This window comes from Ptychodera flava (genome assembly GCF_041260155.1).
Source record: "Ptychodera flava strain L36383 chromosome 23 unlocalized genomic scaffold, AS_Pfla_20210202 Scaffold_24__1_contigs__length_23054250_pilon, whole genome shotgun sequence".
NCBI lineage: Eukaryota > Metazoa > Hemichordata > Enteropneusta > Ptychoderidae > Ptychodera > Ptychodera flava.
In genome coordinates, this window is record NW_027248278.1 from 7122143 (window position 1) to 7244038 (window position 121896).

The following is a 121896-nucleotide window of genomic DNA, read 5'->3' on the forward strand; positions in this document are numbered from 1 at the left end:
TTTGCTGAACATCTGCAAGAATTTTGATTTGCATATTGTTAACGGTAGAACGACCAATGACAATTCAGAAAATGTAACATGTTACTGCAAATGGTTATAGCATTGCTGATTAGGTAATTATCTCTGCGCAATTGTTTTCTTTTTTGAATAACTTTGAGGTTCTGCCCAGAATAGATTCAGATCACTTTCCCATTGTGTGTCAACTAGAATGTTTAAATGTTACAAGTAACCATACAAAGAAGTGTACTGATGGCATCATCTCCAGCTGTGTCTGTTTTAACATGTCCGATAAATGTAAAACATCCTCAAGGATAATCTCAATTCTGCACCATTTTCTGACTTAGTACAACATTTAAGAGCAATAGCTTTACAAGGCGACAATTAAGAAGGGCCTAACAGGGCAGATCTGATGGCCAGCTTATCAACCATCAATAATGCAGTGAAGATACATCGATTTAAATGGTAGGAGCGAGTAAAAAGAGTTTTCAAAGCCGTGTAGAGAGGACTGGCTGTGTAAGCTGGCCACCTTCCCCTTTCATATACCAGTACTCCTTGTATATTGGATGTCCTGGCTGCCTGCCCATGTCATACATATCTCATACACATTACAGCGATTTTATCGAGTGCTGCTCTGCAGAAAGGAAGGTCAATCCTGATAAAATACTAACTCCGTTATGCGATATAAATATTTCTATTTATGATTTATTAATGTTTATACTTATGGAAATAATATATTTTCAACTATTCATTTCCAGTTGGCCTGTGGACCTTGGCAGGCGACGAGGTTTTATTTCACGCAAGGGCTTCTTTTCTAGCAAAGTTCTTACATTTGCCGGAAGGTTTCTGAGACAAGCATGTTCCGTTTCTTTCATGCAATTGAAGCTGGACCTTCTGGTTAAAACCTTTGCCACAATTATCGCATTTATACGGTCTCTCGTCTGTGTGCAACCGCTGATGAATCCTCAGTGCTTCCGGACGTCGGTATGTTTTCCCGCAAAGGTCACACATATATTCCTTCCTTCCGCTGTGCGAATCCATGTGTCGGGTCAGATCTGTCTTCCATGCAAAGACTTTGTCGCATTCCTCACACTTGAAAGGCTTTATACCAGTATGGCTCCGCAGATGTTGTTTAAGCCGTAGATTTGTCTGAAATGTGCTACCACACTCCTCGCACAGGAACGGTCGCACGTCCGAGTGGACCAACATATGTTTGCGCACTGCCCCCTTGGTAATGAAATTCTTTCCACAGATTTCACAAGGGAATGGTCTGTCTCCTGTGTGGATTTTCATATGCCTTCTTACTGATTCGGCATTCTTGACTCTGGTATTGCAGATTTCACATTTATAGGCCTTCTCTGTACTATGCGTTGGCTTGTGCCGTTTCAGCTGGTGTTGTTTGTGGAAGCCCTTGCCACAGATGTCACAATACACTGGGTATATTCCTGTGTGCTTTCGCATGTGACACTTCAACACATAGTTGGACGCAAAGACATTGTCGCATTCTTGGCACTGAAACATTTTGTGTTTCACATGCATCTTCCTGTGACTCCAGAACTTGTGTTGGGACGGAAAGAGATGGTTGCAGACATCACACTTGTATGACTTGACATCCTTGTGTTGTTTCATGTGCTCAAACAGGGTAGAAAAGGAGACAGTTTCTCCACACACCTTGCACTTGAACACACTGTCTGGATGTTTGCTCATGCAATGTGACACAAAATACGCCAAATTTGAAATCACATGGCCACAGTTACACGGTTTAGGGCTCAACACGTCCTCAGGTAAACTGGAATCAAACCACTCTGGTGGAAGGAAGGCACCGACTAGTGAGAAATGTTCTACATTGCCATGTAATCTCATAACTCTTATTTCTTTTTCAGACACGCTACGATCATAGACACCAGCTGTGTACCGTTTATCGCATTTAGCATGTCCATTCATATGTTTCGAGAGTTCGCTGTGTTCAATATCCCCATGGCAAATTTCACATTGATATTTACTGATTGTGTGTCTTTTTGTCACGTGACATGCCAATGCTTGCCGGCTCAAGAAAGTCTCACCACAGTGCTCTACAGCACACTCCAGTCCCTCTGCCGGCAATGATCTTTCGATGGCATACACCAGACGATCTGGGCTGACATGATCAATAAAAACATCTGCAATTAGAGCACTCATCACCTGATCTGCTTTTTCAGAGTCATTTAGTATTGTCTCATTTTCCTTCAGGTTTTGTGATGTATCAGTCTTTTTTGAAGCTCTGTCTACAAGATTATTTTCAAAGTCTTGGGGTTTGGCAATTGTCTCCTCTGTCACTATAGTGATATTATACTTATTTTCAAAGGATGTTACAATCTCTTTGGACTCCATGGAAGCGCCAAGATCTGGTTCTTTTTCTTGGTTATTAACGCCGTCACCATTTTCCTTGGTTGACATCTGCGATGAAGGAGATATTTCAGTGTCTTGCTGGAGTTCTTTATGGCTACTTGTCCCCTTGTCTTCTATGGTTCTTGTTGACAGTCCCTGTGTCAAAGAGGGACCTGGAACTCCAAGTTGAAACCCAGCAATATGTTGGGGTAACATTTGCCATGGTTGTGGTGGAAGGGGAATCCCCACTGGGCCAGGAACATTCAACTTGGTGTGGACAGCCTGTGATTGGGGGTTCAGTAATGGTAGACTGTTGAGAGCGACAGGAACAATTTGATTTCCCACCAGGACTGGCACAATGTGCTGTTGTGAAGGTAAAGGATAGTTAAGCCCAGGTGTGCTACCAGTTACAACAAGTGGATCACAAGGTATTCCAACAGTGTTACTTTGCTGAATGTTAACACCTATATTGCTGTTAGTCTGTGGACCAGCCATTATGAAAGTTGCTATAATTGGAGAGTTCATTAATGGCATGCACACTGGTGGCTGTTGAGCTTGATAAGACAGTGGTACAGCTCCATTGTTTTCTGCACTGTTGTTTGTATTCCCATTGAAAGACACTCCTCCAGGTGGAAGAACCTTCTGGACAGGACTATTGGTTGGCTGTGATGTAATAGAGATAGCCTTCATACCATCTCTGGGTGGCACTATTTCTCTGTCTCGATTTTCACTCTTGTCACAACTGTCATCTTGATTTGTTAATGCGTGAGAATTTGTCGGGATCATGTCATCGTTGAATGTGATATTAAGTTTTCTTTTTTGTTTTTGTTTTTGTGCATCCCTGAGGTTACAAGATGTATCACTGCTTCTTCTGAAACTAGGGATCAAAACAGGCTGTCCGCTGCGGTTAGCAATGTCATTGAAGCTAAATTCACTGGCACAGCAGATACCAGTACGCTGGTCTCCTCCAATCTTAACAGACATTTCAGATGCCTCACCATTGGCTATCTTGGAGTGACCTGGGGGATCACTTCTATCACAAAGACCTGATGAAGGTTCTCTTTCTGCCGGCATTCCTGAACTTTCCTTTTTCACAGTAGTCTCAGCTGATCCATCTGCAATCTCATTGTAATCCTTTCCCTCTAAATTATCGCCTGTTTCTGTCTTTACAAGAATGGTTCCAGTTTGTACTAGAAAATTCAAAATCTCCGTTTTATCTGTTGGATTTAAAAACACAAATAATGTCATTCTCTCGTGTGGTAGTTTATAATTGCATTTTTCATAGTTTTTATGAAATTCATCTGAACTTATATTAGCTATTGATGTTATGCAAAAGGTTAGTCACATTATGCTGTGCCAGGTCTGTAAACATTACAGTCGGATATTTTCACCTGTCAACATCACAGGATATTCTTGGTTCCAGCAAAATTACTATGTTTAGGATAAAGAGGCACGCAATGTTCCCCTACATGTGCTGTACATGTGCTCAGATCTGCTAACATCATATATTTTTCGAAGCATAGTTTTACAATATGTGCAAAAATTCATATGATGGGTGTTTAATTCTTGAGTCAGACATGTATTGTAACTAACTTAGTTAGGAATTTGCCCAGGGAAAGTTCAGCAGAATGGTGAATACTTCACTTACCTTCTGATGTGAGGGTGTCATCTTTCCATTTATTTAACAATTCTGCGTTTTTTTCTTGCAGACGCTTAATCATTGTTTTCTTCCTTTCAGAACAACTGGTGTTGCAAACTTCATCAACTAGAAAAAGACAACAAATAAAGTTACAATCAACATAATCTCAGCTGTTAATGTGTAAGTGTACAGTAATACGCACAAAACTGTATTGTTGGCTTGGATGAGTATTGGTACTCTAATTTCAACAATGTAAAACATAAACATACTGAAGGTAGAAGTCCTCAATCCTTGGTTCTGTATTGGCACTTGTTGGTGATTAAAGATGCATTGTCAAAGCAAAGATGGTGTGTTGGCTTTATATGAAATGTTAGTTATTGTAGTTTGACAGCAAACCATACACGGAAAACAGCTTAAGTCCAGCAGAAAATGTGTCAGTTACTTCTAAATAGTAGGATACCAAAACATAACATTGCAGGAAACAAGTGACCTACAGTCGATAGAGCTCCACTGTGTTATGTAGAGCTTACTGTAACTACACCCGTGGCCACTTTAGCGTTGATCAAGGCTACTTGATACAGACAGAAATTCTGCTTGTACAAAGGCAAAACTAGCTCTGTCGGGGGTTGTAAATGAGAGTTTACGATTGGCACCCTGTGTTCAAGATTGAGATACAATGTAATATTAGCATGCACTGGTCCATGTACAAGTCTTGTTTATTTCAATTTCCCCAGACACACTGTCTGCATGGGACATACCGGGTACAATTTTACTTGATGCTATAGCAGTGAGCTCATAAAAGTGTGTTGCCTCAATAAACTAATTATCCAGTAGAGGCTTTCATGAATGGAAGTGGTATCAGAGTGCCAATCGTTAGCTCTCATTTAAATCCCTTGACAGGGCCTGTTTTGTCTTTAAACAAGCAGAATTTCTGTCTGTATCAAGTAGCCTTGATCAACACTAAAGTGGCCATGGATGTATTTGTGACACATGTACTGGTAGGTGGACATTTTTCAGGATGTCCTGACAAAAAATGGCAAAAATTGCTTCAAAAATACACAACTACGGTAATGATTTCATAATAATTTAAACATATCAAATTAAGATCATCCCTAGGAAAATGTCTACCAAATATCAAAGCTATCACACTTCTAGTTCTTGAAAAACAAATTTTTCGACTAAAAATCGCAAAAATTACCCTAAAAATACAAAATTGCAAATTTCATTATAATTTCAATATATCACATAGAGGTAATTCAAAAGAATAGCTGTATATACTAAATTTCAAAGCTATCAGACAAGCAATTTTTGTGAAAAAAATGACAAAAAATAGCAAAAATAGCCCCAAAATACAAAATTGTAGATTTCACCACATTTGAATACATCACATTTTGACCATCACTATGACCCTGTCTCCAAAATATAAAAAATAGGCAGTTTCGGTGTGAAAACTTTCGATTGAAAATGACAAAAGTTGCCTTAAAAATACAAATTTGCATGTTTCTGCATAATTTGAACAAACACGAAATAGGTTATCCCTAGAGACCTAAATCTCAAATATAAAAGCTGTATGACCAACAGTTTTGAAGACTTTTAAAGATTTTTGATCAAAAATGACAAAAATTGATGAAAAAGCACAAATTTGCATATTTCATCACAATTTGAACAAATCTTAACTGGGTCATCCCCATGGACCTTTATACCAAATGTTAAAGCTGTCAGATCAGCCATCAAGGAGAAGATTTTTCCCAAAATAGCAAAATTAGCCTCGAAAATATAAATTTGCATATTTCATCACTATTTGGACGAATCATATTAAGGTTATCCTTGGAACCTGTACACTCCAAATATTAAAGGAATTGGACTGGCTGTTTTGAAGAATCTGACAACAGACGACGTATAATGGGTGCTACCACACATCCACTTACTGGATAAGCTCTGCCTTGCTTACAACAGCACTAGAAATTAATCTTTCCAAAATAAGAAAGGACATGCATTTCTTCCTATGACAGCTTGCTAAGTTATAGCCATGGGTTGTATACAACCAATGGCTATAATTTAGCGATTGTTGTTGTGGAGCAAATTCAGATTTGATGCATGTGGTAGCTTTCCAATCACTGCAAGACTTTACACTGCTTTAGCCACAGTCACCAGTTATGGTTCAGCTGCAATTTTAAATGTCAGATTCAATGCTAGCGCGCCTTTGTATGCACAAGGGATGTTGTGACGTATATTGTGCAAAGCAACAGACCTGTTGTGTGGGTCCCATACGCCTAGCTGCAGATGAACCTCCCTAAAATATAAATAGCATAAAGTCATGTACAATTGACACATACATGTCAGCCAGTCACTGGAACTTGCCTCCGAGTCCAATGATTACTGCACATCTTACCAAATAATTTGGACAACCATTCTAAGCTCTGCCATCTCCAAACCTAACCACATGGTTGAAATTAGACTTGGCAGAGTACTGTTGTCTCTTACATATATATATAGTCAAAAGTAGTTAAACAGTATAAATTCACTCGGATGGAAAGAAATACAGCAATGATATAAAGTAACGTCATGCAAGTGCAAGCAATGATCATTATGGGTTCTCTATGGTTGTGTCATATGATGATGAAGATATGACATCAGCAGGATTAGTTTATAACAATTAATATACAGCAAAGAAATAACATCATCAAAATCTCCTAGGTGTTCATCAGTAATTTACCAAGGCGACTATTTCGGGGATTTGAAAACAATACAGTTGACTGCCTTGGCTCCTCAAGCAGTACTGATCAGGTACCACCACACCTTAAGTTATTCTGAGTCTTATGTTATAAATGTCTTTCAGTGTTACATTGAATTTTTCAAAAAGTTGAGGATGTCTTTTTTAACATAGCTTTATGAAACTGTCTGATAATTTTAGGTTGTTGTCCTCCTTGAGACAACATCCTGTTGTACAGGCTGGCAACTCTTAGAAGAAAATCTTCTATTAGAAGTGTTGCACGAGCAATGCGAAGACATTCTGACAATACAGTGCCATAAAAGATATATGAAGGGATGTTACTTTCGCGATCTGGCATTATAGAAAACTTGAAATCATCGCGCTTGTCAAGAGTTTGTAGACGAATATTCTATAGACTATCTACTATAGATATGTCCAATTCGAGAAATGTAGCATGTTGTCCATTATGCTCACACTTCAACGTGAGCTCTGCAGGATATATTTGCTCGTATGATCTACAAAACTCTCAACCCTCATTTAGAAGACATATGTCATCAATGAATCGTGCGCATCCATGAAATTTTCGAGCACAAGCTATATCGGTATGAATGAGTTTTGACATGACTCCATACTCATGCCTGTGTAGATATAAATTTGCCAAAAATGGTGCTAGATATATATATATATATATATATATATATATATATATATTATATATATATATAAGGGATGCTGGAGAATTGATTTACAATGTCATCTTTACAACGTTGTTTTGTGAGTCGCGAAACTCACTCATCAGGAGACTAGAAACTCACTCATCAGGAGACTAGACTGTCTAGTCTCCTGATGAGTGAGTTTCGCGACTCACGAAACAACGTTGTAGAGATGACATTGTAAAATCAATTCTCCAGCATCCCTGATATATCTCGCTCTACTTTTGTATTGAGCACTTTGTATCGGACAAGTTGAACCGCATACTTCGTATATATATAGAGAGAGAGAGAGAGAGAGAGAGAGAGAGAGAGAGAGAGAGAGAGAGAGAGGGGAGAGAGAGAGAGAGAGAGAGTATAAATAGATGTTTATCTGTTTGTATGTTTATTTATTCATGATATTGTTTGTTTATGTTTGCATGTTTGTTTATTATTTGTTCATGTATTTGTACGCTTGTTTGTATGTTTGTATATTTTGTTAGTTCATTTATTTGTTGTTTGTGTGCTTGGTTTTTGTTTGTTAGTTCTTCCTGGCTCCACTGTGGTTTACTACAAGTAATTGGGGGAAGGGAACAGGCTGCATTTAAAATAGCAATTCTCAATTCGAGTGATGAAGTACACCCATTGAGCTGTCCCTTTGTCCAATCGTTTAAAAGATCAAAGTATTCACTCATTGCATTACGGCTGTGGTACTCTTCAGAAATTCTCTGAAAGTCATTGCTGTGGGTAAACTGAAAGGAAATTGATGGACTCTTCTCAACATTTACTGTGAGTTATTCTCTTTCTAGAGAAAGGCGACTTTGGTTATTGGAGGGACAGGTTTGTTTTCAGCTTCTTCTCTGAACAAATTGATTAACTGGACACAACTTTCAAAATATAACGAAGAACTAACATCATGTGACTAGTCAATGTGATGTAACTTGTGACTGACTGTCAGAAACAAAAACTTAGAAATAGGTTTTGAAATGCTCAATCTATGCAAAATATGCAACCCACATAAAACCATGTTTTTTGAAATATCAGACTCTACATGGCAGAATGCACTTTGTAATTTTTATGTGCCTTGAAAGTGAAAAATTTAAATTTTTGCTCAAACTTTCCTCGACTGAACCTTCAACCATCCTCTTAGCAAATAAAAAATAAAAATCAGGAGTCACCGGGCAAAGTTTGTAACTAAAACAAATGACCTATACTTTACGGATATTTAAAATTCAAAATGGCCACCATCCCAGTATTAATTCTACTGAGAAAAATAAAATTTTTGATATTTGAAAAACTAAGACGGTATGAGCCCCTACAAGAAGTAGATCATAACAGAATTGTACAAGTTTGAGTCTGACTATGTCTCTGAGGCACAGAAGCAGTTGCGGAAGTTTACTATAGACTCTTTTATGCATTTTATTATTATACTTGTCCATTCTGTAACTTGAGACTGATGAGAGTCCCTCACAGAAACAGAAAACATAAAACACATCTTTTATGTGACATACAAATAACTGACACAGATATTGAAATTGGACATAACTTAAGGCTACCATCTTATCAATTTTAAACCTCAGTACAGTAGAGTACAGCACAGTGCAGCACAGTAGTACAGTAAAGCTTGTAGTTAATAACCTGTTTCATGCATGATTGATGCAATTTGAGTTGACAGAAAATGTTGAGGTATTTCATGACTTTGGAAAACAAACCAAGAGAAAATGTTACATAAGTCACAACTACATGTAACTGCAGTAACTTGTTGCAGGGTATGTTTTGTCTATGGTAGGTATGTCATTAGTTGGGGATGTTCCACTTCTTTAATATTTCCAAAACAAAAAAGCTGTTTGACTGTGAAACTGGCCCTTGATAAATAATGCGAGGCGGGGGGGGGGGGGGGGGGGGGGGGGGGGGGGGGTTGGGTGGGTGTGGCAGTTGTGTTATTCCTTTAGGCAAACATACCCAGCTGTGTAAACAAAAAAACAATGGTTGCCTGGTTTTACATAATCATATTTATTTTGTCAGATTGCTGCTTTAAGAAAAATTCGGATTGTCATGCTAAATCTCTGGACTGGAATGATTCCATTTTAAACACTGGCCACTCACACCCAGGTCATAATAATCCATGTGTACGATACCATTCACTTTGGATGATAGCAGGATCTGTTGATGAATGCCATTGTCTAGACCTCTGATAACAATGTCCCACCTCAAAAATTTCGGAGAAATCAGAAGAACGTACCCTATTCATTCGGGGAAACCACAGAACACGATCCTTCTTTTCACATGAGCAATATGTTGTGTAGTAAGGTAAATGCATACCAACGATTATTGTGCTGGGCATTTTGTTTTCGCTTATTTTGGCTTTAGCTGCAAGGCCAAAAACACCATCTCATCCGACCTTGTGAAACCTTTTGGTGTTTTGCAGATCTGTGAGACTCGAGCCCAGCTTTTCCCGTGAACTGTAGCTCTTTCAATACTTAACGCGGTGTGAGCATGGAGCTCTACAGTGTAAGGAAATGCTTGACTGTGATGTGACAAATTCCAAAATGTTCGAGCTCAAACTTGTATTTTAGTAATTTTTACATGCAGACAAAACAGCTTAGTTGACCCCTCAGCACACTGCACAATGAACGGGGTCCAGACACTTCGCACCAAAACCAGTTCGCCCCACACAACTTCGTCCCAAAACCATTTCGCACCAAAACCACCTCGTCCCAAGTACTACCTCGTCTAACGCCACTTCGCCCCAAGTACCACCTCGTACTAAAACCACTTCGCTTACCGTATAGTTCCGTCAACTCGTCCTAAAACATCGATGTCACGATGTATCATAACGTTGTTTTTACCTGCAACTTGGCTACCACGAACCATTTATTCTTCCATGAAACCATACCATATATAAAGGAAACACAAAAACTACTAAATGGTACGTGCGCGGTATTGCACGATGCGATGTCATTTTCTCGAAATGTGTACAATTTCAAGATTTCAGTTCTGGGATGGTAGAAAGGTGATTAAAACTTCACTGGCAGTGGTTGGTTATTTTCATCTTTTAACGGTTACCGATAAATTGGGGAGTTAAGTCGTGTTTTTTTTTTCGGATCGCAATGGTTTTGGGCGACGTGATTTTTGGGGCGACGAGGTTTTGGTACGAGGTTGTTTTGGTGCGAAGTGGTGTTGGTGCGAAATGGTATGGGACGAGATGGTATGGTGCGAAGTGGTTTTGGTGCGAAGTGTCTGGGAACCCTTCACAATGAACACCTGACTCACCTTCACCGCCGAATTTCGAGATTGACTGAATTGAGACTTTGTTGTGCGTTCCTGACATTTCCGCTTCCTTGCTGTACTAGGTTAATATTATTGTTGGTTAATCGACGACGAACATGACGATAGAATGTCGGACAAACAGCTCATTTCTCGACCAAGCAAGCGTTTAGATCTCAACAACAACAACGCTGCCTGCATGCCGTGGCGTCTGCCTAGAGGGCGCTGTCGGGGTCAAAGGTAAAAATAACCTGGCTGGATTTATCTTGACCTCTGAGTTGCGACAGCGAATGACGCATGACGACGGACGAACGGACGCCGAACTATGAAGCGACCGGTGGTTTGTCGGTCTCTCGTGGAGATACTGTGGTTAAGTCAATCATACTAAGAACTGTCACTGGTGTTTCGCACACTTTTCGCAGAGAGATCGCTAATCGTGTACCATATACCGCCACAGCCTAGCCTGCACAGGCGCTCGACAGGTCTGCCCTGATAGGTCGCGAGGCTCACACTCACAGGCAGTCATTCTTGGGTTGGGTAGCCTGCTCGATCAATCGATCGCATACTCGGTGCTCTTCCCACCTATGAGTATGTACGATCGGGTGTGCGGACAGACTGTCCAGCGGAAACCTCCATGGCCCAGCCCAGTGCTTCGCGTAGCGACCAAGACATGCGCGTAAATGCAGCAGTGCAGCATGTGCGGGCTTCGGGTAAGGTGAGTGCGCCATGGTGCTTGGTGTCGCCTGTGTCAGGCGTCAGATTATCTTGCCAGGAAATTTACCCACTTGATTACAATTTCAGTGGAAAACGAATAGCTATAATGATGAAGATTCGACACATGTTGTATCTATGGACCCGTTTAACTTTAATGCGGGGAGGTGGGCGGGGAGCGGATGAAAGAGGCCCCTATAAAAAAGCAAAGTTATTTCAACCTAAATAAAGACGATCCCTGATTATTATTAGATTTTTGTGTCAAGTTGTGGGCAAAGCAATTTTTAAACTCTGAAGTGTGATGAGTCACAGATAAAAAGTACTGATACATGGAGTTGGCATTCAACAGTACACTGATTTGCAATACAGTAAATTCAAGAGAACTATTTTTTTTCAGTGTGTATTTGTACATTTATGACTTATCATTAAATTACTTTTTACCCCTTCAGTTTAGCTCAGTTGTGTATTAATCCCTCAAAGGACCAGTAACTCTTCTGATTGTCACTTTTTATATCTTACAAGTCAGCCATAATTTCTTGTTCTACTAATTAGCATGTTACGATGTACATGTGGTGTTCAGCTTGTCAACTCGGCCTGGACGTGTGTATACTATTGTTATTGTTGACAAGGGATTTCTGGCCCAAACTGGAATTCAAATGTAAACAATAACAGTGCATTCTACACATACTATAAAGCATTAATTATTCACTGGGATTTCATTTCGCTTTTTTGGCTGAAACATGAAATACGTTAAATCAATTATCCCAGTGAACAAGTTTAAATAACGATAGTCTATTGTTTTACCGACAAAAACAGTGAACTTAAAGCCTAGTGAATGTCTTAAACATCAAAATAGTGACATAAAAAACCTTGTGAAAATAAATTATATGACAGTATAGATGTCATGTTGACAAGCAGAATAGTAGGTGTGTCAACATGCTTTTTGTAGTAGAACCAGAACTTGTAATTGACAAAAAAAATAAAAATGAAAACAATATCAAAATTAAGTTAAAGAGTTACTGGACCTTTATATTTTATACCTGATTTACAAATGACTTAGCAATCTAGTAAATTAACAGGATATTTTTACTAACATGTATAGTTGTGCATTTCTGCCAATCTAAAAATTTTAATACAAAGACGCACAAATCTCAAATACAGTACAGTGCTTTGAAGACATATACACCTCTTTGAAACTGAGTCCTGAAATCTGGGCTGTAAGGCCATAAATACTTACATTTGTCCTTTTAGACTCGGGCAGTGAGAGAAAAAATTAGTTGCAGATTAGGCATTTATTTACATATTTATTCATTTATTATATATTTATTATATATTTATTTATTTTGACCTCTGACAGATATGATACAGTTTAAAACCATATTCACACCAACTGGAGGATACAGTAAAATGGAAGACATTGGTTACAGGACAAAAATGCCAGTTAAACGACAATCAGGACAAAATATATGTCAAACACAAACGCTTTTAAGCATCTCTTTTAAAACTCAAAACAGAAACATGAAAAATTAGCATTCTTTGATCAAAGCTGTTAAAAAAATGAATTAAACTGTGAATTGATGGTGAATGTAACTCAGACAACCACCAAATTCATGAAATGTTCTTTTTTATCTAGGTAATCTCCCAGGAATATGAAAATTGCCAATCGATCAGTCGACAATCAAGCAGACTGTTAATGATTAGTGTAAAAATGCAAATCATTAAGTTTAACATACAGATTATAATAAAATAATCATCAAATCTTACTTTTAAAACATGGCACAGATCATTTAAAAGACTACAAGGATGGATTTTCTACTGATTGTGTACAAAGCATTTGATGGCATGTAAATTTTAAGGTGGAGCTGCATGTTTCCAACACAGACTTTTTCAAAGCAATATTTCTCATCAAAGATGACAAGAAAACCCCCTCATACTATATATTTTCAAAAAGTAGAGACTCTAAAGTTTAGTATGGTAGCAGTACTTTACTTGAAGGATGAAGTGGGTATGTATTTGGGGTAAAAAACCTCAATTTTGGTATTAATGATAAAAATTAATTTAAGTCAAAAAGCTGATCTTATTTTCTGAAATGTAATATTTCATTTGAAAGAAGAGTATATGTAGAAAAAAATGAGTATTTTATTTTGCATTTTAATATCTATTCTCATTCTAAAATGGCTTTGGCTGAAAGACTGACACTTCAAAAAAGTGATTAAAATCATGATTATTAAAATTAAAATGCCTCTTATTCAAAATGTAAGAACCTTATTGCCAAACAAAATAGTCATTTTGTTATACAGTATTTTAAGAATATAACGTGAAAATTTCAGAAAAATTGACCCAGCCAGAGTGAAGTTAATTTCTTTGGAAATCCTGAAATTGGGAGAAAAAAGAAGCCAGGAAATCTGATTATTTGCATACATTTACATACATTAACACTTTTGTATCACGCAACTTATGACTGCTTGACTACCTAAAAGGTGCAACCAAACAATATTTTAATCTTGGATTAACAAATTATTTAAAATTAAATGAATATTTGCAAAAAGTGATTTTGAAGCAAAATACGCTGTGTTGGGTGCAGCACCCCCTTAATCTCTTCCTTGATAACTATTTACAGTACCGGTATTTGATTGCTATTGTCATCTGAACTACTGTCATTCAGTATTCTAGATATTGTCACATGGTTGTACATCTGTCCTCGGTGGTAGTCATCTACGCTCAGTTGTTTTCTGTATCTGCTGTGATGATGTCACCATCATTATTTGACTGTTCTCCGACTTTTCCTTCACTGTCAATGGTATTGACCAATTCTTTGGTGATGGTGTCTTTGTCATTGTTTGACTGTTTGTCAGCACATCCTCCACTGTCAGTAGTTTTGACCAGTTCTTTGGTGATGGTGTCTTTGCCGTTGTTTGACTGTTTGTCAGCACTTTCTCCACTGTCAATAGTCTTGACCAATTTTTTGGTGACAGGTATGATGAAAGGACAACCTGGTATTGATTGATCTCCTATTGTTATTGTAACCTTATATTTACCATCCAATCGTCCAATCACAGTCGCTGTGTGTGTACCATCCCGGTTATCTGTGATATCAAGATGTTCCCATGATTCATCAGGTTTTTTTACCTTGGCTATCACGCTAAATTTGACTTTTCTTCCTGTGCAATCTCTGGTTGTGATCAGTAGGTCTTCACTGTCACCCGTGGCAAGTTCTTCTGGAACGTTTTCAACTGTGCACTTAGAAAAACACACAACAGCTCTTTCCAGACCATCTAGCATGCTGCCTGGTAAACATGGTTTATCGTCATCATCATCATCATCTTGTGAAAGTAGTTGCTGGATGCGATTATCAACATAAGGCTTCATAGAAAGAAGTTGAGCAGAATTCCCATAATGCATCAGTTTCTCTGTATAGCTACATGCACTCATAATATTACCATGTTTTAATTGCAACTTCTCAACATCAATAGCTGCTCTTTTTCTTTTCATTTCATACCTGTTTTGTAATTCATCTATCTGTCCCTGCTCTTCTCTCTTTTTTATTTTCGAAAGAATTTCTCCTGTTTCCATTCTCACCTTCCTTTCTTCTCTGCTGCACTGCTCTGTAAGATCGCTGAGTAACTGCATGGCCACTTATTCTTTTCAGCTTCCTGTTCTTTCACTTTCAGTTTGTCAACCATGGCTTTCAATTCTGTACGATACTGTACGATGCTGCATCTTTCAAGTCTCTGTGCACATGTTCTGGTACGCGGTGATTGACTATGGTGCAGTTTGTACAAACAGGTACCTGACAGGTTTCACAGTAGAATTCAATCTCATTCTTTGTATTGACACTGGGATATTCCAGTGCTTGTTGCAGTGTAGCTGGACTGGTTGACTTCTGGTGTTGCTGGAATGTCTCAACCAGATGGTTCATAAAAAGGTCACTTTTTATGGCTAGTACTTCATCGAGAAGCCTATATTTCTCTCTGCATTCTGGACAGGTTAGACTCCTCTTCTTTGACGCCAGTTTTTCTAAACACAACTCGCAGAATGTATGCAGGCATGGTAGAATTTTTGGAGATTTGAACTGTTCCAGACAGATGGTACAACACAGGAAATTTTCACTGATTTCTTCCAAAACACTGAATTCAGCAGCAGCAGCCATTTTGTGTAGTTGTGTCTATTACTACAAACTCAACACGGAAGTTTGCCTAGGCCCCTTAACATGGTACAAGCCTGTAAATTGTTCAGTGTTTTTGTTAAGGGTGGTAAGCAGGTAAATGTTACCGGGGTTCTCCAGTCATTTTACCAGGGTCCTCCTCAGCATATCAATAGAATCAAATAAGGGGACAGCAGCAATGTTACCGGAGCTCCCAAATCATTTACCAATATTCGCCGACCTTCACAAAATCACTGTTGTTTACTTATAAATATGGAATACCATATTAAATCTGAATGCTAACATGAGGAGCTTATGCTGACCTACTTTCTTAATCAGGTAATCTGTTAGAGCTGAATCAGTGGTTTCTGCACGTAAAGGTCAGAAGTCATGGAAATAGTAAACAGTGTTATCGCTAAAAGCGGGCAAGAATATGTGCATGACCAGTTAAAAAAAATAGACAAAAAAACAACAAGACAAAAAAGTGACTTGCCGGCTATTTTCGCCATAGTTAAAAATTATATCTCATGTTTTGGGTGAATGGCTTGTATGATTTCTGAAAAGAAAAAAAATTACGTGAAAACTACCAAGATATTCTGTTTTGTTATTACTAAGCTTGTGCAAGGTACTTTCAGATGCTGTAAAGGTGTTTGCATGCTAGAATATGTGAGTACTTTCACACTTTTGTCATTGAAACTTTGATACATATAGTGTGATTTACAACAGTATGGTGTGAATTTAAATGACCATTGAGTTGGCAACACAGACAACAACTCTGCCCCGTTAACTATTAATGGCAGCCCAGGGTTCACAGATTTTTCGTTGTGCAGTAATTGCCATTTATGATAATCAATTTTGCCTCAATGTGCCCTTCAGATTGCATGACATTGAAGTATTACTTGAACTTGAGGACTAATATTGCACACAAGATTTTAAGACCTGAATTGGTAGAATTAGCAGAAATGTGGAGATAATAATCTGTATATTCTTATGTTAATGGAGCAGTCCTCGATCCCTGCGTCTCGCATGAGTATGTGTTGACATCGAGTATTTACATGGTATCAGTCCTTTCTATACCATTGACGCATACACAGGATGAGTGCAACAAGTCTGTCAACGCTCAATTGCAAAAGCGTCCTCACTTGCAAATTTATGAGTTTTCTTTCCAAAACTTCTGACAGTTACCCAGATCCTACATACGAATAGTTGATCACAAAGGTCGCTATTAGGTCAAAATATCAGTTGTTCAAGTGACGGAAGAATTTTCCATCGAGAATTTTTATACTTCTTGGTATAGAACACATCAATGTTACACATTTGTTAAAGGCGTCTGCATACATGGATGAGTACACATGCAATAATTTTTTTTTTTTTTCACATGCAGTAAGGCCAAAGTAATTAAATTCTTTGTTTTGCGTCCACTCAAAATGGGAAAAGGTACGCGCCTAAGCGGCTGAAAAACACACACAAGAAAATTAACACAATGTAATTTGATTGCAGCAAATAAAAAATTGTAACAAACTTTTTAGTTCAGAAAAGCTAAGCGGGTATGTCCTAAAATTTCCTATTCAAATACACTGTGTGTGTTTTTCATGAAAACTTAAAAAACCTAAGAGGGCGGGGACGCAAAACAAAGAATTTCATTACTTTGGCCTAATCTTTCAACACCCAATTGCAAGAGCGCCCTCACAAGACCCTCTAGCAAATGTCAGTGTTCGGCCATGTTTTCATCAAAAGTGATACATATTCTTCACACCTTTTATCATCAATGTTGTTGCAGATTTCTGTTCAAACTGTGGTGAAATGTTGGCAGAACAGATGAAAGGTTAATTTAGTCAGTGCTTGAAAGAAAGACTTTGCTCAAACTTTTCTATTTATGGAAACCATTCTCCCAGCAAATCAAGAATGAAAATCAGGGATCACCTAGCAAAATTAGGTCCTAGAGAAACTAATTACCTGACATTTACCAATATTTGCTATTCATAATGGCCATGCTCGTTGTGTTAACTGTATGGGGGAAAATATAATCTCGACTTTCGAAAAACTAAGATGGTGAACAGCGGTTATATAGATAGACTGAGACAGAGGAAACAGGGTTACACAATCAACTTTAATTTTGATGAAGTAATTTGCACTATATCCCTGGTAGATAATCTATCAAAACTGGGGAGGGATGTTAAAAGTACGGTTGGCTGTTTCAGAAGTACAGTCATGCACTGTTTTGTCACCCACTGAAGTCAATTTGGCAATTAAATCACATACTGACAATTCTTACGACTCAAGCAGTTATGTATCTGTAAAAATATGAGGCTGACACAAAGAACTTCCTATATTTAAACAAAGAGTGTGTGACTCTTAAAAGTTTGAGGGTGCACTGGTGGCAGATACTTATTGCAATCAGCACCAATATTGCGAAATGGGAATTAAAATCCGTCAGCATGTGTGAGGGCGCTATTTCACAGCCCAGTCAAGCACAATCACCAACAATAATGTTGAGTTTTATCTTTTTATCCCCAAGAGTGAGCAAGTACTCCATGGTTGAGTAATACACTTGGTACACTCATAGACCATTGAAAAATTCTACTAATGATTGATTACCTATATCTCTGCACATGGGTCAAACTAACCTGCGATAAAAGAAAGAGAACATTTCAAATATTCATGATCTGAAAACCCTACCATTTCAAAGATTTTTCTAAATGTGGGAAGAATGGTATCTGTTCAATTACTGTGCAGTTGTTAGTGATTCAATGCATTTTCTAATTTTTGTCTATCCTCTTGTGCTTTTAATAGCAGCTGTTTTTGTTTGCCTTCCCCAATATATCGACAATATTTCAAATTGTAAATCAGTCTGAAATAATATACATTATAGCCCAAACTTGGGACTAGGTGCCCGAGGGTATGTGACCATTTGCCCGACGTAAGGAGGGTAAATTGTCTCCTGTCCCGAGGGTACATGGTCCTTTGTTTGGGCTATGTTTTTATTACATGCCTCTCTTATACAGTTTTCACTCAAAATATTTTTGTTTATTGGTAAATGATAATCAAATACTTTCTTTCCATCTTAGATGAACATCTGTTAAAAATAGAACAATTTTCATCTTCGAATTTTGCATTGATATGTTTAAACTACTGTTATGCGGGTTATCAATTTTTTTATGCAAAATTTTCCAAATACTGGATTTCCTAGGCAAAACATGAAATTTCAACATTTTTACATCCAAACCATGTCAAGTTCAGAATAGTTCTGGTTCACTTTCAGTCCCATGATAACAATGCGGCCCATGATATCACCGATGAGTTACCATTGAACCTACCGAGCATGCAACGTTCGATATATGAGGCATGTAATAAAGTAATTTATAGTAATACTAATAGTTAAGTTTTCTTCAATTGGGAGATCCATAACTTGAGGGCGCACTTTGCACATCACCTCACACTCAAGACTACATGTTTTATCCATGCATACCAAACATAGTTGTGCAATTCCTTATCAAAAACAATAACTGGAAAACACTTTAGGAAAAAAAAAAAACTTTTGGAAAACACTACCAACTTTTCTATATTCGCTGAAGTATTTGGGCTGATCTGTAGTCTCGAAAGCTGTTATCCAATTGGTTGGCTGAATCTTACCGTTATAATTGAATGATACAAATAGACTCCCTAAGTTGCTGTGAATAGTCACAATCGACCAATTAGATATAACCTTGCGAGGACGCCGCACATCAGCAGAAGTATTGTGTCATTGGCACATGAAAGATGACAGCCATTTTCTATGTAAAAAAAGATGACGCCCAGAAAAAATTTATTCACGAGTATAATCATCAAAAAAGACTTATTAAAACATGCCTTGAAAGAACATGACATTTTTTTTCAAAATATCACTACAGGTGAGGATTTTAAAACTTGTACTTTACATTGAAAATGTACAACAGTTTTTTAATTAATGCCGGTTTATGTCTTTTATTGGTTGGTCTTGTCTTTAGAATTGTGCCCTACATCATTCTCTCCAGTAACAGACTGATCAAACCCTTTCCTTGGGATAATTATTACTTGTCATGCAGTCAAGATTGATTTAAATATCCTTGTCTTGCCATAGGATTAGGAGTGAAAACCTTTAGAAGAGAAAAGATGTGTTGAGTTTGCACAAGATAATCCCCTAATGCGCATAAGAAATATCAAATAAAAATGGTTACTTGTACTCTCAATTAAGCTTGCTTTCAATGGGTGAAATTTTACTTTCATGATTTCATCAATTTGGGATCTAAAGGTCTATTGTTTGCTTGTTTGACTTTGATTTTGACTTCTCATTGTAGCAAGACCTGCTCCGATTATGCAGCTGTAGCTGGACCTTCTGGTTGAAGCCTTTACCGCAATTGTCGCATTTATACGGCCGCTCCTGCGTGTGCAACCTTTGGTGGATTTTCAGCGCTTCGGTTCGCATGAACGTCTTCCCGCATAGATCGCACATGTATTGTTTGTGTCCTTTGTGGGAGTCAATGTGTCTGTCCAGGTCCCTTTTCCACATGAACCGCCTGTCGCACACGTCGCACTTGTGTGGTTTGACACCGGAGTGGCACTGACGATGAGTGTTCAGCCTCTGATTGGTTCGGAACCGCTTCCCGCACTGCTCGCACATGAACGGCCTTTCGTCAGAGTGAATTTTGCTGTGGACTCGCAGGTGCGATCTGCGCACGAATCTTTTCCCGCACTCCTCGCATTGGAAAGGTTTATCGCCAGTGTGCATTTTCATGTGCGATTCCAGCGATTCTGCGGTTTTCAACTTAATGTTGCACGCAGTACACTGGAAAGCCTTCTCCTTGTTGTGTACTGGCAAGTGATGCTGTAGATTTCCCCTTTTACTGAAGCCTTTATTACAGACAGGGCAGTGATGTGGGTAGATTCCTGTGTGCACTCGCATGTGACACTCCAGCTGAATGGCGTTCACGAAGCAGCGCTGACACACCTTGCACCTGTGCTTCTCGACTCCCGTGTGTACCTTACGATGGTTCAGACAAGACACGCTGGTCGTGAAGACCCGGCCGCAAAACTCACACTGGTACTCTGGTTTGTCTGAGATCTTGTTAAGAGCCATGGAAGAAGTTGCGACATTTACTTTGCGAATGTTACCCTTGTTTTCAAACGAGGGCGCACCTTCTACCGAGCGATCGTAGACACCAGCATTGAACGGTTTATCATTTCTGGCATGATGAACCATGTGCTTTGACAGGAGCTGAAATTCAATGTCCTCATTACACACACCGCACACATACTTTCCAATAGGATGCATCTGTGTCACATGGTTCCCCAATGCCTTCCGACTTTTGAATTTTGCTCCACAGTTATCGACAAGACAGTTCGTCCCATCAGCTGGCAGTTGCCTTTCAATGGCATACACAAACCGACAAGCGCTGACATGCTGAATCAAAACATTTGCTGAGACTTCCTCTGGAGTCTGGAGTACGCAGTGTTTGTGATATCACCGCTCGTCTTCAGCGTCAGCTTCAAGTTGCTGTTTCCTTCTATGATGCGTCGCGGCAAGTTATTTCCACACTGGAGCAGGTTACCCCAGACTTGCAGGGAATGATGTCCTTGAAAATTATTCCCCATATCTTGGCTCCTGAAAAGCGTTTCCTCCTTAATGAAGGTGGTGTTGCCATCATTCTTGTAAACTGTAGCAACTTCTAGGTTAGCGTCTGAGACTTCAACAGGTTGGTTCTCCTCTGATTTTACTGGCATCGGTATATTCTGCACTAGGGGTGTTTGATTCACTGCAAGATGCTCCAAACCGCTGCTTCCAACATTTGGTTTCTGCTCACCAGGTGTTCCCAATGGCAAACCTTGCATGGGTAAGCAGTTGATCAACCCAGACAGATATCCCGGTGTTGGCTGCACTAACATCTGTTGTGTTGGTGGTGGCTGCGGACCACAATTCAATATGATTGGTCCATTTATTTTGTTCTGGCCGCTTCATTATTCACCGCAATATTTGATTGGTTGTTCAGTATTGGTGGGCTGGAGAGAAACACAAGTTGGTTTCCCAACATCACCGGTGTCAGTTTGGGTTGTGCCGGAGACAGAAAATTCTGAGCATTGCTTGCTACTCCTCCAACTATACTTTGTTGCACTTTGAGGCTGGGCACGACAATATTGCTGCTGAGATTGTTTAGGTCCTGTCCAAGCTGAGATAATCCAGATGAACCTGGCAAAGTGCCTGATGTGGGATTGGGAAGTTTAGTATCTATCAAATCTTGCATCATACGGAAAGGTGACGCATCGCCCTGATTTTCCCCATTTTTGGCATCTGATTTGTCACTGAGTGTACTACTTTCAGATACAGCAACTGTCAATCCACCCTCTGCCGTACTGTCCCCTGCATTTTCACCCAAAACAACATTTCCAGCATTAATTTTGTCATTTTGGTTCCCACTGTTCACACTAGCTCCGCAGCTACCAGCTTCCTGACCTGACCCACCAGACTCACATGCAGTCTCTATGTCTCCAGCACCTTTAACGACACAGTCCAAAGTCTCTTCCTCTGCACTGTCTGAATCATTTTCCGTTATCGTCCAATTGTACACAAATCTTCTCCTGTGAGGAGACTCATCTGAGTTCACATCATCTGACTTTGCGTCGTCTTCATAGTGGAGAGCATCAGCACTATCTTCCCCCTCTTTCTCTGCATAGGAGTCAGGTTCCTCCTGGGAAGTCACCTGGTAGTTACCTTGTACATCACTTTCACCTTGTTCTGTCTCAAACTCCTCAGGACATGATGACGAATCTTCTTCCGGTGTCATTCCGGGGTCGTCCTGCTCCATTGCTTGAGTCTCATCTGATTCATCAGCATTTTCACTGCTAGCGATACTACCTCCATCACATTGCTTCAGCGTCTCCAGGTTTGACTGCTGCATCAATTCCTTGACCAGAATGGCTCCGCTTTGTACCAGATAATTCAGTATTGCTGTTTTGTCTGTTGTAAAAGTAAAAGAATGAAAATACAATCAGTAAGAATATTTTAAATTGAAAAAAAACAACCGGTTTCCTAAACAGAAAGGTGTCCTAATAAGCGATTCAGACTTCTCCACAGGAAGAGTTTTAGGGTTTTTAGGGGTAGGCCACCCCTCTGTTTTTTTTTAGCAATCTATTCATATGTTAATAACCATACAAAAGAATACATTTTCAAGACAAGAGATTGGGCAAATTGTGTACTTTTATGCAAATAAGCTGACCTTCTGGTTTTTTCGAAGCTGTGGAGAACACTGAGTGTGGTCTATAAGGATAGATTACAGGACTCCACAGTTAGATGCATTCATGCTGCACTACATATGACATATCCATGTTACCTTGGTGCAGGTAGATTACTCAACCAGCCTACAGAATTTGAAAAAGCAATACAGCATATATTCTGACCTTTGCCTAAACATGACAGATCATCCTGCTTTTGGTCATGCAGCTTCTTGGCAAAATTTACACTCTTTTGATGTTTCTTGGAATATTTAAGTAAATTTATTGACAGCCTAAACTCTATCGGCCAAATACAAAAGCTACGTACATTATGTATGAAGGCATACTAAATAATCTCATTTTGGGTTGTTTTGGCCAGTAAAATTTCACTTTTAGGATTTTTAGTGTTTCATTGAAAATTAAAATAAATTTACTGACAAGACAAAGTCCATGAGCCAATCACTTTAGCCGTATACGTGTGAACCTACGTGTCATTCTGCAGTTGAACTCTGGTGCAAGGATGATAAACACACTCAAGATTTAAAAAAATTTGAAAAGCAGTGAAAGTTTGAACGTGATTTCTACACTGCTCTGTATTACATAGTATCAAGAGGTTCCTGCTAGCAAGAATATGTTTCATTTAAAGTATGTCACAGCATATATATGTCTTTGCTATGTCAGTGGGCTTGAATGTTTGGTCCAACATTCTGTAAGCAGATTTTGTGGGTCTCACTTGCTTAACTTCTCCAATGTTATGAGAGTGGTGAAAATTGTGCTCAATAGACAGCCACTATGTTCCTTTGAATTTTAACATGGTATGGATCTACGGGAAAGTAAGCTTTGGAAAAATCTTTTACAAATGACATGACACAAATAATGTGGTTACAGAGGAGCAAACCAACTCTAAGTATGGTGACAATGGATATGATGACTTTCCTGTAAACACTCTAAGTACTATAACCGCCAGAAATGTCCAGCGCCACAATGGATTACTATCATGTATGTAAGTTGTGTGCTAGGAAATTCTAGCCAGATTCTATAAGTATACACAGTATGTTTGGGACAGCAATTTTACATTTTGAAAGTCTAGGGATTAAGGGATCAGTAGCTCTTACTTTTGATTATTTGTCATAATTCTGTTCTGTATATCTATTATAAAGTCTGCTCCCTAAAGCATGTTGAAACAAAAAAGTTATTAACCTTGTTGACACAGAGTTTATGCGTGCGAAATGCACTAATACTGTATACATTTGAATTTAGTCCGGACCAGAATTCACTTGTCAACAATAACAACGCTGTTTACACATGTACAGCTGAGTGGACAAGCTGAATACTGTGTGCCTCAACATGCTTTGGGGGTAGAACAAAAAATCTGTAGTTGACATTAAATACAAAAATAATGAACAAATCCTCTACAGGCCCTTTCATACAAGGTGCAGTTTTCAAAGCTGATGGATGGCTTTAAAGGCCAGAGATTTTATCCTGGGGATCAAGTTTGTTCTAGTCTGTACGAGGATTATGGAGTGTCATAGTCTTCCCATTTTCCACTGAAATTGTAATCTAGTGAGTAAATTTTCTGGCAAGACAATCTGACGCCAACACAGGCCTTTAACGTACCACTGCATGTAAGACTATCATCATTCCATTTCTGAACTAGCTTGGTCGTCGTCTGCTGCAGGCATTGCACAAGTCTATCCAGCATCTCATTGCTCCTCGCATACTCCCATAGTTCTTGACTCTCTGATAAAAACAAAATAATTTTTGTTAAAGGAGAATATGCTTTTGGACAGACATTCAGACTCTCAAACTTTTAGAATTCTTTTCTGATCTACTTCCTGTGGGGGATTATTTTAAAACTCTTAGAGTAAGAAAATTTTCATCATGTAATTTTTTTCTAAATTTGAAAATTTTTTCTCCATAGAGTTTACACAATGATGCGGCCATTTTGAATTTCAAATATCGGTAATGACAGGTAATCTGCATACCTGCTACCAAACTTTGCTCAGTGACCCCTTATGTTTATTCTTGATAATGGTTGAAAGTTTCATTTAGGAAAGTTTCAACACAAGTTTAAATCATTCACTATCATGGCACATACTACTTTAATCAAATAATACTTAGTTCTTATGACAAACAGACCAGTCTGCCATCTGGAAGGTGAAAACTATCCTGGCTCAAAAAAAATTATTGTGGCTGTTCACTTTAATTCCCATATTTTATTTTTTTATGATGATAATTATTGGTCTTCTTGCAACTTGCTTTAGAACATGTTTGTGAAACTGCCAATTATACTTGTGGCACACCCTGTGCAAAAACTGTATGTTCAACCATAGACCCACCCATGCAATCTTGAACATCACATGATTCAAGAAATATGTGAGGACCTTACACTTGTTCAGCTCCATTTGTACAACCTGTTATGATAAATAACAATTCTGATTTATTCGGCCAATTAAATCCAGTTTTTCAGAAGAAACTAGTTACATTCAAGTTTAAACATTTACATTTACGTGGAACATGCAGTTCCTTTGAATGTGACTACACAAGCAGTATAATAGAAGTTTCATGATACAAACAAGTGCTCAACAAGCTGTAGCATACATGGCATAACTATATCTGCACGGTGCACAAGCTGGATGCACTAAAATATTCATTTGAGTAAAGCTTTCCTTTATGTGTCAGTGTCATTGTTTGGTCAATGGATTGGTAACTTGGCCTTTTTACAGAATGGCAAACAAAGGGGTCAGACCGTAACCATGGTGATCATTGTGATATTGGGATGTCATCATTCCATTTTTAAATTTTTGGAGATGTTTATATATATAAATATATATATAAATATATATATATATATATATATATATATATATATATATATATATATATATATATATATATATATGTATAAAACGGACAGCATGTGTTTGGCTTGAAAATGAAAAAATATTAGCTTGAGATCTCAGTAAAATAGTTAAAGGCCCTTTTGGCGCCATGGCGATCCCTGGGATTGCCCTTGTTATAGTCTGTAAGAGGATTATGGAGGTGTGATAGCCTTTTGTTTTTCATTGAAATTGTAATCTTTAGGGTAATTTTTCTGATGCGACAATCTGGCGCCAACACAGGCCTTTAAAGGCCTGTGTTGGCGTCAGATTGTCTTGCAAGGAAATTTACATACTAGATTGCAATTTCACTGGAAAACAAAAGGCTATGATACTCCATAATCCTCTTACAGACTACAACAAAGTGCCTGGCCTTTAAGCCATGCCTGGCATCTCCTTTCATACTATTATTCCTACAATCAACTGCTTTTGCATATTTTCAATGAGGGTGCATTGTGTAAACGCTAATCCTACAACAAACGTTTTCTGTACACCCCGGAGTAAACATTACAATTTCTAAAAGCCCAGCCTGCAACCTGTGTAAACATAGGCTGTGTTTTAAGCCCCCGTATAAAGAGCTAGCGTCATTTCCCATTGTCGGTTTTTTGACAATTACTTCTTCATTTTTGAATATATCGCGTACGTTGACGTACACCTAGAAAAAAAAGTCAAAAACCATTTGTCATCTGCTTGGTATCACGATAAATGTATTTTGGCCCTGCTATCTGGGAATATTGCTCAACCCCTTTTCACCTTAATCAGAAAAACGGCAAACAGGCACTCGCTCAGACGTGACATGAGGAGTTTTATCACGAAAGCATGGTATCAACGCACGGCATGGCGCCTGTCCCCTACTCTAGTCTCCACACCATGAAAATGGCCTAGTCGTATTTCTGCCTTTTGGTGCCCCTTTCTTATATCAGTGCTTCGTTTTACCTCATTGGAAGATAACTTAAAATAACCTGCTATGATCTGTTACATGAGTGTCAGCCTTTGTTTACCAAAGAGCAAACACGAAAATACGGCCGTGTTGCGATTGTACGCTTTTCGTTCATTCAAGTGAGATTTGAGACTGTTACGCTCCGAACATCGAGCAAGCTTTTAAATTCTGACGACAGCGAAGGCTTTGTAAAATGGCAAAGTCACAAATACATCTTACTGCCCCTCATATGCAAAATTATCAATTCAAATAACAATCCCTTCGGCAAAAAACAGCTATGTTTCAACTACACCGATTTGTGACGAAACCATGCCCCTGGAACTTACCTGCTGTGGTCAAGACATCGCATGACAGAGCACCGTTTCTGTCGTTCTCGGGCTTCGCTGCGTCGCTGAAAATAAGCTGAAATCTGTTGTGGGCAATCGCTGACATGTTTCCTTTATGTAGAAACACAGTGATACGAATCGCTGGCACGAGAAATCAGAAAAAATCCACCGGATTTTGACAGACCAGGGTCATCACAATCGACGCCCGGGCTTTACGTCTGTCCTTTGGACGTTCAGCTGCGCTCGATAGAGGGCGCAAGCTAGGTCAAAGATTGGGTCAAAGGTTGAACCGCTGAGGTAGTTGAAAAGTTGTCAAATCCACAGTCGGAAATCCTTACCCGCTCTGTCTTTTTCAGAATCTCGCCAGTTTTGGTTACTGTAAGTTTTGTAGGCACTGTAGGAAATTCTCATGAGCTTGAGGAGGGCACTTGAAATTATTTAGAAGCCATTAGGAAGTAATTTGGAATCAGAGTAAATTATTTAGACTTCCCCCTCCAGCGATATTTGTGTATTTCGTTTCTTGAAACCACACCACAGAGAATGATTTGTAACTAAGACCCAAGGGGAAGTATATGTTTAGCTAGTACTTCACACCCAGTCAATATATGCATACTGTTCCTCTTGAAGTTACTCTGGCGCCAAGCGTGAATAACATCATACGCTGTCTGTCAGAACAAACAGGTGTCAATCACTGAATCAATCTGGACGCCCACCTTCGTAGGGGGAATAGGGGACCGTTCAGTTTTTACGGCCGCGGGGGGGGGGGGGCAAAATCCAGGGGGGGGGGTCATCGTAATTTTGGAATCCGCGAAGAGGGGTCATCGCTTTTTCACTGGTAGGAAAGGGGGAGTCACCACATTTTCAAAAACATAATACCTACAATCAAGTTCACTTTATGCCATGGCCATGATCGACCCTCTTTACCAGCGGGCCGCCTTCGGCGGCCTACTACAATAAATATACTTTATGTATTACCCATTACCCTCGTAACAGGCAGACGCCTTTGGCGGCCCACTCCAATTAGGTTTACTTCATGCAATGGCCATGATCGACCTGCGGGCCGCCTGCGGCGGCCCACTACAATAAATTTACTTTATTTAATACCCCATGACCATCTTAACAGGCGGACGCCTTCAGCGGCCCTGTCCATTAAAGTTTACTTTATGCAATGGCCATGATCGACCCTCTTTACCGGCGGACCACCATTGGTGGCTCACTAGAATAAAGTTGACTTTACGTAATGGCCGATGACCCACTTAACAGGAGGGCTGCCAATTGGCGAACCACTCCAATAAAGTTTACTTTATACAATGTCCATGGACATAAGTTGTCTCTGGAAATGAAGTTAAAAATTGCCTTACAGTCGTCCAAATTAACAGACGTTTACATGGATGTGGCTGAGAAGTTTTTGCACTGGCATCTCTGCTACACGTATAAAGTGCGCCGCGTACCAGAGTTCAAATCCAAACCGTGCGGGTAAATTTGACATATGGGTTTTGGTTATTTTTCAGCGGGGGTGGGAGGGGGGTGGGGGGGTCATCAAATTTTTTCGTCTGACAAAGGGGGGGTTATCTTTTTTCACGAAAAATGCAGGGGGGGGTCTACATTTTTTTGAACACTGGCGACAAGATTTTGCCGGCCCCCCCCCGGCCGTAAAAACTGAACGGTCCCTAACCAACATTATTTAGTGTAGAGAGCCACGTGTAAGCATTAATTCCCAACCAATCTGCGATGGACTCGGAGGGTAACTATAGTCCACTGGTCACTATGTTCGCAACATCCTCTTGATGCTGCTGTGCAGCATCTCGGAAGCTGTTATCCAATTGGTTGGTAGAATCTTACCGTTATAATTGAATTATGCAAATAGACTCCCGAAGTTGCTGTAAATAATGACGATCGACCAATCGGATATAACCTGCCGATTAATGCAACTGGATCAGTCTCATGTCATTTGTGTTAACTTTTTACCCTTGTCCTGCCAGAATGTATATCACTGCACTATCTATCAAGTCAGTTATCATTGGCTTAAATGCGCAGTATACCTTAGACTTTAAAATGCAGGTGATATCTTCCTAGTAACACTTGCCAAACGTTTTTTGCAAGATGGCACAAATATTACTTTATTATTGTTGTAGCATATAGTCATTAAGTAAAAAGCAATAGTGAGCCAAAACCATAAGTATTTTCACCCACTTGACTTGGTATTGGATAGCAGCTTTTGTCCGTAAAAATCATAAATGGATATGTTATAATTTACTAGTTTTCACCAACTTGACCTGATGGTAAAATCAAACTGCAAACATTTTTGTTGTTTATTTTTAGATTGTCTTTTGTTTAATATTGCACCTTATGATACATTGAATTAGTGGCATTTTGTTTTTCATGCACCAACAACCCCTACCCCCTCACCCTCAAGCCCCACTACCCCCTCACCCTCAAGCCCCTCCTAAAATCTGCCTTCCCTCCAGAAGTGTTTGTGAATATTGCATAATGAGATCATATTCCATTTGTAAATGGAACTAGATATAAATAAATTTGGTCCACAGTGACAGAATAAGTCTTACTTTGATTTAAGGTAGTATGCGCCTCGATAGTAAAAGACTTAAACTTTTGCTCAAAATTTCCTCAAGTAATCTTTCAACCATTTTGGTACTACAGAAACAAATTACCCAAGATATACCACTGTTTGAAATTCAAAATGGCCACCATCCCTGTGTTAACTCTATGAAGAAAAATACAATTTTCAATTTTTTATTTTTTTCAAAACCTTACATGGTGAAAATTTTTATTGCACTAAGAGCTTTAAAATGATCCCCCTCCCCCCCCCCAAGTGGTAGATCAGAAAAAAATCGTAAAAGTTTGAGAGCCTGTATATCTGTCCCCAAGAGGTGCATTGTACCTTAATGTATGTGTATGACAAATGCACAACTGCTGATACTTTTTGAACTTTACGTCAGTGGCTTTTAGTTAAATATTGGTCCATTACATGGCATTTGCACTGTATTAAGCAGCATTGTCTTTTTCAAGTCCCCCTCAATTCTCCTGCCCCCTCACGAGGCATTTGTGAATCCAGCCATACAGATCAATATTCTGCCATGTTTGGAGAGTTACAAAGATGGATATTGTCAGCATTGTGAAGACAACTCAAGTAAAAAAGAGCATAAAACGAAATATGTGCACCAAAAATGTAAAAAAAAATATGAGTTACCTCTAATGCCTCAATTTAAGCCAACAGAAGCACCGATTGACTTTTTTAGTGCCTTTTTTATGCACAGCAGCTGCACATGACAAAGAGTTCTGATATGTACTGAATACTATCAGAACTATGCAGAAAAGGGCCACATTTGATTTGTTAACAATGCAGTGGTGTCTATGAGGGTTCCCCAAAGATTGTTGTTCAATTTGGATTTTTTGTCACTCAGAAACAGCCATCACTTTGGGATTTGTACTTTGTAAAAATCCTGACACTTTGTATATGACAAGCAGTAATTGAATGCTTTGTCTTTCTCGGATGCTCATTTGTTTTCCTAGAACTTTCTGTCAGTAATTTTCATACACATTGTTTGAGGTTTTCTGCACACACACCATTTTTGGATGAAAATACACTGGCGTGTCTGATTTTATGAGCTTTACATCTGACAAGTTCACTCCACTCAAGCGTCTGCTTCTGAGTTCATTTATATCTTCTTTTGTTCAATCAAACATTCCTGGGTTTTTTACATAAAAGAAGCCAATAAAATACAATTAAATAAATTCGAATTAAAAATATTTTTGAGGTTTGTAGCCCTCCAGTCAATGATACGAGAGTTACTGTTCACTGTGCTAAAAATGTTGTCAATCAGATGTTGTCATTTCATGTGTAAATACAGACTAACTAGACTGATACATGAATGATCTAACAAATACTGTATTAATGGTCATAATTATGGAATTGAAATATTTACAAAAAAGGTTTGGTATTACGTCACAAGGTTTGGTATTATTTCACACTTGAAAAAGCAGTTAATTCCAATATACTACAGTATAACCTGTTAACCCTTTGAGCAGCAAAGTCAATTTTTGTCTCCTTTAGAAAATATACTCCAGTTAACATTTTGCAGATATTTGTCAAATTTTGATAACAAACTGTAGCAAATGAAATGTGATGTCCATTTGGTCAAAAATTATCGAAAAATTACAGAAAAAATCATTAAAATTTTAAAAAATGGTGCACTAAAATTTTGGTGGGAACAATTACAGCACTTAAAGGTTCAGTGAATTTCCATATATGGTAAAGCAGCAAGAACTCAGCTGATGTTAATAATTTATAAATAATATTCATATTTCGTAATTTCAATGATTAATGTACTATTATGCCTAATTAGCCTGTGTGCACACAGCACTGGTGGTAACATATGCATCAAGATTTTGAATGTCCATGCACCTAGGTAGAATTTGTATGTCCACAGTTCCTTCACATGCACGTGGTAGACTTCATGAATAGAGTCGGCCAAGTGCCTATGGATTTTTGTGAATTAAACATAAAATTCAAAGGAAATGTTCACCGCAACGTATTTCCGAATCACCTGAATTGAGGTCCAATTTGAGAAAAAAAAAACGTTCAAAAAATGTGTACGTACTCAGACCCCAGCTTTCAGCAAGCGATACATTGATTTATAATGAGAAACATCTCTATTGTATATTAACCATTTAAATGCTGTAATTTTTCCCACCAAAATTTTAATGCAATATTTTACCAACTTCCGTGAACTTTTCTATAAGATTTTTCATAATTTTGGACTAAATGGATATCACATTTCATGGGCTACAGTTTTTTATCAAAATTTTGACAAAAATCACGTATATTTTATAAAGGTGACCAAGATAGACTTTGGCGCTCAAAGGGTTAAATATTTCTGTCACAAAAGTTTGAACTGTGTCAGTGTATGACTGTATATGGTCCTTCAGCAGAACTGTCAAGAGACAAAGCTAGTCTCTTTTCTTGCACTCAAAATATGGAAATTTCATGGTCACATCAAGAAAGATCTCCAATTAATTTAATCATGATTTTATCTACAATTTCAGTCTTTTGAAGAATTTTGAGCAACATGATTACGCAAATTTTTGGCTTCATTTACCAATTTTTTTATGAGGGCATTCTCATATTTCAAAGCAGTTGCATCAGCCAAAAGGACAGCATATGAAAATTTCATCATCATTGAACCGTACTGCAAATGATCACCATGGAGACCAACAAATCAAATTTTATGGTTGCTGGTTGAATAGTTTCAGAGAAGAAAATTGGCCAATATATGAGCAAAAAAATTCTTCAAAATATGCAAATTCATTGAAAATTTTGACAAACTGAAGAAGGGGAAGTCAAACAATCTATCTTGTAAAATAGAAAGCTGTCAGATAAGTAGTATCAGAGAGGAGAATGCACTAATAAAACTTACTAGAAGTTGTTGAATATTGTCTTTATTAGGCACTTTAAATAAAATTCTTTGTTTGCCGTCCATGTACTGGTAGGTTTTCAGAGAAAATTAAAAAAACAAACACAATATTAACAATATTTTTCAAAAGGAAACCAAATAAAAAATGAGCTTATGTTAATACACTTGTGTTTTTTGTCTGTGTTTGGTTTTTTACCCTGGCTGGCTGGTAGGTTTTTCAAAAATCCAAGGACGCAAACAAGGAATTTTCTTCAAATGGCCTTATCTCCTTGTTCTGAGATCACTGCACTAAAGTTTGTTACCATTAACTACTCGGAATGTGAAATAAGACGAATCTAAGTACTTAACAGACATGTTTCTGACTCTTTCACACCTATTTTTATGTACAAAAGTCCCCTCTAATCACGGGTTACAGCTGGAGGTAGACAAAACCACAGAGATGGATAGGTTAAAATTCCCACTTGGCGCCACAAGGGGCTGCTGATATTAAAAGCTGATGCACAACAAATACAACACTTGCAATTTAGTCGATAAACCCTACCTCCAACTTCAACATGAAAGTTCTTACATGATAAAAGCTGACAACAAACCTATGAAACGCCACAATTTTAGTTGAGAATCCCTCGGCCTCAAACCTCAACAGGAAAGCAGGGTTCGAAATAGCCGGTGGTCATGCGTCAAAAGACCACCAATTATCTCATTTCAACCACCTGATTCTATTTTCGGTGGTCTATCTTGACCATCAAGTTTTCGGAGGTCATGCTAGTACACTGCAGAGCTGTAATCTCATACGCCTCACATAGCGTTTATTGCTGGAAGTATCCATACACACAATAGGTTGTCCTCTGAGATAGATACTTTGGCAGTACACGTCTTGTCTGTTCAATCACAGTCCCTCCATTGTGGTTCAATGTTAGTCCTTCAACCCATCTCCTCTCTACTCAAGTGAGGTGTTCCTTTGGATAGACAATGTCTCTCTTTGTTTTACTGTTTACTGCTATGATTATTGTGATTAAGTCTGCAAATATTGCATAACACTACATCTTGCAAATTTCATTAGTCACTGAATGACATAGGTCAAGGTCAAAGTTGATCTGTTCTGAAAATACTGAAAATTTCCTCGTGGATTTACTAGGCATCCAACAAAACCAACATATCAGAATGCATCCTTAAGCTCCATAAGAATTACATTCTGATAATGACAAATTTTTTTCGACCACCGAAATTTTGCAATTGACCACCAAAAATTGAATCTAGTGGTCAAACTTGACCACCAAACAAATAAATAAATTTCCAACCCTGGAAAGTTCTTATGTAAAATTGGCAAAATTAATGGCGTCAGCTTGATGCCTTTACTCTGCAGTGACTCCGTTGGTGAGTATTCAGATTGGATCTATCGTTGAACCGCTTCCTGCAGTACATACACTCGAAAGGCTTTTCTCCCGTATGAGTCCTTCGGTGAATCACCAGTCTGTCGCTGGTACGGAATGCCTTGCCGCACACCTCACATTCATACGGCCTCTCTCCAGTGTGTATTCTCTCATGGACTCTGAGGTTCCCGCTCTGCGAGAACTGCTTGCCGCACTCTTTGCACTGGTAGGGTTTAATGTTCTCAGTTGGCACGCGCACTGGAATGTACGAACTTTCTGCGATGTGCGAGTCAAACTCCCAAGTACGTCTGTTAGTCTTAATCTGTCCATTATCTTCCGTTATCAACCTTCGTTTAAGACTCTCTTTACTTGAGAAGGGAATACTTTGACGTTGGCGTTCTAGTGATTCCACCATAAGACTCAAGTGTTCATGCAGAAATGATGTGTCTAACAGTTGGCCTTCCTTGATATGGCCGCTTTTGTTTGTTTTATCGTGCGAGTCGTGTGACCGGGCGCAGCTTCGGAAGAGATCCTCACTTCTTTCTTCCTTGATGTGTACAGAGTCAGCCACTGATGTTTCTGCTGCTGCCGAGGACGACGGTAAGTTTGGAAACCTTACGCTTTCTACGAAGTTCACCTCGGCAGTGGTATCGCGGGAAAGGTGGTGCTGTGGGGAATCGCAGGAACTGTCGCGGATGACGGCTCTTCAGACTTGCAGACGTTGTTCACACCGATATTCAACCACATGCACGTGGTAGACTTCATGAATAGAGTCGGCCAAGTGCCTATGGATTTTGTGAATTAAACATAAAATTCAAAGGAAATGTTCACCGCAACGTATTTTCGAATCACCTGAATTGAGGTCTAATTTGAGAAAAAAAAAAACGTTCAAAAAATGTGTACGTACGGTACTCATACCCCAGCTTATAGCAAGCGATACATTGATTTATAATGAGAAACATCTCTATTGTATATTAACCATTTAAATGCTGTAATTTTTCCCACCAAACTTTTAATGCAATATTTTACCAACTTCCGTGAACTTTTCTATAAGATGGATATCACATTTCATGGGCTACAGTTTTTTATCAAAATTTTGACAAAAATCAGGTATATTTTATAAAGGTGACCAAGATAGACTTTGGCGCTCAAGGGTTAAATATTTCTGTCACAAAAGTTTGAACTGTGTCAGTGTATGACTGTATATGGTCCTTCAGCAGAACTGTCAAGAGACAAAGCTAGTCTCTTTTCTTGCACTCAAAATATGGAAATTTCATGGTCACATCAAGAAAGATCTCCAATTAATTTAATCATGATTTTATCAACAATTTCAGTCTTTTGAAGAATTTTGAGCAACATGATTACGCAAATTTTTGGCTTCGTTTACCAATTTTTTTATGAGGGCATTCTCATATTTCAAAGCAGTTGCATCAGCCAAAAGGACAGCATATGAAAATTTCATCATCATTGAACCGTAACTGCAAATGATCACCCATGGAGACCAACAAATCAAATTTATGGTTGCTGGTGGAACAGTTTCAGAGAAGAAAATTGGCCAATATATGAGCAAAAAAATTCTTCAAAATATGCAAATTCATTGAAAATTTTGACAAAACTGAAGAAGGGGAAGTCAAACAATCTATCTTGTAAATAGAAAGCTGTCAGATATGTAGTATCAGAGAGGAGAATGCACTAATAAAACTTACTAAAAGTTGTTGAATATTGTCTTTATTAGGCACTTTAAATAAAATTCTTTGTTTGCCGTCCATGTACTGGTAGGTTTTCAGAGAAAATTAAGAAAACAGACACAATATTAAAAATATTTTCAAAAGGAAACCAAATAAAAAATGAGCTTATGTTAATACACTTGTGTTTTTTGTCTGTGTTTGGTTTTTTTCCCTGGCTGGCTGGTAGGTTTTTCAAAAATCCAAGGACACAAACAAAGAATTTTCTTCAAATGGCCTTATCTCCTTATTCTGAGATCACTGCACTAAAGTTTGTTACCATAACTACTCGGAATGTGAAATAAGACAAATCTAAGTACTTAACAGACATGTTTCTGACTCTTTCACACCTATTTTTAAGTACAAAAGTGCCCTCTAATCACGGGTTACAGCTGGAGTTAGACAAAACCACAGTGATGGATAGGTTAAAATTCCCACTTGGCACCACAAGGGGCTGCTGATATTAAAAGCTGATGCACAACAAATACAACACTTGCAATTTAGTCGATAAACCCTACCTCCAACTTCAACATGAAAGTTCTTACATGATAAAAGCTGACAACAAACCTATGAAACGCCACAATTTTAGTTGAGAATCCCTCAAACCTCAACAGGAAAGCAGGGTTCGAAATAGCCGGTGGTCATGCGTCAAAAGACCACCAATTATCTCATTTCAACCACCTGATTCTATTTTGGGTAGTCTATCTTGACCACCAAGTTTTCGGAGGTCATGCTAGTACACTGCAGAGCTGTAAATCTCACACACCTCACACAGGGTTTATTGCTAGAAGTATCAAGAAACACAACAGATTGTCCTCTGAGATAGATACTTTGGCAGTACACGTCTTGTCTGTTCAATCACAGTCCCTCCATTGTGGTTCAATGTTAGTCCTTCAACCCCTCTCCACTCTACTCAAGTGAGGTGTTCCTTTGGATAGACAATGTCTCTCTTTGTTTTACTGTTTACTGCTATGATTATTGTGATTAAGTCTGCAAATATTGCATAACACTACATCTTGCAAATTTCATTTAGTCACTGAATGACATAGGTCAAGGTCAAAGTTGATCTGTTCTGAAAATACTGAAAATTTCCTAGTGGATTTACTAGGCATCCAACAAAACCAACATATCAGAATGCATCCTTAAGCTCCATAAGAATTACATTCTGATAATGACAAATTTTTTTGGACCACCGAAATTTTGCAATTGACCACCAAAAATTGAATCTAGTGGTCAAACTTGACCACCAAACAAATAAATAAATTTTGAACCCTGGAAAGTTCTTATGTAAAATTGGCAAAATTAATGGCGTCAGCTTGATGCCTTTACTCTGCAGTGACTCCGTTGGTGAGTATTCAGATTGGATCTATCGTTGAACCGCTTCCCGCAGTACATACACTCGAAAGGTTTTTCTCCCGTATGAGTCCTTCTGTGAATCACCAGTCTGTCGCTGGTACGGAAAGCCTTGCCGCACACCTCGCATTCATACGGCCTCTCTCCAGTGTGTATTCTCTCATGGACTCTGAGATTCCCGCTCTGCGAGAACTGCTTGCCGCACTCTTTGCACTGGTAGGGTTTAATGTTCTCAGTCGGCACGCGCACTGGAATGTACGAACTTTCCGCGATGTGAGAGTCAAACTCCCAAGTACGTCTGTTAGTCTTAATCTGTCCATTATCTTCCGTTATCAACCTTCGTTTCAGACTCTCTTTACTTGAGAAGGGAATACTTTGACGTTGGCGTTCTAGTGATTCCACCATAAGACTCAAGTGTTCATGCAGAGATGATGTGTCTAACAGTTGGCCTTCCTTGATATGGCCGCTTTTGTTTGTTTTATCGTGCGAGTCGTGTGACTGGGCGCAGCTTCGGAAGAGATCCTCACTTCTTTCTTCCTTGATGTGTACAGAGTCAGCCACTGATGTTTCTGCTGCTGCCGAGGACGACGGTAAGTTTGGAAACCTTACGCTTTCTACGAAGTTCACCTCGGCAGTGGTATCGCGGGAAAGGTGGTGCTGTGGGGAATCGCAGGAACTGTCGCTGGATGACGGCTCTTCAGACTTGCAGACGTTGTTCACACCGATATTCAACCCGGAAATGCCATCATCCCATTTGTTGCCGACCTCTTGACCTCTGCTATGCCCCATTGACCCCTGGGATGCCCTGGTGGAATTCACATCACCTTCAATGTGTAAAGAATTTTCATGTTTCTGACCTGTATAACCGCTCACGGGCTGCATATCAATCGAATATGTGTCATTTTCACGTTCGTTCATAAATTCAGAGTCTTTCTTGTTCAGTATTTTTCGCTCACAATTTTTTCTAAATTGTTGACGGCATTCTTTATTGTCTCTGTTTAGTTGTCCGTTATTCTCTTCTCCACAGATACCCACCACAACATCCATGCGAACCGCGCCACTTTCCTGAAGGAAGCTCATTATTGCCATTTTTTCTGAAAAAAAATAGTGACAACATCACTGTTCGCTCCCATATAGTTATCAAAACAAGTCAACAATTGTATGAAACATGGACATACATATACAGACAGACTGACATACACAGACTGGCACAGAGTGATGACATTGACCCCAAGTGTGCCTTGGCCCATGGAGAGTGATAAAGATATAACAACAGCTGAATGTAATGATAAAATAGTTAAGTATAGGCCTATACAGGCACTGAGAGTGAATATGTTACAGCAATTTGATTAGTTTCTTTTCCTTTTCTACTTCTGTGATAATCTTTAAGACAATCAATCTGCAAGGCAGTATATGTATTGACAAATATGTTATCTTTTACAAGCACACAGTAAATTGTTCTTGATTTTTCATTTACAATATTTGACATAGACTGAAATACATAACATGCAACCAATGTTTACACTTTGCCCATACACCAGATACATGGAGAAATTTCAACATACAATCATCAACTCAGAAACCCTACAGGGAAAAGTAAACATTGTTTTCTTCCAGAACAGCTTGTGCATCCACATCTGGAACAACTTACAAACTTAACCAATTACACAAGGATGATGACACAAGAGATAAAGTTAAACTGTGGTGAACTTGACTATTCCTTTCAAATCCTTACCTAACTTGACATCTTAAACTAAAATATACTGCATGGTTAATTGCGCACACAAATATATCGGGGTGGACAACGGTGTCTGGAAGATCGATGAGGTACATTATCTTTTTTATCCGATCCATTGTACATTCTTTTTTTCCCAACTCTCCCACCTTTTCTTTTTGTCAAACCTTCTCTTGCTGAATTTTTTATTGGCATTTGTTTGGAATTTTTTCAAAATCTGCCAGGATTTTTTTACCACATTTCAACACCAAATACAGTTCACCATATCAAATGCTTACTAAATCACAACATTTTATACTCTTAGTTCCAGTAGGTATAAAATTACCAAAAAAAATCTTAAAAATATAAAATGAAAGATATCCCAGTAAAACTGACAATTTCACAAAGTTGCCCAAAAATTCAAAATTCCGGATTTCAACTTAATTTCAATATATCTTATTAAAAAAAACCTTAAGCACCGGTTTACTAAATATCAAAGCAATTGGACTGGTAAATTTTGAGAAACAAATTTTTTGACCAAAAATGAGAAAAATTGCCCCCCAAAATACAAAATTGCAGATTTCATCCTAATTTTGAATATATCTAATTAACATAAACCCTAGGAACCTGTACACTAGATATCAAAGCTACCAGATCAGAAGTTTTAGGAGAAAAATGTTTTGACCGAAAAAGGCAAAAATTGCCCCAAAAATAAAAAAAAAAAAATTGCAAGTTTCAACATACCTTCAATACATTATATTGAGATTAATCTTAGATACCTGTATACCAAATATCAAAGCTATTAAATCAGTAGTTTTTGGATAAAATTTTTTTTTTATCAAAAATTGGAAAAATTGCCCCAAAATTACAAATATGACAATATCAATACAATTTGTACAAGCATGACTGAGGTCATCCTTAGGAACATGAATATTAAGTTTCATAGCAATCAGAGGAGCGATTTCAGAGAAAAAGATTTTTTTACTAAAACGGAAAAAAAATACCCTAAAAATACAAATATGCAAATTTCATCCCAATTTTTGCACACATAATTTGGAATATCTAAAGAAATCTCATACCAGGTTTCAACCAAATCTGACCAATGCTTACTGAGTTTTAGCCATTTGCAGGATTTTTCCTTTTTTACCCCTCATTTGCATATTTTTGGCACTGACATGTTCATTTGAACAAATTCACATCTCCACCCCTAGGTGCACGTGTACACCAAATACTAAGACAGTAGCTGCTACGGTTTAGGAGTTTTTGATGTGGACGGACATACATACATACCTACATACATACATACATACATACATACATACAGACAACATTTTTCAACCTTATATACGAATACCTCCCATTTGCATATATACATATGCATATATGGGAGCTAAAAAACGCAAATATTACACACTTGAAATTCAATATGCCACATCAGTGTGTTCACTCAACGGGAAAAATTTCATTTCAATTTTCAAACAAGCGACCTAGCGGCGATATAGCTCCGCTGTGTTTATGTACAGAATAACTATTTTTGACACATGTTGATGAAGAAGGTGGAAATCTTTGATAACTCAATGCAGTGGCCAGAAAAAAGTGGCTAAAATAAGCTGCAAAAATACAAAATTGAAGATTTCATCATACTTTGAATATATCACATCGATCATCCCTAAGAACATGTCAACCAAAGCTATCTGATGAGTAGTTTTTTGAGAATAAAATATTCTGACCAAAAATGGCAACAATTGCCCCCAAAAATAAAAATTGCAGATTTCATCATAATTTCAAAATATCACACTTAGTTCATATATAGAAACCTGTATACCAAATTTCAAAGCTGTTAGACCAGTACTTTTTGAGAAACGCATTTTTTGACCAAAATGGGAAAAATTGCCCAAAAATTAAAAATTGCAGATGTCATCATTATTTCTATAAATATCATTTAGTTCATCTATGGAAACCTGTATACCAAATTTCAAAGCTATCAGATAAGTAGTTTTGGAAATACACATTTTTTGACCAAAAATGGCAAAAATTGCCCAAAAAATACAAAATTAAAGATTCATCAGAAATTCAATATATATTACTAAGCTTATCTGTAGGAAACCTGTATACCAATTTCAAATCTATCAGACCAGTACTTTTTGAGAAATACATTTTTTGACCAAAAATGGCAAAAATTGCCCCAAAATACAAAATTGCAGATTTCATCATTATTTCAATAAATATCATTTAGTTCATCTGTAGGAACCTGTATACCAAATTTCAAAGCTATCAGATGGTAGTTTTGGAAATACACATTTTTTGACCAAAAATGGCAAAAATTGCCCCAAAAATACAAAATTACAGATTTCATCAGAAATTCAATTTATATTACTTAGTTCATCTATTGAAACCTGTATACCAAATTTCAAAGCTATCAGAACAGTACTCATTGAGAAACTCATTTTTTGACCAAAAATGGCAAAAATTGCCTTAAAAATGCAAATTTGCATATTTCTGCACAATTTGAACAAATTTGAAATAGATCATCCCTAGGGACATATGTACCAAATATCAAAGCTATCTGACCGGTAGTTTTGAAGAAGAAGATTTTTAAAGATTTTTTTACCAAAAATGACAAAAATTGCCTTAAAAATACAAATATGCAAATTTCACCACGATTTGAACAAATCTGACTGAAGTCACCCTAAGTAAACTGCATATCAAATTTCAAAGCAATCGGACAAGCAGTTCAGAGAAGAAATTTTTTACCAAAAAACACAAAAATGCCCCAAAAATACAAATATGCAAATTTCACCACGATTTGAACAAACTGAAGTGAGGTCACCCCAAGTGAACTGCATAAAATTTCAAAGCAATTGGACTGGTGATTCAGAGGAGAAGGCAATTGTTGACGGACGACGACGGACGACGGACGACTACGACGGACGACGGACGACGGACAACGACGGATAATCAACCTATTTGATAAGCTCCGCGTCGCTGACAGCGGAGCTAAAAATTACAGATAAATTACAAAACTTTGAAAAATGTTGCTCTAACACTTTTGTGGGAAAATTTACAGCACAAAGTGTTCACACCACAAATCCTGCACTGCAATGAAAAGCTGTAAGTTCATTTTGGTTTCTCCGATATGTCTGACACACGGAGTAATAATTTATGTGAATAATGAGGACACAACTAGCATCAATATGTTGGCAACTATGATGGATGACTTGGATAGGAAAGGCAACTGGCTAAAATCAGGGTTGGAAATAAGTGACCGTCGAGGAAAGGTAAAGTCTAGGCTTGACAGGTGGAACTAATTTCTATTTTTGGTTTTGCTGTGATGAAAGGCAAGGTATACTGCCTATGCAATAAATGAGACACAATAATCAGGCAGTGGTGTTTTAGCCGAGGTTTGGAAAAAGCGGTAAATGATGTGACAACCCCAGTAGCATTTCTGTTATCCTCTAATAGGATTGCATGAGTGGGGAACCTGGTAAAATTTATCACCTTTGCAAAACCTCACCAAGGCAGATACTTATTTATCACCTTCACAATAAAAACACTGAGGCAGGTATTTTACTAAGGCAGGCAGCTTTTGGAAACTAAGGTTAAATGCCTGGATGTCCCTGCTTCTTATTCACCACCAATATTTCTACACTTTGTTAAAATGACACAAGATATTTAATGATTTAAACAGATTTGGATTGTTTGGTTTTAATTCTGTAAAATCGTAATGGCTTATGTTTCTTAAAATTGGAGATCTTTAAACAAAATTTCATGTTACTCTAGCAATAAATGAAAGGAAGCTGGTCTTTCTGAATTACTGTTGGCCCTCTCATTTGCAATATTGCCCTCATGGTGGGAAAATAAGTCTATTTATTTACCTTTACTGCTGAGTGTGTTCGTGCTCAGTCTGTTGAATAACTCCTGGGTAACTTTCCTAAAGCAGTTACCAAGGTGTTGAACTTGATTGGTTCTTCGGATTTCCTCCCACAATTGAAAGCATTCTGTGAATATCAATATTGGGAAAAACTCAACAGATTATCCAAAATTATGGCAAATGGCAATTACATGTATTCTTCAGACAAATGTGATGTCAGACTATGATTTATGGTATATAGTCTGACATCACAGTGTTCAACCAATGAAAGCTTAGTAACCTGTGCCTGATGACCCTAACGGCTGTATGCAGAGGTCAACTATTGCAGCTCTGTGATTTATGCTGGTAATTAAGTCAGTTGCATCAGACTCAAGCTGAGATTCCCAGATGTTGTAATGAACAGGAGCCAAGCGTCTGAGAAGCGACATTTTCAGACTTTGCACAACATTTTAAGAGCAATATTTTTACAAGGCGACAATTAAGAATGGCCAAACAAGGCAGATCTGATGGCCAGCTTATCAACCAATCAATAATGCAGTGAAGATACAGCGATTTAAACGGTAGGAGTGAGTAAAATAGAGAGTTTTCCAAACCGTGTAGAGAGGACTGGCTGTGTAAGCTGGCCACCTTCCCCTTTTATGTACACCTAGTATATTGAACACCCTGGCCGGTTTGTTGGCAGGCCGTCTATGTCATACACAGCTCATACACATACAGCATTTTTTATCGAGTGCTGCTCCTCAGAAAGGAAGCTCAACCCAGCTGAAATACTAACTTGGTTTGAGTGATCTCAATGTTTCATAATTACAATTTATTATTTTAAATAACCATGACCATTAATTCATTTTCGCGATCCTTTCATTTAATTTGTCTAAAACCGGGGTGGAATATATGCATGATCACCCATTCATTCAGTATCTTTCAACATGTCAAACAATATCAAACCAAATTCATGAAAAATGGCCGACCAACCCTTAAAGCACAAAAATGCTCACAAAAAGGCCTTCACTGTATCAGCTCAAGTGATTACATCGATGTAAAAATATATTAACTCTTTAAAGGCCTGTGTTGGCGCCAGATTGTCTAATCAGAAAATTTATCTACTGGAATAAAATTTCAGTGGAAAATGAAAGGCTAATATCACACCTCAATAATCCTCTTACCTTACACACTAGATTAGTAGAATTAATTTAAGGCAATCCCAGGGATCACCAAAAAGGCCTTTTTAAAGGCCCTTTTGGCGATCCTGGGATCGTTTTTGTTCTAGTCTGTAAGAGGATTATGGAGATGTGAAAGCCTTTTTCCCCCCATTGAAATTATAATCGAGTAAGTAAATTTTCTGATGAGACAATCTGGCGCCAACACAGGCCTTTAATTAAGTGCCGAGGCTCAAAATGGTGATTACAAATGCAATGAGTACGACCTTGACGACCTACATTTTTTAATATTTTACTCGATCGCAATTCTGGTATTTACAGCTCTTTTTTCAGTCACTCAACCAATAGGAAAAATATCTACGTTACCTTCTTGGAAACCAATAGATCTATCACACTGAGATGGGTGACTCGTAGAACTGGGGCCGCTATCTGGGGATCCTGAATCCGGAAGTGAGACTGCCTGTCGGTGACCAGCAGACGCATTGTTTGATTCAGACTGCGACCTTGTTTCAGGTAAATCTCCTTGTGTTGTAAAGGTGAAGTTGATCGTTTTCCGGAGAGAGAGCGCGACACCCCCTGCTGTTTCCATTTCGAACGGCAGACCTCTTTCAAACTGAGTCGAGTACAGCGAAAACATGCAACTGTGGCGATCTGTGGTAGGTCTTTGATACTGCTCGTCTCGATCGTGCTCGTCAGGGTATAGTTTATAGAGGGCGCTGTAGTCAATGACCTTCATATCGGCCTTCAAATACGGTTATGGGTTAGACTTGAAGGTAAAGGATGGGTCTTGAATGAATTCCAATGAAATCACTTTATTGCGTTTTTCCCCATTTCTTCTTTCAAGCGAAATAGCTACTTAAGTTCAGAGCAACACCCTGTACTTTTATTTGTTTAGCTATGTAAATGTTACTTTAATTGGGTGGAATAAATTTATCTTTGAAAAAGAAGATCTTCAGAATATGGTATATGGCATGTATTTTGTGCTTTACATTAAGGCTGGATATCTGGTATCAAAGTTTTATTTCATAGATAAATTTTAACATAAAAAGGAATGGCGACATGTTCTAGATGAACCCTTGGATAGTATGCATTGAGCATGTAATGACGACAAAATGTTTACAAAAATGTGACTCTAAAAAAGTGGGTTACTGGAAAGAATAAATTTGATCAATTTGGTTTGTTCCTACCATGGTCCATTTTAATACCAGGTTGAACCTGTCATATTAGCTGTTAATACACAAGTGGTGCTATGACATATCGATTGAGTTCAGGTCAGGTTCCGTGGCAATGACCTCTGACCCGGGAATAATCAATATGCCACAGCACTGCTACAATAGAAGAAAAGGGCAGAGCAAGATTGACAATGACAGCAATGCAATGTAAGACTTTATACACTTAATCATTTCTTATGCATTAGGCGGCTAAGGTAGAACGCGCCTCTGGGACAGATATTCTGACTTTCAAACTTTTACAATTCTTTTCTGATATACCAGTTATGGGGGTTCATTTTAAAGCTCCAATTGGTGTAAGGAAACTTTCAACAGCTTACTTTTTCCTTTTTCAAAAATCTAAAATTTTATTTTTCTGCATAGAGTTAACACAGGATGGCAGCCATTGTGAATTTTAAATATTGGTAAATCTTGGGTTATTTGTTTCTCTAGCACAAAAATCTGCACGGTGACCCAAATTTTTATTGATTTTGAAAGAGAATGGTTAAAAGATTCCTTGAGGAAAGTTTGAGCAAAAGTTTAAGGCTTTCACTTTTGAGGCGCATACTACCTTACCCCTTTGAACCTGGTTGGAAAAAATGTCCGTATGATGTCATAGGTCACCAGGGAGTCAGGGTGCAAGGGGTTAACATACATCTCTGAAGGGAAACGACAGGAGAACTGACCCCGGCTTGACCCCAAGCACTGATGCAATTTTAGATGGGGTACCTGACAAATATTATGAATGCAAAGGGGGGGGGGGGAGTTAAAAATATAATGAATGTCAAATACTGGTTATATGTATGATGCTTCTGGTACTTTTCTGAGACAAAAGACAATCATACAATTTAAGTGTCGTACTTACTACAATGAACATAACTGAACTATAAATAATATCAATATAAATTTTCAAAAAGCAAAGAACTGCTCAACATGTACTGTACGTAGAAAGTTACTGGACATGATCTTTGGTGAACGAGTGGAAATCGGTAATCCTCAAAGATTACTACCATTTTTGAAGCCGTATAACCCAAGTTCTTGAACTGTTATTTGCATAAGCAGCAGGTTTGTTCTGATGCCCAAAATTAATTAAATTGTGAGTTGATATTGTTCAAAATTACTTGTAAAATTTTAGAAAAGTACAAAATAAATGTGAAGCTTTGGCAAATACTTTTGAGAGCATTTGTTGATATGGATGGGGATCAAGTGACATTGATCTACATTGTACCAGGATTTCACACATTAAAGTCAATCAGTCCACCCTTGATTTCCTGTAAGCAGGTCCATAATCACCATTCATAGCAATGGGTATGGGCCAAACCATTCTGGTGAAAAGGTAAAACTTAGTTTACTGAGTAAAGAAATTGGACTCTAGCATCACAAACATGTCTTTGAGATCATTTGACCTTTGACCCCTCATCCTAGTTGACCTACAACATCACAATGGGATGCTTCACACAGAATTAGAAAGTTAAGTGTAAACGAAACACACACAAACGTTAAGTATTTTTCAAGGTTGAATTTTAATGTGTAATACACACATGAGTGTCTGCAGACTTTTTCTCGCTACGATACATAATCACCGTATACACCGAACCTTTACGACCAAGTCACATCATAGAACAATCCTGCCAAAGACATATTTGTTAATTACATAGAAGCGCTTAAACTGTGACTATGTTCTTTAAATATAGCACATTCAGCTGCACACCTGACAGTAGAAATATGCAACTTACATTAATATTCAAATAACCTTCGTACTTGCATCAAAAAATATTCAGTCATTAACAATTTGTCTATCACTTTCCTTTCATGACCACTGAGGGCGCCCAGTACCTCTACCTGAAAACTGGAGTATTTATAGGGCCAATAGCTGTAACTTTTGATGACTTTGTAGTTGCTTTTGTTTTTAATGTCGACTACAGTTTCTTATTCATCTCCTCGAAAGCATGTTGAGAAATAAAGTATGCAGCTTCTCACCTCTGTACATGTGAGAGCATGTGATGAGTGGACTGCATTGCTGAAAAGTGAATTCAGGTCTAGACTAGAATTCAAATGTTAACAGCAACTGTGCATTTTACGCGTACAGACACTGTGTTGACAAGCCAAATAGTTGGTGTTTCGACATGCTTTGTGGAGAGAAACAAGAATTCGCAATTGACTTGCAAAACAAAAATAGTGAATAAATCGTCAAAAGTTGAAGTCACTGGCCCTTTAACTCTTGCAATAGAGAAATTCTACTGGCCCAGCAGTACGAGAGATATTTCCAAATGCAGCAGTCCCACTTTCCCTAGGTATAAAAACAGGATTGTACCAAGATTGCTAATATAAGGTATTACTTTAATCACATTGAATTCAACAAACCAACTAATTACCAAAGTGGAACTACTAAAACATGATAGTTTTCAAAGAACATTACAAATTGCATGAAATTACTATAAATACTAATCTATATGGATAAAACATACTACCATATATTTACAGATTCGAAAATACAGTCTAAAATGAGTTGCCTTTTTTGGCATGTAATAAAAAAATCTCTAAAATTGGGGTACCTTTAAAATTTCAATTTTTTTCTGTTGCCATCATTTTTACTAGAAAACATTACTTTGCCGAACAAAAGAAGCAACCTTCTTGGCACACCGACACGCAGCTTTACACTAAAGCTTCTTTGGTGATCTCTGTTTTTGAGATTTTCGTTATAAGCCGCAAGTCAACAACACCTTGGCATTAAATATGTATATATTTTAAAACAGTTATTTCAATATACAGCTACCTACATGTACGGTATGATTTTTTGATGTCTTGATTTAGTCAACAAAATTATTATACAGCTGTTGCCTTGAGTGAGTTGTAACGATTTAATGCTGCCATCCCTGTTTTCCGTACATAGGTCCAACTTCACCATTGAAAACAATGGGGCTAAACCACAGCACAGTGTTGAACACCCTCATTTCCCAGTACATATGTCACAATTGAAAACATATACATAGGTCTGATAGTGACAATACTCCCAAAGTCTGGAATTAAAATCAGTGAATGAAAAAGTTGCCATCTTGAATCATCAATTTAGTTATCTGTGTTGAACACGGGGTTATCAGTTTTCGACTGAAAAAAATTCATGCAAAGCCATATGATCTTCTCTGCCAGAAGTCAAACAAATTTTGCTTCATCAAGCATGTCAAGGTTCAGTTTTATCTGGACACAGGACAAATTGACCAGCTATTGTTCAAGTTTGGTGGGTAATATTACCGTCACATATTATCTTCACTAGGAAAGGGGATATGCTATGTATGGACCCCCCTCCTTTCCAGAGTGCGCCTGTTGTCAAAATTGCTCTCCCATTTGAGAAATAGTCAAGCACCCTGGAGGAGGGATTTCTTGTAAGGACCATAGTTCCTCCATCCCTGTACAAGGACCACAGTCCCTCCATTCCTATACAAGGACCACAGTCCTTCCATCCCTATACAAGGACCACAGTCCTTCCATCCCTATACAAGGACCACAGTCCCTCCATCCCTATACAAGGACCACAGTCCCTCCATCCCTATACAAGGACCACAGTCCCTCCATCCCTATACATGGACCACAGTCCCTCCATCCCTATACAAGGACCACAGTCCCTCCATCCCTATATATGGACCACAGTCCCTCCATCCCTATACATGGACCACAGTCCCTCCATCCCTATACAAGGACCACAGTCCCTCCATCCCTATACAAGGACCACAGTCCCTCCATCCCTATACATGGACCACAGTCCCTCCATCCCTATACATGGACCACAGTCCCTCCATCCCTATACATGGACCACAGTCCCTCCATCCCTATATATGGACCACAGTCCCTCCATCCCTATACATGGACCACAGTCCCTCCATCCCTATATATGGACCACAGTCCCTCCATCCCTATACATGGACCACAGTCTCTCCATCCCTATAAAAGGACAACAGTTCTTCCATCCCTATACAAGGACAAATCATCAATGAATCATATTGCAGCTCTGCCATGACTTTGTACCGTATGGTGTTAGAATATTGTCATATCAAAATGGCAGAATTGCACGTTGAAATCACAGCATTGCTGAAGAACACCAGGCGGGCTCTGAACAATATGATACATTAGCATGATCCTAGGGGGTCCCATTTCGATGAAAGAGGGAACTCCTAAGGGAACCTTATTGCTTTCTTCAGGTGTGCCAGAAATACAAACCACTACGCTCACTACAATTGGCAAACACGCCAGTAAATGTAGTATGTCTACACTGCCAGCTTGCTCAGCTAGGTAAAAATGCCTACATGTACTGGTAAAGAAATACAAATTTGCTGACATGAGAAAGATGCCACAAGCATACAATTAAATATTGTTAATCTTTACTGCACTAAGAAATACACTAGTGTGCATACTAAAAATATAATGGCTGTTTGCCTAGTTCATATTATACACTAGTATGTGCACTATAAATATAATTCTTGTTTGCTGAGCAGAGAAATAAAGCAGTGTACATACGGGTACTGTCAATATACTTTGCTATTCGCTGGGCTAAATAGAAATGCACTAGCATGTGTACTACCGGGGTATAAATATAATTGCTGTTTACTGAGAAATACTATGCACTAGTGTGCGTACTATAAATATCATTGCTATTTGTTGCACTGAGAAATAAGCCAGTGAGCACACTGGAAATACACTAGGTACATGTACCAAAAATACAATGCTTACATTTATCAGGGCTTGAGTTGAGATTTGATGATAACAATTAACATAAACACAAATGTGACATATAGGCACACCCTGAAGAACTCTAGGCCTAAACTCCTAAGGATATTACTCAGTTCTTGTCAGGGGGCGCAAATACAAACATATCCCTTAGGGAAGTGTTGAATTGTACTGTAGTATACCATGGGTCCAGGTTAATTCAGTCTTGTCAAAAGTGGTGTAAAGAGATGGCAACTTTGTGTTTAAGTCCCGTGTGGCTGTGTGAGGTATTTCTTTTTAAATAACATTAACCTTCCCCACCCCTAGAGCTTTTCAATGTCCTATCAAGCCATTGGGAAGAACTGGTTGATACCAAAGCTTGATCAAGAAGGGGTGAGGTTGTTGTTGACTAAACTATATAGAAGCAATAATTGTCTTTCCTCCTGCGTGAGTTTCCCAGTGGCTGATTAATTTGCTTCGTGTACTGAAGGCCATGGCGCAGTACTCGCATTTGTACGGATTCTCCCCTGTGTGGGATCTCTGATGAACTGTCAAACTTCCCTTCTGCGTGAACTGCTTGCCGCACACATCACATTTGAATGGCTTCTCCCCCGTGTGCACCCGCATGTGTGAGACCAATCGACTACGGAAGTCGAACCCCTCGTTGCATATCTCGCACGCTAGGCGTTTCTTTGTTTCAGATTTCGGTTTTGCTTTAGCCGGTTTATTCGACTTTCTTGCACCGTGACGTGGCACTACAGTTACATATTGCGCTCTTTCGACAGGCTGGCCATCCATATCTACGGGTAATGATGCTCCATATTCCTGCTCCTGCTTCTCAAAATGATCATTCGTCTCTGATCTGTCATCAATCGTTAATGGCTCCTGAATGCACGTTTGCGGTAAAATACCACCACCTTGCGATTTCACACCTTCAGCAAGGATCATGGGAGTTTCCTTTGGTGCAGCGAATGACCGAATTTTTGGAAAGACAAAACTTCTGATGTAACTCTCATCATTGGCAGCATAAAGAGGATTGTCGCTTTGTTGAGCATTGTCAGCACTTCGCGCAGTGTCGTGATTTTCATTTCGATTTTCGCTACATTCCAAAACCCCACCCGTCATTTCACAATCCTCAACTGTATGGTCCTCAAATTCACTCCTTCTTGACGCTTCGAACACTGAAACTGGGGTAACATTTTCGTTGTCGCTGTCATTCTCACAGCTATCATCTGTCGTTGCCGTGTAGGCTCCTGTGGGTACAGCGCCCTCTACAGCAAGGTCATCTGAGGTCGACAGGACGCTCCCCGGAGCCACATCATCGCTTTGCTCTTGTGGAATAACTGAGTAAGTGCCATTCTCATGGTATGTAACTGTTTGTGAGTTTAGTTTTCTCATTCTTGCTCTCCTCAGACTTTCATGAAGAGAGCGTTTTTTTTCTTCGGCCTCGCTGTGCAAATGTCTTCTGCTGTCATCCGTTTTACAGTCTAGCGTCACATCCATCTGCAATGCACCACTCTCACACAAGAAGTTGACGACTGTCAACTTTTCTGAAAAAAAAAGAGTCAAAAGCGAAAAAAAAGGAGAAATTAAACATTATTTTTATGCAATAGATACTTATTGAAAAATTTTCGCCCACTTGTTTTTGTCTCTTTCCAAACACTTTTACACTAGCTATCATTTAAAACTTTTTAGTTTTACTTTGCTATGTTGTGTTTTTTTTTAAGTTAAGGACGATAAGATAATTTCAACACAAAGTACAAAAGAAATAAGTTGACCCTTTTTCACCACCGTGGTAAGGCCCAAACCCATTGTTTTCAATGCAAGTGTTGATCAGTATACAGGAATTGGTGGTGTAAAGTTATGGTGAAGATTGGACTAGGCACTTCAAAAGTTTGAAAACGATAAAGTGAATAAACAAAAAATACCGCAATTATACGGTGTCGCTCAAATTTGATCAGAATTGGTATATACCAGTATGGGTTACCAATGATCAACAATAAATGTTGTTTCTATCTGTTCAGTGGAGGAAAATTCTACGTTGATGTTATGACAATGATTTCTGCACAGTACAACCAGAAAAACGACAAGAAATATTTAAACCAGAAAAACAAGAATGACAAAAGTAATTAAGGTCTAACTTTAGGTACTGGAGGTCAACTTTAGCAACATGCATATCAGAAACAAGCCCCTCTTAGTTTAGTATAAACGGTCTTCCCCATCTACTGTCTATGGTTGCAGCTGGTCAGTTAATATTTAACAGTTCATAAACAATGACAGGAAATGAGTCAAGATCAGTGGAGTTTGCCTGTTTCTAAATGGCATGCCTACTGTACATTTGCAGGATTTCACTTTTTCTTACCTCATTTGCACATTTTTGACACTGATGTGTTCATTTGAACAAATTCACATCTCAACCCCTGCATCTACCTGTACACCAAATACTGAGATTGTAGCTTTGGCGGTATGGGAGCCTTTGTGTGTGACGGACATACATCCGCACATACCCACAAATATACAGACATACAGATGCCACCGATCATCATATAAGCTCTTTTGGTATTTTTATACGGTATATAAACAAATATGAGCTAAAAATTGCAGTTACTGAGTTGACATGTTGCTCCATAGCAGATTCAGCAAAATGATGCTGAGAGTATTGAAAATACTTAGTTACAGATTAGTGAATCCTATTATTTCCATGGTCTTACGGGGCCTTAAGTTTTCGAAATACATGCAATATCATTAAGAAACATACCCCTTGGGATGCAGTTGTATTTAAACAAGCATTTGTATGAAACTAGTTAGACTAACTTTTTTCTTTGGAACACAAAAGATGGGACGTTACGTAGGACTTTGATACCAACAAACTTGTTATCATAGATGAATCTGTCAGACAACAGGCAGGCAGAGATGGATCATCAATGTATTATAATCTTTACAGCCCTGGTTTTGCGGATTGAGGTCATACGGCAGAAGGGCCCGAGCGTGTGAGGGCCTGTAAATCGAACAATCAAGTTCCACAAAATCTGTATAAGGGCCGTAAAGGTTTTATCATACACCTTATGGAATGATAATTATGTAGTTTACATAATATTCAGGATTGTTTTGGAGATAACAATGCCTGCAATATCAAAAATTCATTGCAATTTGTATCAATTTTCAGAAAAGCGATGGCTGCTTCTCGTCGAGGATTGACATACATATAATGATGTCATTTGTTTACCTGAAGAATTCTAGGACACGCAAAGCAACATACATGATATGACCAACATTAACAGAGCTATCCAGGTTGAAATCGAGGTGTAAGGACAAAAGCATGATGTCAATTACTGTAATTTACACTAAACAGGTACACACTTAGTATACACTAGATTTCACTGAAATTTTGAAATATCAACCGATGTTATCAGAGCAGGTCCACTGTCACCACTACAATCTGAGCGAGCAGACGTTTCTTAATCTCGCGCTGGCTTTCTGTACGAATGGAATGTTTGTGGACAACAATGCGCGTAGTAACCAGAATCAAGGTACTTCAGAAATGCATGCGATTGCCCATATTGGGATGCAGAGTGCCTGCCTACAACTTTATTAATTCAATATAGTAGTGGAATACTGGGCACATGTTTTGCAGAAACAAACAGCGCCCTCTTTGTCAGACAGTAACTGATTTATTTACCTTTGCTGGTGAGTGTATCATTTCTCAGTCGGTGGAATAACTCCTGGGTTACTTTCGCAAAGCAGTCGCACAGTCGCTTCACTTGATTTGTCCGCTTGACTTCTTCCCACAAATGAGTACATTCTGTGGAAAACAAATAAATGACCAAAAACAACGGAGTTATTTGGCTGCATTGGGGAGTACTTTCATACGACCAGTTGGCCTTTTATGCCAATATAATATGACAGTCATGCACTTGCGTAAATATTCACCATGACAAATAATCAGAGTGTGGAACAACTGCCTGCAGGCCCACCTTACAACAACAGGTGAAATATTGCAGTTACATGCAGCACAGGTGGAAATAATTGCCCACTATTTGTTTGCTGAGATCAGAGGCAATGTTTACCCGGATATGAAGTATTTTTTTATTTCGCTTTCGAGATCCATCTTGTGGAAATATATTATAGCCTTGGATTTTATCCAGATCACATTGCTTTATGGCAAATTTCAGTCTTCAAAACTGTATGGAGTTGATGAGAGGGTCAGACAAATTCATGGAAATTTCAAGAAATTCTTTAATTGGCTCAAAGAGTTCTCGTAACTGCTTGTGGACAAAGTGTACATACATAAAGATGTGTGTACAAACACACACACACACACACACACATATATATATATATATATATATAAGAAAGAGAGAGACACATTAGATACATACGTACGTACAGGCATACTTACATATGCGAATATATTTCTGTGTAAGCTTTACAGTGAAAAAAGAGTATGTATGTATGCATTCATGTTTGTATGTAACAGTATGTATGTATAATACATACATACATACATACATACAATACATACAAAGATGCATGCATACATACATACATACATACATACATACATACATACATACATACATACCGGTACAAAGATGCATGCATACATGCATGAATGATACATGAATACATACATACTCTTTTTTCACTGTAAAGCAAGCCAACAAGGACATCCACAATATTTTCAATAGAACTTATACACATCAACACAGCATGCAGCACACATCTTAAAAAAATTTGCTGACAGCAGATGAATCGATATAAGGTAAATTAGGATATTTCTGCATGCTTTAAACAAAGCATAAAAAAATTATTAACCAAACCCCAAATGTATTTCAATTTTATGCAGGTTTATCATTCATATTATACGTACATACATACTGTGTCTTTTACTGTGTTTTTATTTTTCTGTTGGCTTTCTTTCCCTAGAATCTAATAATGTATTTGATGATCAAGATCAAAATGAGAATTAGATTTCTTTGAGGGCACAATTTCCCCACTCTAATCCATACATATTTACACACACACACTGGGAGTGGGATATGCATGTACATGCATGCAAGCCTCCACATACATACATGCATGATGCATATATAAATACAAAGTGGGACATTATGCATGCATAGATACATGCATGCATGCATGTTCAAATCTTGTGACCTAATTATCAGTTTTCCGTCTCACATCAAGACAAAGCACACATGAAAATTTTACTTGACTGTTCATTATATAAAACCATCATATCCATCATATAGAAAATCAATGAACTATATCCAGGGATGGCATCAATGTTTTAGAGCTTTCGTATTGAGAAAGAAAAAAGACAATGCACTCAAATAATATTACTGTACCATTATTATTAGCAGCAAATCAAAATCTGGTACATCTTCCCTGTACTGAGTACATGTGATGACAGTTTGCCGGTACATGTTAAGTATGTTAAAATTTTTGACAGGAACCACAAAGAATGTGACTTCTTGTGTTTTTACTAGCCTAAGTGGGGTAGAAGGTACGGTTCGTCCATCGTTTATTTCAAGATGGTGAATAACACAAATTCCGAAAAAATGTTCAAAAAACAGTCTTTGATCCTCTTTCTCATGGTTGCATTACGTATTCTTGTCAATAAAATATGTATGTATACGACACCATTTGATATTCTCCATACATATTACACCGTTACACTTAATACACACTCCTGTCAGTTTTTGTTCATCGCGTGGTTTGTTGTAGAGATTGGCAATTTATAAAATTTATTACATCATAAGTGTGTTTGGTACTTGGATATCGATTTGTTATATTTCTTTCGGTGGGTTTTTTTTTTTTTTTTTTTTTTTTTTCGGTTTCTTCTTGATACCTAGATCACACAAAGCATAAGATACCCTGTTGCTGACGGTAGTGCAATGCAAACGTGATTGTTCACACGACGGCAAATCGACTGTGTTGTGGTCTCCGAAACAAAGGCGGTCAGTGGGGGTGATCACAATATTATTTACCCAAACTACACCATTTTGACCCGACTATGGTTTTATTTTGATTTGGCCGTTAACAACATCGTGCACCCAACCTAAAATACCATCAAATGATCATCAGAAACACTATATTACCTTGAAAACACGTTAATTTCCCCTCGTGTAGTCCGTTCTGAGATCTCGGGAGGTCCGCACGGGACGACGATTCGACGATGTCCGCAGAAGGTGATCGATCACTGTCTTCTGCGAACGAGAGATTGATTGTCTTGTGTAGAGAAATAGCCACACCTTTCGTCGATTCCATATTTTCGTGGCTTTCCAAAAAGCCAAATTTTCGGCCGGCTGTATCACTGATAAGGTACACTGAGGACTGGCCTTCTGGACAGTGGATCGGTCAAAATCTTCATCAGCTGGCTTTCACTCAAAGGATGATGGGATATAAAGGGACATCATGCCGATGAGGGCGCTCAACAGACCATATTGTCACTTGCTTGTCTGTGGGCCTGACAAACTTTTTTTTCACAAAGAACTCACATTTGAACTAAAAAACACCACTGTGCTGCCATAAATGTTCAAAAATCCCATCTTTAGGTTTAGTGGTAATACAGGCTAAGCAAGATTTGCATGAAAAATCAGAGTGGGTGCATTTGAGTTACTTGAATACAACTGACAAATATGCTGGTCTGAGGGATAACACATATTAAACGATTCAGCGAATGGTGATTCGATAAATTTTTGTGGCGTATTTTGCATCGTCAACTGTCATCAAAACTTAACCAGCACATGCAGGTCTATTAATTCTAGTAGATTTTACCAGTATATTGAAACCAAAGATACAACAATATGATGGACTGATACGTTAAAATCAGTTTATATTAATGATGTAGCACTGCTCTAAATTAGAGAAAAATCCCTTTTTCCAACATTTCACATCAGAATATACTGCCACAATATAATAGCAATACTTCACCTTATAAACCATCACTTGGTTTTCCCTGGTTCGCTCGGATTGCCAATGCATTGATGTCATGAAATGGTCGAAATCTCCAGGTATACCTGTCACTGGTGGAGATTTATTGCTTGAATAACTTCTATTTCATCAACCAAACCAACACAATCATCATCACATTTACAACACTTTCATTTCTTGATTTGCAATAATTGCTGTCAATAATTGGCATATTACCACATGATTATAGTAAGGAAAACACTAATTAACAAGATTTAGTAGAATTTTCAGAAAGTAATTACTTTATTTGGTTGTAGAACCGACCAGCTAATAGAAAGACAAACTTAACAGAGTCAGCGCTGAGCAATATTTCCAGACCAAATCACAGATCACAATTATCTCCAAGCAGGAGTTATATGAGGATAAAAACTTTTGGATGCAAACTAAAACCACTTTCCTTGGGGCTCCATCTGTCTCTCTTTCAAGAACTCCCCAAGTTACAAGCAATTAACCCTTTGAGTGCTGTAATTTTTCCCTCCAAAATTTTAATGCAACATTTTAACAATTTTAAGGAATTTTTCTGTAGTAGTTTTGATAATTTTGGACCAAAGGGACCTCTTTTCATTGGATACAGTTTTTTATCAAAATTTGGGGAAAATCTGAAAAAAAATTGTCCAGAATTTAAAAAAATAGTCTGCATTATCTTTTTTAAAGGTGTCAAAAATTGAGTTTGGCACTCAAAGGGTTAATACAAAACCCTGTTTGTGGTCCGATATTTTAGTCTTCACTCTGCCCTTATCCATAAGGCAACATGAGTTGATATTGTCTTCATAAAGACATGCAAATCTTGTCTGTGTAAAGAAATTCAGAGGACTTTCAATAATTTTGAGAGTGGTTTTGGACGCTGGTTTGTTCTTATCGCTTAGTTTGAATAAACATGAAAACCATGATAATTTGTGTTTGGCAATTATCAGGTTTTGTAGACAGCTATACAGAGTAATGGTACAGTAGTTTGAAATAATTGAATAAGGAAATCCCAGGATGCACCTGTGCTTTAACTTGATTAACATATTACCCGTAGATCCTGTCAGAAAATAATCACTTTGTCCAGAGAAAAAATCTTGTTCATCGGATTTTCTGGATCAAGGTTCAGGAGCAGTGAGCGAAAAATTTTTTTATTTGTTTTTAGGCCAAAAGTAACCGCGGTCCCTCAGACTTTTTTGCCAGGATGCAGACAAGGCAAAATAATCTTTTCCCTTTTAGGCTAACCAGAAATATCTCAGACAAGATGCACTGATACTGGTTATTGTATTCAACACTATATTTCTCAACAATAACATAGGGAATGCTGGCAATCAAATTAATAGTCATGGTGGAATAACCTCGACAAACCGGAGAAATTTCAGCAAAAAATTGACCCAGTTTGTGTCATGATTTGCAAAATTCAGACGTCAAGACAACGTGTTGACAGAGCTCAGTGAAGACATGTTTGAAATGTATGAAATAACAGTGCATTTTCCATGTATAGACGCTGTTTTGAAAATAGTGGGCGTGTCAACATGCTTTTGGAAGTGGAACAAGAGCTTGCAATATCCACACAAAATGACAATGGTCAATAAATCAGAAGTTAAAGCTATTGGCCTTTTAACGTCAGCTTACACTGGAGATCTCTCCATGTGACAAAATAATCAACACTGACTGAATATGTATATCCATCACATTTTGGGAGAGTCATAGCTTCAACACAGGTACTTCCTCAAAGTAATAATGTGAGCCTTCTCATAGCGCCCTCAGTGTTTGAAATGTGCAGCATCACAAAGATCAATCGAAACCAGCACTATAGCAAAATAACCAGGTTGTGCTTCTTGACCATTTGTGGAGGGACTGTGATCCACAGCTCAAGATTTGGCACAATCAGACTTATCAACAATACATTTTTATCAGGACTGTTCATCTTCTTCACAGGTTGGTATAAACTTCACAATAAATACATGTGAAAGTAAATTCACAATTGAAATATTTATTTCAAGATTACATTATTTCTAAGTATGTGTACGACAAGTTGTATGATAACAATTCAACATAGACAATAGAAAGTTCAGTCTACGATTTTGATCAACAAAATCTATGCGTACCATGAGGAAAATAATGAGAATATTTTTGTACTATGTGCCTCTCATAATGCAATCACTGAACAAGGTTCATAAACTAATCTAAAATTGCCAATGATAATTTTTCTCGCTGGCAAGACTGAAGATTGGTGGACACAAAGAAATTTTGTTTAAATTGTACTGATGGTAGCATAGGGAATCTACCATCACTTTTACTTCAAGCCCCTACAAAAATACCTTTAAATTTTGCAGCCAAAGGTTTGTCCACTAACCTTTAGTCGTCCCTTGTTGCATTTATAAAATGTAAGAGCGACAATTTTTTTCTGATTTTCCCCAAAATTTTGATCAAACACTATAGCCAATGAAAAGTGATGTCCATTTGCTCCAAAATTGTCTAAAAATTATGAAAAATTTCATAAAACTTGGTAATATTTTGGCAGGAAAGTTTACAAGCACTCGAAGGGTTCATATCTACTCTACCATAGGGTGATATACCCTAACCTTCCTTTTGGCCTGATATTGTTCGCACATTCAGTGCAGCATACATGTGACTCAATCTTTGAAGGTGCGTTAGTATTCATGATGTTGTTTTGTCATCAGTTCCTCTCTCTAAAGCTTTACTGAGTAAATATTTTCATCTGAGATAAAATTGATGAAAAATCCTACCCTTGACACGCTATTGAGACTGTTTAGTACAGAGTAACAAGCGACCCAACGGCCGATATAGCTCCGCTGTGTCTATGTAGAGAATAACTATTTTTGACACATGTTGATGAAGAAGGTGGAAATCTTTGACTGCTCATTTCAGTGGCCAGAAAAAAGTGTCTAAAATAGCTGCAAAATACACAATTGAAGATTTCATCATAATTTGAATATATCAAATTGGATCAACCCTTAGAACATGTCAACCAAAGCTATCTAACGAGTAGTTTTTTGAGAATAAAATTTTCTGACCAAAAATGGCAAAAATTGGCCGCAAAAATAAAAATTGCAGATTTCACCACAATTAATTTCAATATATCATATATTAAAATAATCCCTTAAAACCTGTATACCAAATATCAAAGCTATCGACTTGCAGTTTTTGAGAAACAAAATTTTTGACCAAAAATGGCGAAAATTGCCCCAAAAATACAAAATTATAGATTTCATCATAATTTCAAACTATCACATTTAGTTCATCTGTAGAAACATGCATATCAAATTTCAAAGCTATCAGACCAGTACTTTTTAAGAAACACATTTTTTGACCAAAAATTGAAAAACCTAAAGATACAAAATTGCAGATTGCATCATTTTATCAATAAATATCATTAAGATCATCTGTAGGAACCTGTATACCAAATTCCAAAGCTATCAGATGAGTAGTTTTGGAAATATACATTTTTTGACCAAAAAAAGAAAAAATTGCCCCAAAAATACAAAATTACATATATCATCAGAAATTCAATACATATTACTTAGTTCATCTGTAGAAACCTGTATACCGAATTTCAAAGCTATAAGACCAGTACTTTTAGAGACATATTTTTGGACCAAAAATGGCAAAATTGCCCCAAAATACAAAATTGCAGATTTCATCATAATTTCAATAAGTATCATTTAGTTCATCTATAGGAACCTGTATACCAAATTTCAAAGCTATCAGATGAGTAGTTTTGGCAATACGTATTTTTTGACCAAAAATGGCAAAAATTGCCCCAAAAGTACAGAACTACAGATTTCATCAGAAATTCAATATATTACTTAGTTCATCTATAGAAACCTGTATACCAAATTTCAAAGCTATCAGACCAGTACTTTTTGAGAAACACATTTTTTGACCAAAAATGGCAAAAATTGCCTGTAAAATGCAAATTTGCTTATTTCTGCACAATTTGAACAAATCTGAAAAAGTTCATCTAGGGACCTATGTGACAATTATCAAAGCTATCTGACTGGTAGTTTTGAAGACGAAGATTTTTACAGATTGTTAACGACAAAAATTGCCTTGAAAATACAAATATGCAAATTTCACCAAGATTTGAACAAATCTAACTGAAGTCACCCTAGTAAACTACATATCAAATTTCAAAGCAATCGGATAAGCAGTTTAATAGAAGAAGATTTTTTTACCAAAAGCAGCAAAAATGACCCAAAAATAGAAATATACAAATTTCACCACGATTTGAACAAACTTAAGTGAGGTCACCCCAAGTGAACTGCATATAAAATTTCAAAGCAATCGGACTTGCGGTTTCCGAGAAGAAGGCAATTGTTGACGGACGATGACGACGGATGCAGACGACAGAAAATCAACCTATTTGATAAGCTCTGCGTCGCTGACAGCGGAGCTAAAAATGGGACAACCAAAATCAGCGACATAACTGCAGGGTTTACCTTAACCCTTTTGCCACTATGGTTTGAGCCAAACCCATTGTCATTCATGGTAATTTTGACCCATTTACAGAAAGTTGGGGTTGACCAGGTCATCCACCTGACCATCAAGCCTTGCTCTCTCCTGCGACAATATCTGCTCAACAGAATCAATAGATATGCTCATTGCAGGGTGTCCTCCTATACAGCAATGAGCATGCAACATGCTCACTCTAATCCCCAATAATCAGGTCAAAATCAGCGATGATGACAATGGGTTTGGGATAAACAATGGTTGTGAAAGGTTTCAACCTCTCTTCATTGTATTGCCAACGCTACAAATACTCATTGCACATATATACACACACCTGTGTCTAGACCTGCATGAATTTACCCACAGGGTATCGCAGGCATTATTGGTCTAGAAGTTATGAATATGATCAACAAATGTTATGCATTAAACTTCTTTCATCGTGCAAGCCTTACCTGTGTTGTGTGTGTGCCTATTACTTTACCCTCACTATCTCAGTATAGCATTTCACAGAAAACATTTGATATCTCTTAATTGCTCTCCCTAATCCCTTTCATTAATTTGTTCTGCCGATCACCAACGCGGCAGGTTATCACCCTGACCAAATAACTCGTTAGCAGTTCATAAGGTAAAAGGAAAAAAGTCTAACACATGAAATTTATTGATCATATTCATAAATTCTAGACGAATAATGCCTGCAATACCCTGTGATTTATCCACCCACATACTGGTAGCCTCTTGGAGATAGCTGACCTCAGAGATCACATACAGGCCTCTTTATCTTGACCTGCTGCTGTGTTTTCATACTCTCCCTCAGGTGCCACTGCTCGTGGCGTCGCATATTTCCAAGTTGCGCAAAATGTTTTCCGCACAGTCTGCACTGAAACGGCTTCTCGCCGGTGTGTGTCCGTTTGTGCCTGATCAGGTCCGTATTTCCTCGAAAAGCCTTGCCGCAGACCTCGCACATGTGGAATGTGACTGTTTCGTGATTCAACTGTTCGGCGGGCAAATGAAAACGTGGTCTTTTTTTACGCCTATTGGCAGTCCCTCTATCTCCAGTATGACAGGTTTTCTCATCCATAACAGTGTCTCCTTCTTCCCGATCTTCCATGGTGTAAGTGCCCTGCCGGTTCATTATTACACTTGCCTCCTGATCACAGCTTTGGGAAGGGGTCTCTTCCTTTTCCTCTTTGACTTGCGTACCTTCGATCCTTCCGTCACTGATTCATTAGTGGACCAGACTGATTGTATTTTCGGAACGAGCACGTTCTCTTCACACCCTGTGTCACTCTTTTCATTACGTGAGTCAGGAAAAGATTCCTTCTCTTCTTGCAGGATGTAATTTGCATTTCCCTGATTTAACTCGTGACTATATCCACTGATGATATCTCTCTTATACACACTGTAGTCTTCAGAATCTTCACTTTGAGTTACAGGGTACTGTCCTGTGACTTCAGCGCCCTCTAGAGACCGTTCATCTCCTATGTCAACATCACCCATATCAGACACATTCCTTTCTGTATTCATTTGTTGAATCATGTTGTTTTTTGCAAACTTCCCATTGGTACACGCGTGATTATTGGCCTGTATTGGTTCCTCTCCATGCAAACTTCTTGTGTGGTCCATCATTGAAAGAGCGCCCTCTGTAGTTTGGGAAACATCAGAGTTGCACATTTGCATATTATTATCAGCCTCTGTCGCAAGGGCTCTCTCATTATAATCTTCGCTATCACCATATTCCAGATGATATGACGTACTTGTACACTTTCCATCAACATTCAACTTTGATCGTCTTTCTGTATTTTTCTCATTTTCGAACCTCACCGTCATGTCCACTTTGAGCGCACCATTCTGACACAGAAAGTTGAGAATCGACATTTTTTCTGGAGGAAAAATAAAAATCTCTTTATACAAAAATGTAAATATAATTCAGATAAATATTGTGTACTGTACATAATTATCCACTGGCAGATCAAAGTTGAAACAGAAAAAATTACTGTCCAGAGAAATAGAGGATTGTGAAAATCTCAAATCTGAAGAGAATAGGTTACTGTTTGCGAGTAATTAATATCATAAACTTCATCCAATTGGCAATGGCTGTACATTGCAGAAGCTGTATCGCACTACAAGTGCATTCCTTAAATTGCACCCTCTGGGCATGACACTACACCAATTTTGCACCAACAATGTCTCTATATTACAGTTCACATACAGCAGTTTCTTTGCTTATTTCACAAACAACACCCTGTCTGCAGTACCTGTATGTTCCAAAGTGCCCTCGCAGTGGTTTGTGTAACAAACACACACCTTGCTATGTTTCGTAATTTGATGCGATCTCAGTTAAAAATAGGGAAACCAAGGATTCAAAAGAAGAGTGGTATAAATAAAACTGCGATCATAAACGCACATGTGTATTCTAATATATGTTTGCACGTGTCGGTATTGTTTATAACGCTTTCGCACGAGCCAAATTGCACTCTGCATCTATAGAACACAGCACAAAGGTCTGTTGATGTGCATTTACCTTTAGCAGTTACTGAGTCGGTTCTCAGTCTGAAAAACAGATCCTGAGCTAATTTGATGAAACATTCACCAAGCCGGTCAATCTCGTTGTTCCTTCTCAAATCTTCCCACAGATCATGAGATTCTACAAGGAAAAAATATTCATACTGATAATTAAGAACTGCTACAAAATAATATGCTGGTTTTTTTGTTTTTTTGGGGGAGCAATCAGATAAATTCATTTAGCCATGAAACACAGTGGTTACATCCTCTTGAACATTTCCTCTTTCACAGACCAATAGCTGTACTAAGAGCCATCAATCATAAAAGCTGAGTCAATAGCGTTGATCATGATTTCAGGTTTGTTACTAAATATAGTTGCATGCGCGCGACATCGAACAACGCTGCCTAAAATTCGGACAAACTTTGTTGCTGCATGCGCGGCTGTTGTTGCAGCTTGTAGTCTGAGCGATAAATTCATATGTGTGACTTTTATTATGCCATTGTAACACTAGCACATTATGTTTTCGTCATTTATGTGGAAAATGCGGAGAACAAAAAGTTAAATAATCAGAACTTGAAACCATAACAGACGAAAAAGAATGACAATACAGACACGTATTCGTGTGTGGTTTTAAGTGTGCAGACTCAAGGGCCAACTATCAGAAAAATATGTTTTTAAGTTTTATATCGTTACACATAACGTCTGCTGCACAGAATTTGACAATTTTTCTTGAGAGCAACAACATAATTTTCATCAATGGAGTAAACATTCACAGAGAGGACTAAATAAAAATTTACAAAAATTGTTAAAATTAAAAACGTTGAAAAACATATACAAGCGCCCTAGCGGCCGATATAGCTCCGCTGTGTTTATGTAGAGAATAACTATTTTGACACATGTTGATGAAGAAGGGTGGAAATCTTTGATAGCTCGATGCAGTGGCCAGAAAAAAGTGGCTAAAATAAGCTGCAAAAATACGCAATTGAAGATTTAATCATACTTTGAATGTATCACATAGGATCATCCCTAAGAACATGTCAACCAAAGCTATCTGATGAGTAGTTTTTGAGAATAAATTTTTTGACCTAAAATGGCAACAATTGCCCCAAAAGTAAAAATTGCAGATTTCATCATAATTTCAAAAGATCAAATTTAGTTCATCTATAGAAACCTGTATACCAAATTTCAAAGCTGTTAGACAAGTACTTTTTGAGAAACGCATTTTTGACCAAAAATAGGAAAAATTGCCCCAAAAATTCAAAATTGCAGATTTCATCATAATTTCAATAAATATCATTTAGTTCATCTATGGAAACCTGTATACCAAATTTCAAAGCTATCAGATGAGTAGTTTTGATTATACACATTTTTTGACCAAAAATGGCAAAATTGCCCCAAAAAATACAAAATTGCAGATTTCATCAGATATTCAATATATATTACTTAGCTCATCTGTAGAAACCTGTATACTAAACTTCAAAGCTATCAGACCAGTACTTTTTGAGAGACACATTTTTGACCAAAAATGGCAAAAATTGCCCCAAAATTACAAAATTGCAGATTTCATCATAATTTCAATAATTATCATTTAGTTCATCTGTAGGAACCTGTACACTAAATTTCAAAGCTATGGGATGAGTAGTTTTGGAAATACACATTTTTTGACCAAAACGTAAAATATTGCCCTAAAATTACAAAATTGTAGATTTCATCATAATTTCAATAACTATCATTTAGTTAATCTGTAGGAACCTGTATACCAAATTTCAAAGCTATCGGATGAGTAGTTTTGGAAATACACATTATCGGATGAGTAGTTTTGGAAATACACATTTTTGACCAAAAATGGCAAAAATTGCCCCAAAATACAAAATTTCAGATTTCATCAGAAATTCAATACATATTACTTAGTTCATCGATAGAAAGCTGTATACCAAATTTCAAAACTATCAGACCAGTACTTTTTGAGAAATAAATTTTTTGACCAAAAATGGCAAAAATTACCTTAAAAATGCAAATTGCATATTTCTGCACAATTTGAACAAATCTGAAATAGATCATCCCTAGGGACCTATGTACCAAATATCAAAGCTATCTGACAGGCAGTTTTGAAGAAGAAGATTTTTAAGATTTTTTTACCAGAAATGACAAAAATTGCCTTAAAAATACAAATATGCAAATTTTGCCACGATTTGAACAAATCTGACTGAAGTCACCCTAAGCAAACTGCATATCAAATTTCAAAGCAATTGGACAAGCGGTTTCAGAGAAGAAGATTTTTTTACCAAAAACACCAAAAAATGCCCCAAAAATACAAATATGCAAATTTCACCACGATTTGAACAAACTGAAGTGAGGTCACCTTAAGTGAACTGCATATAAAATTTCAAAGCAATTGGACTTGCGGTTTCAGAGGAGAAGGCAATTGTTGACGGACGACGACGGACGACGGACGACGGACGACGACGACGACGGACGACGACGGACGACGACGGAAAATCAACCTATTTGATAAGCTCCGCGTCGCTGACAGCGGAGCTAAAAATGCCAGTAACCAACAAAATCTCGCAACATGTCCTTTTGAGACAAATTCTGTCATGCTTCTGAAAGTTGACACTCACAACCGCAGATACGGTCAAAAATAGTAGTTTACTTTATCGTTTTGTTTGTTCATGTTTTTAATCCGATGTACAAAGCAAACGTGGTATAACAGAATGATCGCGCCTACGATTGCCCGTTAAACGACAGCGATGATGAGCATTGGCAAGGGGAGGTTTGGTTACAATGAAAACCATACTGAAAAGCTTTTGAAAAGAGATAGAACCTCGGCCTTCCCGTATGCAATATCAGTGGAGCCGACGAGCCATAGCTAGGTAAGTAGGTTGCTGCACAGTCCCTCCTCCTTTTGTAGAGGAGTCGTGGTTGATTTAGTCCACAGCATATGAGGAGAAACATGGGCTGTTTTTACAAAAGCTGGCTAAGTGACTTCAGCCGAACACGACATCGATACTGCACGGTATACTCCGCCCCACCGTGATACTGCACACGTCGTTAAACTCACAACAAGTGAGATGAGACCTGCAGTGCATCGTGTACATCGACTTCTGTACTCTACCGGCTCAGACATTGATCTTATTATTCACGAAGCCATAGACAGTAGAAGCGAGAAAAGTATCTGGCTTGTACTGTCTGTGATGAAGCTAAAGCAAAAGCAATCAATCACCTCGGAAACAGATCGATTTGCCACAGGTCAACTCATCGTCCCGGCAACCAGCTTTCGGGTCAGGTTCGTCATTTAAAGCCAAACTGACATCCGTGGAGAGTATGAGCTGAACATTTTTGCGGATGGTGCACAGAACGTTTGCAGATCTTTCCATGGCTTTCTGTGGCCGATAGGAAACAGTCACTTGCACAACCGTTGGTTGTGTATGATGATAGACCTGGAGTCGATGGGGAGAGCTAGAGAGAGAACTATGCTGAGAACGCAAAGATATCTTCCACGGAAATGGTTGCTTTGCAAGGCATGATGGGAAATCGGAAAGCTCCGATCAGGGAGCCCTCGTCATCAACCCAGCCAAGATCGGGTATTAGCCTAATTCAACATTCACAACTAACGATACCAGATTCATGATCCAAGTTGTGCAGTTTCGGCAAGAAACAGATGCATTTTCACTCAAATTGACTTTATCGATTTATGTACACTGATAAATCACCATTAGGGGTGGCCCATTTGATTGGGGGGGGAGCTGTAGGAAATGTGTATGTCGACTTTTTTTTTTTTGTTACCCACCCTGGTAGCAATTTTTTCCAGATGTTGCTTCAAAGCAATTTTTTTAACTAGTAGAGCTAAGAATTTTTTTCAAAGTACAAAATCACAATTTAGGGATAGACCATTGAATTTGGGAGGGTTCACGAAAAGGGGGGCAAACAATTTTGAAGAGGAAAAGTTGCACAGAAGCCATGCCGTTGGAAAATATTCATATACGCATAGAAACTGAAAATAATGTTTATAATTTTTTTGGGGGGGGGGGTGCCAACATACGCTACTGCGACGGAGGGACTGTTCCAAGACTCCTACATCAACTTGAAGTTTTATGATTTCCACATCTTGAGTGACTTTTTGAGACGGCAACTCTTTGGGCAAGGACTGGTACCAAACCTAAGGCAAGGACCAATGGATCTTGAGAGGGTAGAATGCCCAAAAAACTTTTTGTCATGTTCCAAATTTAAGTTTCTTTTTCTAATTTTATACGTATTTTTCCTAAATTTACACCCCTTTTATAATATTGGAATATCCGCCCAGTTCTGCTGGCTTTATCTGCAGTTGACAGTCATTTTTGTTCAAATCATGACAGCAATTTATTTGCAGTTGACCGTCTGCAGATAACCCCCCCCCCCCACCACCACCACTTTTTATCACTCTCGAAAGACCTATTGGTTTATTACTAAAGAATACCACATTCGCTGATGAAAGTTAGTAAAATTGTTGTGCATAATTTCTTACCATGTTGAGAATACGTGAAGAACGTTTGCAGATTTCAACCTCACCTTTTTTCACACAACATGGAAACGACCTGTCCAAATATGAATTTTTATGTGTTCATGATTGATATCTATTAAATGCACAGGACATTATATAATATTTTTGAAGATTGCAATCCGTACACATCGAAAGTGAAAGACTTAAAATCTTTTACTCGTATTTTGGATCTTCTTAAGTCACTTTAATCTGTTTTCCGAGTTCTCAATAATTAACTAGTGAGATTTAAGGTCTCCCATAGCAACGAATCTATCAGCAAATACATTTCAAAACAGTTGAAAAGTATAACTTCTGAAAAAATGATACAAAATGCAAAAAATGGCATCTTTGTCCCTTTGAAGCAACTTAATAATTTATATGCACCAAAATTTCAAATATCGCAAAATGTTGGGTAATTCATTTCGCTAGTTCCAAACTTTGTAAGGTGACCCCTGATTTGTATTGTTGATTTGGTCAGCAAATGGTTGAAAGTTTCATTCAGGAAAGTTTGAGCAAAAGGTTATTCAGTCTTTCACTTTTGAGGTACATACTACCTTAATCTGGCTCACCTTATCCTTCTTAGTACTCTGGTCTACCTGGAAAGAAAACAGTTGCTAAATTCTGCTCGTCTACATAAAGGTCAAACTGACCCTCCTGCAACACCAAACACACACAATTTTCACAACTTTTGTTAAAGACAAGACAAGTACAGCAGCAATGAAGGCGACATACAAGGAATCAATTTGAAGTTTGCTATTTATTACCACAAATTACAGGGACAGCAGCTGTAACTTTTAATGGTTTTTGCAGTTTCTGTGAAGAACAATTTCCTATATTTTACTCCCCAAAGCATGTTGAGGTACACAGTATTCAGCTTGTAAACTCAGCCTGTACATGTGTAAACTGCATTGTTATTGTTGACAAGTGAATTATGGTCCAGACTAGAATTCAAATGTAAATAACAATAGTTCATTTTTCATGCACACTCTGTATTGACAAGCACTTTACATGCACAGATAAATTAGTGAAAAAATAATCATCAAAATTTACAGCTTCTGTCCTTTTCAATAACAGAGGACATTTGAAACACATAATCAGTGTTCCCTACTGAAGTTTTGCCATGATACATGTAACACATACGGTAGGTAAACAGCACACATAATCCTGAGTAATAACTACAATTTTCCTTATTACCATGAAGTCTATAAGTTGTACGTTTTTGTTTTTTTTCTCTTCTCAAATAACAAAGTATTAAATATTTGAATCAGAGTAATTCCATCACTTTCTTGAAGAGGTTTCCCTGGGAACCACTATGGTTTGGCCCAAATTCATTGTTTGTGTGTGCGAGTGTGGACTTTTGTACTAGGAAACGGGTGGTCATAATTCACTTTCGGAATTACTGAGTGTAAAGTTTCACCATCATATTGTTTGAAAATGTCGTTCATGTTGAATGATCCCACTCAAGCCATCTAATCAGTTTGGAGAGATATTATAAGGACTTACCGTCCTTCAAATGATATCACAGTTCTATCGTGAATATGTCAAATAACATTTGTCCAAAATATTTGACACCTTTTTGAAATTATGAAACAAGAATGAAGAAAATTGTCTTTTTCTTAATTAACAATTTATTGATTATAGATGCATACAACTCACCTTCAAAGTTTCTGAACATGATCTCATCAATAAATAGGCACAAAATAAAATTTATCAAAATTTCTGTGTGCAGACTATAATAACTTGTCTCAATATTTAAGGCAGTATGCGCCTCAAAACTGAAAGACTTAAAGTTCTTACTCAAAACTTTCCTTAGGGAAACTTTAAACCAATCTCTTTTGAAATACAAAAAAACATGGGTAACCATGACATTTGGTACCAGAGAAACACATTACCTCAATTGTATCGATATTTGAAATTCAATATGGCCGCCATCCCTGTGTCAACTCTATGGGGTAAAAATTTTGATTTTCACAAAAATAAGATGGTGAAAATTTTATTTACTCTAAGAGCTTTTAAATGAGCCCCAACAAGTGGTAGATCAGAAATGTATAAAGAAAATTTTAGAGTCGGAACATATATCTTGGCACATTGTACCTTAACGATAATACTATCTACTATGGTCAATGCTCTCCTGTAACAGTGATTACAAGTAGGCCTCTTCCGATATATTTTCCAGCATTTTTATTACACCTGTATGGTACAATTTATTTTTCTACTTGAAAGATTATGACAAAAATTCCATTGTTTGACTCTTTAAACATAGCCAACAAAAGTGGTGTTGTCCAATACAATTCACAATCCATAAATTCTGTAAGCTGCTGCTGAGTGCGCCCTCACAGGTAGGCTGATGTACCGCTGACTCTGTTTTCGTTTTTACTGATACAAGAAATTGTGCATACCGGTATTACTTGCACTGATACAGGGACAGGCAAAGAAATGATCAGAAATGCCCAATGAAATGATAAGAAGACAGGACTAGGAGTTTATAGTCCATTGGTATCAACACATGCTTTGATGGGTATATTAGAATGTACTTTTTTAACAGCTGTTGAAAGATCAAAATCTTGGCTGGCATACTTGTGTACCTAATTTTTGGGTGCTGTTCAATAGTTTAAGGGCCAGTAGCTATAGCCTTGAGTTGTTATGTAGGTCATTTCCCCCACACTCATCATGACCTGAGTTCAATTAGTCTAGAACATTCCCAAGGTCACTGCCCTTGATGACCTCACAACCTTGAATTCAATTAGTCATGTTTGGAATGTTCTGGAAAGTTGATTAGTTGTGTAAGGAGATAATTTTAGAACAGTAATTAGCATGTCAATAAAAGTTCTAGATTGTTCTTACATGCCTTTATAAAAGGGACGTGCACAGCTTCCAGTCAGACTTTTGGGATCGTGTCTCTTGTGTGTTACTAAACTCCAGCAGTAGTCATTCTCAAGACTTTTCAAGACCTTCACTGTCAACGCTGGATTTATACTGTGGTCTTTGTGCAGCTTCAAGCCTGCAAGCCAAAGGACTGTTCATTCATCCGACTGACTGTTACAACTCTGAGACTGGAGCTTTGCCGTCCCAGCTGAGATAAGTAGTCTGTACACTTTTAAAGCTTGTACTCTGTCCCTAACTTAGCAATTAGTTTTGTTTTCGTAATAAATTTTGTTTAAACGGAAACTGCTGAGTTCACCCTTTTGTTCGTTTTCTCTGCACGTAACAAATTGGGGGCTTGTCCGGATACGAATATTTTGAGCCGTTTGACAACATTTTGACAGCCTTTTCAAAACTACTGTATACTGTGAACTCAGCGAAATTTAATCATGGCGGAATTTAAACCAGACGAATTTATGGATGACCTTGATCAGGACACATTTAATTCCCTCAGAAAAGACAACCTCATAACACTGGCCAATTTCCTTAAAGTAGAAGTCAAAAGATCTATGCGCAAGAGGGAAATACAGTACCGTATTGCCAAACATCTAGTTGATTTAGGCCAATTTGAGGAATCCACCCTGAAAGATTATGAGCCCGAGTCTACCTCTGAACTCAGAAAATTAGAATTAGAAATGCAGACAAATTTGGAGATCAAGAAACTAGAATTACAAATGAGAGAGAAAGAATTACAAATGGAAAAAGAGAGACAGGCAGATTTGGAGCTTAAGAAATTGGAATTAGAAAAGGAAAAATTACAAATGGAAGAAAGGGAAAGGCAGGAAAAATTACAAATGGAAGAAAGACAGAGAGAGAAAGAATTGCGATTAGAAGAACAGCGATTACAGGTAGAAATAAAACGTTTAGAGCTTGGACAGTCAGGAAAATTCTTCCCTTCAGACAAGTTTGACATCACTAAGCATTTCAGGTTAGTTCCCCCTTTCCAAGAAAAGGATGTTGATAAATATTTCCTTCATTTTGAGAAAATTGCTCAGAGTCTGAATTGGCCTAAGGAGTCCTGGTCTATGCTTTTGCAGAGTGCTTTGGTGGGTAAAGCCAGAGAAATTTACATTCAGTTGTCAGTAGAGCAGGCTTCAAATTATGATTCTGTGAAGGAATTAATTCTCAAGGGCTATGAGTTGGTGCCTGAAGCTTACCGTCAGAAATTTAGGGATTGTGAGAAGGTGAAAGATCAAACTTATGTTGAATTTGCTCGAACAAAAGAACAACTGTTTGATCGTTGGTGTTCTTCGGAAAAGGTCAGTCAGAATTATGACAAATTACGACAACTTGTTTTGATTGAGGAATTTAAAAGGTGCATCCGGAGTGACATCAAGACGTTTATCAATGAACAAAAGGCAGATACATTAGAGTTGCTGCACGTTTGGCCGATGATTATTCATTGACCCACAAATCTTCATTTCTCAGCAAACCATCCCAGTCCTTTTCCTACAGAAACAATGCAGGTAAATTTAACTCCTCCTTTTCGTCCAAGAATTTTTCAAAGGACAGTAGAAAATCAAATGACAACAGTTCACAGAGTTCAAGTAACACTCCCACATCATCAGATCCCAAGTCTCAATCTCCTTCTGACAAACAGTTCGGTACACTTTCTTGTAATTATTGTAAGAAAGACGGCCATTTAATGTCAGAGTGTTTCAAGTTGAAAAGAAACGTGAAGGTCAAAGTGGTCAAAGTGGATCTAAGCCCACCGGCTTTATTTTCTCATCAACTCAATTAGAGTCTAATAATGTGTGCAACACATTTTCTGAGGTTAAACCCCTCTTATCCCCAATTAATGAGGTCAAGGTCAATTCTTCTCAAGATAGCATTATGGGTATTTTCGAACCATTTATTCATGATGGTTTTATATCACTTTCTAGTGATTTCTCTTCCGCTACCCTGTCAAAATTTTAAGAGATACCGGGGCTTCCCAGTCTCTTTTGTTGGCAGATACCCTGCCGTTTTCTGAAAAGTCATTTTCAGGTTCTAAAGTTCTTATTAAGGGGGTAGATTGCAATGACTTTATTCCTGTTCCTCTCCATATGTCTATTTGTCTTCGGACTTTGTTTCTGGACCTGTGACTTTAGGTATTAGGCCTTTTTTGCCTTTTGAAGGGATTCACCTTCTTCTTGGAAACGACCTTGCTGGGGACAAGGTCATTACTAATCCACTTGTGACTGTTAATCCTAGTTTAGATCAAAATCCAGAGCCAATAGAGGAAGACATTCCCGGCCTTTTCCCATCATGTGCCATTACTCGAGCCATGTCAAAGAAAACTTCTGAGAATCAAAATACTCTCAAAAATAATGTCACAGATGTTGACTTAAATGACACCTTTCTCAGTCAGGTGTTTGACACGGAGCATTCCGTTATCCCTCGTGGATTTGAAACTTCCAGTAAAACTTCTGCTGACCAAAGTAAGACATATTCTAGATCAAATCTCATTGCAGAACAACACAAAGACCTAGATATTTTGTGTTTGTTTGACAGGGTAGATGATGAAGGTAAAACTTCAGATAGCTCTGTTTCCTATTATACAAAATCTGGTATTCTCATGCGTAAATGGAGACCTCCAGATGTTTTGGTTGATGACGATTGGGCTATAAAACATCAAATTGTGGTTCCAAAGCCCTATCGTGCTGAAATATTGCGCCTGGCCCACGAAACGCCCTGGGCTGGTCATTTGGGAGTAAGAAAACTTATCACAAATTCTCAGTCACTTTTATTGGCCTAATCTCAGGCAGGATGTAGCACATTTCTGTAAAACTTGTCACACATGTCAAATGGTAGGAAAGCCAAATCAGACCATTCCAAAGGCCCCTTTACAGCCAATTCCTGCATTTCAAGAACCATTTAGTAGGATACTAATAGACTGTGTTGGGCCCTACCAAAAACAAGATCAGGAAATGAGTACATGTTGACAATTATGTGTACATCAACTCGGTTCCCAGAAGCCATACCACTGAGAAACATAAAGACAAAGACTATAGTGAGAGCTTTAGTCAAATTTTTCACTTTATTTGGCCTCCCTAAATGTGTCCAGTCCGATCAAGGCTCCAACTTTATGTCTGGTATTTTTCAACAAGTAATGGATCAGCTAGGCATTAAACAGTATAGGTCATCCGCCTATCATCCAGAAAGTCAGGGTGCTCTTGAGCGATTTCATCAAACTTTGAAAAACATGATTAGGACCTACTGTTTTGACACAGAGAAGCAGTGGGATGAAGGAATTCATTTTCTGCTCTTTGCTGTTAGAGAGTCAATTCAGGAGTCTCTTGGTTTTAGCCCATTTGAGCTTGTATTTGGACATACAGTCCGTGGCCCACTTAAGCTCGTTAAAGAGAAATTCCTATCAGACGATGATGATTGTCTGAATATTTTGCAATATGTGTCAGATTTTCGTACAAAACTCTCTAAAGCATGTGAATTAGCCAGAGAAAATCTTGAGTCATCTCAGCAGTCAATGAAAACCAAATACGATAAAAACACCTCAAAACGGAAGTTTGAACCAGGTCAAAAAGTTCTTGTTCTTCTTCCGGTTCCTGGCAAACCACTCCATGCTCGTTACTTTGGGCCATATCTAATTGATAAGAAATTAAGCGATTTAAATTACATCATAATAACACCTGACAGGCGAAAACAAAAACAGTTATGCCACATAAATATGCTTAAGCCATATTTGGATAGGAATAATCCTACTGTAAAACAACCTGTCAGTGCAGTCAGTTCAAACCATTATGAAGATAGTGATACTGAAACTGACTTGAGTGAAAATACTCTAAACTCAAAGCTGGGCTCGGTCAAGCTTCAGAACTCAGAAATCCTGGAGAAGCTGGAGTCTACAAAGTTGGCACACCTCCAGCCAGAACAACAACAACAGGTGAAAGAACTGCTCCACGAATATAAACACCTATTTCAAGATGTTCCAACAAGGACAAACGTCATCTATCACGACGTTGATGTTGGGGACAGTAAGCCTGTAAAACAACATCCATACAGACTAAATCCAACAAAAGCGAAATATCTCCAGGAAGAAGTCAAATACCTGCTGGACAATGACTTTATTGAACCCAGTAAAAGTAACTGGAGTTCGCCGTGCATACTTGTTCCCAAATCAGACCACAGTTATCGTATGTGCACGGACTTTAGGAAGGTCAACACTTTAACAAAGACAGACACTTTCCCAATCCCGAGGATTGATGACTGCATCGACCGAGTGGGAAAAGCCAAGTATGTGACAAAATTTGACCTACTGAAGGGATTTTGGCAAGTCCCTCTGACGGATCGTGCTCGTGAAATATCCGCCTTTGTTACACCAGACGGATTGTTCCAGTACAAGGTGATGCCATTCGGAATGAAGAACTCTCCGGCAACGTTCCAACGGATGATCAACGACGTCATATCCGGGCTAGACGGGTGTGCAGCCTACGTTGACGACGTCGTCCTGTATAGTGACACCTGGGAGGAACACATCAAGCTCATGCGGAAGTTCTTTGAGAGACTGAGCAAAGCAATGTTGACTGTCAACCTTGCCAAATCTGAGTTTGTTGGGCAAGGGTAACTTACCTCGGACATACTGTAGGACAGGGTGAGGTAAAACCTGTTGATGCCAAAATCAGTGCCATTTCAAGTTTTCCCATACCAAACTGCAAACGACAACTGATGCGCTTTCTCGGTATGGCTGGTTACTACAGAAAATTCTGTCCAAATTTCTCCACAATTACTGAGCCTTTGACTAACTTACTTAAAAAGAAAGTAAAGTTTGTTTGGTCAGAGCAATGCCAACAGGCATTTGATACATTTAAAGCCATACTGCAAAGTGCTCCAGTGTTGTCTGCACCAGATTTCACTTTGCCATTCAAATTAGCTGTGGATGCTAGTGATACGGCTGCTGGTGCTGTTTTATTGCAAGAGGATAGTCATGGGGTAGATCATCCTGTTTGCTATTTTTCACGCAAATTAACAAATCCCAGAGAAACTACTCTACAATTGAAAAAGAGTGTTTATCTTTGATATTAGCTTTACAGCATTTTGAAGTTTATGTTACTTCTTCAAATCAGCCAATAGTGGTTTATATTGATCACAACCCTCTTGTTTTTCTGCAGAAATTTAAAGGCAAAAATCAGAGATTGCTAAGATGGAGTTTAATGTTACAGGAGTTTAATCTTGACATTAGACATATCAAAGGCAGAGACAATTTAATTGCAGACTGTCTCTCTCGTATTTAGAAATTATTGTTGTTCACTTTCAAGAAATTTTATTGTTGTTCACTTTCAAGAAATTTTACTTTAGAGTAAAACAAAATTTGAGTACTTAAATCCTTTTCAAGATTACATTTGTAAAAGAAAGATTTTTCTTTGAAAAATTTTCTTTTTTTGAAGAGGGGGTGTGTTATGTAGGTCATTTCCCCCACACTCATCATGACCTGAGTTCAATTAGTCTAGAACATTCCCAAGGTCACTGCCCTTGATGACCTCACAACCTTGAATTCAATTAGTCATGTTTGGAATGTTCTGGAAAGTTGATTAGTTGTGTAAGGGAGATAATTTTTAGAACAGTAATTAGCATGTCAATAAAAGTTCTAGATTGTTCTTACATGCCTTTATAAAAGGGACGTGCACAGCTTCCAGTCAGACTTTTGGGATCGTGTCTCTTGTGTGTTACTAAACTCCAGCAGTAGTCATTCTCAAGACTTTTCAAGACCTTCACTGTCAACGCTGGATTTATACTGTGGTCTTTGTGCAGCTTCAAGCCTGCAAGCCAAAGGACTGTTCATTCATCCGACTGACTGTTACAACTCTGAGACTGGAGCTTTGCCGTCCCAGCTGAGATAAGTAGTCTGTACACTTTTAAAGCTTGTACTCTGTCCCTAACTTAGCAATTAGTTTTGTTTTCGTAATAAATTTTGTTTAAACGGAAACTGCTGAGTTCACCCTTTTGTTCGTTTTCTCTGCACGTAACACTTGAGTTTTAATTACAAGTTCTTCTTTTACTCCCTAAAGCATGTTGAAACAGTAACTATTTAGCTTGCCAACATAGGATTTGTATGTGTAAAACACAGTCATTTCACTCAATAACAATGCAGTCTACACATATACAAGTACGGGCTGAGTTGACAAGCTGAATTTGGTGTATATCAAAATATTTTACGGAGGAGAACAAGAAACTGTAATTGACATTATAAAATGGTGAAAATATCATCAAAAGTGACAGCTACAAGCCCCGTCTTTGTATCTTGATTCTTGTCTGTACCCTTTGCTAGGCATTGCAAAACCCTATTGCTAGTGTGTACCCTGCACTGGGTGTTGTGAAACCCTATTCTAGTGTGTACCCTGCACTGGGTGTTGTGAAACCCTATTCTAGTGTGTACCCTGCACTGGGTGTTGTGAAACCCTATTGCTAGTGTGTACCCTGCACTGGGTGTTGTGAAACCCTATTCTAGTGTGTACCCTGCACTGGGTGTTGTGAAACCCTATTCTAGTGTGTACCCTGCACTGGGTGTTGTGAAACCCTATTCTAGTGTGTACCCTGCACTGGGTGTTGTGAAACCCTATTCTAGTGTGTACCCTGCACTGGGTGTTGTGAAACCCTATTCTAGTGTGTACCCTGCACTGGGTGTTGTAAAACCCTATTGTGTAGCCTATAACCTTTGACTGATGTTGAAGAATGGTTCTTCATCGGAATAACAAGGGCACATTGTGTTCTACAGACTCAGTACACCCAAAAGATCACGTGACGGCGGTACAAACAAACCTTTGTGTAAGCGCGTATGCGAATATAAGTCTTTGTATGCGCGTTTTGCACACGTTGGTTTGCCTGTACCGTGATCCATTTGAATTCCTGGTTTAACCTATTCCAGTCCAAGCATGTACGTTATGTTGATGGGTCTTCAAATTTCCTTTCTGAGAAAACCGCTTTCCACACACTGGACACTGGTGGCGCTTTTCTCCGGTGTGCGTGAACCTATGTCTGGAGAGACTGTCTCTCCTGGAGAAGGCCATGCCACAGAGCTTGCAATGGAAATCCTTCTGATATTTGTCCTTCGGTTTTGTTCGATTCACCCTCAGTTGATTGAGCTGATGCGTCACCTGTCTGTGCTGTATACTTTTCTTTCCGGGCCCCACCGACTGCTGCAATCTTCCTTTGCCCGTGTGTTCTTGCAGGTGTTTGAGAAAGTTTTCCTGCCCGACGACAGTCCCATCACAAATGTCACAGACAAATATTGTGTCTTTTTCACTGTCACAATTTGCTCTCGGTGGCTCATGACGTAATTTTGCTGTAGGGAGGTCAAATGTGGAACTGCTGCTCTCAGGAAAGGCCTGATTACTCCACAACGGAGAAGTCCCAAGATCTTGCTGGTGGGGCAAATAAGAACTGCCTGTTTTGTTTGGTATTTGGCTTAATATCTGTACTCCACAAGGTGAAGAAAAGCCGGGGTCATTTTCTCCCTTGCAGTTTGCTGTTTCCCGGATGACTTCACCTGACACTGACCAGAAGGAGTGGATTTTAGGACCTGTTGACATCTGGCCAAGATTTCCATCACTATTGTTGGCACGTGTACCGTGAGAAACCGGACCATTGTTTAGTAGCGTGTCTGTCGGTGTGGTTGAGTTTTGGGTCACTTGTGGGATATTGTTTTCCCCATGTCTTTCTCTTGGAGTCACACTGTCACCAAAATCTGTCAGTCCTGGGTTTTGAAAATCTTGGAAAAGCAGTTCGTTTCAGATATTCCCATTGAATTTTCAGCGTGAGGTATGGTATGACAGTGTTCAGCAAATATAGCGCCCCCTTGAGGTGTCATGGTACCATTCTTATGCATACTCCGTGAAGGAAATTGTCCTTCAGGTAGGTCCTTGCAGTTTTTGGAACTGTCTGTGTTCAAAGACTTTTCAATGTCATGTCCAGAACTTGTATACTCGTTCTCTGTTGTCCTGGTGCCTGCTGTCGTCATGGCGCCCTCTTGTGTCGTTTTCATGTTGCCCAGTGTTGACACAGCACCCTCTTGTGTCATTTTCCTGTTGTCTGCTGTTGTCACAGTGCCCTCTGGTGTTTGATATGTACTGGGCTTGCCAACTTCACCTTGAGTTTCAGCTTCAGTATCAACTCTTGTGTGACCTTCACCTTCTCTCCCTTTCTGAGAAAGAGAGGACTTCTCACCACCTACTCCTGTGTTTATTGGTTTCACGCAACTTTTCTCACTCCCGTAGCTTACACTTACATCCATCTGGAGAGCTCCACTTTCACACAGGAAGTTGAGAATTGCAACTTTCTCTGGAAAAGAAAGGCAAGAACAACGAACAGGTCATATTAGTCTTAACCACTGTCTTTGGAATTGTCCTTTCATTGCTGATGTGATTTGATTTTCAAGATTTGAGAGAAAATTCAGGTTTCTCAACCTTGTTAACATGATGCTTGAAATACTTTTCCCTATCAAATTAACCTGGTCACCCCCGATTCCCTAAAAACATGTCCACATTTGCCACTAATAACAATGGATTAGGGCCAAACCATTGTGGTCAAAGGGTTGAAGGGACAAAAGCTCAGATGACAATTCAGTTGTCATCAGTGGACATATTGGTATAGACGCCGTTAAAAAATTTGGCCCCAGCTAATTCACCACAATTTTAAGAGTACCGATAGAACAAGACATGATATTTCACAAGCAGAACAACAATAAAAAAATGCAAAAAGTTACAAGCTATGTCTTTGCAAAATATGGTCATCATCATTTGACCATGAAATACAGGTCAAAATATGTGGATTTACACAATTTTATTTATTGTGATAAAAAAAAAATTTGAAGTTTCCTTGAGTAAAGTTCAAGCAAAATAACTGGCATAGGCCAACAGTTCTAGTTTTTGATGATTTTCTCTCACAGTTTTTGTCTTGCATGTCAACTCTAGACTTTTGCAATTAATGGTGTGGTACATCAGTGTTTATTTGTGAACAGCGCCCTCAGTGGCATTTACCTTTGCTTGTCAGTTTATCATTTCTCAGTCGGTGGAATAACTCCATGGTTACTTTCACAAAGCAGTCGCCAAGACGATGGACTTGATTTGCCTTGCGCACTTCCTCCCATAACTGAGAACATTCTGCAGAAATAAAAAAATATCTGTGAATTTTACAATGTTTGACATACTTCAAAGGATCACATTTTAAGGTAAGGTAGAGTGCGCATCGGGGACAGATACATTGACTTTCAAATTTTTTACATTTCTTTTCTGATATACCACTTGTGGAGGCTTATTTTAACCCTCTGAGTGCTGTAATAATTTCCCACCAAAATTTTAGTGCAACATTTTTAGCAATCTTTATGAACTTTTCTGTAATTTTTTGATAATTTTGGACTAAATGGACATCACATTTTGTTGGCTACAGTTTGTTATCAAAATTTTGACAAAAATCTGAAAAAAATTTGACTGGGGTATATTTTCTAAAGTTGACAAAAATTGACTTTGGCAACCAAAGGTTACAGGTCTTGGAGAAAGACTCTTGCAAATCGCACTGAATCCAGTCAAAACAGCTTGCCTATCACCACCCTACATGCAAGTCATGCTGTGGTGTCCTCCTTTCATGGCATGACAGTGGAAAATAGAGCTAAAGGTCACACAAAGGGCCATCCAACGAAGTCTTTACATCATTGACAGCTAATAATGAGGTGGTTTTTTTTTATGGGCGGGAAATTTTTATCATCAGGTGGGAAAATTTATCAGTTTGCTCTGCAGGCTACTAAAAGAGTCCAGAGAAGGGGCGCGTCCAGTGGGAGGGCAGAATCATGTGGCGGGGGAGGGTTTGATAGATAATTGGAGAGGGCAAGAGGGTAATTTTCCATGAGGAGAGTGGACAACTTGCAAGCAGAAGGGGAGAATTTTCAAGAAGGAAGGTGCGAGCAGCCCTTACTGTCTGCTCAAAATATCACATGATAGTATATTTATGCGTAAAACACTTCTGAACTTTGTCCAAAATTCACCTGCTGACAGCCCCTATGTACCGGTACATATGTGCATTTGCCCTGAACCAGAGCTGACAGTCGTGAAATTGGGTAACTTTTGGATCAGATTTCAACTCTAAGCCTACAGTCCTCACTCCCTTCACCAAGAAGTATTAAACAGTTCAAACCCACTCAGCAACATACTGGTACATGAATACGGGAACTGTATCAACAATACACTTCCCTGCTGTAACAGAGGTCAACAGTTCGTTCCTGATTTGAAAACTGGGTTAGGGCAGTCTCTAGTGCCTCGAACAAAAACTACCATCCACAGAGTGGAAATTGAAAATACATATTTCTCCTTTATTTTCTTAAACACAAATTCCTCCACTCAGTCAAATAATTTGTCGGACAGAAAATTTTCGGGCTCAGAAGTTGTCCGCCCCAAAACGATGTGTTTAATTGGGCATAAAACTTTTGACATCACCCCTAAAAGAGGACAACAGTAAATGGTGTTAATTGCTAGATGCTTAAGGGCACAATTAAAGGGCGACGAATTCGGACGCGCACACCCTTTAGAACGTTTCTGCGCAGATTTAACTCCAGCCTGTCGCAAATGGGTTACTTTGTAGCGCATGTATTTAACATCACCTGTCATTGTTGAAATTGCGCTTTTACCTATTTTTTTGACCCAGTCTCTTAGAAATACATGTGACCTATAACCTTGTCATATTTTGACCCCCTAAGAAGCTGGTTTTTATTCAATATGAGCGAAAAATTAACATTTCTCTCCCATTTACATGGCGCATATTATCCATTCACCTGGAGATATTGTAAAAAGTAGCGTGGTGACACCCTTTTATTAAAAGTGTAAACTAAATGGTATTATGTCAGGATTTTATTCGCCAACTTTGGTCAAAATGACACCATTCAAAGCGACAGGAAGAAAGTTCGAAAATTATGTAGTGATATAATTTCGATATCGTCATTTTGTAATCGATACTTATGTAAAAATTTCTTTACAAACATCATGAAAACTATACATTCGATAGATATGGATCTTAACTCTTAGCATTTATTAAAATTAACTCATTTGCTAAGCGTTTTATAATTGCTTTCTTTAGTTTAAGTGAATTATATCATTTTTATTTATTTCTAACGACGCCATTTTAACGTCCGTTTCCATGGAAACGAGCGTGGTGACCCCCATTTTTTATTTTATTTTTGCACTTGCACAACTTCCAAGAATATTTGTGCAAAGTTTCAAGAAAATGACACCACAACTTAATTTTGACGTAATTCGTAGTACTTCACCTTAAGGGCACAATTCACTGTTCAGTACACATTATTGTACTGGCCTATCTCATTGATTTGTGCTGACAAATTGTGAATTCTGATAAAATTTTCCATTTGAAATTCATAGAATCAACTTCTATTTGCATTATATTGTTATGAAAGTATAAGTCAAATAATTTCACTACATACCGGTAGTTCATCAAGACCCAATATGCTGTATCTTTTTGTATCGATAAGATGGTTAGAAATCAACTGCTGCTTATGTAAAACTGCTCACTGAAGTGTAACCACACAACATTTTTCAACAATGAACACACAATTTAAATTTAACGACTAAATAATTTTGGAGTTGCAACTCAAATATGACCACCCTATATACCAGTATAACGTAAAGAGTGTTCCGCACTGAAGTTTAATCAACCAAATCTAACACCCAAGGATTGTAATAGTGGCATTTTCATAGACAATATGGCTTAGTAACAGGAATTCAAAACATCTCCTGGAAGATATTTTTCATTGGAAAAGCGCCAAAAGACAGAACTAATATGGGGCTTTAATAAACAGGATTAGCGGGTACTCTGTCTTTAACTTCAAAATGACAAATCTGATAAGTATCTCGGTTATTTATATTTGAGCAAAATAATCACTTCAGTTGCACAACCTCATACCTCAGCGGATAAAACCACTGATGAAGTCTCCACACATGATTTAGTTTGACCGACCTTGCTAGAAAGAAACGATCTGGATCAAAATTATTTGCTTTGTTTGCGACAAATGATACTTCAAAACACATTGAATTAGCTGTGTACTGTTTTATCGAAATGGAAATTTGAATCAAATTCATTTCGTTGATTCTTAATTGAGCTAACACGACACTCTGACCATTATTAATGCACAGAAATGCTTCAATCACGCTCATCTTAAATACCTTGACTTGGGTTCATTAAATTAGCTAAAAACATGTGCTAACTAAAAAAATTGTTTACCATGATTTCCTTGGAATCATACATGTATTTTGTACAATGAATTGTACATAAATACCAGTAGTTGCCGAAAAAACAGCCAATTTTATCCTCCCCCCCAACGCCAACCTGTGGGTGCATAAGTAGTTCAACCGAATTCAGTGGACGATGTGCAATCAATAATGCATTTGTGTGACATGAATCATGTAAATTGTCAAAAATCCCTCTTTAAAATCACGGGAGTCCTTGAACTCACGTGAGACCCAGACTAAAATGTCTATCAAAAAGAAGAGTTGAGAACTCTACACAAAGATGCGTAATTCGCTGTATAGGTTTAGATGAGGCCCAGTACTTTTTGATGTCAACTTTGGTGCTAGAGAAGTTGGTACGTACAGTAAGACTTACCAATAGAATCTATGTATAGCAAAATTATTGAATCACACGAACTACCTTATACATGTATATAGGAGCTCCTGCCGTAAATGTTGCTATAAAGTTGTTGAAATATCAAAGAATTGGTAAAATGGACAAAAAATAAACAAATAAATTGAAAATGGTCTCTCCAATGTAAAATGGTACAGAACTTGACTGGCACTTAAAAGTCAAGATGTACCAGTAAAAAAAAGTTGTGGGCCCACAAAACTCAAATTATTGCTTGTTTTTTCTCCATCTGTCCATTACCGGTATGTGGTAAAAATCAACAAATGAGACACATTGAAAATGAGCAAAACCTCCAATATACATTATTACAGGTTGTGTAGTGGGATATTGTATTGGAAATTGTTTATGACAATCATACCATTTCTGTACAGGTTTTGATTCCGGACATGCGTGTTTTTTCGAAACAATGACAGGCTAATCTGCACTTTGAACTTGATGTAAACATTCTCATGCTACCACTACTAGCACTTGTTTAAGAAGTCCCTTCCGGCGCTGATAACCGGATTTTGACATAAGATATGCAAATTTTGCATGACATAAGACATAAGATATGCAAATATTGCATAAGTCGGCTTAACTGACCTGCTGGAAACTGGGGCAGAGATAATGTACCGGTACGTAACGCCCCACTTTAACCGAAATACAGAAACAATGACATTATCTCAGATAGCAAGCTGAAGTCACATGTCAATGATTGACACTTGCAATGTGAAAACCTAGAAATATGGGACAATCATCACCAGGATCATTAAGACACTTATGAAAAACAAAACTCACTTTATCTGGGAGATGCAGTTTAGCTCTTCTTTGAGCAAATTAGCACTATAACTGGCAACAAGAATTTTACAGACTAAAGCTGCTATAACATATACCAGGCCAAGTGGGTAAAAATACACATACATATGGTTTTGGCTCAATACTGCCTTTTAGTTGGCAGATGGGGAAGTGATACTGCCTGGCAGGAAAAAGGGCTAACTTCAAGCCAAACCTTTGCTGGTTGCCAATATTTACAATGTGCAAGTACCGGTACAAGTAAAAAATTTAATTTTAATGGATTCACAAAATTAACCCAGCAGTCATTCACAACTTTTTAACCATGTGGCGACAGAAAGGGTACCTCCAGATACATTTGCCAGTATATACAGCAATGTGTATTTTGTATGAGGAAACTTTCATTGAAGGGAAATTCATTTTGTGTTTAATTCCTTATGATGCTTTTTAGCTGCATACGTGCGCAACTTCTCAGTGACTCAATGACTGGTCACATAACAAGGAATTTACTTATTTACCGGTTGGCCTCTACCTTCAGTGCAACACAAAATGAACAAATCTCTCACAGACTGAAGTCCTTACAATGCATTTCACATCGATGCCACAACGATTAGCTTGGGTATTACAACACATTTTAAAGTCATCAACTCATTGATACAGTAAACCAGCACGGGGCAGCCGCTCTGTCTGGACTGAGAGATAAACAGTTGACTGCACTTGATCTACAATGTCACTGTTTTAACAATGTCAGCTGAGAGTTGACGAGCTGAAATGGTAAATACAAAACACACATTTTCTTGTTTATAGCTCTCCACTAAAAGTATAAAAACAGCTACATTGTGGATAAAGTGTAATCAACTGATCAGTTATCGGTCTAGACAGAGTGGCCCCATGCTGGTGTACTGTAATTATCAAAGAGTTAAACTACCGTACATGTCATGATACCCAAACTAATTGTCTGTTTTGTACGTGCAATGCGTCCATCTCACATGCTGAGTTGTGGCACTGACGTGAAATGTACTGTAGTTCAAGTTCACTGAAACTGGCAAATTTTGAAGATAAAAATATATCAGTGATTGAAAAGTCTCCCGTCTACAGAAGTGTCCATGAGGACTGGTTTAATATCAGATGGTGAATAAACAGAGAAGTTAGATAAGACAACTTTCTGATCAGAGTCAGGTGTAAGATAGGATATTTGACAAACAGCTATCAAGCACAGCCAAGGTGAAAACAATGTATCGTACATTGCCATTTCCAAGGTCTAATCACACTGTGCAAATAAATCATTGAAAAGGTGAGGTTTTTAGTTATAATTTTTTTTAAAAATACAACTGTAGTAGACATAAGAAGACCTACAAAGTTTACACACATGACTGACTGCCAGGGATTTAGCAAGGTACACTAGACTTACACGTAATAGGAGACATCTGCCAATCAGGAGATTTCACCTGAATGGAAGAAAATATTATTCCAATCAGGAGATTTTCTCCCCTTATGGAGATTACTTTTGACAAAATGTCACCAATTGATACAGATATCACATGGGAGCTAAAAATAAAACAATACATTATGAATTTCAATACAGTTTTGGGAATTCAGGAGTGAATTTAACTATCGCTGAAGTGGATCATTGCAGTGAGTGAACTGCTCAGCTATCCGATGAAAAGAGTTATCGTGTTGCATTAAGCGTGTCCATAAGATGAGTTCTTGGAAGACAAATGCAACCCTGACACTGTGTCCATAAGACATTTTCTCTTCGACAACACTGCAACCCTGACACCGTGTTCATAAAATGAGTTCTTGGAAGACACTGCAACCCTGACACTGTGTCCATAAAATGAGTTCTTGGAAGACACTGTAACCCTGACACTGTGTCCATACAAAACAGATAATCACTACAGTTACAAGCAAAGGTCAATGTCAGTAAACAGATAGGCATCCACCTCAATTGCATTACTGTATTCACAGTCTAAGTACCTTGGTCCAGTACAACAAAGCAGGGGTGACTCTTTGCTTGTATTATGAATGGGATACTGGAATGGAATGATTCTAAATTCAAAATTCCATTTTGGGATGTTTGACTTCTTAAGATGTTGCCAGTCCTGCACAGCGGAGACCAGTAACTTGTCAACATAAAGAAACTGACATTTATTTCAAATTGCATACCGGTACAAATTATGTGGTTACAAAATGCAGGAAAGTTTATCTCACACAAAGAACTACTGGTACAAAAACAAAAAAAATTATTGTTGTTGAAGGTTGAAAACACTATTTTCACTCTAAGTATGAACTCTGTACATAAAATTCCCATTTGGAATTAGGGAACTTTAATTTGTAATTTGGCTCCTGTCAAAACTGGAATTTTGAGATTTTGGAATCTTTTTACTCCAGTCTTCCTTTCGGTGGGTCTTCTACTTGCGCTATCAAAGGGTTTTCTGCAGTTCAATTTATGCTAATTTATGCAGTTTTACAGAGTATCCCTCTATATCTCTCATTTATTACTTCAGATATCCAACTATGGTATTCCACTCATGCATGTACTATTACTATTATTTATTGACAATCTTCAAATTTATCACTGAATCTTAATCACGTTAGGTTCAATAGTACAAGGATGTCAAACATTTTCCAAAACCTCTGAACATTATGGCAAGGCCCTGTTCACAAGCAGGGACTTCAATTTACATCAGAAATAAAATGTGTACATCTACTTAACATCAGTTGTGTCAGTGTAACAGTTACAGTGAGAAACCTTAACCTTATCCTGCCCAGATCGTCAGGTCCCCATCTGTATTCAAAGTCTGTGAATGGTTGTTGAGCCAAACTTGTGCATTTTCACGTGCTCACGGGGCATGGTATGGCATAACAGGTTAAATTCAATCAGTAAAAAGTCATGTTTACTGTATCTTTATTTCATTGGCCTGCAAATGTTCAAGTCTTTGTGTAAATGCAACAAATACCGGTAGGTCATGTTATGCCTGTTTTAAACCCTTTGAGTGCCAAGTCAATTTTATACCGGTAGATGAAATCCAGATAATTTTTTTTCAGATTTTTTCCAAAATTTTGATCAAAATCTGATAGCGTATGGAAAACAATGTCCATTTGGTCCAAAATTGTCCAAAAATCAGAAAAAAATATGATTTTTTTTTAAATTTTGCACTTAAATTTTGGCGGGAAAATTCACAGCACTGAAAGGGTCAATTAAGTTGACCTGATGATGACAGATGAAAGGATAAATCCTGCCCAATAGTATCACTTTCCCATCTACCAGGTCAGTAAAAAAGCAGTATGTACTTTCACCCACTTGGTATGGTATTTTACAGCAGTTTAGTCTGTAAAAATCTTGTTTACAATACGTGTGTTTTCAGAGGCACTTCACATGTTCAATTTTTGTTTAAAGTTTGTTAAAATGCAATATACCGGTATGAGACATTTTCAAGTTTCACTAGTGTTAACCAATTTGACCTGACAGTGAAATACAAACTTGGTAAATTAAGGTCCTCGTAAAAACCTGCAAGTGACAGGGACAGTATGCTGATATCCTTTTATCACTTACAATAGTTTGTGGCTCAAGGACAGATATAATTGACAGACACGAAATGAGATAAGAAGCATTTTGCTACATTTCTAGGCAGTCTTTCACCTTTTCATCAGCATGGTTTGGCCCAACACCATTGTTTTAAATGGTGGGTGTCAATCTGTACTCATGAAAAAGGGGTGGCAGGGTGTAGTTAAAGGGGCAGGTTTTTAATCAGCTTTACCGTATCTCTGAGCACATTGACTAACTGCACAAATTTCAGAGGACAGGGCTTGACAATTTTTTTTCCAGTTCACTTGTCCGTCGGACAAGTGGATTTTCAATTTCACTTGTCCTTTCAAAAATTTTACTTGTCCTCCATTTGTAATAATCAAGACCAAAATACTTGCGACAAATTCAGTTACGGCTTTCAGGGCTTTCTTATTTTGGTAATTTTCGCCGATGTTGACGCCGATTTTTCTCAAAAGTTTACATTGAAGTAGGCCTGCGTACGGTCTGTGTGTTCCCGGCGTTATACGGCCTCCACCACAAGAGGCCGTAGCCCTATAACGCCGGGAACACACAGACCTGTACGCAGGGCTAACATTGAATTTGAAGGTACATATCGTACATCGGCTTCCCGTGTTTGGCAAGCATAAATGCCGTCGTATAAAGATTGGTCAGTTTCTGTCGCTGGTCGTCGTCATTCTGTTCACGCATTGCGAGTGCATGCGATCGGATTGTTGGCAAGTGAAACCATATCGGGCTCAGCAGCGGGACCCACAAAATTTCCACAATCATTGTCCCCGTCACGATCTCATCTGCGATGCGCCAAACAGACCAAATGCGGTTGACTAAACTCGTGAGACCTTATCGATTCAACGCGAAACATGTCGTATCTGTCAAGAAAAGCATTTCGCTTGGTTTGGCCATGGAGGTAGTCTCTTCCTACCTCCATGGTTTGGCAATGGTGGGGTATTTGAGACACGACGTACAGAACATTTTGGAAACGTCATATTTCAACCAAGGCCACTATGCTTTCCAAATTCCATTTCGGGAGATAACATCTACGGCGTTTTTCCTCATCATAACGCTTATGTAAAGATCTTTTGTCAGAAACATCGTTCTAATCATCACATCGAGTCGTTGATTCTCAGACGATCCCACTCACGCTGGCCCTCGTGGCGCCGTCGTAAATCATCACAATGTCGTTTGTCAGAGTTACACAATGCCCATCGTCGTAAACTACGTGCCTCTTTACGGCAACAACTTCGCTTGATTTTTGCGTAGGTCTACGGAGCGGAAATTACGCTCTAGCTCGCGAAAATGCACAATGCCTTGTTTGCATTAGTGGAAATATTACCGTAAAATACTCATATTTACAGCGATCACTCCACAAACTATCTGCCAACAATGTTCGTCTACCTCGCGAGGCCGCATAAATGATTGTGAAGTACTGCACGGTCGATCGCCGATAAGCACTATGGCATTGGGTTTTGCAATTTTTTACCTAATTTGTTGGGGCGGAGCAGTCAGCATACAACAAAGAAATGCTGTTTACGCCAAATTTTAAGCGACTTTTTAATTGGACGATGAAACAATATCATGTCGATCATCGAAAAATTCAGGTATCTAAAAAGTCAGTGATTGACATTTATTTTGTGTGAACTACAACGCAAATCGGGCGACACGTGCACAAACCGCAACTTAGGTTCGCGTTGATTGCGCCAGAAGTTGTATAAACAACTTGTCCGGCGGGCGACCAGATTTTATTTTTGACTTGCCCGAACGTAAATTTCACTTGTCCCGGGCGTCGGGCGATAGGAATTGTCAAGCCCTGCAGAGGAGGAAAAAAGAACTAAAATCACATTAACAACCAGTGTCAACAACAACTAATGCAAGAACCAGGGATTGAAGACTGCCCCTTTAAGCTGTTGGTCCTTTGTCTATACCGGTAAATGTAATTAGTTAGTAAAACACAGCAGTTTTGCCTGCTAAGAGGTCCAAGGGGCTCAATATTTCCATAAGTGGTGTGCCGTCACACTTAAAAATGTTAACTCATGTACCTGTAATGTTTACATCTGACCCATTGCTAGGAATTTTCTAGATAATTTTTAGTAACATTTGCTGTTATTCTAGTACATGTACAAGTAAATGTTTTCCTCAATCATGGGGACATTCCCTTCATTATCATTATCAACTATATTTGAGGTTTTTTTGATGAAAAGTTTATGTTTACCGAACTTTTCATGAAGAGTGACCCATTTGGGTGGCACATACCCGTGTATACCTTTTCATGGGAGTACCCTGCCCCCCCCAAACCCCATCCTATAAACCCGTCAGGCAAACTCTGTTACTTTGAGAACTCTTGCCTCTCGTTTGACCTCCCTGTCCTTCTGAACTGGTTTACTGAACAATCTAGCAGTATGTCCTTGAATTGGTTTAGGAAATACCTGTGAAAGATCTGTAAGTCCAGCATGGGTTATCCTGGTACCATCCACAATAGTTTGTGGCTCAAGGACAGAAATGATTGCCACAAAATTAGATGAGAGGCATTTCACTACATTTCTTAGCTAGTTTTTCTCCTTTTCTTCAGCATGGTCCGGCCCAACACCATTGTTTTAAATGGTTGGTGTCAATCTGTACTCGTTAAACGGGGGTGGCAGGGTTCTCGTTAAACAGGGGTGGCAGGGTTAAACTGGTACAGGGATATAAATTTGTCCGTAAACTAGTTCATTAGTGATCAGATCACTTCTCATGGTAGTCTACAGGTAAACTATTAAGCTGAGCTAGCTCGATTTACAAGAAGACAAGTCTTATAGCGTTGCAAAAGCAAGATCTTAAAATAACTCTACCATATTGTGATGACTCTATTCCAAAACTAGTTGTATTCACAGATTTTATGGAGTCTAGATTCACTGCAATTCAGCAGAGAAACTATTGGGTACTGGTACCAAAGCTTTCTGATAACAGGCCAATCTACCGTACATATGGGTAATTATTTTGGGGGTGGGTGCTTATTTTGGATTTTAGTTTTGCTTGATCTTTACCAGTAACATCTCAGTTTGCCTTCCCCTTACACTAAAAAGTACCAATGAGCTGTTGTGCGGCAAAAAAATAAAAATATTGAGGCTTCTGGCTTCCTGACTGCAGCCATTTCCACCATACATTCCCACTGTACTGAAAACAACTGCAAGTGGAATGATCCAGAGATAGAATTTGAGACATTGTAGCAGTTTATGACTAGCTATCTTCTTAAATTGCATCATGGGTTCAGTTATATGTTTATGCATGCATGCGTGTATAAGGTCATTTAAAGATCAGAGATTGTGTAACATTGTGTTCTTCTGAGGTGCAGGTGGATTTGTCAGAATTTGCAGTAAAAGATAAAAACAGGAAAAAGAACTTTCAAGAAAAGGTATTCTGCAACATCTTACTCTTTATTTGTCACTGTCTGTTTCTATAAGCATCAACTAAAAATAAACTTTTGTGAGTACTTACGGTAGTTCACCCTACCAAATTAACGCAATGGTCGTTCATTAAGCTCCAGGAGTGCCCCTGACAATTACCGGTAACCCATTTTTTTATTAAACGTCCTCGGCCCATTTATCAGAAAACTGTGGGAGTTAAAGGGGCAGGTTTTTATATCAGCTTTGTCTCTGAGCAAATTGACAATTAACTGTGCAAAGATTTTACAGGAGAACAAAGGACTAAAATCAAATAAACAGGTCAATGTCAACAACAACTACTAATATGAGAACCAGGGATTGAAGACTGCCCCTTTAAGCTGTTGGTCCTTCCGATAAATGTAATTAGCTATTAAAAGAGCAGTTTTGCCTGCTTAGCTGTCCTAAGGGTTTACTCCCAATATGTTCATATGTGGTTTACTGTCACACTTGAAAACATCAGCCCATGTAATGTGATATTGCAACAATTGACCCCTTAGGGGAGAACCATTTGATTTCTGGGGGGGGGGTATGGAGGATTTTGAGAAAAAAAATTTGTCGCCAGGTGAGATAGAAGAAAAAAAAAATTGATCCTGCCATGGCCTGAGAAAAAAAAAATTGTCATAACAGACAGAAGTGAAAAAAAAAATTGTCACAATGCACCAGAAATTAGCAAAATTTGGGAAACCCTATTCTCATGTATACTTTGCCGGCGCGCCGCCATAGGCGGCGCAAATGTTTTTACCACAAGCAATTCTTATGTTTTTTTCCCAGCACTTATGATATGAGCATGCACTACATAGGTCTACTTACACCTCAGTGCACTCAATGTTTTCCTTCCCTTTCCTGACCCAAGAAATCATATTTCAGGATTTCTGTTGCAATATCTCAATGGCATAGGCACTATCTAAAGGGGACTTTTTGACTTCTGTAAATTGTGAAAATTTTAAAACACAAGACAGGAGTCAATAAACTAGTGTTAAAATCAATATAGTATTCTCTCAATATAAATATATTAGGAAGATGTACAAGTTGACAATGAAAAATTGAGGAACAACAAATGTAATGAAATACAAGGGAGAGGGTCACTAAAAAAATTGAAACTTAAGGGGCGTTACTCAAAATGTGGAGAGGAAGAAGGGGACGGGTTACTCAATATATTTTGGCGAAATAAATTGAAACACATCTCAGATTGCACCATTGCACACATCCATTTCTCAAAATTTTCAATGCGAGAGGGGGGTACCCCCTCTCGTGCTCTCCCCCCCTTGGGTCTTCTAACAGTTTTACTGGTAAAAGACAAATTTAAAATACCTATCGGATTGCACTACACTGCACCGTGGCGCACATCAATTTCTCAAAATTTTCACAGGATCTAGGACAAAACTGAACTGTTGTGAATTCATCCTTTATTATCACAGAAACATGTTTTCATTTACCTCAGTTCAATGACCATTTTGACAGTTAAACATACCATATTCATGCTTTTCATTAGAAGCTGGCAGCTGGAGAAATGACACAAGAGGGTCACAAGATTCCGTTCCTGTATATTTATTTATCTTCAATCTCTGGCAAACAGAACTGTTTTTCACAAATTGTATTGTCATTGTTTGGTTGTTGAATATTGTGACACAAACACTGATCATGCATAAAATGTAAAAATATTGCAGTGTTCAATGTCATTTTCAAACAGTTTTACCAAATGCAAAATAACCTGAAACTCCTCTCAGATTGCACCATTAAACACATCAATTTCCCAAAATTTCCAATACGAAGGGGGGAAACCCCCTCTCGTGCTCTCCCCCTTGGGGTGTTCTAACAGTTTCACTTAGTAAAAAAAAAATTAAAAAACACCTCTCAGATCGCACCAGACTGCACCATTGCACACATCAATATCTTAAACTTTCCATGCAAGATAGGGGAAAGCCCCTGTGACACTTTCCCCCTAAGCCTCTCACGTGTTCTCCCCCTGTACTTTCAAATTCTGCCCGGTCAGATATCCTAGTGAAAACCTTGTCATAATACCCATCCAATTAAACAATATACTATAGTATATGGTTAGATACTGCGTGAGCTTTTATATCTTTATTTTATTGTGACTTGCAATTTCATTTTGATGGGTTCACCTTTTTTGAACCATCATGAGATAACTGATGATAGTCTAGCAGAGTACATCAGGATTTCAAAGGTCTTTACTGTTAAATTGCTGTATTTTGTAAATTTTACAAATACATGTATTTGTATTTAACTTTTCTAAGTGGGGGGATCAGTCAAAATTTCAGAGTTAGAGAGGGGAGTTACTCAAATTCATCATGGTTGACGGGGGGGGGGGGGGGGGGGGGGGGGGGGGGGGGGGGGGGGGGGGGGGGTCACTTGAAATTTCTGAGTTTCAGGCCGTAAATAATGACGGCTCCCTTATATACAACGCATCACAAACTTGATGACAAAGAAAAAAAATTTGCATTGCTACTCCATTTGAAAAAAAAAATTGATGCAGCTCTGACAGTAGAAAAAAAAAAATTGCTGTCACTGTGACAGGAAAAAAAAATTTGCTCCCATACCCATTTCCTCCATACCCCCCCCAAAATCAAATGGTTCTCCCCTTGTTAGAGATTTTCGTGACAATTTTTAGGAGCAGTTACAGTTATTCCATTACATGAAAAGGTTTTGCTAAAGTGTGGGGACATTTCCTTTGTAATCATTTTCAACCGTGTTTCTGAATTTTCGGATGAAAAATTGATCTACGGTATGTTTACGGATCTTTTCCTGAAAAGCTACCCATTTGGGTGGCACATACCCATGTGTACCTTTCTATGGGAGTACCCTGTCCCCAAAGTGCCATCCTATAAACCCGTCAGGCAAACTCTGTTACTCTGAGAACTCTTGCCTCTCGTTTCACCATGTTTTAGAATTTTCGGACGAAAAATTGATCTATGATTACTGAACTTTTCCTGAAAAGTTACCCATTTTTTGGGTGGTACATACCCATGTGTACCTTTCTATGGGAGTACCCTGCCCCCTAAATGCCATCCTATAAACCTGTCAGGCAAACTTTGTTACTTTGAGAACTCTTGCCTCTTGTATGACCTCACTGTCCTTCTATACTGGTTTACCCAACAGTCTACCAGTATGTCCTTGAACTGGTTTATAGATCAGTAAGTCCATCATGGCTTACAAAGAATGAAAAGCTACTTATACTGTATCAGTTTTATGTCAATCATCATAAGGCCAGAGTAAGTAAATTCTTTGTTTTGCATTCACGCCCTCTTTAACTGCATATGTTTTCAGAGGTTTTTTTTCTGGGAAACAAACAGACTTTTCTTGCAGAATTCACCGTCATTGGTGATATTTTGCCACAAAAGCAATTAAGCCATAAAGTTACATTGGGAAAAAAACATTTTCTCACAGCAAGTATATTACAACTACTGAAGTATGTAGAGATATAAGACAGTACCCTGCAGAAACATTAGCTCTCTACAGGTACGTGAAAGTTGGAAGAGAAAACTGTCAAATGATGGAAACTGGTTTTGTGTGAAATCTTACCGGTAGACCTTTTTTCACAAGGGTCTATGGTGAAATGTACTGTGTGTGTGTGTGTTTTTAACCAATTACCAGCCTACCGGTACCTTTTGGAAGTTTGGGTGGACGCAAAACAGAGAATTTACTTATTTTGGCCATTCCAGATTCTGATAGCCGTGATTTACTTGTGTACCGGTACAACAAAGTCAGGTCTTATCAAGGATAGGAGAGTTTGCTTCCAAATGACAGAAATGATTGACACAAACTCATGCGTAAGGCAGTTGATTCCTTGTGTGCCGTGCATGATAAACTAAATGATCTATTTTGCAGGTGTTCCCAAAACCGGTTCAGGGACATAGGTTGTGTTGTGAATTAGTTCAGAAATACAGCACAGGTAGACTGCACATCGCAACTCAATAGAATTTCCTTGAGATAAACTAAGCTTGATCAGTCCTATTACTTGCTTGGAGGTGTATTTGTACATTATAAAGTCACCAGGGTGAAATGGTTTCGGGCTGAGGTGATGCTCCGGCTGAAGTGGTGTGGAACAAAATGGCACTTGGAACGAGATTATTTTGGCATGAAATATGTTTGGGGCAAGGTGGTGGGACAACCTGGTTTTGGCGTGAAGTGTTTGGACTCTGGCTAAGGTATTTCTGTAAGTCAGGCCAAACAGCAAACAATCTGAAGATAAACACAGCAAAAGATTCACTAGTTTCTTTTAGATAGAACAGATAATACTAAACCTGTTGTCCTCTTTGTAACACATTTTCATACATCTTACTTCGATGCTAGGGCAAAAAAAATAATTGTGCTGTTCTGATAACCTGACTACCCAATTTTTTTACTCGCCGTCCCTAGACTTTTTAGAACTACCGGTACATAGACGCTGGAGTATAATAAAAGGAAGAAAAAACCTGTAAAATCACGCACGCGAGAAATAAAGAGAAAATCATGTCAAAACTTAGCACTTACATTATGTTACAAACAATATAGTGGCCAGCAATATACTGTATTTACATACATTTCGCAAATGCAATCACAGCGAGGAAAGATCATTGTTGTCCGCTGTAAATGGGAAACAGACTTTCAAACAGATTCTTAGGAAAACCACCCAGGGTTTTCTCTATGTAAAAAACACTCTTGAGTTGAATGTGCCAGTACTGTGGCTTAGCCGTGGTTTGAAGTCCAGCAGATGAATATCCATGTTGGGGACGCTACAATGAAGTTCAGCGTGAAGTACATTTGCTTTTGTTTTGAGCAACTGCAAGAGGTTGAGGAATTACGAGAGCCAAGAAAACCGTTAAACGGTTAATGCATTTCAAGTTCTGAAAGCAGGTCTGAAACTTGACTGTGCTTTAAAGTACTGTTTCCTGTCAAAGATTACGATTAAGCCAGTTCAGTTTCTATGACATTCAAACATCATACACGTCAACCAGTATCCGATCTCATGATGGAACTGTTAAGAGCTACAGGGTTTGAACCCCTGAATAATGCATATCTAAAAATAAAAAAGAAATATTGAAAAAAAAATTCCTTACCTACCTACCCTATTTTTGAAACCATGTTATCAGAATAGCACGATTTTTTTTTTGACCTAAGTCAATATTTGACCCTGAAATCAAGGACAGATCATGTCAACTTTAGAGAAAGAAAAGATACCAGTTTCAAGGCTGAACAGGGCTCCTTAGACCGGACATTTCTGACGTATTCATGTACTGATTGCTACCATCTTACGGAATCCGCAAGATGCAAAGTGTGGCCACTATAGATTGTCGACAGTCCCTTGTGCCGTTTCTTTTGCATTGCTATAGTCTCTTGCACATATGGAGGGGGGTTTGGGTTCGCATGCATACCCGGTACAGCCGCTAAGGCACAAGCTGGGAATGCCGCAGGCATGACTGCGAGTGCAGAAGATACGTCTTCAGCACTTATGGTTATGTTCATGCTTGCGTTATTTTCCTTCCCTGTATGTGCAGGAGACTATAGCAATAATAGAAGAGAAAAGGCACATAGGGACTGTCAACAGTCTAGGGCCACTACAATGTACGGTACCCTACATGTATGTGTTGGTACTACCTAGCTCAGATTACAACTTACAAGAATGATATATTGACAAAAGTTCAATTTTCTGAACTTAAAATTTCAGTGGCCCATCAAATAGCAAGGCTTGACAGTTTTATGTACGGTAGATTTCACAAGATCAAAGTAGTGTCAAATGTAAACAGAGAGATTTAAAAATATCGTGTTTAAAAGATATTACAACGAGACAGTGCCACTTTAACATTGCCGGCAGTCAGATAAAAAAGTGGTATCTAGTTCATACAAAGATTGCGATAAGACAGAAACTTGTGGATCACGTGAATACACTCGTTAATACTGCACTGGTAGAGTTTTCACAACGAAACAGTTTAATATATGAAGCCAAGCAATTTACATTCATTCTAAAGGTATTTTAAAGTATTTTAGAGATACAGGCAGCAGATATGGTGACTCATCAGAGATAACTGATATGAAATTTCATTCACATCTACCTACATCCATGGTTATTAAATCCAGTATGGAAATCTACTGGATACAGAGGAAAGCATTACGCCATACCCAGAGTTCTCCACAAGGGGATTTTTAGGGATGGGCCACCCCCCTGTGTTTGGAGCAGTTTATTCATTATTCATATGAAAATAACTGCAAAAAGGAATATATTTTCAAACAAAAAAATATGCAATTTATGTATTGATGTGTAAACGGATTATTCCTCTGTTTTTTCCAAGCTGAGGAGAATGCTATACAAACATAATTTACTACATATAAACACCTACAGTTGCTTGTTTACCGATATGGCAAAGCAAAGCCTCAATTTACACAATGTTTTCACATGGAGGTAGCAGACTTCTACGGTTTGCGCCACAACGGCTTCATTGACTTGTTGCTTCACGAAGTCCCTGTGACACAATGAGTAAACATAGGGCCAAAGTCCCTGTGACACAATGAGTAAACATAGGGCCAAAGTCCCTGTGACAAAATGAGTAAACATAGGACCAAAGTCCCTGTGACAAAATGAGTAAACATAGGGCCAAAGTCCCTGTGACACAATGAGTAAACATAGGGCCAAAGTCCCTGTGACACAATGAGTAAACATAGGGCCAAAGTCCCTGTGACACAATGAGTAAACATAGGGCCAAAGTCCCTGTGACACAATGAGTAAACATAGGGCCAAAGTCCCTGTGACACAATGAGTAAACATAGGGCCAAAGTCCCTGTGACACAATGAGTAAACATAGGGCCAAAGTCCCTGTGACACAATGAGTAAACATAGGGCCAAACTCCCTGTGACACAATGAGTAAACATAGGGCCAAAGTCCCTGTGACACAATGAGTAAACATAGGGCCAAAGTCCCTGTGACACAATGAGTAAACATAGGGCCAAAGTCCCTGTGACACAGAGCCAGAGTCCCTGTTACACAATGAGTAAACATAGGGCCAAAGTCCCTGTGACACAATGAGTAAACATAGGGCCAAAATCCCTGTGACACAATGAGTAAACATAGGGCCAAAGTCCCTGTGACACAATGAGTAAACATAGGGCCAAAGTCCCTGTGACACAATGAGTAAACATAGGGCCAAAGTCCCTGTGACACAATGAGTAAACATAGGGCCAAAGTCCCTGTGACACAATGAGTAAACATAGGGCCAAAGTCCCTGTGACACAATGAATGAGTAAACATTGGACCAAAGTCCCTGAAGCTACTATAGACATGGATACAAAATTAAGTATTTCCTGACTGTATGAAATTATCTCACTAAGGTCATCCTAGGGATCTGTATACCAAATATCAAAGCTGTCAGACAAGTGGCTTCGATGAAATAAATTTTTGACCAAAAACGTCAAAAAAATTCCTTAAAAATACAGATTTGCATATTTCATCACAATTTGAACAAATCTAAGTTGGATTACCCACCTAGGGACCTGTATACCAAATATTAAAGCTCTCTGACCAGAGGTTATGAAGAAGAAGATTTTTTACAAAAAACGCCTTTTTTGCACTAATTTGCATATTCAACAATATCAAAAAATAAAAAAATAGTTTCTCATAATCATATTTTGCATCTACCAGTACACAACAAATATCAAATCAGTATGTACTGCAGTTCTCAAGATATTTGAAAGGACGGACATCCTCAAAAACGGACATACATACATACGTACACAGTGACACATACAGACTGACGACGGAAGCCAGACGGATACCCATCCCAATAGCTTCTATACACTACAGTCTATAGTAGAGCTAGCAAGAGCTTTGCAAAGCGATAAGTACATATATGTGGTTCACAGATTTCTCTAAATAATTGACTGAAGAGTAAATACAAGCTGTATAATTAGGAGAAAGCATTTTGATTTCACAGTGGTGGAAGATTTAAATAAAACTGTCATCGTCGACAGGTGATGGAGAAAACAAATAATTTGATTCTTTGATTGCTTGAGAAAAACAAACTTGTTCCAGCAGATTGTATTGCTTTTGCATAAACAAAAAATAATTCGATGCAGGACTGACTACTGGAAAAAATACCGTCAAGGACACTTATTAGTCCGTGGGCTGGAGGGGCCCACCGTGCACCCCCCCCACATCCCTACTTCTTGGGTATTTTTTTTGTTCTTTAGGACCTGCTGAACAAGAAAAAAGATGTTAACATTGGATATTTTGGGATGCACTACCTATCTGGGCTGGTTTTTGATTTGCATGTACCGCAAAAAATGGCGAAAAATGGGTAGGGGTAGGGGGTACTATATCCTCCCCTACATTGAGTAAACTAGCATGAAATAGCACAAACTATACATTTTTGGAAAGCTGAGATTCTGCTCTTTATGAAAACACCAACTTTAGCAAAATTAATTTGTGTACATAGAATAGGACGATTTAAAATGAATTTTTTTGACAATTTTGAAATTTTTTACCCAAAATACCATGTAACAATTGTGATTTACTTGTTATTAAGCAAAATTTTGACAGCTTTTTGTGTTTGAATTATTTATTCCCACATATTAAACAAGAAAAAAGTGTTAACATTAGATATTTAACTATACACTACTTCTCTTGAGTCAATTTTGAATTGCGGTATCTGTATGGGGTGTGCAAAAGCTAGGGGTAGGGGTACAACATCTTCCTTATATTCTTTCCTTGATGAAGTAAACTGGCTTAAATGCCATATACCTTATAGTTTTAGAAAGCTTAGATACTGGTCTTTCTAAAATGCATAAAGTTTTAGTGAAAAAATATGACGTCATAGAATTGGATAACTTTAAATCGATTTTTTCTGGTAATTCAGTATTTTTAACGGGAAGAAAATACGATAACTATTGTTTCCTCCTTATGAAGCAATCAACACATTTATGGATGTTATTTACTAATTGCAATGTGCTGAAGAAGAAAATAAATGTCAAAATTGGGTATTTACCATGCATTATTGTCTCTAGTCACTAAAATAGCAAGTTTTGCTACATTGGTATATCGTGAATGGGCATTCTATTGTTATGCAATGAACTAATGCACAGCCTTAAAAAGAAGACTCGAAAACGTGCACACATAGTCACATTGCCACTTTCTCCTTCAAGTAAATAGATTATTGACGACTGTCTATTGTTATAATTTAATTTTTAAATATTTTTCTATAAAATAATTTTGTTTAAGGCGTATTTGGAAAATTGTCTATGCCTCCTTGTCTTACTTTATATACAGCAAGCATTACTAACAATCTGTTAGGCCGAGGCTAGAGGGGGCGTCTACGTGCACCTCCCCCCCTCACCCCACAGGATAACAAACCTGTAATTTTCAGAAGCCTTGGGATCCCTAGAATAAGAAATGGGATTTTAACAGACAAAATATAGGGACTCAATAGCTGTTACGGTCATATTTTGAAGGGTACCACAAAATCACGATTTTGTGACCCACGTGGATTTTTGTCAACCTGTCTTCTTGTACGTGATCTGCTGAGCTTTCTGTTTAACATGACCTAGGTTATGGGGTATCATTAGAAAGGTGATTTATTCTTCTTGAAAATGGTATATAGCAATATGCAATATCTCTATAGTTTTCATGAAATAGGGCCATAATTTACCCCATACCCCAAAGTTTTATGTCACAAATTACTGTCAAAACTAATCTAAATTCCACCAATTATTTACCTATACATAATACAAAAGGCATACTGTGTATTAACTTTGTGTTATTTGCTACAGGTACATGTTAGAAACTTGGAATAAACTTTTAACAGAAAAAATATGGGATCCTGTAGCTGTAACAGTCATATTTTGAAGGGTACCGAAAAATCACAGTATTACTGACTCGCATTCGTTTTTGTTAAACCTGTCTTCTTGTAAGTCTTCTGCTGAGCTTATTTTGAACATAACGAGGCCAATGAGGTACCATGAGAAAGTTAATTTACTCTTCTTTAAAATGATATGTTGCAATATGCAATATCTTCTATAGTTTTCATGAAATAAGATCAAAACTTACCCCATACTCCAACGTTTTATGTCGCAAATTACCATCAAAACTAATCTCAAATTCTACCAATTATTTTCCTACACACATTACAAAAGGCAGTTCTTTGTATAAAATATATTTTATTTGGTACAGGGACATGTCAAAAATATGAGTTAGACTTTAAAGAGTCAAAATATTGGTATTGAATGACTGTTACTGGCATGTTTTGAAGGGTACCGTAAAGTCAGAATATTACCGACTCGCACATGTTTTTGTTAATGTGTCGTCTTGTAAGTTTTCTGCTGAGCTTACTTTTTACCATAGTCTAGATTATGGGCTGCCATTGGAAAGACAATTTATTTGGCTTAAAATGACATATTGTAATATGCAATATCTTCTATAGTTTTATGAAATAGGACCAAACCTTACCCCATACCCCAAAGTTTTATGTGTATATTACTGTCAAAACTAGCATTTAATTTCGATAATTTTATAAAAAAGACAAACTTTGTATGAAACCTATTTATTTGTTACAGAGACATTTCCAACAATGAAAGATACCATTACAGGATAATTATTGTGATTTAATAGCTGTTAGCATCATAGTTTGAAGGATAGCAGGATATATGTTGCTGAAACCCGTGAAATTTTATTAAACAAGTTTCCATGAAATTTATCTGCCAACCTTTATTTTAATCCGTAACGCAGATTATAGGGTATCATTACAAAGCTTTTATCACTCTTTATTTTAGCATATGATAAAGTGCATTATCATCTGAAGTTGTAATGAAATGGCAAAAAACTTACCCCAGCCCTTGGTTTTATTTGCAAACATCTGTTCGAAAACTTTGAAGTTTGCGAATTTGGGATATGGGGTAAGTCTGGTCCTATTTCATGAAAACTATTAAAGATATTTCATATTACAATATGTCACTTTAAGGCAAAATAAATTTTCTTTCCAACGATAGCCTATAAGATAGGTTAGAGTAAAAGTAAGCTCAGCAGATGACTTACAAGATGACACATTAACAAAAACACATACGAGTGGGCAAGACTGAGACTTTACAGTACCCTTCAAAACATGACAGCAACAACCATTCATTCCCAATATTTTGTCTGTTAAAAGTCTATCTAATATTTGTAACATGTCTCTGTAGCAAATAAAACAGATTTCATACAAATCATTGCCTTTTGTAGTATGTCTAGGTAAAAGTTTGGTAGAATTTGAGATTAGTAGTGATAGTGATTTGCAATATAAACTTAGGGGTGTTGGGTAAGTTTTGGTCTTATTTCCTGAATACTTAAGAAGATATTATATATTACAATATGTCATATCAAAGAAGAAAAAATTACCTTTCTAACGATACCTCAATGGCCGGGTTATGTTGAAAAATAGGCTCAGCAGATGACTTATAATAAGACAGCTTTAACCAAACGTATGTTGGCAATACTGTGAGTTTGTGGTAGCCTTCAAAATATGACTGTTACAGCTACAGCATCACAATATTTTTTCTGTTAAAAGTTCGTTTCAATTTTTTCTGTTAAAAGTTCGTTTCAAGTTTCTAACATGAACCTAAAGCAAATATACTAAATTTAATACAAATCATTGCCCTTTATATTATGTCCCGGTCAATTGTTGTCAGAATTTGAGATTAGTTTTGACGGTAATTTGGAATATAAAACTTTGGGGTATGGGATAAGTTGTGGTCCTATTTCATGATAACTATAAAAGATATTGCATATTGCAATATATTATTTTAAAGAAGAGTAAATTACCTTTCTAATGATACCCAACTTATTATATTATGTTAAAAAGTAAGCTAAGTAGAAGACTTACAAGAAGACAGGTTTAACAAAAATGTATGCGAGTTGGCAGTACTGTGATTTTGCAGTACCATTCAAAATATGACTGTTACAGCTAGAGCATCTGGATATTTTTCTGTTAAAAATTTATTTCAAGTTACTAACATTTACCTGTATCAAATAAAACAAATTTGATACACAGCATTGCCCTTTGTATAATGTCTAGGTAAACAATTGGTAGAATTTAAGATTAGTTTTGACAGTAATTTGTGACATAAAACTTTGGGGTATGGGGTAAGGTTTGGTCCTATTTCATAAAAACTATAGAAGATATTGCATATTACAATATGTCATTTTAAAGCCAAATAAATTGTCTTTCCAATGGCAGCCCATAATCTAGACTATGGTAAAAAGTAAGCTCAGCAGAAAACTTACAAGACGACACATTTAACAAAAACATATGCGAGTCGGTAATATTCTGACTTCACGGTACCCTTCAAAACATGCCAGTAACAGTCATTCAATACCAATATTTTGTCTCTTAAAAGTCTAACTCATATTTTTGACATGTCCCTGTACCAAATAAAATATATTTTATACAAAGAACTGCCTTTTGTAATGTGTCTAGGAAAATAATTGGTAGAATTTGAGATTAGTTTTGATGGTAATTTGCGACATAAAACGTTGGAGTATGGGGTAAGTTTTGATCTTATTTCATGAAAACTATAGAAGATATTGCATATTGCAACATATCATTTTAAAGAAGAGTAAATTAACTTTCTAATGGTACCCCATTGGCCTCGTTATGTTCAAAATAAGCTCAGCAGAAGACTTACAAGAAGACAGGTTTAACAAAAACGAATGCGAGTCAGTAATACTGTGATTTTTCGGTACCCTTCAAAATATGACTGTTACAGCTACAGGATCCCAATATTTTTTCTGTTAAAAGTTTATTCCAAGTTTCTAACATGTACCTGTAGCAAATAACACAAAGTTTATACACAGTATTGCCTTTTGTATTATGTATAGGTAAATAATTGGTGGAATTTAGATTAGTTTTGACAGTAATTTGTGACATAAAACTTTGGGGTATGGGGTAAATTATGGCCCTATTTCATGAAAACTATAGAAGATATTGCATATTGCTATATACCATTTTCAAGAAGAATAAATCATCTTTCTAATGATACCCCATAACCTAGGTCATGTTAAACAGAAAGCTCAGCAGATCACGTACAAGAAGACAGGTTCGACAAAAATCCACGTGGGTCACAAAATCGTGATTTTGTGGTACCCTTCAAAACATGACCGTAACAGCTATTGAGTCCCTATATTTTGTCTGTTAAAATCCCATTTCTTATTCTAGGGATCCCAAGGCTTCTGAAAATTACAGGTTTGTTATCCTGTGGGGTGAGGGGGGAGGTGCACGTAGACGCCCCTCTAGCCTCGGCCTAACAGATTGTTAGTAATGCTTGCTGTATATAAAGTAAGACAAGGAGGCATAGACAATTTTCCAAATACGCCTTAAACAAAATTATTTTATAGAAAAATATTTAAAAATTAAATTATAACAATAGACAGTCGTCAATAATCTATTTACTTGAAGGAGAAATGGCAAATGGACTATGTGTGCACGTTTTCGAGTCTTCTTTTTAAGGCTGTGCATTAGTTCATTGCATAACAATAGAATGCCCATTCACGATATACCAATGTAGCAAAACTTGCTATTTTAGTGACTAGAGACAATAATGCATGGTAAATACCCCATTTTGACATTTATTTTCTTCTTCAGCGCATTGCAATTAGTAAATAACATCCATAAATGTGTTTGATTTGCTTCATAAGGAGGAAACAATAGTTATCGTATTTTCTTCCCGTTAAAAATACTGAATTACCAGAAAAAATCGATTTAAAGTTATCCAATTCTATGACGTCATATTTTTTCACTAAAACTTTATGCATTTTAGAAAGACCAGTATCTAAGCTTTCTAAAACTATAAGGTATATGGCATTTCAAGCCAGTTTACTTCATCAAGGAAAGAATGTTGTACCCTACCCCTAGCTTTTGCACACCCCATACAGATACACGCAATTCAAAATTGACTCAAGAGAAGTAGTGTATAGTTAAATATCTAATGTTAACACTTTTTTTCTTGTTTAATATGTGGGAATAAATAATTCAAACACAAAAAGCTGTCAAAATTTTGCTTAATAACAAGTAAATCACAATTGTTACATGGTATTTTGGGTAAAAAATTTCAAAATTGTCAAAAAAATTCATTTTAAAGTCGTCCTATTCTATGTACACAATTAATTTTGCTAAAGTTGGTATTTATCATAAAGAGCAGAATCTCAGCTTTCCAAAAATGTATAGTTTGTGCTATTTCATGCTAGTTTACTCAATGTAGGGGAGGATATAGTACCCCTTACCCCTACCCATTTTTCGCCATTTTTTGCGGTACATGCAAATCAAAAACCAGCCCAGATAGGTAGTGCATCCCAAAATATCCAATGTTAACATCTTTTTTCTTGTTCAGCAGGTCCTAAAGAACAAAAAAATACCCAAGAAGTAGGGATGTGGGGGGGTCACGGTGGGCCCCTCCCAGCCACGGACTATATGGCTCACATTTGGTTCGAAGTGGTCCATTCAAGAAATATTTAAACCAGGAAAAACAAGAATGACGAAAGCTAATAAGGTCTCCAACTTAGGTACTGGCGGTCATCTTTAGGAACAGGTCAACCTTTAGCAATGGGACAAGCAGCTATCCTAAATACATAAGCAAATGTCAACAACAAAAAGTAGACAGAGAAGGCTTGATAAAAAGAAAGGTGGGAGTGGGCAAAAAAATGTACAAGGGATCTGGTAAAAGAGTAATGCTACCTCATCAATCTTCTAGACCCTAACCCCTCCTGAATATCAAATGTTCCACCCCTTGGTATTACATAAGGCCAGCTGCACAAGATGACAGGAAATGTATTTACAACCTCAGGGATTTTTTAATTAATGCCATGAGTGTTATCATTCTAATGTAAACAGCACTTAAGGTAGTTACAGATAGTGAAATGCCTTCCACTGTGGGCGGTGATTACAACATCTGGAATTATCCTGGATCCAAATTTCTCATCAGCTCTTGTGTGTCTTACATAGAAAAGTTGCAAAAATTGGTCCGCAATGAAAAAATTCACCTAAGTTTTGTTTTCTGGATCAAATTTTCCTACAAATAGATACCAAATATGACAAAATTATGTTCACAGCCTTCGAAACTGTCTCAGAACATATCCTGGGTTGGTGTAGGTCATTTAAGGTCACAAATTACCTAAAATATACAAATTTGGGGGTTTCCCAACACTTTGAGCAGAAAATTTATCTGATAACATCCCTTGGGACTTTATACCAAATTACAAAGCTATCAAACAAGTAATTTTGAGAACAAGTTTTCTTGACCAAAAATGACAATATTGTCTTGAAAATACAAATTTGTATATTTCAGGACAATTTCCACATATCTAACTATTGTCATCACTGTATGTCAGTGTACCAAATATAAAAGCTCTCTGTCCAGGAGCTTTAAAAAGAAAACACCGTTTAAGATTTTTTGACCAAAAATGACAAAATTGCTCCAAAATAGTAATTTTCCCATTTTTGTCATAATTTCAACAAATTATAAGAGTAACACCCTTGCAAACATCCAATCCAAATTTGAGAGCAATTGGGCTGGCTGTTTCAGAGTCGAAGAATTTTTACTGAAAATGAGAAAAATCACTAAAAAGTTCAGCAAAAATACAAAATTAAGGATATCTTCAAAATATTCGTAAAACTGCACAAGGTTCACCTAAGGTACTTGCACACAAATTTTCATAGCAATCTAAACAGTGGTTCTTGAGTTATTGATTCTTGACCATTTTCACATTTTGTAAGCTCATTTGCATAATTTTGGCAACGCAGACTTCATTTGAATAAAATACCATCTATAGCCCAGGATGCATCTACATACCAAATACCAAGCTGAAACGTGCAGCGTTTTGCGTGTTTTTGATGTTGACGGACATACTGTACATACGTACATACATACCGGTACATACATACATATATACATACATACATACATACAGACGCCATCGACTTCAGGTTATACGATAACCTCACATTGGTATAACCAAATGTGAGCTAAAAATTGCTGATTCCCCTCACCCCCCCCCCCCCCATAATGATAAATGGAGCATTCCCCCTCCCACCCCACAATAAAAAGGGTTCTCCCTTTACATGAAGAGATCTGCACATGAGTTGTGAGAGGCGGTAAAAATAGGAAAAGAAGTTCAAATTTCATGGCTATTCTTTTTAAAATATTCTGAGTTACTGTTCCGTCTTTCCACTATATGTATCCATCGTTTGGACCGCTAGCCTAGCCAGCCTGTGCTGACCCAGTTGCACTGTGACCGACTTATCTGCTTGAATGAGCTGGCAAGACTTCCGGGCTTTCGTGATCATAATAAACATGATATAATCGTATTGTAAGCTCATTTGCATAATTTTGGCAACGCAGACTTCATTTGAATAAAATACCATCTATAGCCCAGGATGCATCTACATACCAGTTCTTCCAGTAATCAGCAAAGTTTTGGAAAAGGCTATTTTACTTCGTATAAAACCAATTTTGTCCCCCACTCAAAATCAATTGCAACGAGGTTTTACAGAGAAGTCGTCCTGTAATAATACAGCTCTCCTCATCACCGAAGCACAAGCATATGCGAAAACAAACAAATCAAATCTCTTATTAACAACTTTTGATGCTCATAAAGCCTTCGACATTGTCTGGCATGCACAACTATTAAAACTACTTTATCAACGTGGAGTACAGGGACAACTTTGGATGCTCATAAATGATTTATACAAGGATGCCTTTAACCACATAAAATGGAACAGCAACATAAGCTCACCGATCACGTTATTACAGGGTACAAGACAAGGAAGCTCGCTCTCTGCAGAACTCTATAAGATCTACAATAATACAATCCTTGATGACCTGCAATCTTCACAACTTGGCCTCCATATTGGTGATATTAGCATCTCTGCTCCCACCTGTGCTGATGACATTGCTTTACTCACACAAGATACCTACTCAGAACGTGCTCAAACTAAGATCATCCAACATTCAATAAATAGAGATAGACAAATAATTAATACCGCAAAATGTGCATCCGTTCAGCTTGCCCCCGCAAAATTAACTTATGCTCAAGACGCCTGCAAACCTTCAATCAATAATGCGCCAATAGAAAGAACACAAGAGACAGTACATTTAGGCCTAAATAGAAATCTACAGCAATCAGTATATCCAGAAGACCGTATCGCTTTAGCTAGAAGTACCGTATACAGTCTTATGGGAGCTGGGTTACATGGCTTCAATGGCGTCTCACCTACAGTCTCGGTGCACATATGGAATATCTACATTATACCAAGAATGACTCACAATCTTGAAGGAACTATCATTCGTAATTCTGACATAGCCAAACTAGAGACTTTCCAAACTCAAAAATTGAAGCATTTACAACATTTGCCGACCAGATGCGCTGATTCTGCTACACATTGTTATTAGGAACTCAACCTGTTCAAGCTTTCATACATAAGAAAATGATCTCACTGTTTAATTCCATATGTCATAATCAGAACACTATTGAATACAGACTCGCCAGAAGACAGTTGGCACTGAATAATAGTCCATCGAACAGCTGGTTCGCACAACTCAAATCAATACATAACCAATACAACTTACCAAACCCTATAGAGATGCTTCTTGAACCTATATCCAAATATACACTCAAGAAACTGGTAAAATCAAACATTAGTGCCTACTGGACAAACCAACTACACAATGAAGCGAATTCGAAATCGTCACTACGCTATCTAAACATTACAGCTTGCAAGATATCTCAACCTCATCAAGTCTGGTCATCTGTAACATCATGTCCTAGAGATGTACAACGAGCCTGTATCAAAGCGAAACTACTAACTGGAACTTATATCCTTCAGGCCAATAGGGCAAAGTTCAATCAACATGAGGTCAATGCTGTCTGTCAACTCTGCTTTCAAGAACCAGAGGATAGAGAGCATTTTATAGCAATCTGCTACAAGCTAAACGCCATCAGAGAAAAACATTGGAGGAAATTGGAGCAAATTCTTCAACAGCATAACTATAATGACATCATCTCGATTGCCAGAGACGACACAGCCTTCAAGACACAGCTAATACTGGACTCATCAAAGATCATTCACAACCCACACCCAGATTTCACCAGAACTTTCGAGCACAGAACCCGGATGTTACTGTTTGCCCTACACACAGAAAGAAACACTCTGATTGAAAGGCTCGAACAATAGTGCTTCCATTTGAACTGTTCTCCTGTTTTCTTTATTTGTGTGTAATTGTGTCTTGTCTGTTTTTGTGTTTCCTTTTAACCTTGCTACAGACCTCAAGAGAGGGTGCTCCTATAGCGAAGGAGGAATTTCCATCACAACAACAACAACAACAATTGGCGGTGGGATAAATGCATCCGTATCGACATAATGACATTTTTAACACCAGTATTTTCGGTACTACGATCAGCTTCCTCAAGAATTACAACAAACAGGTAAAATGAATCAATTGATTATTTTGCAGTGTGTAATTCCTAGCGCAAACGAAATGATGAATATGTACCTTGAAAACAAACAGGCCGTTCGTCAGACGATCTCTTCACTGCGGTCAGACGGTCGTCGACATCGGACATCGCAGGATAAGGATCTTTTGTGAATGAAACATTTACGTTCCTCTTTACAGAAAACACGAAATCAGAATCCGCGTCCATTGTTTATCAGTCCCAGCAGCAGGCGACACAAGGAAGAGTCCGATGAGAGGTCAAGTCGGTGACCTTTGCTTGATACGCAGCAAAGCATGACGGGAAATACTCTTTCGTACCAATCGGGTCATTCGTGAGATGCCACTCACTACGCATTGCAAGCCAAGTTGTATGGATGTTTTTTTTTTGCCTGTAAAGCTCCAAGAGGTTTTGTAAATTTGTTAGTTTTTTTGAATGACAAAAAATCGAGCGATTACAGGGATCGCAGGAATAATTCATTGTTTTATTGCTTAAATGGGATTGTTTACAACTTCTTAAAATGCAGACCACATACTAAAATTTTGTCACAAATCGAAAAAACCAAATAATTACTCAAGCAAAGACATTGCCATTTTCCGAATCACAGGCACTAGATGTCTTCCTAAACTGTACTCTCTTTTGTCGCATCACTGTAGATTGCACACCAGGTAGAATGTTTTTACACCTTGACCTTGAGAGATGGGTATCTCACTTTACTGTACATAGCTTTTTAAATTCACCTCTTTTCCCCATTTTGAACTTATCAACAGTGTTTGAGCTAAGTGAGAAAAATGAGGGGCCATAGTTGGCCTAGGATCCTCAAAAAAATCACGGCAATTGAAGGAAAAAGAGGGTGGGGCACATTATTTGTAAAATGGCAAATTTGGAAACTTGGGAAGAACCGAGCAATACTATAGGGCTACTAACGTTAGTTGCATGACCTAGATTTCTAATTGCACTACATTTCATTATGGTAACTTCAAAATATACCACAATAAGAAATCAGAATGAAATGGATGTTACATCTTACTGACTGTTGCAAATAAGCTGTCAGTGACCTATATTTCACTTTTGTGCCTATTTTCTACCTCAGCCCTTAACGTGCACGTATTGTGGTTACCATGGAAACAATATTGGTCACATAGTATGATTTTGGTCATTATTGAGGGCAGTCTTCCAAAACACCTAATAAATCATTCGTAAATATTTACTTTTGAAGATTGCTGATAGGACTGTACTAGATCATCTCGAATTGGACCTACTTAAAGAGACAACAGTTTTAGCTTTTGATTTATAAATTTTGCCACACAAAACTAGAGCATCTGTCCTGCCTCTTCTACCCAAAGCAACAACCTTGCATACAAGATCGAGTTTGCACAATAAACGATATTTTTATCAACACATTCTAAGACATGATTTGACATGGTTTGGGAAAAATACAACAAATGTAAACTGCTTATAAACCTTTACGACTTTCACAGACACAACACATCATACATTTCCAGTCATGATATTGATAATATAATACCATTTATTTCCTTAAAAGTTTATTTTTACAATTAAAATATACACTATATGTCTGGTACACAACTTTATTATGGTTGTGAGAAGAATTCATTACAGGCATTGTCATTTTGCACAAGGCAGGGAAAACTCAGGCTGAAAACTCATCTTTATCTACAACATTATCATACACCCATACCTTTCTGACACTTTTTAAAACTTTGAGCGCAAAAGTCAAATTTTGTCGCCCTTATAATTTTTGTCAGATTTTTGCCAAAAATTTGATAAAAGACTGTGGTCAATGAAATGTTGCGTTCCTTTGGTCCAAAATTATCAAAAAAAATTACAGTAAAATTCATAAAAATTGGTGAAATGTCGCACTAAAATTTTGGTGGGAAAAAATACAGCACTCAAAGGGTTAAGTGGTTTGATGTAAGTATCAAGTGCATTATTTTAACTCCTCACAATTTGTTGAAATACCCAGTATTTGGCTTTGGTACCAGTTACACACACATTATTTTTGAACAAGACAATTAAATTATTTGAAAAAGTTCATTCATCAACATTTAAGTCCCATCAACATTTAAGTCCCAGGTTGTGTCTTGAAGCTAAATACCTGGTATTTCACAATGCTTCATGGATAGGACCGAGAAACTGTTGAAGTATACAAAATTACTTTCAAAAGTAGCAGCTGCAAAGGCCAGCAGAGGCAAGTAGTGTTTATAAATCAAAGTGTCCCCTGAGCCACATAGGCATGCAATGGCTCTAAAAAATTTATTTTATATCAGGAAATATTACATATTACAAGCTCTCAAATACTGCTGGTGCACAGACTGTTCCCCACCACTTCTTGACAGAGAGGTCAAAATGTGAATGATACAGACAATAAGAAAGTACAAAAAAATCAGCAGCAAAAAAGTTAACCCTGCATTTACAATGGTTTGGCCCAAACCCATTGATCAATGCTGAGTGTAGACTTGTTTACAGGGAAGTTGTGGTGTATAGCTCAAGAACGCTGATAAACATGTCAGGCCATATTGATTTAGACAGAACGTTGTTGCAGAGAGCAGATGCATGACTAAAATGCAAGTATGTAAACTTACAGTCTTAGGGTAGCATGCGCCTCGAAAGTGAAAGACTTAAACATTGGTTCAGACTTTCCTCAATGAAACTTTCAACCAATAAAAGTCGGGGTCACCATGGAAATTTTGGCAACATAACATAATATTTTACAGCCCCTAGTATCTATCCATCAGGGATACTCACTGGCGCTGAACAATGTTAGTAACATAAATGTCTCTGAAAGAGCGATGTTTTCAGTTTAGATCGGAAACTTTCAAGTGTTGGAGCAAAGCAAATCTCATGGGGCAGTTGGTTTCATAAGAATCGGGAGCTGAACAAATGAATGACCAGTCTCCTTACATGACTTGAGGTTTGTCCTTGGGATTTCCTTGGATTTTCAGTCGCTGTCTTGAACTGGAGCGAAGAGATCTGGTTTGCTTAACAACCTGGGCTGAGTATACCTCCATATATCTCTGTGTGATCAAATTCTGATCTTTGGCTCAAACCCTTGTACAACAAAGAGCACAAAGACTATATCATTCAACTCAAAGTCACTGTAAATATCAGAAATCAGTTGGTCAGCAGAAGTGTCATTATGATTAGTCTATGGTGAGATCAGCCTTGGTTGGCATAAACATTACAAAAATCAGGCATCGAAATTCCTGTAATAAATTTGACACAGTAAAGTGATAAAAATGCAGCTATTTACAAATATCACAAAAATTTGAAGTCAATCCTATGATTTCTTCTGAAATAAGTCTACAAATTACATATAACTTACTCGGGAAAGATATGAAGCAGCACATATTCTCAAAATATGTCAGATTACTACCCTATGAACTCTAACTGTGTCATATAGACAAGTATCTAGCTTCTCTACCAAACAAAGATATGATGTTGGCATTCATATGCAAATTACCTTCTGAAACAGTTCCCTCAGAAAAAGCTACAGAAATATTTGCATATGAAAAGAAAGTTTCAATTAATATGCAAATTACTTTTAGAAAGAATTAGCAATGAAACAATAGCTAAGAAGACATTGGCATATGAAAAGAATTTATTTTTCTATTTATCTGCTCACACAGACAAGAAAAGTTAAGTTTGAAGAGCTCTCTTTTTAGCATGTACTCGTTGGTGTGTTTTAACATTGCCCTTTTGTGCAAATCGTTTCCCACATTCTCTGCACTCGTATCGTTTTTCGCCAGTGTGTAATAGAATGTGCCTCATTAGGTTATCGCGTCTGGTGAAGGACTTGTCGCACAACTTACACGTGAGTTGGTTCTTCGCACCACCATTAACCTTCCTCTGTGAACGGTTTCCTCTCGGCACTTGCAAGGCTTGGTGTATCTCAAGATTTTTCTGTCGTGAGTATTCTTTCCCAACATCGTTACAGTTGTATTCTTTTTCACTGGCATGAATTTTCATGTGTTTGGTCAGGCTGGTTCGTCCTAAGAAATATTCATCACAATATTCACAGGAGATCAGCGAATTTTGCTCAACGTTTATCTCTCCGGCAGACACTTCAGGTCCTATTCTGGAATTGTCATTTCTCGTGCTATATTCCATGATGAGCGAAGTCTGACTTTCTCTGGATTTTTCAACCTTCTGGTGTTCAATATCGAAGACACAACGACCTTCTGGGTTGCTTGTTGTCGTGACAACCTCATGTTGACTGCAGCTCTGGGAATAGTCTCGAGCTGTTTCATCTTTGCAGCTTGTAAGTCCACTCATAAGAGCTCCCTTCAGTGTCCAAAAGGACTCAATCTGTGGGACTAAAGAACTCTGGCTGAAGTTCATGTCGCTGTTGCGGGCAGCTGTGTCGTGAGTGGAGTTACCGGTACTTGTTGATGTGTTACTTGTCTTTGTGACATGACTGAGGCTTGGCAAGGAATTGCACGGTTCAGACAAGTCTTCGCTTGAAGAGTCATTTTCCAGACGTCTCCTTTCCTGAGTAATTTCACCGTGGGCGCTTTTCCATCTGGGACTTTGATAACCTGGGAAAGTCATACCTCTGTCCGATACATTCTCATCTGAAGAGTTGTCACCTTGTTGTGGGTTGCAGCAGCGTTGTACACATGCAGCTTCCCCAGTGGACATCATGTACCCACTCTGATGTAGGCCACCTTCTGACGTTACCCCAGTAGCAATTGTGCGAAAGGTTTGTTGAATACCGTGCTCAATAGAATGTGGCACTCCCCGCGGTGTGTAGCTCTTGGAAAACCTTCCTACCTCACGACCAGTGTCTCTTCTGAATCTGTCACCTTCTATGACGTTTTCACTTTCCAAGGGAGAGTGCCTTGACTCATTTGTCCTCATGTCTACACCGCTGTGAGTTCGTGAACTAGGAAATGACGACATTTCACGCTCAATCATATTGTCAGGGCCTGCTTCGTATTCGTTTTCACTCCTGTAGTCTTTCTGGTGATATGGAGAAGTCTCATCTGATCCTCCTCCTGTGTTTGAGAGGTTTCTGGGGTTTCTATCTCCTCCACAGCTAACACTCACATCCATTTGAAGTGCACCACTCTCACAAAGGAAATTCAGAATCGTCACCTTTTCTGGAATCAAACACACAAAAAGCTAAAAATCAGATACAACAAAACAAATTCAACGAATTCTGAAGATGATTTGCCACTAGCCTGCCCATAAAAAATCAAGGCACAAATCAAGGTAAAATGTTGAAAATGTTTTAAGTTAGCCATCTACCCAGGTAGGGGATTTGGAAAGAAAGAGTCAGTGCAGTACCCTGGTAGGGTAAGTTTGAAAACTTATCCTCTCGCTGAATGCAAATCAGTGCTTGCTAATAAATAGCGCCCTCTGTGACAAAGCAGTAATGGGTCTAGTGGTACTATTTACCTTTGCTTGTCAGTTTATCATTTCTCAGTCGGTGGAATAACTCCATGGTTACTTTCACAAAGCAGTCGCCAAGACGATGGACTTGATTTGTCCTCCTCACTTCCTCCCATAGGTGACAACATTCTGTGGAAATAAGAGAATAACCGCGGTAAAAACCTACTACATCATATACAGGATACTTGACCCATTCTGGACACCTACCGGTACATGTAGTTCACCTTTAACGTTACTTATCAGTTGCTAAAGATAGTACCACTATATCTATATATAGTTCTATTTCACACAGTATCTCCATGGGGTTTGGAACCCCGATAGACAGAACTAGTAAATAATTTAAGATAGTATGTGGCTCGAAAGTGACAGAAATTAATTTTTGCCCATACTTTCCTCAGTGATATTTTCAACCATTCTCTTGCCAAGTCAAGAATATAAATCAGGGGTCACCAAGCAAATTTTGGTACAAGAGAAACAAATTACCTGACCTTTTAAGTTTCAACATGGCTAAAAAAACTGAGACAGTGAAAACTTTTTTACCCCAAGAGTTGTAAAATGATCCCCCTGAAGCAGTGGACTAGAAATGTAATAAAAATTAGAGTCCGGATATCTGTCCCTGAGGCACATTTGCTATGTTGTGTCTTGTAAATATTGTTTTGCAGTCATTTTTGCATAGAATCGTATTTTGTCAAGTTTTTTTCACTGATCAACTTGTCAGTGAGTGGCAGCTGGAAGTTAATTTTCTATGTGGTTTCCTTGAGCATATCATTTTTCAGTCATTTTGTCTATAAATTTGTATACATGAAGATTTTTAACTAATCAACTTGTCTGCAAGTGACAGCCATAAAGTGCTGTTGACAAGGAGAACCGTTAAAATGAAGAAAGCTTCAGTATAATTTTTGATATCCACAGGGTACAAGGAATATAACATCTATGAATTCTCTCATATATTACAAGTGAAATTTTGTGCAAAAAGAGATTTTCTAGACACTAAAATTAAAAAAAAAACTTAAAGATGATGATTTCAGGTATTTTCAAATGAAGAAAAACATTGAAAACTGACATTTTTTGCCAGTATACTTTCACTGGGTAAGGAACACAGTCAAGAAAACAAATTTTCAGTTGGCTAAACTGTAATACAATGTAGCTAAAATGTATTGTAGCTGAAATGTGACACATTGTAGCTAAAATGTGATACATTGTAGCCAAAATGTGATACATTATAGCTAAAATGTAGCATACTGTAGCTGAAATACAACACATTGTGGCTAAAATGTGATACATTGTAGCTAAATGTGATTCAATATATATAATACTGGTATATCTATCATGTACTGCACTGTATGTAGGGTAATGATTTGTAGTACAGTCAGGGTTGTAAAAATGTAGTCACAGTATTACATTGTTGCTAAAATGTACACAAAGAAAAATGATACTCAGGAGCTCTTCTGCAAAGTTTCTTAGGATATCAACAGAACAATTTCGATAGTAAGAATTATGCAACTGAAGTCATCAATATATTAGCCTTCAGAACACTGATGTCAGACATTTAAACTCGATCACTAAGTTCGGCCTTCAGAGGTGCTAAACAAAAATAATTCAAGATCAAAAATTCAATTGTCCTTTTTGTTGGGATTGAGTTCATGATGTATCTAAATTAAAAGAGGGATGGCAGTCTCTGTAAAACTCACTTTTAACTCTGACCTTTTGTTGAGGTAGTATGCCCCTCGAAAGTGAAAGATTTAAACCTTTGTGCAAACTTTCCTCGATAAAACTCTCAACCTTTCTCTTATCAAATGAGGAATGAAAATCTGGGGTCATTGTACAAAGTTTGCTCTAAGAGAAACAGATTTCCCAATAATTTCTGATACATTTTAAATTCAAAATGTCCATGATTCCTATGTTAACTCTAAAGAGAAAAATAAACTCAATTTCTGAAACAGCAAGATGATGAAAATTTTCATACTCCAAGAGATTTAAAATGAGCCCTAACAGGCATTATATAATTTGGAAGTCCATATATCTGTCCCACTGCACATTCGACGTTAAACACTTGTTTCAACACAATAGACCTTAAAACCGTTTTTAAGGTCTTGTTTCAACACAAAAGACATTGATTTTTTCCATAGCAACTTCATTCCTTACAAAAGAGAAGCCTCATTACAACCTCATTTCAATCGCCAAACTCTGTTCAAATTTGTCGGGAAATGAAAAGATGAAGTTTTTTGATTGACATATACATTTAGTTTATTTCTCAACACTTCCAGTGATTATCCTATGTACGACTAGTTTATTTACCAACACCTTCCAGGCCTCATGCGATTCACGTTTTACACCTAGTACGGTATTCGTGTATCGAAAGACCACCCTGACATCACACCTGACCAAAGACTTTAAGATTTATGAATTTAAAATATTTAAATGTGACTTTTACACACCACACATGTATATAAACTCTTAGATTTTGTGAATAAATTAGGATTTTGTAGCTAGTGTTAAAATGCAACACTCTGTACTGGCTTGTCTGTACGTCCTACCCTCACGGCCGTAACTTCCCTCCGCCACAAAATTTGCCTAAGAAAATTCAGTAAATTCTCAACTGCATTTGAGCCAACAGCGTACGACACCGATTTTCTAGCTAACGTCAGGAGTAAAACTACTCAGTAAAATACCCACAACAAAAAAAGGGAGTTCAAAAAATGGATGTACTCAGTTCAGCTTCAACCTGCTGTAATTTTCTGACCGCTACCCCTCCAAAACCTATGCCAAACATTACCAGTAACTTCTAATCATTATGCATGTCAACCGTGACAAACATCTACACATATCAAAACAGCTGTCTAAACAAAATTTGTCTACAAGTTGCTAAATGATCAAACAGCATCCCGTGACCACTGCCCACTCTTAACACGAACACAGGCTTAACACGAACACAGGCCTGGTACCATTAGCTGTCCTCAAACTGGGTCAACGTGTGTCCTTGAAAAGGGACCTCTGCAGATCATTTGACCACGATTTATTAACAGGAGTACCAAGGGAGGAGTTGAAATCGCAGAGGCTTAAGTTTTAATGGACCTAGTCCTGGCTAGAGTATTGCTACCTTTTGGTTCAGTTTATCAACACACAACTCAGCACTTTAATACGGCTTCCCCCCTCCGCACCTTAGCATCTGTGACAATGTATTGTTGATAAAGGAATATTAAGTTGTCATGATCTTTAAAAGTTTGGATGAGAAGTTCAGAAAGAGGGGACAATTTGAAATAAAATATTTCGGTCAAAAATAAGAGAAGTTGAATATGAGAAACTTTCAGTTAGTTCAAGGTGTGAGGGTCACTATTTAAACGGACAAGTAAGACCTGCCTGGATAAACGTGAACAAACAACAGTGGAAATGTATAACACCACCTTTCACCTCAGCTTAGTTTTTGGAGACGTGCCTGATTTGGGTCGTACGATACAGAGTCGTTAAATGCCCCACGGGCGCTCCACATGAACGGTCGATCGAGTGACAAGAGGCAGGTAGGCGAGAGGCCGAAGCCGAGCCTTAGTGCCATAGTGGTGGTATATTCTTGTAAACCCCCCCCCCCGGAAAAAATCACGTAAATATCATACTTTATGATCAAGATCCCCATTGGAATATGATTTCAATAACGGTTACTTTACTTTATTTTACTTTATGCCTATTTAGACGGAAAAAAATCACGTAAATATCATACTTTATGATCAAGATCCCCATTGGAATATATAATAATAATATTTTCATTGCTTGCTTGTAAATATAGAATTTACATCACATTTGTGGCAAGAATATGGAATATGATTTCAATAACGGTTACTTTACTCTATACGCCTATTTAGACATGTCTTAGATTTTAACTTGGTTTAAGCACCTGCATAGAGCTGAAAATCAACAGCGATATGATATGACAGGGTCGTCTATGTCTACACGTAATCCCCTAGATATTTTGTCGAGTGGGGGTACAGTATACTAAAGTGAGTAACCCTGGACCCATTGATGAGCACATATGGCGGAAAGTATAGAGATACGTGTAATTTCTAAACCCTCCCCCGTGATGATGTATTCATAAAGATTATGTCTATTGAACAGGGGGGATCCTGAAAATGGGCTGCCTTGGACGTGCAATAAGACAGAAACTGTCCACAAAGCGGCGATAATTACCTTGAAAACACATTGCTCTTCCATCTCTTGGGCCGACGTCTTGCTCTGCTAGCGCTGCGGGCGTCTTGCTTGGCGGAGATAAACTGCCACCATTTGTGAAGGTGAAGTTGATGTTTTTGTACAGAGAGAGCACAACGCCTACGTCCATTGTGGTCACCGTAGTAAGAGCTCAACTTGCCGAGCTCAATCAGGCTAAACTAAAGGCTGTGAAGCGTGTGAGCTTTATATAATGTCAACCGGTCCCTCCAGTTCACCTCTCGTCCGTCCCTCTTGTCATGCCATGGTCGGCGATTGCAAAGCATGCTGGGTAGTTCCTGGGATTGTCCCCATTTATGGGTCACGCTGCTGCATTGCAAAGCTTCATCATTAAATCATAAGGTGTCGAAAACTCCAGAAAAGAATCCTTGGTCCACCGATTTTTGCGTCTCTCCACCTGAGCTTTCACTCTGTGTCTTGCTAGGAAAATAATACAAATTTTAAATTTCCACTCAATCTCGTATGAGTTGGGGTTAACGGCCGGTCACGCTTGCCCCCCAAAAAATGCTGCGCCATGAGGCCAGCATAAATCAGAGTTATTGTATTTTTATAATTACCCTATTGTCTGTTTATTTGCTTTATTTACTTACTTGTCCATCTCGCCATTCTATATATGTATGTATCTTCCTATTCATCTTTGATGCGGAAAGCAAAATTACAAGAACAGTCAAAACTGCCCTCAAACGAGCATAGACATGATAGAGATACGAATATTTGCTTATACGCGTTTGTTTTGCCATTTCTTCGTACCACCTCTATGTGACCACTATCACGCGATATTTTCTTGACCTCAGACAGCATAGCAATCAAGCACCACGTGCAATAGATAAGTTTTTTTTGTTCTTAATTAATGCAAACAGTTGTCAAGATTGATGGATGTACGTTTGCTATATCCAGTAGAGGGCGCTGTTGTCTTCCCAGCTCACTACCGACATTGTTCAGAAACTCAAGTTTTGGCATGGTGTCCCGTCAGTTTTGGGATAACGTACCAAAACTATGGAGTCTTCCTGGAGTACTATCGGCATCGAACTTAAAATACAGGCCCATGGTTTTAGATTTTCCGGGTCACTTTCCACGCGATTAAAGGTAGTGTGCACCTCGAAAGTGAAAGATTTAAAATTTTGTTCAAACTTCCCTGAATGAAACTTTCAACCCATTCTCTTACCAAATCAACAATAACAATCATGGGTCACCGTGTAAAGTTTGGAACTAGCGAAACAAATTATTCAACGTTTTGCGATATTTGAAATTCAAAATGTCCGCCACCCCTGTGTTAGCTCTATGGGGTGAAAACAAAATTTTGGATTTTCGGAAAAACTAAGACGGTGAAAGTTTTTGTTTATCCAAGAGCTTTAAAATGAGCCCCCACAAGTGGTAGATCAGAAGAAAATTTTAGAAATTTGACAGTCCGAATGTCTGTCACCCAGGCGCGTTCTACCTTATGTCAGACAATAGTTTTTCTTGTTTATGATGGCTAATGAGATACTTCGATTGCAAAGTCCGCCTGCTAGCGATATATCGCTGGCGAATTGGCGTCACGTATCCCACCTTTTGTGAAACAACATTTGCCGCCAAGGCCGCAACATTACACGAGTTATCAAATGGAACTTAGACATCGTTGTTGTTTTTGTTTGTGTAATTATCATTTGCCAAAAAGTTGAAAAATATTAATGTTTATTGCTACTTATTGTTGCAAGCTCACTTATGATAGTTCATGCCTCGAAAAGTAAAGACTTGACCTTTTGCTCAAACTGTCTCATAATAGATATCAACCATTCTCTTTCAAAAATCAAGAATATAAATTGGGGTCATCGTGCAAATTTTGGTACCAGAGAAACAAGTTTCCTGATATTTACTGATGTTTGAAATTCAAAATGGCTGCCTTCCGTGTGTTAATTCTATGGAGGAAATAAAATTCTCGATTTTAACAAAACTAAAGCTGGTGAAAACTCCACAAACTTGAAACTTTGCCCCCGCACGTAGTTGGCCAAATGAATATTGTTAAAATTTGAGAGTCCGAATATCTGACCCCGAGGCGCATACTACCTGAAAGAACACCTGTGAGTAGCGGGCAGGCCTTGACCACAGTGCCGAATATGTGTTACACTCCTTCCTGTGGTCATATCATGCACGTATGTACTTGGTACGATTTTTGTACTGAAGAGGTCTCTCTCCCCTATTCAACCCTCTATCACAAAGATGAATTTAGCTGCATACATGCGGCCGTCGGGCCGTGCGCTGGTTTCGTCTTTCGAGTTGGCTGTACAGCGCCGCGCCCGACTCACAGACGCTAGCACCGCCAACACAACAGGAGAAGTTGGCGCACGGCCCGAGGACTACAATCATTGCAGCAAGAAAGACTTTTGTCTTCACATGAAAGTTTTCGAAGTATCGCTATTTCCTATCGTTTTACTCATTTTACGTTCCAAATTCCTTCCCTTTTGCCACTGAAGTATTATCAAGACAAACTTCCCTACTATTCTGAATGGAAGTATTCCAGCAATAAAGTTTGTTTTGGCATTTTTGACTGTGTTTCTATCTGCAGAGACTTAGGTAGTCTTCCTCTTTGTCGCAACGCAGTTGAAATAAACTATCCACACTCAAAGACCAAAGGATTTGCTAAGAGACAGCGGCGATCCAGTACGACAAAGAGGCCATATTTACTGCAGCAATT

At 38.0% G+C, this 121896-nt stretch overlaps 5 protein-coding genes across 6 annotated transcripts; all 5 read right to left on the reverse strand.

Moving 5' to 3' along the window:
• Window positions 1-682: 682 nt before the first annotated feature.
• Window positions 683-10899, reverse strand: LOC139124636 (zinc finger protein 23-like). The gene is made up of 3 exons (XM_070690764.1): window positions 10679-10899; window positions 4013-4129; window positions 683-3581 (listed from the first exon to the last, which is right to left on the reverse strand). Exons 1-3 carry the CDS (start codon window positions 10734-10736, stop codon window positions 793-795), a joined length of 2964 nt encoding a protein of 987 aa, XP_070546865.1. The 5' UTR covers window positions 10737-10899; the 3' UTR covers window positions 683-792.
• An 8397-nt stretch (window positions 10900-19296) lies between these two features.
• LOC139124652 (fibrinogen-binding protein-like) lies at window positions 19297-27148 on the reverse strand. Its single transcript, XM_070690776.1, has 3 exons — window positions 26897-27148; window positions 24369-24491; window positions 19297-22497 (listed from the first exon to the last, which is right to left on the reverse strand). The coding sequence occupies exons 1-3, from the start codon at window positions 27000-27002 to the stop codon at window positions 21479-21481; spliced, it is 1248 nt and encodes a 415-aa protein (XP_070546877.1). The 5' UTR covers window positions 27003-27148; the 3' UTR covers window positions 19297-21478.
• Window positions 27149-33174: 6026 nt separating this feature from the next.
• On the reverse strand, window positions 33175-78311 carry LOC139125086 (uncharacterized). The gene is made up of 16 exons (XM_070691195.1): window positions 77715-78311; window positions 67387-67503; window positions 66568-66727; window positions 63363-63485; window positions 62118-62721; window positions 61602-62058; window positions 60900-60964; window positions 55528-55787; window positions 53106-53228; window positions 49842-50976; window positions 46706-46769; window positions 43884-44259; window positions 42365-42487; window positions 36735-37869; window positions 36189-36206; window positions 33175-34402 (listed from the first exon to the last, which is right to left on the reverse strand). The coding sequence occupies exons 1-16, from the start codon at window positions 78309-78311 to the stop codon at window positions 33667-33669; spliced, it is 6093 nt and encodes a 2030-aa protein (XP_070547296.1). The 3' UTR covers window positions 33175-33666.
• Window positions 74902-109840, reverse strand: LOC139124510 (uncharacterized). Its single transcript, XM_070690652.1, has 3 exons — window positions 109655-109840; window positions 79758-79880; window positions 74902-79059 (listed from the first exon to the last, which is right to left on the reverse strand). The coding sequence occupies exons 1-3, from the start codon at window positions 109800-109802 to the stop codon at window positions 78470-78472; spliced, it is 861 nt and encodes a 286-aa protein (XP_070546753.1). The 5' UTR covers window positions 109803-109840; the 3' UTR covers window positions 74902-78469.
• Window positions 109841-111105: 1265 nt separating this feature from the next.
• Window positions 111106-121340, reverse strand: LOC139124506 (uncharacterized). 2 transcript variants are annotated; one of them, XM_070690645.1, is made up of 4 exons: window positions 121269-121340; window positions 119187-119642; window positions 115014-115136; window positions 111106-114715 (listed from the first exon to the last, which is right to left on the reverse strand). In XM_070690645.1, exons 2-4 carry the CDS (start codon window positions 119332-119334, stop codon window positions 113253-113255), a joined length of 1734 nt encoding a protein of 577 aa, XP_070546746.1. In that variant the 5' UTR covers window positions 119335-119642; window positions 121269-121340; the 3' UTR covers window positions 111106-113252. The 2 variants fall into 2 exon arrangements, with proteins under 2 accessions (XP_070546746.1, XP_070546747.1); XM_070690646.1 differs by having other exon boundaries at window positions 119813-121325.
• Between the last annotated feature and the right edge of the window lie 556 nt (window positions 121341-121896).

Coding starts and splice junctions, on each gene's coding strand:
- LOC139124652 (XM_070690776.1), bottom strand. CDS start 27,002: ATGTCAGCGATTGCCCACAACAGATTTCAGCTTATTTTCAGCGACGCA. Junction 24,492..26,896: donor CGATGTCTTGACCACAGCAG/GTAAGTTCCAGG, acceptor TGTTTTTATCAG/AGAGTCAAGAACTATGGGAG. Junction 22,498..24,368: donor TGATAGTCTTACATGCAGTG/GTACGTTAAAGG, acceptor CTTTTACAACAG/ACAAAACAGCAATACTGAAT.
- LOC139125086 (XM_070691195.1), bottom strand. CDS start 78,311: ATGTCAACAGGTCCTAAAATCCACTCCTTCTGGTCAGTGTCAGGTGAA. Junction 62,722..63,362: donor CGACTCAGTAACTGCTAAAG/GTAAATGCACAT, acceptor TTTTTCCTCCAG/AAAAAATGTCGATTCTCAAC. Junction 42,488..43,883: donor ATCTATTGGTTTCCAAGAAG/GTAACGTAGATA, acceptor TGATATTCACAG/AATGCTTTCAATTGTGGGAG.
- LOC139124510 (XM_070690652.1), bottom strand. CDS start 109,802: ATGGACGCGGATTCTGATTTCGTGTTTTCTGTAAAGAGGAACGTAAAT. Junction 79,881..109,654: donor ACGGCCTGTTTGTTTTCAAG/GTACATATTCAT, acceptor TTATTTCTGCAG/AATGTTCTCAGTTATGGGAG. Junction 79,060..79,757: donor TGATAAACTGACAAGCAAAG/GTAAATGCCACT, acceptor TTTCTTTTCCAG/AGAAAGTTGCAATTCTCAAC.
- LOC139124506 (XM_070690645.1), bottom strand. CDS start 119,334: ATGGACGTAGGCGTTGTGCTCTCTCTGTACAAAAACATCAACTTCACC. Junction 115,137..119,186: donor AAGAGCAATGTGTTTTCAAG/GTAATTATCGCC, acceptor TTATTTCCACAG/AATGTTGTCACCTATGGGAG. Junction 114,716..115,013: donor TGATAAACTGACAAGCAAAG/GTAAATAGTACC, acceptor GTTTGATTCCAG/AAAAGGTGACGATTCTGAAT.
- LOC139124636 (XM_070690764.1), bottom strand. CDS start 10,736: ATGTCAGGAACGCACAACAAAGTCTCAATTCAGTCAATCTCGAAATTC. Junction 4,130..10,678: donor CTCGAAATTCGGCGGTGAAG/GTGAGTCAGGTG, acceptor GTCTTTTTCTAG/TTGATGAAGTTTGCAACACC. Junction 3,582..4,012: donor TGACACCCTCACATCAGAAG/GTAAGTGAAGTA, acceptor TAAATCCAACAG/ATAAAACGGAGATTTTGAAT.